At 37.3% G+C, this 121,896-nt stretch overlaps 2 protein-coding genes across 3 annotated transcripts; one reads left to right on the top strand and one right to left on the bottom strand.

Moving 5' to 3' along the window:
- Positions 1 to 996: 996 nt before the first annotated feature.
- On the top strand, positions 997 to 69,061 carry LOC140171579 (probable ATP-dependent RNA helicase DDX46). Its single transcript, XM_072194855.1, is given in 24 exon segments — positions 997 to 1,135; positions 6,915 to 7,241; positions 8,457 to 8,871; positions 10,148 to 10,177; positions 10,179 to 10,349; positions 11,420 to 11,722; positions 12,528 to 12,659; positions 14,331 to 14,496; positions 19,340 to 19,460; positions 21,659 to 21,834; positions 23,813 to 23,934; positions 38,998 to 39,076; positions 43,101 to 43,183; positions 47,545 to 47,709; positions 50,460 to 50,660; positions 51,347 to 51,480; positions 52,788 to 52,950; positions 54,262 to 54,411; positions 55,785 to 56,009; positions 62,136 to 62,204; positions 62,890 to 63,072; positions 63,557 to 63,674; positions 64,764 to 64,837; positions 66,560 to 69,061. Coding segments are annotated over 24 exon segments (3,672 nt in total). The 5' UTR covers positions 997 to 1,118; the 3' UTR covers positions 66,608 to 69,061.
- Positions 69,062 to 73,535: 4,474 nt separating this feature from the next.
- Positions 73,536 to 85,942, bottom strand: LOC140171578 (ubiquitin-conjugating enzyme E2-17 kDa-like). 2 transcript variants are annotated; one of them, XM_072194854.1, is made up of 7 exons: positions 85,761 to 85,942; positions 85,327 to 85,354; positions 82,705 to 82,768; positions 82,114 to 82,145; positions 81,138 to 81,215; positions 79,060 to 79,165; positions 73,536 to 73,821 (listed from the first exon to the last, which is right to left on the bottom strand). In XM_072194854.1, the coding sequence occupies exons 2-7, from the start codon at positions 85,348 to 85,350 to the stop codon at positions 73,676 to 73,678; spliced, it is 450 nt and encodes a 149-aa protein (XP_072050955.1). In that variant the 5' UTR covers positions 85,351 to 85,354; positions 85,761 to 85,942; the 3' UTR covers positions 73,536 to 73,675. The 2 variants fall into 2 exon arrangements, with proteins under 2 accessions (XP_072050955.1, XP_072050954.1); XM_072194853.1 differs by having other exon boundaries at positions 85,327 to 85,372; positions 85,758 to 85,940.
- Between the last annotated feature and the right edge of the window lie 35,954 nt (positions 85,943 to 121,896).

Here is a 121,896-nt window from a genome sequence, read left to right as displayed (position 1 = left end):
GTCCATCACTATCAGGTCGACTTGATTTTTGTTATCGAGCTCCATAGCTATGTCATGTATGGCCGAGATACTGTGTACTGTGTGTGTCCAGATGATTCATTATATTTGTATGGAGTATGTGTTCAAAAACTTTGCTACACAGTACACACTGATGTCAGATTGACTGACCGATAATTTGAGGGTTTAGATTTATCCCCTTTTTTAAATATCGGTGTTATGTTTGCACAAAGCCAATCTTGGGGCACTACCCCTGTATCCAAAGACAGCTGGAACATTTTGGTGAGAAACGGACTAATCTCATGAGCAGTTGTTTTTAGAACCCACGGCGTCATCTCATCTGGTCCTGCTGCTTTGAATGGACTAAGTCCAGTCAGTAGTTTAACAACTCCATCCTCCCTGATTATTATATCAGGCATGTCAGGGATATTACTTTCTGACTCAACTGGGATGTCATTTAGTCTCTCCTGTGTGAATTGCTTTTGATACTGTATGTTCAATAACTCTGCTTTGGTTTTGCTGTCTACTACCAGATCACCTGTGTTTGAGTCTAATAATGCTGGAATACCTGAATAACTGTACATCAGACATGATGCATGATGATTTAATGGAATAATGATCAACATGATCAATTTCGAAAGTACCGTACATGCGTAAGCTTAATTATCTGTCTTATTAATAGCATTATTTTTATAAAATTTACAGTTACTATTACGGCCGTGCATCTGAACGTTACAGATAAGACATAAAGCTACACTACTAAATAATTAAGAAAGGGATAACATACCGTCTACGTAGAAATAAACAAGATTTATCCAGAAAATCTTTCCGAAATACAGAACTTCAGCAAAACACATGGGTTCCCAATTCTTATCGACAACATGTGGCACGGTCACATAGAATTTGGTGAATGAAACATGCATTGTGATTGGTGGAAAATCCATACCATTGACAAATCTAACCAATGGCAAGACTTGTATAAAACGATAGCGGTCGAGCGTGTATTTAGGCAGCTCGTAGTCCATTAAAAAAGACGCAGTTGCTTCGTTGTTTTTGGGTTCAAAAATTTGCATTATACACGTTGTATTTTTCATAAAAGTGAACATAGACCTATCGTAAACATGCCCAGAGAAAGCAGGTAAGAACTTGATAAAAAATTTCATTATTTATTTCTACAAAACAAGGCTCTGAAACATAAATTTCAAGTTCTGGATCGACAAGCTCATTTTGATTTTTGTTGTTTGCATGTTTCATAGTCCGAATAATCAGACCCAGAACAAAATATTAATTTCTGACATGGTCCTGTTCTGGGTTAGTCCTGCCCGCAAGACTTCAGTCTTTATCATAAACATAATGACATCCACTGACCTGAAGTCTTGCAGCGGTACATAACATAGGGATGCACTGTACGTTTATATTTTTATCAAAAAGCGTGCATTTTCATATAGAGAAAAAAAATGGAAATTTTGGGTACCGAAAAATCTACCAACTCAAAACACATGGTCATATTGAAATCAGATGATTATTTCTTACACATTTAGATGAAAACGCCAAATTTTTCACTCGCAGCAGTCGTCCATGTTTATCGCCAGTGTCTGAAATAAGTTGTTCGAAATGTTCTAACTTTCGTATGAACAACCGATAGCTTGTGATACGAAAGTTAGAACTTGCAAGGATGTTATCGTATGTAATGTACTTGTTTACATGTACGTGTGATACATGTACGCAGTTGCCATACAGAGTACAATTTCATGCATATGAATAAAAACTTCTTCCTCAAGTTAGTTATTGTCTCCAAAATATCATGAAATAGTTCGTGACATGTTACCGACACACTGTACTATAAAATTTTATTAAATATTAATACATGTACTTACGAAAAACATCAATATTTGTTCTCCTAACGGCTTCGATCAACGCCGTGTTTCTGCTGTATATGCACCCACTGACCTCCAGCAGTGTTGCCAAAAATGTTAGCCCAAATCGCGAGTCAAATAAATTAAAAGTCGATCGATTGTTTTAAAATTCATACATTGGTATCTATGGGATAGCAAAATACCATAAATTGCCTGCGCCAAATTTGAAAAGTTGCTCAATTACTTTCTTAACCATCAATTGGTGTCTATTGGACAGGAAACTGTAGTGTGGAAAATCTTCAAAAGTCATCCTATTGGGCTACTAAGTCGCTGCTTTGCCAATCCTGAACTCCGCACGTGCTTATTCCACCAGCCGTCTACATAGACTTGATCCACCAGTCCTTCAACTGCTTACGCACGGTCATCGGGTTGTGCTATCGAGAAACGGCCATTTAATTCCGCCATGTTGATTGTTTCGAGATCGGGGCCGGGGACTCAGGCTACCGTCTACACTCTGTGACTGATTATGACCCGGATGTACCCAATTGAAAACGTCATAACAAGGTCATCTCTAGCGTGTACATCGGTGACAGTAAATCGGGCATGATCATTCGCCGGAGCATCGCACTGCTGTGACTTAAAACTTCTCCAGAATGTACTTCAAAGATGTATTTTGTCTCTAAAAGTAAGCCACCTTGAATCCAAAGATATATTATGTTAGTCCAGGAAAATTGTAGCCAAAAGTGACATTCGGAAGAATGTTTTTACAAGCGTTATAAAAATATCAACGCTATGCATACACGTTTTCATATAGCAGTAAGTTCTATCTTATGCACACATAACTATCGTGTTGTCGTGCATAAAGATAGATTTTTCGATCAAGAAATAAGGAAAATATTGTCCCGAGGACGAAAAAAGCATAAATTCTGCTTGTCCTCAAAACAATTTGGTTGTCCCCAAAGTGTGTCATATTTTTGGAGGTAAAATATAGTTGGTTGTCCAGGGGATAAGTACATAGCTCAATTTGGTTGTCCCCAGTGATTTTTGGACAAGAGGATAAGTGGTTATTTCAAACACTGTTTACAGCATATCATGCATTCTGATCATGATATGGGAAGTCAGGATTAGCATATTCAATGATATTACTAATTCCACTCGGCTATAGGGGAGGTAATTGACTTGATTGACAAATCACCCAGACGGCTATAATTGTACTTCAGCAAAATTTTAGACTGTCCAAAAAAAGATAGGCATGATCACAAAATTTTCAAGTAGGTTTTTTTCACATGGAAATTATTTAAACTTAAAAAATGAGGGGTCAACCATGTCTGTAGCTCAAATATCAACAAAGTTATGGGCAAATGTCTGTTTTTTAAATTTTTCATTTTTCTGCGGCCATCATTGACAATGCCCACCCTGAGTAAGGATAAACACTTGTGCTGAACGTCAAATTGGTCACTTATCGCTCACTGTTCAAAATGTGACATCTACATGTACACCAATTACAGTCCCGAAACTGTCTACTTTTTAGCCGACCTCAATTCCGAAACATTTAGTGATATTTAAAAATGCGATCCCCAACCCTTTGGTTACCTTTGGACGAATTTGTAGAAATCTCTGCGGAGTCTCCGTGTCTGAAATTCCCCTGTACAAACATCGAAAATGTTGCATTTCTCAGTCCCGGTGATGATACTATATCCGCATCGCTGTTTTCATACATGAATATGCATATCTCTGACCCCTGTAAGGTCAAAAACGTGGCGTTGATTTCAACCAATCCGATCCACCGATTGTGACCACGTGGTCGGTTTCATGAATATTTAATAAGCAGCTTTTATGATACTGACATCATATCTGAGGTGACCAGGAAGCAGGAGATACCATTTTGGTCAACTGAACTCGACTCGTGCGTTCTTTTGGTTGACATAAATCGAACAAAATTTTCAATAACGGGTAATAGCAGGATTTCAATTTTTTATTAATGAAGTTACTTGTAGTTTTGAGGAATGACAAAGTTGTTTTTGAAAACTTAAATGTTTGTTTCAACTGATGATGTAGGATTGCAAGGTGAGTGAATTCGTGAAGAGATTTGCTTACAAGTTTGAGTGATAGCAGGATACGGGATGTAGGCTAGTCCTCTGTGTTTGACCTGCTCCGACGTCTCAATTCACACGGAATTATTCGTACGGTACCTGCTAACCAGACAGCAATACTGCGTATTGCTGTATGGAACCAGACATAGACAATGCCTTATGTACAATGACTTACTGTAGAAAAGAGCCAGTAATGCACCATTTTTCACTACGATGATCCGTTTTACACAAAGGCGATTTTATTTTATGAAATCTAACTATCACTGCATGATGACTTCTGTATCAAGGATAAAGGACCAGCACTACTTTTTAGACTACGTCTCCAAGTTTCTGGTGTCCAAATTTCAAAATTTTGTATTTTCCTGTGGGGATTACACACTGTATTTTCCTGTGGGGTCATAAATTATGACCCCACAGGAAAATAAAAGCCATTTACTGTGGTATCAACTTTTTGAGCTTTTTGAGTTGAACGCCGCCCTCTATAATAAGCAATGTGGATATACCTAAAAAAGATGCAGTTGTCTCATCGAAATAACTTTCATCCAAATTTCAACATTAATTAACAGAATAAATATTCTCTGGTGCAAAAAATTGCCCTGCTATCCGACCGAAAAACCATAGCAAAGCACTCTAGCACGTACCATGTGCAAATTCAAAGCTAGAGTTCTTGAGTAACATGTCATGGCATGGTATAGACTGCGGAACTCTGTCTTCTATGATAGTCGTCATTTATCTATTGGTCGTTATGACTATCAGGGAGAGACTGAGTTCGTAGGGCACATAGCAAGGAGCAAATTTTTGTATGTTGTATTCTACAATTCATCTTGGTTAGCAAATTTTACGCAGACTTACTATAAGTACTGAAATTGTCTAGAGTCATTTAAGTGTGGTGATTGTGGTTTCTTCTTGGTGGTCCGCATCGAAATCAGATGATTATTTGTTACAAATTTGGATAAAATCTGTTACACAACACCGATTTTCTACTCGTGCATGTTATGTTGCAAATTGGGACGTCGATCAGGGTCACGTCATCAGGTCCGGGTTAATCAGGGTCATCGAGGTAGTAGCCCTAGTCTCTCGGCCCAGATCTCGAAACTAGTAAACATGGTGGAAGTGAATGGCCATTTTAACCTGATGACCGTGCGTAGCAGTTGAAGGACTAGGGGATCAAACCTAGTACATTGGCAGCCAACCGTAACGTTGTGATCACTGGTGATCGTTGTAAGAAAACAGAAAGTTCTACAAACAGGCCTTCAAGGGTCCTCACCAATTTTTATGCTGGTTTCATACTTTCTTGCCGCTCTGAAGATGATTTTAGTTCACTATGCAGTCCTACCAGTGACTAGCAGAGTAGCAGTGACCAGCGGCAAGCCGATATATGATATCGATCACTCCACCGCTTTGCCACGGTGGCAGCACTGCTGGGAGTTGAATTCAAGTCAACTCAGAGCGGTGCTGCTCTAACGTATGAGAACAAAATACAATTTTGGAGCGGTGCTGAGCGGCAAAGAGACTTTCAGTCATGCCGCTGCCGCTCAGCGGTGTGCCACTCCGCTTGCAGATAAGCGCAAGCGGCATAATGAAGCATCACGCCGCTCAGCGGCAAGCGGCAGAAAGAATGAAACCAGCAATAAGATCCGACCCAGGACCCTTGATTTTGAAATTTCAAGGGTTCTCGCTAATTTTCAAGGGTCCGACCAGCTGTTAGTGTTACACATAATAAATTATTATAATGAAGCACCCAAAATGCGCCTATAGATCTCATGGTGTTTCCATACGGTACCACGGATAAATGGTGATGATATATACCACGAGGTTGTGTTTACTCCCATATTTGGGCGCTATGGAATAACTGCTCCGTATATGGCCATGCGTTTTGAGTTGGGCCGGTAATGCGTTACATGTTTTCGCGAGATGAAAATCGCATGTTTTTTAGTTTAGATATGAATATCTTTCACATATTATACCCAACATATATAAAAGTATACATTTTCTGGCTGCAAATGAACCAAGGAATCCAAAAATGCACTTTAAAATGACACAGGGTGTAACACTAAGGAGTTATGAAACTGAAAATACCAAATATTTTGGGAAAAATGTAAAATTTGACAAATTAAAAAAAAAAGTTAGCTTCACCCCACATATTTAAATTTTCCATATTTGAATTCCTCTCATTCAGAGCTTTAAATACATATATAACATCATAGGGTTCAATAAAATTAAAATGATTTTACGCCAGCCTCTTTCAAGGCATATTTTCCCATTGACTTCAATGTGTAACCAGAACGGAAAATAAAATATGCAAAATTGCTTCTCAAAGCAAATTAAATTACCTGGAATATGATTGTATGGTGTTATAGTATGCAGTTTAAAGTGAATTGTAAAAATGTGAAAAAAGAAATGGACCTCTTGCATCCTATGACCCCTGGGGTCACTTTTATTAAATTTGCTCCTCCTGATCATCCTCCTCCTGATCCTCCTCCACCCCGCACATTATGCTAATTAGATGCAAATTATTCAAATGTTAATAACTTTTTACAACTTTTTTAAGGTTTACTGTATTGGGCTCATCACAAGCTTTAATTTGACACCAAATTTAACTACATAGGCTGCATATTAACTGAGAAAATTAAAAAGATGAACCCTAAAATGTCGCGCGCATGTAACATCTCCACCTATTTACTGGCCCAACTCAAAACGCATGGCCACATATGGTAGTCTATTTAATTTGTTTTTGTATGTATCTTATTGACCAATTTTATGACTGATTCTCACAACTAAAATGTTAATTTCCCAAATGTGACTGAACTTTCGGCTTGCGGTCGTTAAAGCCTTTTTCAAACTGATGTTATCGATCTTGAAGAGTGTCACTGAAGAGTGTCTCATGACGAGTTATTGTCAATAATGTCATTTAACAGAATAAATATGACAGAATAAATATCTTGTTTTTGTTTGTTTTTTGTACCAGGCATTATCGTAAACGTTCCCGCTCATCATCTGCGAGCTCATCATCAGATGAAGATAACAAGAAGAAAAGTTCAAAGTCAAAGAAAGACAAGGGGCGTCATTCATCATCATCCTCCAATGAGTCTAGCCCGGACAGATCCAAGAAGACGACCAAGAAGAGAGATCGATCTAAGTCACGCTCAAAAAGCAAGGAAAGAGAACGATCAAGAAAAGACAAGGAAAGAGACAGGGACAGGGACAAAGATAGGGACAAGGACAGAGATAGGGACAGGGACAGAGATAGGGACCGAGATAGAGACAGAGATCGAGACAGAGATAGAAAGAAAAAGTAAGTGTCTTTTCAAAACTACTACATTTTAGCTAACATCCTCAGGAGTGGTTTGGTCGGAACTGCCCTGTGTAAGCTGTGGTGCCGCACCTTTCTCGGTTGAATGGGAGGGATCCAGGATGTGGTATTTTGTGTACATGTGTATAGCATGTGGTGATGTTAGGGTTTATTGCATACCAGGCATAATTTATTGAGCTTATGATTACAATTAGGATCCATGTCAAGCACTTTGGAGGTCCTCAGTGAAACCTGGAACTTAACATGCGAGTTACTTGTAAATGCAATATGAAAAATTAGCAGAGCCATTAGGCCTAAAAAATTGTTTGATTGGCGTAACCCGACCTACTCTAAAATTAAGTCCGACCCTAGACCTTTTTTTTTTTGCAAAAAATAAATAAAAAACAAATAAATAAATAAATAAAAAAAGAAGAAAAAAGAAAAGAAGGAAGAAAAAAGTTCTTTAACAAAAATGTAGATACAGCTTTAAAAGTGTTTTTTTTAAATACCTCCTAACCTACCTACCCATTTTTTTTTATGTGAAACAATTTTTTTCATCCAGGGGTCATCTGAGGTCAAATTAGTAAAAACTGTCGTATGGGCATGAAACTTGGTGGGTACAGTCAACATTTAAAGCCAAATTTTTGGAAGGTCATTTCGGGGTCACCAGAGGTACAAGTTTACTGATCGCTCAGCCAGGGGGATCGCGAGGTTCGAGAAACGCCTATTTTTTAATACCTAATTTTATTGACAGGTCCATAGTATTGTGCACCCTGATTTACTTGATAGTCCTATTGTGCTATTCCAGTTGAAATCCATACACCCCCTATGGAAGACATGACCATAATCTTCCATACCGGGGGGTGTAGATTTCAAATGAAGTAACCCATTCAGGTAACCCCGTTTGAAAGGCTCACTCCCTGTGTGAAAGATTAAGGTCATGTCTTCCATAGGGGGTATATGGATTTCAACTCGAATAGCCCATTATGGAATACAAAATAAACATGACAAAAAGCATTGTTTTTTAATGAGTTGAGTTAACTAACATTTGACCTTGATAAATGTATGATACATGTACATTGATAAATGTAGGTAAAACTGCATAGTGCATACACAGCCACCCCTACATACACACAAGGAGCAATTTTTTTTCCATGGAAGCATTTTCAATCACATAATGAAATCCTAAGTAAGACTTTGTTTCCTTTATTAATACAGAGAGCGAGATCGTAAAAGATCAAGATCAAGAAGCCGTGAAAGAAGACGCCCAAGGTCAAGAAGCCGAGATCGCGATGTCAGAGACCGTCGTAGGCGTTCCAGGTCACGCAGCCCTCACCGAGGCCGTCGTTCGAGGTCCAAGAGCAGAGACAGGAGCCGCAGGTCTAGATCAAGAAGCAAAGACAGGCGCTCCCACACCAAAAGTAGCAAACACAGTAGCAGCAAGGACAGCTCATCGAAAGACAGCAGCTCGAAATCAGAGAAGAAAGATGATAAGTCTCAATCAGCGAAGGTGAAAGAAGACGAGATTAGCGAAAAGAAGGCCATCATTATAGAGAAGATCGAAGGGAAGTTGAAGGAGGAAATTGACTTGAAGGTGAAAGAAGAAAATGACAAAGAAAAAGGACTAGCTTTGGTAAGTTAAATTTGAAAATATTCTCAACTCTTGTTCGTAAAATGTGTCGTACATGGATCAAAACAGTGCATTGGGAACCACTTTGCTTCTTATAAGAAGTATCTTAGAAACAAACAGAAAAAAGCTACTAGAGGTACTGAAGACTCACTGCAGACCACTTATGCCTAAATTCACCTGGGCCCTGAAGCAAAACCCATGCCTGTATACTTGACCGACTTTTTTTAGTGACCTGAGCATATAAGAGCATTCAATCCTACCAGAATCTTTATGAAACTAGACAAAAGTGGAGACTGTTTCTAGATCTAGTGGGCTATTCCAGTTGAAATCCATACACCCCCTGTGGAAGACATGACCTTAATCGCCTATAGTGTAGATTTCAAGTGGGATAACCAATCAGGTAGTCCCATTTGAGATTCACACCCACTGTGTGGAAGATTAAGGTCATGTCTTCCACAGGGGGTGTATGGATTGCAACTGGAATAGCCCATTAGAACAGTCTCCACTTTGTCTTTGATCAAGATTCTGGAAGGATTGAATTACTTAGGTCACTAAAAACTTAGTTCCTTTGCATTCTTGAGAGAACACTGCATAAACCGCCCTGGTGTTAGCTAGTGGTGGGCGATCCCTTCCTCTAGGCAACAACATACATAATATGTGACCCGCTCTGACAAAACCAGGAACAAATCGCATTTTTGTCATTTCAAGATTTGAATAAAAATGTAATGGATAATTTTGTAAATGATACCTTGATATTGTTGCCAAATTGCTATTCTGAGTAATGGGCCAATTTCCTGGCTTATGGTTTGCACAAAATTGAATAGGGATTATCATAGTTCAACTGTTAATTATTGATTAAATAAACCTTTTTTTAAAAAGTACTTTCAAGGATTTGAAAGTCCACTAAGTCTTAGTCCCACAGTCAAATACCATAAAATTAAGAATTCCAAAATTTGATTATTTTTATGAGAATGTCATCTTTAAAGGCCTTTAACTCAAAAACATGTTTGGCGACTTGTTCCAGGTTTTGTTTGAGCTGGTCACGTATGCACATATCGCAAGCAAGCCTTACCCAAAGGTAAATTAAAGTGGCAGCCAACATGGAAACAGTGGTTGCTGCACTTGAGGTAACTGTGCAGCAGCATCCCTCCCCTACCCTAATTTGTTCCCCTGCGCTCTTGGGGAGGGGGTGTTATGCCAACTTGTATAACGTCTGAAGGCAAGGTCTGGACCTGGAAGAAACCTAAAAATTGTTCACACATGTTTCACATCTCCACAGGAGCAAAAGAAACTGGAAGAAGAAATGCAAGCGCAGGCGTGAGCGGATTGAAAGATGGCGTCAAGAGAGGAAGAAAGCCTTGGATTTAGCCAGTGCGCAATTGGAGGCACAGAACAAAGCGCAAGCAGCTCAGGCTAAACCAGGCAAGAAATGGAGTCTAGAGGATGATGATGATGCGGATGATGAAGGGGAGGAGCTGGAGGTAAGTTTGTTAGGCTGTCAATTAGGCCAAAAGAAAAGATTGTTTGCTTGTCCTCCACAGCTTTTTCAGAATTGGGTCAGTCGGTTGGGATTTTTAAAAAAAATTTGTTTTTTAAAGGTCATAGCCAAAACATGCCTGTTTGCCTTTAATTAGCTTTAAAAATAGCCCAAATAGTTGTGAATTGGGATATTTCTCTACAGTATACCACTTAATTCATGTTTTTAAAACAGTTTAGAAGTGTGTAGAAACTGTAAAAAAAAACTTTTCAGGATGTCAAAAATGTTGAAAGAAAAAAAAACTTTTTCTGGAATTTCCAAAATTAGGGTAGACTGTATTCATTTGTGCAGTAAAACAAAAAAACCTTTTTTCCAGATTTTCCAGATTAGGGTCGGTCGGTGGAGGGCAAGCAAACAATTTTTTTTTTGCCTTGTAACTCATCCATAGGTTCTGTTGATTTGATTGGTGCACATGAGCACAACTATAGTATAAGCTATGGTGATGATATTATACAGGGTGTATCAAAATGATTGGTACCCATCAGGTTCTAGTGATTATAGACAGACTTTCTCATCAAAATGCAACGTATATGAACTTTAAAATAAAAGGTCACAAGCTATAAATCCTGGGCATTTCGAGAAGATCCAGTGTTGCATATTGTAGAAGCAGGCTTGTCAATAAACACCAAAAACTGGTGGGTACCAATCATTTTGATACAACCCATATAACTCGTCTGTTTGATAATATTATCGCACACATGGTTTAGTTCATTTTCAACATATGGTACTGAATTTGATTTTGGTTTTAAGCTTGCAAACACTTTTATTTCCTAATCATGGCCCGCCCCTTGAATTTGTTTTAATCTGTGAAAAATATTTGGAGTGTCATGAAATGTTTGCAGGAGGCAGATCTTCTGAACTCTATCTGTACGCAGCCAATGTTTCTCTTGAAGCTCACATGAGAGCATTATTTTGAGCCTACAGTGTTTATATATATGCTAGTTTTTACCTGAAGTTCACTTATCCAAGTCTAAAGAAAAATTAGAAACTTTCAATTAAATTTTTTGTTCTTAGGATGACAAGAGTAAAGTCAACGTCAAAAGTGAAGGAGAGGAAAAAGAAGAAAAGATGGAAACTGACGCCAAGGCTGCTGCTGGTGACGAAGATGACGATATCGATCCTCTGGATGCGTTCATGCAGGGGGTGCAGGAAGAAGTGCGCAAGATTAAACAGGATGACAGGGAGAGAATGGGAATGCCAACATCTACCACGGCAACAACAACATTGACAGATGCGACAACGACATCAGTCACTACATCGTCTGCTACTACCACATCGTCTACTAATGGGAAAGGGAAAAAAGTGGAACTGCAAGGGGTAAGAAGTCAACTCTGTTTTTTTTTTCAAAATGTTTAAGGTAATTAATAGACAGGCAGCAGTACTCCATAGCTTACTCTTACAGGAATTTGCTAGACATTGTGGTTAAAAGCTGGACATATGTTTAGAAACATTGTATAGGTGTATAGGAATGCAAAAATACCTGTGTCCAAAATCTCTTGTCCTTTGTATTGTCACCGGCTTTGGTCAAAGGTCATAATGATGTAAAATATAAAAGTTAAAGCCACAATTTCTCTGTGATACGGAAAAAACGAAAAATTCACAGAATTTGGGGTTTGCTCACGGAAATGGGAAAATAACTCAAAAGTCAATAGTCATATTTCTCAGCCTCATCCCTGATTTTCTTCTTCAAAACTGAGATTTTGGCATCAGAAGAAAAAAGCTCACATTTCTCTCATTACCCCAGTAAAATTTAATGCCAGAGATATGTTTTGTTAAGATGAGTTTGACAAAAATGATGTAAATTGTAGTAACCACACCGAAAGTATGTGGCATTATTTACATATTTTTGCTTCTCATATCAAAACCACAGGAACAATACAACTCAAAATGTAGGAATGTAGTGTTTTAGGCCTCAATGTAAGATAGAAAACAAAACATGTAAAGATTGGACCACACCTCTTTTAATTCAAGCAAAGATATTCCAGATCTGTAAACCCCCAACTGCATGTTTGATGAATCTTATTTCCCTCATTCACTCCTGTTCACCATTTAAAAATAAAGAAACTTGTTAATGTGTTGAAAACTTGTTAAAATGTATACTTTTTCATGTCTGTATCGACAGGTGACCAAAGGGAAGCTTAGTATTTTAATGGGAGTAGCCAAGAAGAAACCCATAGGTGTGGTTCCTACTCAACAACCTATTGCTGGCAAACATAAAGGAGAACTCATGGAAAATGACCAGGATCTTATGGAGGTAAGAGGGCAAATTGTACAAATATACAATGTAGGATAAATTTAGTTACCAACTTTTATGGATCTGTGTCAGTAATCTTGATTTCAGGCTTGTGGCTAAAACAACACATCCTGCACCCATCCAAGATGGCAGCCAATTCCAGGTGCCAAAGTCTTCCCCCGGAGTGTACAAGTTCTAGTTTCCATCTCATTTATAAATGTAAAGCTTCACATTTTGTCCATAAAAATGTATTCAACAAATATTAGATTTAATTAATACTATGTGCTTCACATAAGAGGACTTCTTTCTTCAGGCATGATTGATATGGTATACCTGATTACCTGAAGTTCTCCAATGTGAAAGACAAAAGATTGTAGTAAGTAAAAAAATCACTTGGTTTTGTCAAGCAGACATATTTTATTTCATTACAAAGTGAAGGGGAGGGAGGGCCAGTTTTCTATGATGACACTATTGGCATTTGAATGGGATTTATATGACATACAGTCTGCAAAACAGTTAAGGTACCGGTTATTTTTACCCCTGTATATCCTAAGGCAGATATAAACTGAGCTCAAAAAGAAACTTATAATTTTTTACAACTTGTGAATCACAAGGTCATATCTTAAAATAGTGTCAATCAAGATGAACCAAAATTACACGCAAGATTACTTTAATACTCTACTCAAAACACATGTCAGTAACCAAGCAGTTGTCCAACTGACACAACAGCAAAATGCACTGTCATGGGACAGCTTCCTGGACTTCCTCCACTTTCACAGCCTAACATTTGGGACCCAGCACAAAAAATCTGTGAGAATGCACACAAAGATCCTTGCACAAATGATAAAACGGTGCTGCTTTCTGCTTTTCATACACTTTTTTCATGAAACAGAGCTGGGCTGTGAATGTGGTCCAGGAAGCTGTTCCATGTCAGTGCATTTTGCTGTTGTGTCAGTTGGATAACTGCTTGGTTACTGACATGTGTTAAGAGTAGAGTATTGAAGTAAACCTGTGTGTAATTTTGGTTCAATTTGATGGACAGGATTTCAAGATATGACCTCGTGAAAATTATAAGTTTCTTTTTGAGCTCAGTTTATGTCATAATTAAAACCAGCTGCATCTTTTAGGTCAGATTTAAGACCTCATTCGTTAAAATCGGTCTTATTGATCGCTATGCTTCCATTGATAAGCACATTATAACTAACGCCATGCTTTCTATTGATTAAAGCATGAAAGTGCAACTTTTGATTTTGTTACTTCCTTGGGTTTTAGATCACTGTTTCTTTAATCAGTGATGTCAGTTTTCAGGCAAGTGCCTGATTTCAGGCCTTTTGCTACCCCAAATTTCTGCACTTTTATTTATTTTCAGCCCGTTTTGAGGCTTTATAGCCCAAATTTACGCGCTTTTTCAGGCTTTTCCTGCCAAGTCACTTCAGGCCACTTTCACCCCTGTTTAATTCTCAACCAATAGCAACATATATGAAGTTTTAGATCAAAGCTAAATGATACAGGTACTGAAAGCTTGTTTTAACTTTGACATATTTATCTTTGTTCATGATGTACAAGGTGAACATAACTGGTACCTTAATCCTTTTTTACACTGTATAGAGCTTCACCTATCTTCTGGTTTGTCCCCTTTGTTTTTATTCATTATTCACTGTTCTGACATCTGACGGTGCTTTGTTTCCATAGTATTCTTCAGAGAGTGAAGAAGGGGACTTGATGGACCATGTGAATGCTTTAGAAAACAAGAAGAAGAAAGAGCTGGCTGCTGTAGACCACAGTAAAGTGGAATACCTACCATATCGGAAGAACTTCTATGTTGAGGTACCAGAGTTGGCTAGGATGACACCAGAGAGTGAGTAGGGTCCTATACACAGGGCTATTCTAGTTGAAATCCATAGTCCCCTATGGAAGACTTGACCTTAATCTCCCACACAGGGAGTACGAATTTTAAATGGGGTTACCTGATCGGTAATCTATTTGAAACATGGCTGTTTATTATGACCACTTTTATCTAGGGGGCCCTCAATTTTAGGCTTGCTGATTTTACGTAAGCTGTACCTATCTACATGCTCTAAGCAGTCCAGCATCTCCATGTACATAGTCACCAGCACAAGCACTGTACATAGTTTACACTTGCACCACACCGTCGTTCGTCGGCAGCACCCTCGTCCAGATGCTGAACAGGCTTTGACGAGAACCAACGTAGAAGTAGAATATGTGACACGATCTGGTCCATGGTAGCCAAAGGAGGCATTTTTGAAAATTGAGTTACTGCACATTATACATACAATAGGCTATCATTCCCTGAAAACATCAAAGGTCTGGCATACTTGGTTCTAAAGTTATGAAGTTTTTTGATGTCTATTTTCTTATGTATTTTATTGTTTTTTACTCCATATTTTTACCTCTATCTCAGTTTCAAATTTGCTGCCTTTGGCCCCCATGGACAAGATCATGTCACATATGTGTACATCCATATCAAAAGGATGCACTTGTCGGCTGCTACATGTATCTCATTTCACATAATAACTGGGAATAAATACCAGACTCATTTCAAGTGGAGGTCACTTTAAGTCACCCACAAGTCACATTGCTTATACAGAGAACATTCCATAATATAACCATGTCACTTGGCGATGATTTGATGTGACCTCCACTTGAGATGAGTCTGGTATTTATTCCTAGCTATTATGTGAAATGAGGCACATGTAGCAGCTGACAAGTGCATCCTTTTGATATGGATGTACACATATGTGTACATAACTTGTAAACCTATATTTACACTTGCTACAGCTCTACACACTCATGAGACTATGAGTTTATTTATTAAAATAAATTCTGATAAATCCGGGGATAAATCAATCTGGGGATAAGTCAATAGCTTATGTAAAAACAGTAAAACTTAAATTGAGTACGCCCAAGATAAAAGGGATTGTCATGCTTATAGGCACGTTCATACTACGCCGTAATTGCTTGCGATTCGATGCGTTACCGCACTGCACCATTCTGCAAAATACTGCATTGTGGTATCGCAGTAAAGTTAAATACATTTTAACTTGGAAGAAATGTGACAAGTTGCGTTGAATTGCGGCAAAAAGTAATCGATATACCGACAACACACCGCAAAGCAATTGCGGCATAGTATGAATGGAACTCTAGGTGGTAAAGTGTTGTGTGGGAGATTAAGGTCATGTCTTCCATAGGAGGTGTATGGATTACAACATTACTGTAAAAGCCCATAGGGATATATAGAACTTGGTATTAAACAATTGACAACTAGAACCGCAAAATTTGTGACCACCTTTTATTAATATGTCTATCATTGCATTGCCTTGATTGATTAATAATTACTTAATTTATTTGTTCCTTTATACGGCATGATATCAAAAATGTAACATGTACAAACACACACCCCTGGTCCCCTCGGTTCCAACCTCTATGATTTGCTCAGTTATGACAATTGCAGAACTTTATACATGTAGGCATGTTACTGAAAGAACTCAGTGCAAAACCAATATTATGCAACCTTAGCCGTAGCTGATTGGCAATGAGAGTCCAGTATATACTCTATAGCTGTACAGATCTATTGGTCAATAGCAAGACAGTAATGCCAGGCAGCTAGAGTATAAAACTCCTACTATGTCTTATTGCCTGTATATCTGATAGTATACAAATGTTGACTGCTCCTGAGGGATATGGTGGAATCTATTGGTCCCCGAGGTGAACTGGAGACTGGGACCTTCAGTCTTCAGTGGTTATACTCCTCTTACAGTCTTGTAGTAGACTAAACTAGGAGTGGTGGTGGCCAATGACCTATCAGCCGGTGCGGTGAAACTCAAGGTGCCACAAACGAAATCACGAAGTGCCATAAAGTGGAGAAGTATATACAAGGTGCTGGTGCTGGTGCTACAATAGATTGGTTTAAAGACATCTGAGGCTGGGCGGTGGACGCAGATCCCTGATGACTGGGAGTACTGTCGACCGGAACACTGAAATTGATGGTGCATTCACTGCAGAAGCAGGAAGTTTATTCCAGATCCTTATCGCCCTTGGGTGGAATGAATAGCCGTATGCATCTACGCTTGAGTTTGGTTGTTGATACCGATAATCGTGTTGGTTACGTGTGGATGATGTTGCCAAATGAAGGTATGATGGAAAAGTGATGTTGACTAACTGGAATTGAATTTTATAAAACATGGTGGCTTGGTTGACAAGGCGTCTTGTATGCAGAGTGTCCCAGGATAGTTGATTGAAGAGTGGGGTGACCCTAGTTGTTCTTCGGTAGTCTTGGTGGACGAAGCGAACGGCTTGACGCTGCACTTGTTCAAGAGCCTGTATGTCCTGGTGTATATGTGGGTTCCATATTTCGCCGCTATATTCTAGTTGGGGACGTACCAAGGACAAATAAGCCTTCGCTTTCACATCTTTGTTGCAAGGTGATAAGGTCCTCCTCAACATACCCAACGTCACGACTGGCTTTTTTGCGATCGCTTTCTTGCAATGAGTTGACCATTTTAGGTCGTCTGAAATTGTTACACCCAGGTAGTCATGCTGTTATACTCTTTGAAGAGCTTCTCCTTGAATGGTATATGTATGGAGGCTGATCTTCCTTTTCAGGGTGATAGACATGACTGCACATTTTGCAACGTTAAAACTCATGAGCCAGGTGTCTGCCCAGGATGCAAGTGTATCCAAGTCGTTCTGCAATACAGCATGGTCAGTAGGGTCATATATTTCCGTATACAAGATACTGTCGTCAGCGAAGAGCGAATGTTAGACTTTATGTGTTGATTGATATCGTTAATGTAGACTAAGAAAAGTGCTGGACCCAAAACAGATCCTTGTGGAACTCCTGAGGTTACTTCTTTCCAGCTGGAGTGGCTTCCATTAACAGACACTGCCTGCTTGCGATCGCTTAGGAATGATTTGATCCATCCTAACGTGGGACCGTTTATGCCGTAGTATTCTAATTTAACAGCAAGTCTTTGGTGAGGCACTTTATCAAAAGCCTTGCTGAAATCCAGCAAGACTAAATCAGTTTGACCATGGCGATTTAAGGTCATAGCCCAATCATGTGTTGATGATAAAAGTTGGGTAACTGTGGATAGTTTTTCTTTAAAACCATGCTGGTTGTCAAGCAAGATCTTCTGGCTAGAGAGGTGTTTGGCTATGTGACTCAGCACAACATGTTCCATAATCTTACAAGTAATACATGTCAGAGATATTGGCCGGTAGTTTCCGGGGTCCCATTTTGGGCCTTTCTTATACAAAGCTGTAACAAGAGCTCTACTCCAGTCTTCTGGTAGGGTGCTTGTGTCATAAGATTGTTGGAATAAAAACTGCATGACAGGAGCAATCTTGTAAGCCACTTTTTTCAGAAGCTTTGCTGGCAACTCATCAGGCCCACAGGCCTTGTTTGGCTTGATATTTGCAAACTGTTTTGCCACACCTTCTACACCAATATGGAGAGTGTTGATGGGGGTGTACGGAGAAAAACCTTTGGAAGGAATGTCCGACTGATCTTCCTTGTTAAACACGGATTGGAATTTTGTGTTCAAAGCGTTTGCTTTTTCAGTGTCAGTAGCGTGTAATTTACCATCCAATTTCAATGGGGGAATGCCTGCACTCTCCGTGCGCATCAGCTTAACATAAGACCAGAAGGTCTTAGGATTGTCAACAAGGCTACCACCAACCACTTCGTTGATGTAACGAGTGTGCGATGAGCGGACTAGATAAGCAACTCTGTTTCGTTGCTTCTTAAAAGCATCCCAGTGTTGTCTGTTGTTTGATTTCCTAGCCTTTGTAAACAGCCTATCACGTTTACGCATATCTCTTTTGATGGTGGAATCAATCCATGGCAGGTGGCGCTTGCCCTTGGTTGTCTTGGAAGGCACATGCTTTATAAGCAGATCGGTAAGAGCAGATTTGATTAGTAACCAGTTTGAGTTCACAGACCGAAGATGTGGACTAAATGAGGCTAGAAACTCGTCAGTGAATTTCGCAGTATCTTTTTTAAGTTCATCATCATTGGCCTTGCGGAAGATAAATACTCTTCTCGGTGGTTTTATTTGATGGTGGGGTTTTGCATTTATGTAAAATACCACAGTGTTATGATCAGAGATGCCTGGCAACACTTCTATATCACTTATTAAGTTTTGATTTGAAGTGACAATCAAATCTAAGATCTTACCAGATACAGGTCTTGTAATAGTATTGGACAAGTGAATTTTCCAACAAGAAGTTGAGAAACTTTTCATGTATGGACTTTGTATTCTGCACAGTAGCTCTCCAACCTTCCCAATCAATATCACCAAAGTTATAATCTCCTCCAATAACAAGATTAATATGTTGGCGAGGGTGTTTTGAGAGAAGATTGGCAAGTGAGTAGTTTAAATCCTCGAGGGATGATGCCTTAGCTTTGGGCTGTCTAAACCTATTAGTTTCCCCAAGACCGTAGATTGAGGGAAAATAATTGGCCGTATCCCCTATGCTCTATCGCGTAACACAAAGGCCCACAACACTTACGTGATTCGTTAGACACGCACAATCAAAAGATCGGCCCTCATGGTATGCGAGAATTCACAGGATACAGGGCACAGGACTTTGGCTGTTGGGGGAATAGTCTGTGTACTTCTGTAAACCTTTGGTTGTTTCCTCATTTTAACTTACTGGTATTGAATTTCATTTCATTTCAGTGGTGGAGATTCGCCGTTCTGAGCTTGAAGGGATCAAAGTTCGAGGGAAGAACTGCCCTAAACCTATTGAGCAATGGGTACAGTGTGGTGTCTCCAGTAAAGTACTCAGTGTCCTGAAAAAGTAAGTCTAGATTAAAGATAACTTGTGTTCATTTAGAGACAGACAGACAGACACGCAGACACACAGATAGACAGGTAGAGTGATTTCAATGGCAAAGGATATTGAGAAATGATCATGTACATCATACATACCTCCACAAAGGCTTTGCATTCTTGATCCCTCGTACCAGGATTCTAGGACAGGCTCGTGGACTCATCTCTGTACACAAACTTAAATAGCCAAAGATTTGCATTCTACAATTGTGAAGAAAATAGGTCCTTGAAAAAATGTCCACAAATGCATTTGCAGGCTTGAAAATAGGTTCAAAATGGGGATGGCGCTGTTCCAAGGTAAATATATTAAAAATTGGGAAATGGTTACCTTTGATTTGTTGGCCATATCTCTAAAACCAACCATCTGAAAGAAATGAAATGATTGACTTTTTTGTTCCTTGTAACAAAAGGGACATTTTGATACTTTTGGGCACATTCATATTTTAATTGGCATTTACTAACATGTTCACCTGACCCATACAAGCTTAAAATCAATATCAAATATAAAGTGGACACCATTTCCCACTTAGCACAGATCTGAGACGGACTATACATGAATGCAGACAGTCAGTTGGTAAATCATTTAAAGATCTGTTAATTAAGCCAAAAAAAACAACTTGTTTGCTTGTCCGCATCAGACCGACCTTCTCGGGCAGTCCTGACCGTAAAACTTCTTTTTTTTTGAAAAAAAGGGTTTTTTTTACAATTTTCCCCCCAAAGTCATTAACTTTTCATCTAAAACTGATGTTTCCCCTGTCTAGTCGTACCTGGCTAAGGGTTCCGATATTTTGTATTATCATCCTCAGCATCTACACAATTGTTGAACTTAAAAATGCAGTATTTTAAGTCTGCCAGATATGTACATGCCAATAAAACTGGGTTTACTTTGAATTTGTCTTTGGTGGAAATTCTGTGGTCAGTGAGTGTTTTACATGCAAACAAGTACTTTTCTTGACCAACTGACCAAACTTCTGAAAGTGATCTATGGACAAGCAAACAATTTTTTTTGCCTTACTTGCATTCAGGAGCTACTCCATTCTATTTTGCAAAATTAGACCCTGTTGATTTTGAAAATTTGCAATTTGATCTTGACCATATCGCTATCAAATTCAGCAAACTTTGGTGCCAAGACTGGTGTAAACAGGTGCAGTTGCCATTTTGATTGTGACCCCAATTCACTATTGAATATTGCTTACACTATCAGATTCCTATTGCTACTGCCCCAGAGGTACACTGCTGCCCAACTACCCGAGTACCTGCGTGGGTATACTCTCGAGTACACACATTGGAAACACATGGACAGTGCACTGCACACACAGGAATTGGATTGGTACTGCACTGGTACTTTGGAGTAGGCACAAAGTAGATGGGCAGCAGTGTACATCTAACAATAGGAATCCGTTAGTGTATGTTAGGGGCATCATTAAATAGATTTAAATTTACCTTGGCTGCTATCGAATTACTACTTTCGCTATTATAAACAGTGGGTCTAATGAATGTTCCCTGAAAATGATTTCCTGATAGTGAAAACCCCCACTGAACTCTGAAAAGATTTATCTCGATTCTTTGTCGCAGTCGCATTTGAGATCATATTTGAATCAAATTTCATAGTAATAAAGGGGGGGGAGGTCACAGATAATGAGTAAAGCCCGATCCTGACTCCACTTCGCAGCGCGATGCGATGCTTTTCAAACATCGCAGCATCGCGCGATGAAATTAAAATGTACATTTTAATTTCATCGCACGATGTTGCGATGTTTTAAAAGCATGTGGGGTCTGCATCTCCTTTTAAGGTCATTCTACCGACCTTGATTTTCCAGCAGCCAATCAGAAGCGTGTACGGCTGCGATATCGCAGCGTGATGCGAAAAAGTTGAACATTGTTCAACTTTTTGCGGACCAAAATTTCCACGCGCGATGAGAATTTTCACCGCTGAGCGCGTAAAAACCTGGCTCAGATTACAGCTTTTATAGCATCGCAGTATCGCATCGCGCTGCGATGTGGAGTCAGGATCGGGCTTAAGAGATGGCTTCCAAACAATAGAAAGAAGAAAATAGATAGATCCGGATCTTCCAGGGTGCCAGTAGTTGGGTTTAAAGTCATCCCTAAGATACCACTTGATTACAACTGGCTTTGCTTGTTTGTTTGTTTGTTTGTTTGTTATAGGAATAAGTATGAGAAGCCAACACCTATTCAAGCTCAGGCTATCCCATCTATCATGTCCGGGAGAGACTTAATAGGGATTGCCAAGACTGGTAGTGGTAAGACTATAGCCTTCCTATTGCCGATGTTTAGACACATAATGGATCAGGACCCGCTGGAAATGGATGATGGACCAATATGTGAGTGTTTTCAACTTTTATATCTTTCAATATCATAAATAAAATAAGATAATGTTGGTGATTTAATGTGCGCTTCATCAAAGCATGACCTAGCTATCAGCACACTTCAACAATTATTCTGCTGTCATTAGGATATATCAGAATCATTTCCACTTCACCAAGTCCGCAACTGATGCGCAGGTACTCTCAGCGACTTGTGCTTTCCCCCCATCAGCTCCCCATTTTTACACATAGGTGGAGTGAAGCAATTGAGAATTAAGCTATCTTAACACACTAACCTTTCGATTATGAAGCTCGGGCCCTAACTCGGGCCCCTTTGATTATGAAGCCACCATGCTTCCCATATCATAACATGAAAATACAAACATTGATTGGTAAATGAAGTAGAAATAAAGAATTTAAAAGGGAATATGAATAGTGCATAATGTCATTGGAATTTGCCAAACTGGACTTCATTGACCACCAATTTTTGAGCAATGATCCTCTACAATTTAAAAGTATTTGTAAATATTCTGATCACTTGACCATCTGTGTACATCCATGTCAAAAGGATGCACTCGTTGGCTGCTATTATCTCTTTTTACATAATAGATAGGAATGAATACCAGACTCATCGCAAGTGGAGGTTGCTTCAAATCATTGCCAAGTCACATGGTTTAGGAATGTTCTTTAAACCATGTGACTTAGGAATGATCCGAAGTGACCTCCATTTGAGATCAGGTTGGTGTATATTCCTAGCTATTATGCAAAAAGAGACACATGTACATGTAGCAGCCGACAAGTGCATCCTTTTGATACGGATATTTTGTCAAGATTGCCTATGTACTAAACACCAACCTGGTAACTTTATATTTGGATATTGAACAAGTGCTTTTTGATGACATTAAGGGCTCTGGTATGAGCGTTTCTACAGTATTTTTTGTGGGACATGAGAGGACATCGGACATATCGAATTGTATTCTGAATACCAAGAAGGTCCTTCTGATATCAAATAATTTTGATTATACAAATTTTATGACAAATTATTAAAATTTGATATTTTGACAATTTTTGATATATAACAGTCCTTGAAAGAAAACTATATAAATCTAATGACGTACCTAAAGGGTGGGGGGAGGGAAATCCATATCATCAATACGAAAGGTCCAAATTTTCATCCCAGCTGCATACACTTTAAGTACATACCATCAGATTTATAAAGATTACTTCTAGGATCGTTTTATCAAAACTATCGATTTTTAATCATTTGCCATAAAATGTGTGTATTATATTGCGAATTTCAAAAAATCAATATGTCTGATGTGCTCTCATGTCCCACAAAAAATACTGTCCAAATGCTCATACCAGAGCCCTTAATTTATATTTCTCATGTTATTGGCAGGAGAGTGCTTCCATGAAAAAGGCACCAGCTTGGGCGGGATGCAACTGCTTCATCTTTGTTGTCAATACTATTTTGTTTTTGAGATGATTTCAAGTCTTTGCTTAACCCGCATAATAGTAATTAGAGAATAAACAATAGGAATTTTTGTTTTTACTATCCTCTACCATGTGATAGACGACAGGAAGGTCCAATATTTTGAGTAGTAAATGCTGGCGCACTCATTCTTAGTCAGTTAAATATTATTTTAATAACTGTAAGCTATTTTTGTATAGCAAAAACTAAGTTACCGTCATAAAAACTCCCCTGATTTATTAAATGAACAAAACTTGTTTACAACTTCACATATTCTGTTGTGTGAACTGCTAGCGCGTGCGCGTATTCCGCACTAGTCTACGCATACAACACGATACATACGTGCACCTTTACACGCGTGTTACGCGTTATCAACACTCATGATGATGCGGGTCGTCTACGGCCTGATAGACGGCACCCGAAATCATGTGATTGTCCAATCAGATTATATGTCTATGAACTAGACCACTCTCACTGACTAAGAATGCATAATAATGTGTCTCCTGTATTATTTTATACCCACAGCTGTAATCATGACTCCAACAAGAGAATTAGCCATGCAGATTTTCAGAGAGTGCAAGAAGTTTGCCAAACCATTGGGACTAAGAGCAATATGTGTGTATGGAGGCACAGGTATCAGTGAGCAGGTGAGTAAGTTTACAAATCACAATCATTTGTGACCCAACGCCAGTGAATGCGGCAAATGGCATTTTTTTCTTGAAACAGATTCATCAGGATCGTTCGTAGTTTATTAAAGTAGAAAGGTTCTTTTTCGGATCCAAATAATCTGGTACTCACTCAGAAATATTTCAATTCCTATCAAGAATCTTGATCACTCTGTTGTGGTGTTTCTAGATATTTGATGAAACTGCAACACTGTTTGGGCTTGATGATGTTTCCAAACTTCCTGGTTGCTGTTTATTGATGAGTTGATCATAGATCTTGTCTAGTTTGTAAGCCCCCAAGGTCAAATGCGACCCACTACAGACTGCTGAGGCAATATACAAGATCCCTTTCCAAAACTGTCCTAAAATTGCATAGGAGAAACAGGTCATTTGTTTGGCACACGGTATTGGCACCATGTTAAAAATTTTATTTTGGGGTTTCTACTCTTTAATATTTCTGTTGGATTACCCTGCAGCTGACTATTGATGATGATCATGATGATGGATTGCAAGATTGCATAAATCTCAGGGCAGCTTTTCATTGCATCAAAAATGAGCCACTAAAGGGGAAATATATCCTATACTGCATAAAATGAATTTGTCATTTACTTTGAAAGATTATTTGATGATGTGGCCTTGTCTCAAATGAAATTTCTAAAATATACATGCTGACTATAGTATCTTAACTTTGAAGTGTATACAGGATAAGGGTCCAACATGAAAGCCTACACAGACTTTGCCACTGAAACAATATTAGGTAACATCATGGTCATTTAGCTACAACTTGATCGGGTGCTTGCTTGTTTTGAAAAGTCTCTAAGTGACCAAATTTAAACTTTGGAAGGCCAAAGTCAAAAGTTGGTAAACAATCCCCAGCAAGCATTCCTGACTTGAATCTAAAAGTTGATATCTGTGGTTTGAAAAGGTCACCTGAGCTGCAAATGAACTCAATGAAATACCAAATATTTGGGTGGTTTAGAAATGGTGTTAAAGCCATATTGTAACATTTCTATAAAAGATAGATTAGTATTTCTTTTCCATAAAGTGTTAGCTTTTACTGTCAGATATGTCCACTTTTAATTTCGAGTAGAACAACTGAGGTAAAGTAAAGAAAATTGGAATTTACTACCAGCGCCAATGCATGTTACTCCATCGGTCGTACTGGGGTATTTCCATCGTAATGATAAACGTCTCAATAAGACGGTTTATTCAAAACCTCGGATTCTGACGAAACGACAGCACCTAATAGTCTTGTTTTTTGCAATGTATCTTAGTTTACTAAAGTACATTAAAATCATGTAAAAACCAGAATTACAAAAAAATATTGAGGGCGTCATCCTCAGCAAAGGTTACAATATGGTTTTAATGTTGTCAATGAGAAGGAAAATTATATCAAATTTGGTATCAGAATAATTATACACTGTTTGTGCTTTTCATTGTGTATTTAGAGTTTCCTTACGATAATACTGGCAAGAGAAATGAGGTTCAAAATGGTAAAGATACTTCTCGGGCACCCTGTATTTTATGTGTAAAGATATAGAAATGAGAAAAAGAGAAACTGCAAACAAAATGAGAGAGAGATTGAGATTAAAGAGTAACAAGAGAGATGGGGAGAGAGAGATACAGTCATGTAGAGCGAAGAGGAAGAGAGAGAGAGAATAAAGCATTCATTATTTGCTTTTAGAATCCATCAAGTCAAGAGTTCTTGAAAAATAAGAAATTATAGAAAGAAAAAAACCTCTTTTGGTCAAATTTGATCAAGGTTGTATTAAGAGAAAATATATTTTGATTTTATATTGTCTGAAATTAAGTCCAGTTTGGAGCACATCTTAATCATCTCAGGTAGCTATAAAATTATATACATTTTGCTATTGTTATGCTACAATGTAAAGGCTTTTAGATCTTGGTTCCTTCTTTAGTCAAAAATCTTCTTATTACAAAATAGTGTTCTGAAAGAAACCAATTTGTGGGAGGCATGTTGAAAGAAATTTTTGTTGTAAGAAGCTTCTATGTCTTACAAATTTTTCTTTGCCCAGCTAAATCATGCTGTATCTAATCAATGGTTCCTGCAGAAAAAAAACCCAAACATTTTAAGATTGTATTTAATTTTAAAGGTAAACGTTTACATAAATATAGTAGAAATTCAAAATGAAATTCAAAATGGCTGCACCCATGTTACTGGGTGTTGTCATGATTCTCTAAAATGATATAACCATGGTAAATATGGGAGGAAATTGCACCTACAAGTACATTTTGATGCAAAAATATTATTTACAATCTAAAATGATGCTGGAGCAAGCAAGGCTTGATCGTGAGACGTGTCAGAACATGATTTTATAAAGTAAAAAAATTAATCTTTTTCTGTACCCACTATACTCCAAGCTGTAGCAAACCAGGTATTCCATGTCCATTAAGCACTGCATTCAGACTTCCATTAGCCGTCGCTTACTACATCTTCTCTTTTATATTACTTGTAGTTTCTTCATTTCTTGCATTAGGTGACAAAATGGGCTATTCTGTTTGAAATCCACCCTCCCCCTGTGGAATATATAGCTAAAGTCTTCCACAGAGGGAGTGTGTGTGTTTCAAATTGAAAAGATAGTCAGGAACTTCCATTTGAAATACTACCTTCTGTTATTGGTGATAGGTAGAGCCATAAACAGAGGGAGTATGGATTTCAAAATTATTAACCTAGCCATTCAATTTGAAAATCATACTCCCTCTGTGGAAGACTTTTCTTAAATCTTCCACAAAATTGAATACCATAAAAGCAGACAAGTAAAATACTTCAAATTTGTCCGTAAAATTTGGGGTAAAATTTGTAAAAAATTCTTTCTTTTTTTAAATATCACTTTACTATAACCTCTAGTCAATCCTATTGTAATTTTTTTGCAAAGTCATTGCAAATTTCCCCCTCAATATTTGCGTTATAACATTTTCTTTCTACAAATTATGACCCTCTACATCCTACAATGTATGTGTTACAATGCGCTTTAGCATTTCAACGAGGCTTTGTCTGGAAGCTCTGAAGTGGGAGCGCCCTCTCTCATGGAGGGCAGGTTAGTGTAGTGGTCTTCTCACTCGCTTCTCACCACTGTGGCCGGGGTTCAATTCCCCGCGGCGCCACATGTGAGTTTGGTTGCCGATCCATGCTCGTCCTTGCAGGTTTTTCTCCGGTGCTCCAGTTTTTCTCCTGCATCTAAAATCGGACCTCTTCCCATATCCCTGTGCCACCATATCCGGATTGGCATCCCTTAAATTTAGTAGCCTCTGAGCACTATTGGGATTAGCCTGGCTTTGGCTGAATGTTATAAATAAATAAATAAATCATGTTGTACTCCTGCTTTGCGCTCGCTGTCAGGGCTTCGCAGCTGGCTCCCCCAGCATGGATCGAGGCAAAGCCGCTCACCCACCCCCTCGCAAGGTCTTTGACAAAGACTGTGCACTTTATTCTGATCAACATAATGAGAAGGATATTTCAGAATTATTCCAAATAATGTACACATATAATTCTTTCAAAAATAAAACAATCTGTTTTTTAGATTTTAATCTGAGCCAAATTTACCCACTAACCCAGGTACATTATTTCTTCTTACCATGAAAGGCCAGTTTGTAAACTTGGTACAAAACTTCCGAAAGTGACTGAGCACTGCAGAAAGTCATGCACCCATCAGTAGATGACCCTTTGGGATGGTATGCTCCATTATGATTGGTGCATAGTTTGCTTTGCACGGTTTAATAAGTGGATTTTTTTTATGCAAGCATCTTTACTGCATAGTCAACATGGTCTACATTGAATTGCAGTGGGCAACATTAAAGTAAAGTAAAAGTAAAGTGGAAAAAAATTGTCTGCAGGGCAGCTAATTTTACGGAAACTTTTGGGCTATATGTTACATGTAGGTTCATTATACAATGATGCTTATTCGAATTTGAAGCAGTTATATTTTTCAATATATACCATACAGAAAGCGGATTTCTCTTCATAAATTTATGAAATTCACTCGCTACATGTTATTTGGGCTAGAAACGCAATTTCTAGTTCTCGTTATAAAAAAAATAATAATAAAATAAAAAATTTCATTTTGTAACATCTGCTTGTAGAAGTAATTTTTAAAAGTAAGTTTTTCGCTCTCTTAATTTATTATTATCTCAGTTTGCTTTAGCTTTCATAATGCTGTTTAAATCATAGTTTCTTCGGCTGGCATAATTTATTTCCGATCCTCGCATATTGTGTCTCGCATTGTCTTAGGCCTTGTTAGGGTGATAGGCTGCCTTGTTCTTCATTAAAAAAAGAACTGTGTATAAAGAAAATTGTTAACCAATTAGAGCTGAACCGAAATGACTTGTGCTCACTGATCCGATATTCATGCTCCTAATATTAGTCTCTCTCTCTCTCAAGATTCAATTTATTATATTTCATATCGTGGCCAAAAGGCCCAATTTCATGAGATATAAAAATTATAAAAAACATAGGACAAAAATCAGATTACTCTAATAAATATTATTACGTACAAATTATAATTAGTAAAAACATTTGAAGTCTATGAATGACATGAAATAAATAAATAATTCCACTGCTTCACATTCTCACATACACACATCCCTCCACCTCCCCTCCCCCACTCCCACAAATGCCCTCTCCACACACACAGACACATCTGAACTCCCACTTTTATCTTCATCACAAAAGTACTTGCACACACCCTTGCATCACTCCCACACCTGCCCTCTCCTCATGCAACCTTTCACTCACCCACAGACACATCATTATTTTACCCCCTCCACGTTTATCCTCATTACAAAGACACACCTCTCCTGCTCACCCACTCATTCTCAAAAATTAATTTTAAGCAACATATAACACTCATCAGAGAAGATATCTTTCACTTCCCACAATGCATTTCTTCCCTGTACTGATATGATATTCGGTGTAACATTGGTCGATAGTGACTAGAAATACCTCAACTACAAGATCTAGATGAGCTCTGTTAATTGAGGTATTTTTTTGTCACTATCGACCCATGTTGCACTAGATAGCAAATCAGTACAGGGAAGAAATGCATTGTGGGAAGTGTCACTTGTAAGATCTCTGGAAAGTACTATTTTCTCTCTACCACTGGTAGAGAAAATGAATCATTTCAATATAATCTCTGTCACCTACCAGTACCACATGCCATCACATCACATTTTCATTTAGCCAACCACAGAGCTGTAGAGTAAAGTGAAATATTTTTCCGTGACTGGTATATGTCTGTTGGCATATACCAACCTACAATGTAACATACGCCATCATTTCATATTCTCAAAAAGTCAATCACTGACCTACAAATGTAAAGTAGGAGTAACAATAATCACTTTGATCTAAATGCCTGTGAAATACAGGGTGGTCCAAAAACAACTTTACCTAATTTGAAAGCTTAATTTCTCAGAGTTTAGAGCAGATATTCCCAATATTGTTACATGTTTTAAATATGTATCTTTCTAAGAGTATAATGAGAGAAAAATAAGCTAAATTAACAAAATCTTTTCACCACACATTCTTAGAAAGACATATATTTAGAGTAACACTTTCGAGAATTGCTGCTGTAAACTCTGAGAAATTAACCTTTCAAATTAGGTTAAGGTTTTTTTGGACCAGGTACGACCCTGTTTATTTTCTGTCACTGATTTTAAGGCGTGTCCATTTCCATATATCGTACCTGTGCTACCATCACATCACATTCTCATAGAGCCAATCACCAAGCTCTACAAGTGGGCTTTTCCAGTTAAAATTCATACACCCTTATAAAAGACATGACCTTAATCTTCGACACAAGGAGTGTAAATGTCAAATGGGGTTTCCTAAACGGGTGACTCCATTTGAAATTTGTACCCCTTGTGTGGGAGCATATGGTCATGTCTTCCATAGGGGGTGTATGGCTATCAATTGGAATATCAGAATGTAAAATAGGCAGGAATTAGTACTGTGATATATACTGTCCTACTTGTAGATTTTAAGCTAGAAATGAAAATAAACATCCAAGGAGTACTGAAATATTTGAAGCAACAGCTACAACATAACACCAAGAGTAATGTCACAAATGTGATCAACAGTGCTTGTGATAGCTGGTTTTGTTTGTTGATAAGGAATTGTTTTCCCAATTTTTGTGGAGTTTTACTCTTGTTGATATTCAAGCCAGAGCCAAACTTGGAAGTAGAAGTATTGAAAGTTTGTATCAAGAAATTGAAGATTCATTTGGTAAAATGAATATTTTAAACAGTTCTCTCAATAAAATAGTGACTTACTTTTAATATTTCATCACCACATCCGTGGGACTTCATCAGAATTGTGACAGGAGCGGTAAAGCTAATGATTCATTTGGTAGAATGATTCATTTGTTTTGAAAATTGTTTTATGTGGATTGGTATGACCAAGGATCTTTTGTTATTTACATGGATAGCAATACATTACGTAAACACATTGCTCCTGACTTTGTGCTGAACTGATTTGCTGACAAGCTAGTCATAAAGTGATGCCTTTTGTTTTGGGTTACACCATTATATTGGTAACCGCTAACTGCAGTAATGACATATATAAGTGTTTGATCCTGCACACAAGTGTCAATAAGTGAAGAAGTTATGTAAGAGAAACTGGTACTTTTTGCTCAGATGAAACTAACCAACAGTGTGTTTGGGTAGTCACAAGCACACAAAAAATACTCAAATCTTTAATGCACGGTTTACTGCTGAAATAAACTTTTAAAAGTTTTCTGCTAATCCAGCCAGCCTTTATGCATTATAGCAAAACACCAGGTAGAGAAGAGAAGTAACACGCCTCACCTACTTAAACTAAGTCGCATTGTTTCGCAAACTGGATGTTGATTGTCCACGTGAATGGCAGCAAGTTCCAACATTTCATCCTTCTGTAAAGCACAATAGGAGTTTTGTCCGTTGGGTACAACTGATTTCGTCTGTTACAAAGCTGAAATTGCTTCAACAAGATTGGTACATTGTATGTAGAAATGAGGTAACATTTGCCTAAGTAAATGGAATAGAGGCTTATTCTTTTCACCAAGATTATACTGTGAACTTATGTGTTAACTTCAATGCCTGAAGGTCATTAAGTGAATTGGGAACTTGCAGATTCCTCCTTTCATCGTCCTCTGGACATAGCAAGTCGAATGCGGAACTCAAGTCTTCAATGATAGTCCGTCATTCATCTATTGACAGTTATATGACGTATTTGAAGAGTTTTTATCATTCGGTAGCAGTTTCAGACAAAAGAGGGGATTACTGGGGCAGACGTTGTCCTTTAAGTCTGTTCATGACCACTGAAGCACGGTACAAGGACACTCGCATAAATAAAAGGCTATTGTGAGAATAGATGTCAAAGGTCATTGAAGCTATCGATTTGGTAGTTTTCGCTCCACAATATTTTCCTGTTTCGGACAGCGCCTAACACGACAGAGTGCGGAATAACAGTTTACGGTAGACTATCCCTATCTTACATGTGAAGCGCTTCAGGTGATTCGTCGAGTGCGAGTAGCGATCAAGCTTGTGTGTTGTTTTATTCTATCAATAGAGGGAGACGTTACAGGGTTTTTTAGCGGTGAAAAGTTTACATTTGGTTTCTATTCGGCAATGTGCGATGATCACAACGATATATATGAACAAGGAATTTACATTCAAACGGTAATTGCTTGCTGATTTGAAGTCCAACTCTGTAGGAGACTGACTTACATTGAAGACAGTAGGATATGTTTCAAGACCATAATGGCATGATTGCCAATTTAAAAGGCAAAGAAACAGAGTGAAATAGTACTTCTTAACTATGTTTACCAAGTAAATTGCAACTCATTATAGATTCTCTTGGATGCCGATAGTCATCTATCTCTGAGCTATATAAGGCAATAGAACCAAATTTGTTAAATTTTTTGATCGACCATCAATGCATAGCCGATGCTCATAATTTTATGAACCTATCAATTAATTGAATGCTGTTAATTGTGATATTTGTATGTAATGTATTGACCAATGACCTTTTACTATTAACTTTTAATTAATTAGTCAATAGTTCATTAATAATAAGCATCAAAGTAGCATTGACGGTCAATCCCAGGATCAAACAAATTTGGTACAGCGCCTGAGGCAAATTCACTGAAAAATTATGTTGACCATTTTGCAGATTGCAGCCATATTAAGCTGCATCAATGAGTGTGTGTGTAAAGGTAATTAACAGCTGCTACTGATGCTTCAAGCAAAGATTTATAGAGATGCTTGTAGTGAAGCAATGCTGATCAAATGCTTATGAGAAAGCATTTTCTTTTTAGAAGTTAACTAATCGTGCAACACTATGTAGTCAGACTCTTAATATCACATTTCAAAGATGGCTGTTTCAAGCATTTTGCGTCCGATTCCAAAGTTGCTTATCATCATCGCTGTCATATCAGTAAATAATGATTCGGTACGGAATGGACTGATGGTATCAGCTCAGTTGATGGTGAAACCCCTGTGGGAAGTCTCTACCAATGTGACAAACCCGTGCTTTGTCAATGTCAGTGAAGATGCAACACTCTTCAGATAGTCCTGATCATCAATGCAGTCTTCAAGTAACAGCATTTCAAGGAACTCATGTGCAGCTGCAGATAGAGAAAACAGTAAATGATCAGTCATTTCTGTACATTGAGCGCATTGGGGACCTTGATAATTGCCTAAATAAGTATGTAGTTTTCAATGATCTATCTAAGTGGTGTAATTCTATTATAACTCAAAGAAATATCACGATAATGGTGCAAGGTGTTGTGAGTCTGTCCATCAATGATAGACCAACAGGTGGTACAGTACACCAATGTCCAGAAAGTGAGCAAAATATCAGAGATGACAATGTAGAATAGGGCTCTCTCTGTAGAAATGTACAAGGATATAAGAGTAAGATAATGTGTGGATGGTATGATGGTAGTAAATGTAGAATGACGTTTCAGACTTACTGTGATACAATACTGGGTTCCAGAGAAGTCATTTATCGATGTGGTAACCATGACGTATCACAGAGTCAAAGGGACTTAATTGTATATCCAATAGATGTAGTCAACCTGGATCTGTCAAGGAATAATTTAGTAGAAATAGAGGACAGTGGTTTTCAACATTTACAGGGTCTTCAGTCACTCAATTTAGCTGGCAATCAGTTAGCCAAATTGAATGCAGGATTGTTTCAAGGCTTGAGTAAGCTAACAATCCTGTACCTCTCTGATAATATGTTGGGTACTTTACCAGAGGGGGTGTTTCAGAATTTGACCAATTTGTACATTTTGAACCTTGGGTACAATCAGATATACAAATTGAATTCAAGATGTTTTCAAGGCTTGAGTAATCTAGATAACCTGGACCTCTCTAGCAATATGTTGAGTACTTTACCAGAGGGGGTGTTTCAGAACTTGACCAATTTGGCCACTTTGAACCTTGGGTACAATCAGATATACAAATTAAATGCAGGATGGTTTCAAGGTTTGAGTAATCTAGAAAACCTGTACCTCTATTTAAATATGTTGAGTAGGCCTACTTTACCAGAGGGGGTGTTTCAGGATTTGACCAATCTGTACACTTTGGACCTTGGGTTCAATCAGATATACGAATTGAATGTAAGATGGTTTCAAGGCTTGAGTAAGCTAACATACCTGAACATCCATGGTAATATGTTGAGTACTTTACCAGAGGGGATGTTTCAGAATTTGAGCAATTTGTACACTTTGTACCTTGGGTACAATCAGATATACGAATTGAATGTAAGATTGTTTCAAGGCTTGAGTAAGCTAACAAACCTGGACCTCTCTGGTATGTTGAGTACTTTACCAGAGGGAATATTTCAGAATTTGACCAATTTGTACATTTTTAACCTTGATGCCAATGTGTTGAAAACCGTAGATAAGGATGTATTCCAAAGTTTAGTGAGTTTAGTACAGTTAAGCCTCAATAATAATCATTTGACCCAGTTAGACACTGGTATTTTCCACCCTGCTGTCAATCTTGAAGAAATTGACTTGTCTAGTAACAAACTGAAAATCTTGGATAAGGATGTATTTCAAGGTTTAGTGTTTTTACTACAGATACACCTCAATAATAATCATTTGACCCAGTTAGACACTGGTAAATTTCCACCCTGCTGTCAATCTTGTAGAAATTGACTTGTCTAGTAACAGACTGAAAATCTTGGATAAGGATGTATTTCAAGGTTTAGTGTTTTTACAACGGATAAGCCTCCAAAGTAATCGTCTGACACAGCTAGACATTGGCATTTTTCATCATGCTGTCAATCTTGAATATGTTTATTTTGCTAATAATAGCATTAAAGAAATATCAAGTACCAAACCTGTAAATCATCCATTTGAAATAGATCTCTATGATAACCCCCTGACATTGATAACTCATGATAGTTTTTCATCCCTGGCAGGATATTCATATCTGTCTGTTAGTCAGCATGAGGTTTGTAAGTGTTATGTTCCTAGTAATGTTACTTGTATAGTATACAAATATTTACTGCTCATGAGGGATCTGGTGGAATCTATTGGTCCCCTCGGTGAACTGGAGACCGTGAGCCTACTATTTTCCCGAGACCGCCAGGTCGAGGGAAAATAGTAGGCTCACGGTCTCCAGTTCACCGAGGGGACCAATAGATTCCACCAGATCCCGAATTAAAGCAGTAATATTTGTTTTATATCCTTCATTAATATATTCTTTGTTCATTAATTGGTTAAAATATTAGAAACGCAAGGCCTTTATCATAGTCATAGGCCTCGGTATAAATCTAGGCTAGGCCTAGTCAAGGCTAGGCTGGCCTCGCTTTGTTTTGATTGAATGCACATAGGCCTACATGCACAAAACACGCACACAGTTGAGTGGCTAAAGCTTACCGTGAAAATGTTGTAACCTCTCATATCTCCGTGAAACGAGTAACCATGTTCTCTGTCAGTATTTTGCCGTCAATATTAAGATACTAATCCTGATGTAACTCAGATTATGGCATGAAACCGCCGTATTTTAGTTGAACTTCTGTGCTGCTTGTGTGCTTCATATAAGACAACATGACTTGCGACACATTAATACCCCAGAGCCGGCTGTGATATCCCGTGTATGTGGCGAGTTGCACGGACCACTAGGAACTGCGGACGCGGATATGAGGTCATCTGGCGCTCAGAGGGAGATAGTAAAACTATTTCCGGGAGATAGTACTTTGAATAGTACCTCGTTCCCTCATCAATCGGCTTTTTGACTGTTTTGTAAAATAGCAAAACTATTTTTGGTCACATGATACTCGTTTAACCAATTAACGAACGAGAATATATTAATGAAGGATATAACACTGGATAAGCGATCCCCATATCTTACATGTGATCGATTGCTCTCTGATAAGGCCTTAGTAGTTGTCATGTGGCTTATTGGGTTGAGTGCTTGTGGTGGAAATCTGTTTATTGTGGTTTGGAGGAATAAAGGGACCACAAAAAATAAAGTAAATACCATGCTACTAAGCAATCTTGCCGTATCTGACTTTATGATGGGGATCTACATGTTAATCATTGCATCTGCTGATATATACTTTGGGGATCATTTTTCAATGCAATCTGAAACCTGGAGATATGGCATTACCTGCAGAATTGCAGGGGCCTTGTCAATTATCTCCAGTGAAGCCTCTGTGTTCTTTGTGACACTTATTAGCATAGATCGATTCATATGCATCAGATATATTCAGATCCATATTCAACTAGAAAGATAACAGGAAACTGTGTAAAAACATTGGCGATTCTGATTTGGATTGTTTCATTTGCTTTAGGCATTGCTCCATCTGTCTTAGCTGGAAGAAATTTTAGATTTTATGATAACTCACATGTGTGTATTGGCCTTCCACTTGCCCTGACTAAGAAATACAGCACTAAATACATGAATGTATTCAGCTATAAAAGAACATCAACATTTGAATTTCCTGTTAATGGTCTGTACTTTTCAACAGCAGTTTTCCTGGGCTTGAACTGCGTATGTTACCTGGTCATTCTTGGCTGTTATATTGAGATAGTCAGAGCTGTTAGGAAATCTTCTAAGCGTGCTGGGCTCTCTAGTGATCGCAAAGAACAGATTCGACTTACAAAGAAAGTAACAGCCATAGTAGCCACTGATTTCTGCTGTTGGGCACCGATAATCATTCTTGGGATCTTGGTTCAAACAAGGGTGATTATTCTGCCCCCTTCTGTATATGCCTGGTGTGTGACCTTTGTGTTGCCCATTAATTCTGCTATTAACCCATATGTATACACCATAGCTGATGTTATTTCTAAATATAGAAAGAATCGCGCAGAGAACAAGGTAACTGCTATCAATCTACAGCCATCTTCTTCCCAGAACCCACCAGGTGATGATCAATCAAACCCTAGGACCAGAACTGTTACTATTAGTGGTTCGGTTGCAGCATCAGAGTCCCAAAATGTCATTAACACACCTGTGTAGGAAAAAAAATCATTAAAGGAAAACTTCTTCTTTACAAAAGAAAAGTAAAGAAAATATAAATAATGGCAGAAAGGGAAAAGAGAAAGTAAGGAAAGGAGGAAGAAGAAATGAAAAGAAAGAGGAAATCATGATGGAAAGAAAGAACAAGAAAGACTGGTTGATTTTTCAGATCAGTAGATAGATGATATTTCTAAATTGTGTATTTTATGTCATACATGTATGTAGCAAAACATTTGGTGAACCCATTCATTGTATGCATGAATACAATGTCTTGAACACCTCATGTGGACAAATCACAGACTTCAATAATTAAACCATCCTGTTATAAACATGGAGTGCCTTATGCAACATATCAATAATGACTAAAATATGGCTTAAATGATGATTTGTTTTTAAATTCAGTTTAAATTACAATTTAAACATGTATAAAATTGTTTTCATTTGTATGTTATAGACCATTCCTACTATTGGCACTTTCCTGCTGCTGATGGGGGTTGAGCATCGATTATCATGCATTATAAAATAAGGTATCACATGATTATAAAACAACGGAAGTGAGGGTAGGAAGGGTGTGATATCGCTGTTCACCCCATCAGCAGCAGGAAAGTGCCAATTATAGGAGTGGTCTGTATCAGACCTCGAAATAAGACGAAACTACTCCTACTTATTAAATAATCTATTCATTTGAATGTTAATATATAGATTATTTGTTTCTTTAGGTTCCTTCACTCAGTCTCAGTCACTCACAAATTTACCATTTTTACTCATTTTTTTTGTGGGGTCACATCATAGGTTAAAATCAATGGCCCAAATTCGGGCTCACAAAAATTTGCGAGTGCCCTCAAACATTTAAGATCAAGGGCCCAATTGGCCCTCAGGAATTCTGGCTTATTTTGAGGCCTGGTCTATGTGTATATAGTATGTATATAATCTGACCGATAGATGACAGTTTTCAGAAATGCACAGATAATGACAAAAGCATGTATGACAAAATAAAGAGAATTTGTAATATATTTGGCACATAAAACAATATTGTACATCTGACGTCCATGTGTGTATGTCATTGTGGATCTTATATTCTTTAAACTTGTTTTTGATATTGCATGCAATATATTTAATATCTTTTAATTGTATGCTTGATCAAGCGTTGACATCTAATGAATAAATGAATAAATAAATAAATAGATAGCTGAATAGAAAAAGTTTGACATACATTGTTGTGCATTTTGTGCTTTATTTGTATTTGTTCTCTTCAAAAAGACATCTTGTTTGTCCGCCATGTGGAAGACTTCTTTTATAACCCACAGATCTAGCTGCTGCCTTGTCCTTTTTTTTTGCTGATGTTTCTTGCAGGAGCTGATTGTTACCCAGGGGGTACTCATTATAGATGAGTTAACTTGTGACGTCATTGCCAGGCAGTTTGTCAGCAATTCCCATTGTTCCTTGCCCGGCAGTATGCACGCGCATCATATTTTGTTTAGGATCTGTTCTTTTAGGCCTCGTATCCATAGGCTGTTCCCTTGTGGCGTGTGCCCTTGTTCCGTGGTCACTTTTTCCCATGTGACCTGCCACACAGCCAACGAACCTTTGTTTTGCTTAGTGGCCGCTACGGTTCGTTGTCTGTGTGGCAGGTCACATGGGAAAAAGTGATCACGGAACAAGGACACACGCCACAAGGGAACAGCCTATGGATACGAGGCCTTAAAACTCCCGCCACACCACAATAAGGTTATCGAACAGTGCATTGGTTGTATACAGTTCGTTCTTGCATATCAATATACCAGTCCCTTGCCTTTGTTGATAAACTTTGAGGTCAACTCATCTATAAATAACAATAAGGGGATGTGCCGTAAACATGGGTCTCATTTCCAGGCTTGTCTATCAATAACTCCTTTTCTAGGTCAATTTTGGTATAAAAACGGATTGTGTTTTCAAATGTTTCTGATAAAAAAAACCCCAATTCCACCTAACTGGAGTCCAAATTTCAAAATACTTTTTCAATTTTGTAAAGATTCACAAAATTGTGTAAAATTTGGCCAAAAATCTGGGCCTTTGGTATAAAAATGGGTCAAATTTTCTTGGAATTGGTTTAAATATGGTTGCACTTCCAGCTTATGCTCACAGAGGCATATCCCTATACCCAAACCAACTTGAGGACCCCATGTATTGTCAACACAACTTTCAAACAGCATATATAGAGCTCAGATGCAAAATGCTACATGGTGCCATTGCTGCATACTGTTATTTCTTATTGATAACTTTATTTTGTATTTTATGTACATAAATCTTTGGATGGACATCAGTTTTCAATACCCTTCATTGTACATGATGCCCTCCCTAATGCCATTGGATTCTTCGTAGTTCATGTTCCATGATCGTGAAGGATAACTTTTAAAATTAACATAATTTTTTTCAACAGGTTCGCCGTCGCAAATAATAAAGGAGACAAGTGGGATAACAAGATTGATAACTTGGTCCCTACTCCCGATTCTTATAGTCTCAAGTGATGACATGTGTTGTGTATAAAATCATTGCTTTTTACCAATCACTGAAATTTTGAATTTTTATCATCAGATAGCCGAGCTGAAGCGTGGAGCTGAAATCATTGTGTGTACACCAGGACGTATGATTGACATGCTGGGAGCCAATAATGGTAAGTTATATCAATATATCCCAGGTTTGCATGGTGTATTAATTGAAGTAAACAGTAGTATCAAATATTTATAAGGGATAAGAAAATAGGTGTTTGATTTCAAAATGCATTTAAATGACTGATATTCACAAACTGGACTAATTCCAACCACGGATACAATAATTATTGTTAGTTAAATATTGGGCAAATCCATTTGAAATCCATACACCCCCTATGGATGACATGACCTTAATCTTCCACACATGGTATGTATTTTTCAAATGGGAACCCACTTGAAATTCACACTATCTGTGTGGAAGATTAAGGTCATGTCATCCATAGGGGGTGTATGGATTTCAATTGGAATAGCCTTTAGGTTGGTTAGATGTACATACAGCTATAGGTGGCTACTAAACATTTTACAATTACTAGCCCAGCTGATTAGTATCCAAAAAAGGTTAAGGCACAGCTTTGATGTGTTTTGCAAGCAACTCTGTTTATAAATGCAGATGAATATACACTCCTCAAAGTAATTAAAGGATCAAAAAATGTCATTCAATATTTTTTTTAAACAAAATCATCTTGAAACAGTTATGAGACTCTTTACAGTGTTTAGTAGATTATGGACAAGGCCACATAATATAGAAAGATATTTTGATTAGGTACAAGTATGGTCAAGATAATGTGGATGAAATGTTTTGATCCTTTAATTACTTTGAGGAGTGTAGTTGTCTTATTTGATACTTTGAGGCAAATTTGAGTATTGGAAGACATTTTCAGAAATGTTGCAAAAGTATGTATTTTCTCAGTTAAACACAACCCTCCCTGCACCCCAAGCACATTGAAGTTGATATTAAAATGATTTACCCATTATATTATGTTAGCATGTCAAACATCACATTTTTGTCTATACTTTTGTAATGAAAGTGTAGAATATCACATGGGACAAAATAAGAAGTCCAGCCCCAGTTGGGTTAGAAATATAATTGACAAATGTTGCGAGATGTTATGTATTAACAAGCAAGTTATTGAGCCTATTCTCAAATATATGTACCAAAATTTGCCAGGGACATGTTGTGGAGAAAAATAATATAATAATAATGATAAATTATGAAGAGAGACTCTATTTGGTCTTGTCATAGCAACATCAAGTTTGAGTTAATCATTGTAATTCTTGTAAGTAGCCCAAATCGCATATATTTAAGATTGTAGTATTAAGAGCATTACTATTTCAACATCACTAATTGAAGAGTCTGTTTAATTTTCAGGAAAGAAATTCCAGCATGCAGAAGATGTCTTTTGAAATTTACATTCACACACATGATACCTAATAAATACACTGCATACATTAGATCAACATCAAGTTTCAAGTTGCTAAATAAAACTGGTGTATCAAATACAGATTTTACCAGTAAACCAGATGCCGGTGAATTGCAATAGAACATGAACATTGTGGTATTCAATTACATTCAAAGCTCTAGTGTCAGTGGACTTTAATATATTATTGATAAACATTTTTATGTATGACAATAGTTGCATATTTTAAGGGAAATTAGCCATGTAGGTAATTTTTGTTCTTTGCTTCAAGACACGCTCTATGTTTAACGTGAGGCAGGTCATTTGATAATGTTTTTCAGTATTCTTATATAATTTTTGGGCTGTCTAAGGAATCTTGAGAGAATTGTAGAGGATTGAACCACTAAATTACATGACACATTATATTTACAACTATCAATAGAAGCAACAACATTCACATGTATGTAGTGTAGGACTTTGCAAGTCACACAAATGCGGTTTAATTTTTTTCTTGCTCTACACCCTGCCAGGTCAAAGTTGAAAGGTCAGGTGAAAGTGGAAATAAGGTCACACAATGACCTTGTTGGAGAACCTGCAGAATACGCAATGCCGCCGATTCGTGATCTCTAGCTTCAATACTGTATAACAACTACTATGGGTGTCATCAGACACCCGTATACTCGCTTGGACGTGTTTTGTTGAAGTACGACTTTGATGATCATGTTACGATCAAACCCATGTACATTAATAGCTGTTTATATGTTATGATTCAATGATTTTATGTTCAGTGTAAGAAGTGTTTTTGATAAAAAGACTAGATTAGGGAATCATTAATTTTTGTTTTGTGTAATTTTAGTACGGTAAGTGATGACCAAAAGAAATTGTCAAAATTGCTAGAAAACCAATTGATCATATGTGATGCGATCAAGCAAAATCAGTCGGAACTCAGAAATATTAAATTTTCAGTTTCTTATAGGATAGTAAAAAGCATTTACAACGCTGTATTTTGCAGCAAACCCCATTGAAATTGAACAACCAGTTCCAAAGATATGAGCAGTTACAGAGTTTCCAAAACCAGGGGAAACAAAAGGAAATATTTCCTTTGTTTGGCTATATCTCAAAATCAATATTTCCGAGTTCCGACTGATTTTGCTTGATCGCATCACATATAATGATATTCCATGTTGAATTTGTGATTTTGCTTGTCACAAATCTTTCACATTTGCTTTGTTGATGTAAACCACAAGTATTCCGATATAAAACTGTATTCGCGATTTCGATCATTCAATTATACCTGATTGGTGATTGGTTGATCAAATGCAATCTCTTTTGCTAGATTTGTGGTGTTCTCATTAGCGAATGGGAAAGGTTTCTGACAGATTTTAGTGATCAGTATGAAGGATCCCAAATTCTATGCTTCTGCCAGTTCTGTGCTTCTACCAGAGTTACATAAAATAGTTTCAGTGTGAAAATGAGAGCAGTATAAAACAACAAAATTGGGTTAAAATTCCCTTAGCTGAGAAAGTGAGCTTGAAGTACAGAACTAAATATTGCTCAAACTTGTTTATCAACTTTCAAATGCTTGAAACTGAAAAATGCTAAAAGAATCTGCAGTTTGGACTGAAACCTATGCTACAAGAAAAATGTCTCAATTTGTTGTTCATCATTTCCACCAGCAGAACCCCATTACAGTTTTAAATAGTGTTTTCATAACATTGAACTACCTGAAACTTTCAGTTTTTGTGACTCTAGTAGATTTTGTTGAGTTAGAGCAATTTGGCCAGCAGACTTGCATCTATGTAGAGATGACATTCAGTCTCGGCTATTGTTTGAACTCGGATATTATGTGTGTATATGTGAGATCAAATTGGATCATTATGATCAAAGGCCAATCAAATCGGACTGTTGAGTATGAAAAAGAACCCAGCTTTTTGGGGGTGGGTGGTGGGAGTTAAAATTAATTACTGCAGGAGGTTGGACAAAACTTTTCCACGCATTGCAGAGATAGGAATTTGTAGACTTTCGGCTCATTTCAGACAATTTCATCAACTTTTTGAGAAATTTTGGTCACTGTATCTCATTTCCGTACATCGAACAGAAAATAAACATACATGCATGAATTTGTGGACAACTCACTAGGATATCAAACACAACAATCTCTAGGACACAGTTCTTTAACCCCCAATATGCAAAACACTAACAGAATGACCTCTGGATGTGTTTGGTACAAAACTCATGTTCAATAATTTCGGGTCATAATGTGAGCTTTGCTTGTTTGATGGGGGGGGGTCCCATTCATGGCTCATAGTGACGAAAACCCTCAGAATTAAACCATATAGAACCACAACCGCCAGGTGCAATAGTGCGGTCAGTTATGGGAAAAATTTTGGGATATTCGGGTCCTTGTTAACGGTACACAGAAATAAACAAAAACAGTTCTGTGTGATAATCACACTATAAAACATTGTATGACTCCGACGACGTAGTCAGTGCGTCGTGCCATGAAGTATGTCCAGTCGCATGCACAAGCACATGCAGTTGCGAGTGCATTTCGAGCAAAACCCAAATACCCTCAATTTTTGATCAATGATCAATCAGAAGGAATCATAATGGTGTAATTTGATCTCTTAATGTATAATTACTTAATTTATCAATTAAATGTTATGTATATGACAATGTACGTTGATGATGACAAATCTAATGTATTCCTCTCTGTTTTCTACAATTCTTTTGACTCCTTTCATTTCAGGGCGAGTAACAAATCTACGTCGCTGCACGTATATCGTGCTGGATGAAGCTGATAGGATGTTTGACATGGGATTTGAACCACAGGTCAGTGTAAAACTGAGATTAACTTTATTTGAATAATCATAAATTAAAAACAATAACAACTCCCACACAAGGTGTGTAACAGTACTTTCGAGGAATTAGTTGTATAATTTGATCAGTTCGTAATAGGCGGGCCGTATAACATAGCAGATTAATATCAATATATTTTATTTTGAGAATTGTCTTGTGACATCTGGCCAGAATCATCACAAATTATTAATTGAAGTTTTATATATACTTTTTCTATATAGACCAGATAGTCAACTCACTCTTTATGTGGGTCCGCTTCTCGACGTAGTTGTAAAAGCCTAACAATTCCCGCTGATCAAACTATAAGCATTTCTGATATTGATGTCTGTAACTCCTAACTGTATTTCAGGAACACAGCTAGGGTACTTTTAGTGGTGGATTTAAGGGATGGGGTATGAACGTTTGGACAGTATTTATTGTGGGACATTAGAGCACATCAGACATATCGAATTACATTCTGAATACGAAGAATGTCCTTCTGATATCAAATAATTTTTTTTAAAATAGAGGCCGTCAGCGTGACGTCATATGCCGCCATCTTGTGGGTACACGCTGCGATGGTCGTTCGATCTCATGCGTGAACAGCAAAATCACTGCGTCAATGCGCGATAACAGCTGCGTGGCAAGCTGCGCCCGCCAGCGCAGTGTCTGGCGATGAACACGCCGTATCATTTGTACCCACAAGATGGCGAAAGGCTGACGGCCTCTATTCGCAATGTAATACACATTTTATGGCAAATGATTAAAAATTGATATTTTTGATATTTAACAGTACTCGAAGTAAATTTTATAAATCTGATGATTTATACTTAAAGTGTATGTAGGTGGGATGAAAAGCCGACGAACAATTGAAAATTTTGACCTTTCGTATTAAAGGGGGGTAACCCTATTGGTTTTGGATATGGATTGTCTTTAAAATTACATAATAATATCAAATATCGCCTCCTTTATGCTGCTTTGTGAAAAAACGAGAGCATTTTCAGCGTAAATGTGAATAAATAGCCAAATTTGCAATCCAATACCTTGGTATACGGTCATTTTCACAGTAAAGGGTGTAGCTTTTGATTTTTAGGGTCAAAACTTAAAACCACTTAAATATGTTTCTGTTTACTGAAATCATGCATAGAAGCAACTTAAATTCCAGTAAAATAATGTTTCAAGGCTTAAACCTTTTGATTTCTAATAAAAAAATGGACATTTCCATAACATTTTGGTTAAAATCTAAGAAAAATGTATTTTACATAACCTCAGAAAATTATGACATGAAAGCTGGAATACATGTGAAATCCCATTCCAAAGTAAGTCAACAGATATAAGTTAAATTTTATACCATGTTTTGCTATGTTTGTAATTGCAGTTTTGAAAATTTTTAACATCAAGTGTCATTTACAATGGAAATTTCCAAACCTTAAACATATTTTTAAAGTTTTAATTGGGTTCCTAAAATAATTTGAATGTCTAACTTCATGTACAAATACTACTTGATGAAAGGAACCTCCCAGCCAAGTTTCACAGAAATTGGAGTTATTTTTTAGAATTGGCAATTCAAGCGATTTGTGTTTCGGAGGCTTCAGTTAACAACACAGCTGGTGATCATAAAAGTAAAATATTTGGCTAACTACTACAAATTGACATAAAAAAATAGGTTAAAAATGTCACAATTACCAATTTTCATGCTTTGCTTCTAAGTATTGAATTTCAGTTGTGACAAAATTAAATTATCACAGCAAGTCATTTTTTTTTGTTTCAAGGCTTCATGTTAACAATTGTTAAACATTGCAGAAGTAGTTTTTTTGAAAACAACAGTGTTGGGATCATCTAAGCTGTTATTTTCTTGTGTGTATTGAATCGATGATTCTATGCGGCTGATATTGTAGATTTATCACATGTTAATTTTTTCACCCATTTGTTAAGTATGGTGTTTTTTGCATGTGAAGCCTCCAAAACAGGCTTTTATGGGTATCAGTATATTTTTCAAACATTAACCATAATGTCAATTTTTTTTAAATTTATGACATTCTGCACATATCAAGTAATAATTACAATGCAGATATCAGTATAAAACACACTAATTTAGATATGCATAGATGATAATTAATCTTATTGTTGTTTCGGAGGCTTCATTTGTTTCGGAGGCTTCAATTGTTAACGGAAAGTTTGTATTGGGTCCCATTTTCAAACGGTGATATATATCTCCACGATTTAAAAACATGTGACTTGAGGATCTACTTTGCTACATTTTGATAAATAGATTGGATGAGCTCTTTTATTTATATTTGCACAAGCTTGCTGAACAGTTTGTTTGGAGGCTTCAAAAAGTTAACGGAAAAACGGCTCTTTGAAGTCAAGATTTTATAAAAATTTTAAAAGCTTGCAAATCGACTAATTTTTGTTACCCATTTCAAGTTAAGATAACAACTGTTATGAATCAAGAAGAAGTGAAGAAATAACCAAGAATTATGAACCAAAGCTACACCCACAAAGTTTGTTAACAATTGTTAACGGAAAATGAAGCCTCGAAACAACAAATATCAAGTCCGGTTCTCAAAAATACAGGGCTGTTCACAATTAAATCTAATGTGGCAGTGTTTACTGAACATATGACTGTACTTTCAGGATAAGAAAAATTATCCATGAACTAACTGAAGAAAACACAGGGTTTTACAAAAATGTTACTGTTTTTTATAGTTTTTCAAAATGGCAATATTAAGTACATTTAAGCCTGCTAAAACTGAACGCAGTAACTCCCAAAGCTGATTATGCTACCCAAGGTAGCTGCTAACTAGATGACTTATGTGGCCAAAAATCATGGAATTCTGTGGCTTTATTAGAACACTACGGATTAAAATGTTAAAAATCCAAAGTTACACCCTTTACCGTGAAAATGACCATACGTGAATTGCATTCTGGGCAGGCAATGACGAATGCTGACATGCTGTACAATGCCCGGCCCGTATTGAACGGAAAATGTTTTTTTTTCGTACCGTTTCAGAATAAAAGGAAACAAAATATATTTCCCCTTGCAATATGTACATTTCAAATGAATACAAAAAAGTTTGGATAAAATGGAGAGGAAAAAACCTTCCGATACCGGGTTTTGAACCGGGTACCTCTAGGGTAAAAAAACGAACGCGCTAGTCAATTGAGCTATTCAGAACACCACGATAACTGTTGCCGTTCTCATAACTATATACGGCGCACCGTCTCCTCAGCAGTTAGTGTGGTTCGCTTTTTTCACAGAATGTGTATGACGCGAAACCAAAGTAGCTGTTTGCGGTGACTGATATTTCGTTCATAATTCCTCCCAGAAATCCAAAGTATTTACCATTGTTTACAAACTGGTATACCTGTAAAAACCGCTGTGATTCATGATTTCTCGGAAATACATCGACTTGGGCGTCAAATTTCAGGATAGTAATGAGAAAAATAGTATCTATTATGTGATACCAAAACCTCATCAACAATGAAAAAATATCGGGGGGATGATGCTGTCGATCGGGTTACGGACCTTTAAAGATATGGATTTTTTTCCCCCAAAACACCTGAAAAAATTAGGTCTTTTGGGGGAAAAAATCCATATCTTCAATACGAAAGGTCAAAATTTTCAATTGATCGTTGGCTTTTCCTCCCAGCTACATACACTTTAAGAATATATCATTAGATTTATAAAAATTTACTTCGAGGACTGTTATATATCAAAAATGTGAAAAATATCAAATTTTAATAATTTGTCATAAAATTTGTATTATATCGTGAATCGTGATATCAGAAAGACATTCTTCATATTCAGAATGCAATTCGATATGTCTGATGTGCTCTCATGTCCCACAAAAAATACTGTCGAAACGCTCAAAACGCTCATTCCAGATCCCTTAAGGTATCGGCAAGTCAGCAGTTGCTGTTAGTGAACTGCGGTCAAGGCCCCCTTGGCCTTGCTGTCTTGGCCTAGCCTGCGATCCTTTACTTTTGCTTCAACGCAAACAACAAAATCATGGTTTTTGTCAAGCCTAGGCCTACTTTTAGCAAGTAAAGTAATTAGATACCCTGAAAATTGGTGGGTTTTGATCCCTTGGCCTTCTTTTCTGATTAAGACACCGATTAAGACCCCTTTTGCCTGTGGAAGGGTCCCACAGGAACGTCTTTTCCTTAAACCTGCTTCGTGTATTGCCCGCAGACTTTACTGTCTTGAGAAAGACAAATGGACTATAAGAGGATCAGGAGTTAGGTTAGGGTTAAACCTCCTACTAGACCTTGCCTCAATATTTCAATAGGAAATCAATTTTTTTAAATCTGTGTTTGATTTTGTTAAATTCTCTGTTTAAATTTGCATATAGGTTATGAGAGTGGTAGACAATATTCGCCCAGATCGCCAGACGGTTCTATTCTCAGCTACCTTTCCACGTCAGATGGAAGCACTTGCCAGGAAGATTCTTACCAAACCTATAGAGGTCACTGTCGGAGGTCGCAGTGTGGTGTGCTCAGATGTAGAGCAACATGTGGTAAGTTGATGTGGTTTTCCCCTCATGGACACTACTTTAAAGTTAAGTTTTTTCATACTTTCGTGGTCTGTGCTATGCGCCAAGCATACGATGGGCGTACACACAGAAGTGATAAACTATCACGTTGATTGGCTGATCAACAGTCTTGACAACACTGTTGAACCATTGGTCATCGGGGTGCAGGAGGTGGGCAGACCTCACCTCTTTTATGTGACCAATCATCACCATCGTGTACCCAGACATTGGAAGTATTAAAAAATTTACATTGAATCTCTGGAATAACACCAGTCCTGTTGAGGTTATTTTCAGGGCTCACAATATACTACTGGGAAAAAAAGCAGATGCAAAGTGTCTCAATATTGAAGCCCAATCCTCTTCAGCCACCATTCTTACCATGTTGCCGATTGTCTCAATAAATCATAATAGCCTTCTTGTAACCAATCAGCAGATAGTGGGGTTAATCTTCTTTACCTCTTCCACCATTCTTATCATGTTGATGATTGGCTCAATAATCTTAAGGCCATATCTTAATAGTTTGTCTCAAAGTCCCGCACGCGGATTAGTAAAATCGCCCGCTAGTTTTTGCGCATTAAACCCGCTGAATTATGTAAATTTAAGGTTTTTTTGCGACTGTTTATTTATTTTTTCTAAATCCACCACACAAAAATCTCACGTCTGGCATCATCAGACGTCAAAATAGCCTAAATCGTAAATCACAATAAATGTCTTCATCTTGACCACAGTGAAACTTCCTTGAGAGACGAAAAGGTGGTCTATTCTTGTCAACAAGCTCATCCCACAGATAAAAAAAAGTCAAAATACAAACAAACCCTAACAAAAAACGCATTCTTCATTAGGTCTTTAACATGGGAAGGACTTTGAGTTGAACTATTAAATTAAGCTGGCCTAATTAGAATCGCTTAAATTAGGTCAAAGGTCACAAATGGTTATCAAAGGTTATTTTGGCAAACAAATATTATTATAATTTTATTGAATCATAAACACATCTAACTTTTCAAATTATTATGTTAAGATTGAGGGTCATCACAAATGCTGCCTCATTCACTTCTTTACTAGTAAGTGGTATAAACATGTGTAACTTTAACATCACAATATTAAAGATTTTTAATAAATTTGCTTGATACAAGAGAAATCTTGATTTGAAATAAATACACAATTTTTGTTAAATTTCATGAAAAATATAAGTTTTATCGGTGTATAAAAAATAAAACATATTTAAGGGGTGCGAAATGACTTCTTGCATACACTCACAAAACGGGATACCATATACCAGATAGTTGACAACTTCATTGCATGCGGATGCATGTTTAATTGTCATTCTCACATTACGATGTTTTTCATTAAAGAAGGGACCAAGCTTAAAAGCTTTATATGTAGGGTAACAATGGCAAAATTATATTTAATTTTATAGGTACATGAGATGAGCAGTAAGATGTGCTCTGAACTGAACTTAATTTCAGATAATGAGGCAAAACTTAAGTTTCTGTACTATCAGCAAACCAGGTAGTTGACAACTTCATTTTATGTGGATGCGTGTTTAATTGTCATTCTCACATTACGCTGTTTACCACTTTTTTCACTAAAGAAGGAACCAAGCTTAAAAGCTTTATATGTAGGGTTATAATGGCAAAAATATATTTAATTTTATTGTAAATTGTAAGATGTGCTCTGAACTGAACTTAATTTCATATAATATGAGGCAAAAGTGTCTACTACCATATAGTAGGTAGTTGACAACTTCACTGTATGCGGATGCGCGTTTAATTGTCATTCTCACATTACGATGTTTAGCACATTTTTCACTAAAGAAGGAATCAAACTCTAAAAGCTTTATCTTTAGTGGATTTAATTTCCGATAATGTAAGGCATAAGCTTCTTGTACATGCATGTACTTGCTTGTCACTAAAGAAGGGGTTTAAAACTATACAAAAGCTTTAACCATGATATGTTGTGTGACAATAGTCAAATTTATATTTGGTCTTTTAAGTTACTTGTGTTGTGGGATATGCGCTTAACTACATGTAGAAGTTTGTCTCAAAGCCCCCACACACATGAGTAAAATTGCCCGCTTTTTCCTGTTAAACCCGCTGGATTAAGTAAATTTAAGTGTTTTTTCCGATGATTTTTTTTTCTAAATCCACCACACAAAAATCTCACGTCTGGCATCTTCAGACGTCAAGATAGCCTAAATCGTAAATCGCAATGAAATTCTTCATCTTGACACAGTGAAACCTCCTTGAGAGACGAAAGGGTGGTCTATTCTTGTCAAAAAAATTAAGTAAAAAAAAGTAAGCCCTAAAAAAAAACGCATTCTGCATTAGGTTTTTTGGGAAGGGCTTTGAGATGAACTATTAAATTAAGATGGCCTAATATCTTTTTGTAACCAATCAGCAGGTAGTACTCATGGGGTTAATCATCTTCAGCCCTACCACCCCTCTTACCATGTTGCTGATTGGCTCAATAAATCATAATAGTCTTTTTGTAACCAATCAGCAGGTAGTACTCATGGGGTTAATCTTCTTTACCCCTACCACCATTCTTACCATGTTGCTGATTGGATCAATAAATTATTATAGTCTCCTTATAACCAATCAGCAGGTAGTTCTCATTTACCCCAACCACCATTCTTACCATGTTGCTGATTGGCTCAATAAATCGTAATAGCCTTCAATAATAGCCAGCAAGTAGTACTCATGGGGTTACCATTTTCTTGTTCTCTGTCATTGCAGATTCTAATGGAGGAAGATGAGAATAAGTTCTTCAAGCTGTTAGAGTTACTTGGACATTACCATGACAAAGGCTCAGTCCTGGTATTTGTTGAGAGGCAGGAAGCGGCTGATCAACTCCTGAAGGATCTGCTAAAGGCATCATATCCATGTCTAGCATTACATGGTGGTATAGATCAGTATGATAGGGATTCCATCATATCAGTAAGTCAATAACAAGAATGTTCAAACCTAATTGTGGGATAGGCTTTTTAGGATGGGAGGTCATAACAACTAGTAAGTTTTAGCGGGTTTAGCGTCTTACAAGTTTAGAACTGTCAAGCTTTTCGTCAGGAGTAGCTCTGATTTCTTCAGGACAAAGTACCTAAGAGTGAGACATATAGGCCGCCCCTTGCCTACTGATGGCTCTGAAAAAGAGCCAGTCATTGCAGACTGTCCCTGTCAAAAGAGAACAAGCAGACCATGCCTATCTGCTAATGAAAAAGGTTTGGTGGCTCTGAAAAGAGCTGTCAAAGCATCCTTACACTGCCAAGCAATATAGATAAAGGCATCATACCCATGTCTAGCATTACACGGTGGTATAGATCAGTATGATAGGGATTCCATTACATCAGTATACCAATAACAAGAATGTTCAAAGCATCTTTATACAGCCAAGCAATGCATTCTTATAGAGAAGTTGATGTATCTAATGTACTTTCCCCTCTCCCACCGGGCTCATACATTAAACGCATCAACATCTCTTAGTATAAGTGCATTATTTTGTACAATTTCATTGCCAACAAGTGATACACATATAGTAAAAATAACCTATAAATGGAACATCTTTTAGTTTGTATAATTATGTGCAAGAAAGCTCACATATTTTTTCTTTCTCAATTTGTTAACAGGATTTCAAGTCGGGTGCAGTCAAGCTTATGATAGCGACATCGGTAGCGGCAAGAGGACTGGATGTCAAACAGTTGATCTTAGTTATCAATTATGACTGTCCTAACCATTATGAAGATTATGTGCATAGAGTTGGGTGAGTTGACCAGTTTTGTAAAACAATCTTGAAAGTTTCTATATGTAATTTGGTTATCCTCCTAAATGTCAGAAATGTTACAGGTTTTTAAATAGCTTGAAAGATTTCAAGAGAAAAGAAAGAAGACAAATTATTGTAACCGTTCTGGTAAGGACCGTCGATGTTAGGATTTTAAAAAATCGATATATCGGTCACTCATTATCGATAATAATCGATAAATCGATTTTCCTCCCAATTTTAGTGACCTGAAAATTCAAGTCACTAAGCTTCTAAAATTTGAATTAGGCATATGGAAATGTATTAGAAACTTTTAATAGTGGTGAGGTAAAATAACACTTATTGATTCTAGAAGTTTTACATTTCAAAACACGTCTGTACTGACATAATTGCGGCAGTTAACACACTGCTTCGCCCGATTTTTGGGGTTTTTTTTTTCATTATCGGCAACTCCGATATATCGATTTTCTTCCGAAAGTGATATTGGCGATATTGATATTATTGGATAGCCGATTTTTTGATTATTATCGATTCATCGACGGTCCTTACGTTCTGGTATAAGACCACTTCCCAAAAGATTTAAATCAAATCTGTGACTTACTCTCACAAAATCAGTATTATTAAGTTGACAAAGTAAGTTTATTGAAATTAAGGTGGGTTTTTTAAAATTTAATTGAGCCAAAATGACTACTCTAGGCTTACTCCTAGGTACTCCTTTGTTTATAAAATACTTCTATAAATGTGTATTTTTCCATTGCAACAGATGGTGCTTTTTTGGTTCTCTACAGCCAGTGTTTTAGGTTTTCTACAGCCGGTGTTTTTGGTTTTCTACTGTTGTGTTCTTGGCTGCATATTTTTGCTCAATTGATTAACTTTGTTCAGGGCTGTATTCTTTGTGATATTTTTGCTGGAGAAAATGGGCTATTCCAGTTGAAATCCACACTCCCCCTGCGGAAGATGTTGGACATATCTTCCACAGAGAGAGTATGTTTTTCAAATGCAATTGGTCAGGTTGATCATTTTGAAACCCATACACCCCCTGTATTATGGCTTTATCTGTATTTTCCACAACTGGAGTGAGTATTTCAAATGGAAGTTACCCAAGTGTCTATTGTATTCAAAACTCATACTCCCTCTGTGGAAGACTAGGTAAATCTTCTACAGGGGTAGTATGGATTTTAAATGGAATAGCCCAATATGGCAGCCACTGTGTTTCTTGTATCCCTTGGTTGTAAGTAGACATGGTCACTTAATACAGATAGAGCATCATTTACATGTAAACTTTGACCCATTCTTTTACTTTGTTTCAGACGCACCGGTCGGGCAGGCAACAAGGGTTTTGCATACACCTTCCTCACTAAGGAGCAAGGCAGGTATGCTGGGGATGTCATCAAAGCAATGGAGCTGAGTGGGACTAAACCACCTCAGGAAATTATGGACTTTTGGACTGAATACTGTGATAACCAAAAAGCGGTAAGTCGACAGGATGCGTTAATCAAACATCGTAAGCAGTATGTAGAAACATCTCCAGTTTAAGGAGAAAATCGTTAGACATAAGGTCAAAAGTTTTTCAACGGTCAAATTGGAAATTCTCAAAATGATCATATCTGGAATAGAAGTTGTTTCAGCACCAGATCAAAGGTGAATGGACCGTCCATGGGTGGAGAATTGCTTTAGGTATCTTTTCGAGATGTCAAAGCCACTTGTTAGAAATCAGGTTAATTTTAAATTAAAAAATCCTTCTAATGACCAAATTTATAATATTCTAACACTAACGAAAGAGAGGTAGGCACTCCATCCTGTAAAGGACAGGTTTGACTCCTTTACCTTAATTAATTCCCTGTTATTCCTTTTGACCCACATACACACCCCAACACATAGAAAAAAATAACCATGGCAATTACAAAATGAGTAAGTTCAGACATTAGGCTGTTCCAGTTGAAATCCATGTCCCCTATGGAAGACATGACCTTAATCTTCTATACAGGGAGTGTGAAATTCAAATGGACGACTGCATTCGAAATCTACACTCCCTGTGTGGAAGATTAAGGTCATGTCTTCCATAGGGGGTGTATGGATTTCAACTGGAATAGCCCATTCTTTAGCATGTGATTGCCTTGGTGCCATAACAGGTTTTATCTGATTGCCTGGGGCATGCCCTCAAAACAGCCAAAATGAACTTTTACCCTATGGAGGCGCAGCAAGCTTTTCTTATTGTGAAGTTCAACAAGTTCTGTCAAATCAGAAAGCATCTTTTGTTAAATTCTTAATTTAAATCTTCTGCATCATCTTCTTATGTATGGCTTGTACAACATACACTAAAGTGCATGAAGAAAATTAACTGTTCCTCGAAGCAGAAATTAGCTCACCTGAGAGCTTTTGGAATGTATCACTATTCCTTGTTCACTCGGTAGATCAGTGGACTGGTGAAAGATGCTTGTTACTGGTCAGACACCATCGATCTGTGACTTCAGTGCAGCAAATTTTACTGGGTTGCAGAATTGTAGAGATAAAACTCTGCCAGGGATTGTTACATGGATGCTTCTGCAATGACCGCTGAGGTACATGTATGTGCATCTAACCTTGGTGGGGTAACCAGCACATAGATATACCTCCACTTTCCCTGTGCGGCAGATAGTACTGGGTTTCATTGTACCAGCAACAAGAACTTTGTACTGGACCAAAATGGCAGAATACAAGTTTTTGACATGACCATATAACTATGAAAAAAAGTGAAAACAAATGTTGAATTTTTTTCATCATTTTTTTTTCCTTGTCATATAGGAAGGTAAACAAGTGATGCGTAACAGTGGCTTCAGTGGTAAAGGCTTCAAGTTTGATGAAACTGAACAAGAATTGGCCAAAGAGAAGAAGAAACTACAGAAAGCAGCGCTGGGTCTTCAAGATTCTGATGACGAGGATGCCGGACTGGATGTAAGTAATAACTAGTTTCTACCATTTGTGACCAGCTCCAACAAAACCCAGAACAAGTCGCCAGACATGTTTTTGAGTAATAGGCCTTTAAAGATGACATTTCCATAAAAGAATGACATTTTGGAATTCTTAATTTCATGGTATTTGACTGTGGGTCTAAGTGGACTTTCAAATGCTTGAAAGTACTTATTAAAAAGAGGTTTATTTAATCAATAAATAACAGTACTGTTGAAATATGATAATTATTCAATCCTGTGTAAGGCAGGAAACTAATTGGCTCATTACTCAGAATAGCAATTTGGCAAAAATATCAAGGTATCATTTACAAACTTATCCATATCTTGAAAAGTATTGATGATATTTATATAATAATGGTACCATTTTAAAGCTAAGCTTATTGTCCAGGTTTTTATTCAAATCATGAAATGTCAAAAATGCAAGTTGTTCCTGGTTTTGTCAGAGCGGGTCACATTTATTTTCAATTGGCAGAAGGTCAGGTTATTTTCTCATCAGATTGCTTGAAAATTACGATGTTTTAGGTTAGACACGTAATGGAGTCTACTGTTCAGATGAGTGCCTGGCTCAAGTTTGCTCAATCGATAAGGTGTTTGACTATGGTGCGAGAGGTTGCATGTTGGTGGTTTAGTACGCTCTCATGGAAAATTGAGTTGAAATTCCCCTGGACAAGGAACTTACTGCTAGTTGTCTCCTTGTAACGTTTAGGAAAATCAGGGAGCTGATCCTGGCTGCGAAGGTCAATTGTGGAATGACAATTGTCAACAACCAAATTTGTCTTGGTTTTTTACCTTCTCTTGCTACATCGTTTGAGTAATGGAGTTGGTAATTTGAGGTGGCGATCTTTGCAAGTTTGTTCATGAAAGTTACTTATTTTGTTGGGGAAAATGGAAGGGAAGTGTGATTTTTCGTGCAATTTGTCATGAAAAATTGTGCAGTTTTACAAGAATAATCTCATTCTTAGATTTTTTACATGCTACACCAGAATCTCAAAAATTTATCGTGGCACATGGCAGTAGCACTTGAAGATCACTTGGGGAAATGGTGAAATCGCTAAATTTCTTGGGGATTAATTTTGGATAAACTTAGTACTTGGAATCCTTGAGAGCGTTCACATGGCAGATTTCCCCCAAGTTTTTGTCCGAGAACCATTTTGCTCAAGCAAAAATTCCTCCGTATGGAAATTTGATTTGATATATTTAACAGTTATACATAGCCTACATGTATATCTGAACATATATAATTTTAAAACATCAAATTTCAAATAACAATTGAGCTTCAGCACCATTGTACAGCAGTTGTTGGCAGTTTTGTGAATAATCTAAACTGTGGTTTATTCTTGTTTGTTTTCCCTACAGATTGATGATAAGATAGAAACTATGTTTGCGTCCAAGAAAAGGGTGAAGGAAGTGACAGCAGAAGAAGCCTTGCTACCCCAGGCCAATATGATACCTCAAGTCAATGTCCAACCTATCCCTGGAGGAGGAGGGGCATTACCTGGGTCTAACATCAACCAGGCTAAACTACTACTGGCTAAACAAATGGCGGCTAAGATTAACAAGAATTTGGAGAATGAAAAGCAGGTAAGGGATGAAATCAAAACTGCATGGACCACCGGTCAACCGCCGGTTCCGGATGGTTGGAGCCGGTTTGTATTATTCGATATGATTTGCCTAAAAAAGTGTTTAATTGGTGTTACCCGACCAACCCTAGTTACACTGCCGACCCTTAATATTTTATATTTTTGAAAGAAGACAAACAGTTTCTTTAGTTGAATTTAAAAAAAAGGAAAAAAGTATAAATTTTTTGTTGCATCTTGCTCCCATCTGGTGGCCGTGTTAAAAAAAATCCTTACCTACCAAATTTATTTTTTTATGTTACGCCAATCAAACAAATTTTTTGAGGCCTTTAGCGTTGATCATGGTGACTTATGCAGTGAGATTATTAAAACGCTCGAGTAGCAGGAGACAAAAATAAGATATTCACACATATGTATGTTTTCAAGATTTGTTTTATTTGACACATTTTATATACCAACAATACAAGAATGCCTCCAGTGCTAGGTTACAGCTCAATTTGGCCTTTCTCGGGACTCGATAAAGGGACCCGATGTATTTTTATGAATGAAAATGAACTGTATACTACGCTCATGCATATTCATCATTTTCCTTATCTCATTACAAATCAATAAGGCCTTAAAAAGAAAATTATTACTTATAAAGCTTTAAATTGTGTTTGATAAAGGCCTTGGAACTTTTTTCTTTTTTCTTTTTTTTAAATTTAATTAATTAATTAATTTATTTATTTATTCTTTTTGCAAAAAACATGACAAAAAATCTTTAAGGTCGGGCCTAATTTTAGGGTCTGTCGGGTTACGCCAATCAAACTTTTTTTTTGAGGCCTAATAAAAACCCTTTAGTCACCACACATCTCAAATCAATATACTTTTGTTCATTACCTATTAAATGAACGCTATTTGCTATGCATATGTTGGTGTTTTGCATCGATATCTTGTTCTTATTAGTGATGTGATGACAGAAAAACAAAAGATTCCAAAAATAACATACACCATACACAAGAAGATATGTGTGCACGACTTTCGAGACGCTCGTGCCTAAGAGTACTGTTGTGACAAGATTGCACCTTGAATGTTCAAAAATATGTATAAAATTACAGGCCCAGGTTTAAAGGTTAACTGGACATAACTGCAGTTACTGCACAGAATCGGTTTACCAGATTCTTGGGTGAAAGTGTGACACATGGTTTCTCTGTCATCTGGTTGAGTGACTGAGGGTGTCAGCCTAGAGGAAGGCGAAAATATGTTACATAATGTTATGTTACACTTTGTGTGTATTTGCAATGTTTATTTCAAATGTAAACTGCTTCAACTTGTTGCTGTGCACCAGGGTTCACAGTTTGCTCCCAAATAACCGGGTCCACTTTTTTATGCTGGACCCATTCAGATCTCATTTAGTTGAAATTTGCGAGTCCCAAATTGATTTTTGTGAGTCCAAATTGCACTTATGTACGAAACTTCAGAAACACCCGGAAATGTATTTGCAAACGATAAATATTAAAGTATGCCGAATTTGGCACCCAAAACCTACCAAAGTCGAGTCAAGTTACTGGGTAAAAGACGACTTGCCGCGATCGGCCGACTTTCTCATAAAGAACTACTATTACTACCTATTTATAATAACATGCTCTACTTTATTCATCTAAGTATTTGGTTATTTTGTTATATTTGCTCGGTTGAAATACAACTACCACAAAAACATGTTTTAGCGATATGTCACCAGGAATTGACCGGCCGTGTTTTGTTGACATTATTATTGTAACATAATATTTGCACGATCCGAATCGCAAGTCAACCTCTTCCATAGTTCCATAGTTCCCCTCGTATCGCTGATCAAATATCTGTGCATGAAATAGCGATTAGGTGTGTATCATGTTGCAGCGATTTTTGTAATTGTATGTAATTTATGAATGAAAAGTTGTTTAAAAAAATGTGCGGTGAGCCAATTGAGCGGGGTTATCGCGCAATGACGATCTATGATGATATTTTCTATTTCTTGGATGGGATTTTTTCTGTGTCCAAACACAGCCTACTGGACCCATTCAGGTTACATAATCTTACTTTTTCCGGGTCCAGTGAGTTCAAAAGGCGTCCTGGACGTGAAAACGTGATAAACTGTGAACCCTGCTGTGCACCCATAAATACTATATTGGGCTACTCCAGTTGAAATTCATACACCCCTATGGAAGACACAACCTTAATCTCTCACACAGGGAGTGTGAAATTCAAATGGAGTCACCCATTCAGGCAATCCATTTGAAATTCATACCCGCTGTGTGGAACATTATAAAGGTCATATTTTCCATAGGGGGTGTATGGATGTCAACTGGAATAGCCCATTGATACATTGATTCTGATTATACCCGCATGCAATAGCATGCAGGGTATCTTCCCATCCTGTGGTTTCTTCTCCATCTCCTCCTTATACCCGCATGCAATAGCATGCAGGGTATCTTCCCATCCTGTGGTTTCTTCTCCTCCCATCAAACACAACATTCTGTCAAGGCTAGCGCTAAAACTACAAGGGCCCCAGGTCCCATATGTGGTACACTTATGGGCCCTACCCCGTAGAAGTGCCTTTTGCCCATCTTGGCCCCAAAGGTCAAAGGTCACGGGCCCCAGGGGCCCAAATGTGAAAATACAAAGCACGCCGTTTCTCATCAAATGAAGCAGCCTCAGGGCCCTGAGTTGGTACACTGATAGCCCTAGGGGTACTCTATATTTACAAATATACAAGAGCCCCATATGTTATATATTATTGGCCCCAGGGGCCCAAATGTTAAAATATGGTGCAACAGATTGACAAGCCTAGCTCTATAAGTATAAGATGACTAGGGCTCATATGTGGCATATGTATGGGCCCTAAGTTGTAGATGTGCCTTTTGCCCATTTTGGCCCCATATGTACAAGGCTAGGGGCCCCAGGGGCCTAAATGTTAAAACAAAGGGCCGGCCGTTTCTCAGCAAATAAAGTAGCTACAGGGTTCAGATTTGGTACACAGATAGGTCTTTAGTATTATATTGTCATATGTATATATAACCCCATATGTCACATAATATGGGCCCCAGGGCCCCAAAAGCTAAAACATAGGGCCGGCCGTTACTCAGTAAATAAAGCAGCTACAGTGCCCAGCTTGAGTTTTCTGATAGTACTTGAGAATTATACTTCAACATATGTACATGAGCTCCATAAGTCAAATGTTATGGGCCCCAGGGCCCCAAATGTTAAAACAAAGGGCCGGCCGTTTTTCATCAAATAAAGCAGCTTCAGGGCTCAGAGTTTGTACACAGATTGCACCTGAGAATTATATAGTTATAAGTACATATGAGCCCCATATGTCACATAATATGGGCCCAGGGCCCCAAGCAGCTAAAACATAGGGCCGGCCGTTACTCAGTAAATAAAGCAGCTACACTGCCCAGCTTGAGTCTACTGATAGCACTTGAGAATTATACTTCAACATAATTATGTACATGGGCCTCATAAGTCAAATATTATGGGCCCCAGGGCCCCAAATGTTAAAACAAAGGCGGGCCGTTTCTCGTCAAAGAAAGCAGCTTCCGGGCTCAGGATTTGTACACAGATAGCACCTGAGAATTATATTGTTACTAACACCCACACACCCATCCACCCCACACACGTAGGACTAAACAGACAGATCGTATTATATCATAATTGGAAATACCAGCGTGAAACGTTAAGGCTGTTCCATTTAAATTACATACCCATTGGCTGTTCCATTTAATTTACATACTCCCTCTGAAATGTCCCCCAAAAAGGCTGTTCCGTTTAATTTACATACTCCCTCTGAAATGGCTGTTCCATTTAATTTACATACTCCCTCTGGAATAGTTTCCCCCTAATCATATTGCATAGCATCACTGTGAGTAAGAGAGACTGACAACAGCAACCTATGGAGAGTAAGAGGCGACTCCCCTGGGGAGGGACTTTTTACAATTTCTTTATTTTAAGTGCTACGACAGTGCAACCTACATTCAATTAAAGCTTGTGACTTGGACTTTCACTTTTTACACATTTTCTGCCCAATTGGACGACCTTTTACAATTTCTTTATTTTAAGTTCTCAGCAAATAAGGACTATAAGTTTGGCTACACCGATAACATGCGGGTATAGCCGTATTTGTGTACAAATATATAGCCTTCTAGTTCTCCTTCTCCTCCCATCAAACACATCATTCTGTCAAGGCTAGCGCTAAAACTACAAGGGCCCCAGGACCCATATGTGGTACACTTATGGGCCCTCCCCCGTAGATGTGCCTTTTGCCCATCTTGGCCCCAGAGGTCAAAGGTCACGGGCCCCAGGGGCCCAAATGTAAAAACACAAACCATGCCGTTTCTCATCAAATGAAGCAGCCTCAGGGCCGTGAGTTGGTACACTGATAGCCCCAGGGGTACTCTATAAATACAAGTATACATGAGCCCCATATGTTATATATTATGGGCCCCAGGGCCCCAAATGTTAAAAATATGGGGCAACAGATTGACAAGCCTAGCTCTAAAGCTACAAGGGCACTAGGGCTCATATGTTGCACATGTATAAGCCCTAAATTGTAGATGTGCCTTTTGCCCATTTTGGCCCCAGATGTAAAAGGCTAGAGGCCCCAGGGGCCCAAATGTTAAAACAAAGGGCCGGCCGTTTCTCAGCAAATAAAGTAGCTACAGGGCTCAGATTTGGTACACAGATAGGTTTTCAGTATTATATTGTCATATGTACATATGTACTCCATATGTCACATAATATGGGCCCCTGGGCCCCAAGCGCTAAAACATAGGGCCGGTCGTTACTCTGTAAATAAAGCAGCTTTAGGGCTCAGAGTTAGTACACAGATTGCACATGAAAATCACATTGCTATATGTACATGTGAGCCTCATATATTACATTATATGGGCCCTAGGGCCCCAAACGCTAAAACATAGGGCCGGCCGTTACTCAGTAAATAAAGCAGCTACAGTGCCCAGCTTGAGTCTACTGATAGCACTAGAGAATTAAACTTCAACATATGTCCATGGGCTTCATAAGTCAAATATTATGGGCCCCATGGCCCCAAATGTTAAAACAAAGGGCCGGCCGTTTCTCATCAAATAAAGCAGAATTTGTACACAGTAGCACCTGAGAATCATATTGTTATTAACACGCACATACCCCCCCACCCTACACACGTGAGGGACTAAACAACATATCCGTATTTTTTTTTTTTTTTTTTTCTATTTAATTTACATACTCCCTCTGAAATGGTCCCAAAATAGGCTGTTCCGTTTAACTTACATACTCCCTCTAAAATGGCTGTTCCATTTAATTTACATACTCCCTCTGGAATAGTTTTCCCCTAATCACATTGCATAGCCTCACTGTGAATAAGAGAGACTGACAACAGCAATCTATGGAGAGACAACTCCCCTGGCAGGGGACTTTTTACAAGTTCTTTATTTTAAGTGCTACGAGAGTGCAACCTGCATTAAATTAAAGCTTGTGACTTGGACTTTCAATTTTTACACATTTCCCACCCAATTGGGCAACTTTTTACAATTTCTATATTTTAAATCCTCAGCAATTTGTACACAGATAGCACCTGAGAATTATATTGTTACTAACACCCACGCACGCACCCATCCACCCCACACATGTAGGACTAAACAGACAGACCGTATTATATCATAATTGGAAATACCAGCGTGAAGCGTTAAGGCTGTTCCAGTTAAATTACATACCCATTGGCTGTTCTATTTAATTTACATACTCCATCTGAAATGGCCCCAAAAAGGCTGTTCCGTTTAATTTACATACTCCCTCAGAAATGGCTGTTCCATTTAATTTACATACTACCTGAGTAAGAGAGACTGACAACAGCAACCTATGGAGAGTAAGAGAGCGACTCCCCTGGGGAGGGACTTTTTACAATGTCTTTATTTTAAGTGCTACGACAGTGCAACCTACATTCAATTAAAGCTTGTGACTTGGACTTTCACTTTTTACACATACAATTTCTTTATTTTAAGTCCTCAGCAAAAAGGACTGTAAGTTTGGGTACACCGATAACATGCGGGTATAGCCGTATTTGTGTACAAATATATAGCCTTCTAGTTGGTGATTTGTGTTTCTTGTATATTTACAGGTTGACATGGTACAGCAGGCAGCTCATCTTGTCATGCAAGGAGGGATACTGGCAGCTCCTGCCGTCTCAGTAAGTATTAATGCTCTACGTACTAGCCATGCGTTTCAATGGAAAAAGTATTTTCTCAAAATATCAAGAGCTATCTTAAGAACTACTGAATCAATACTAGGCTTGTTTGTACTCATTTTAATGCATTTTACATGCTGATTCCAAATATGATCATGAAAATTTACATTTCTGAAATTTTTTTGAAACTTGTCGTCTGCAGTCGACACCCGCATGAAGAGAGATATAGCATGCCTACCACAAGTACATTGTAAAGGGCAGAACATAATTTCATTTTATTAAAAAAGCATTGTGGCCTTAAGGCCAAATTGAGCAATTTTTACATTAAAAGACAACAAAATATTACAAATACAAAATATATAAACAACAAATTTAAATTCAAATATTGCAAGATAAAAGATGAAAAATATTGCACATATAAAGCAAAAATGGATATTGCCACATATTAAAACATCAGCATGCAGGTGTGAGTTGGGGGTGGGTGGAAAAAGGGCACACTGGTGAAAGATTATGTTAATTATACGATGTATTTTTAAATACATTAAAATTACCATCGAGCTTGCCACTGTTTTTCCTTGTTCAGAAGCTACATTAGCCATTAGTATTTGTTAAAAATATAATTTTATTGTGCTATTTTTCTATAGCAGCTCTCCTATGTTTGATGTCATTCATTCTTTTCATTTTATAGACATTGTCAATAGCTCAGCAGATGGCAGAGAAACTAAACGCCAAGCTTAATTACATCCCTAAAGCGGAGGAAGACGTACCAGAGGGTGATGTACCCGTCAAGAAAGAGGTCTTTAGAAAGTATGAGGAAGAGTTGGAGATCAATGACTTCCCACAAACTGCAAGGTGGAAGGTCACGTCTAAGGTATGTTGTGGAATGCGAGGGCATGTTGGTATATTCGTCTCAGGTTTAAAAGGGATCAGAGGTCATTTTTCTCACTAATTTTACCCATAATGTCAAAGTAATCCACCTTAAGGTATGAATAACCTGCACGCATTTATGATAGTAACCTTATTTGTGAAATGGACCCACAAAAACTCACTTCAGTTCAACCCACAATGCATTTCTTTCATTTCAATTTTCTGTACTGATTTGCTATCTAGTGCAGCATGGGTCGATTGTGAAGTTCCTCAATGAACAGAGCAAATCCAGATCTTGCCGGTTATGTTTATTGCTTGACTATCAACTCATGTTTGGCCAGTCTATTCTTAACATAAAAACAAATGGAACCTGTGCAAAGATCCCTTTGTAAAGGGAACATGTACAAAGTAGTAGTACAATGTATAAAACAATAGACTTGATAGCAAGATTGATTCCATAATGATCAGTTTTTATTTGGTTTTTGCAGGAGAATATGGCCCAAATCCAAGAGTACAGTGAGGCTGGTATCACTATCAGAGGGACATACTTCCCACCAGGCAAAGAGCCTAAAGAAGGAGAGAGGAAACTTTACTTGGCTATTGAAAGTAAGTATTGATCTAATGTTGAAATAGATTGAGATTATGCAGGATATTTTTTGGTTTATCTGGAGAGAAAGAGAGATTTTTTATATTATTTTTAAGGGAGCAGCATGGCACACTGGTTAAGGTCTTTGCTTTTGGTGCAAGAGGTCCCGGGTTCAATTTCCCTGCAGGGCCAAAAAAAAAAGAAAAAAAAAATTAATTCCGCTCTCCCCATGGCTCATCTGGTAATGGCGGGGCAGATGACCCATGACAAAAGACCTTGTTACAGGCGGTTCCAATCAGGGTAACAAGCCCGATTGTTGGCTACACTTGACTGTCCTGCAAAAATTCCCCGACCGTCTACGGCAACCCCCTTCGTTCACCAGGTCACTTGTGCCTGGCCGAAGTTTTGTCAGCGTTATCTCCTAGATTTCAGCTGTTGATGCCTAGATGCCTGTTTAGACTTCAAAGGTAGCCTCCTATCTACTCCCTATTTCAGAAATATACAGTACTATTATACAGCTATTATATTTTGGCATTAAAACATTTTATCCTGTTTTGCCAAATGAAACAGCTAAATCTTGATAATCCGTTAGTTCTAACTAAATTTTAATTTTTGGAAATCAGGGCGTTTTACGAGGTCATTCAAAAAGTTTACCTCCATCGTCACATCTCTGTTATCTTGCGTGCCACAGCTAAATTGCATGTTTTTTCATGTTTACCCTTCAGTGCAGAACTATTAAAATTTATTGGCTGGTAGAACTAACTAACGGATTATCAAGATTTAGCTGTTTCATTTGGCAAAACAGGAAAATATATTTAATCCCCAAAAATTGGTGCTGCAGTTTTCTAGAATGGGGAGTATATAGGAGGCCACCTTCGTACTCACTCACTCACACATCAGGCCGTTTCACCCACTGCTGTGTGAAGCCCTCCTCCAGCATTTCCCACCTATGTTCCTAGCTGCTGATGCCCAAGCTGTTGTACTCATGAAGGTGGTGATGTCATCTCTCCAACGTCTCACTTGGGAGGAAAACTTTGTGTGTTCGTCATCCCTTTTTATCATACATGCAACTATATCAACCTGTTTTCATATCTTTTGTTACCTCATAGGTACAAGTGAATTGGCTGTGTCTAAAGCTAAAGCAGAGATCACAAGGTTAATAAAGGAAGAACTAATCAGACTTGTAAGTATACTATTCAATGTTCATTCTGATATTGTATGTTTTGCTTGTAATAGTCTAAACCCTAACCTACTGGAGGTTTTGTGGGGAGGGGAACGAAAAAAGGAAGGATGGAAGAAGATGAAGAGAAAATTTGTTTTCCCGAGTGCTGTTTTGAACCCCGCCTCTTGTGCTAGACACAGCGGAGAACCTTGGCTGGCCAAGCTTTTTGTGCTTATATGTGGCACGATCTGGTCCATGGGGGCCAAAACTGGCAGATTTGAAATTGAGATAAAGGCAAAAATATGGAATAAAAAACAATAAAATACATAAAAAATACACATCATAAAACTTCAGAACTTGAGAACCAAGAATGTTAGACCTTTGGTGTTTTCAGTATAATGATAGCCTATTCTTATTCAATGGGTGCGTCTTGTAAAGAATTCACGTAATTTGATTGGTTTTCAAGTGTATAATATCTCACAATAGTTGATAGTGATATTAGTCAGGGCGCGCGCCGCCACGCAACGGCGGCACGCTTGTTGCTCCTCAATGATCGCGCAATAATGCGTTCGCGTAATACATGTGCGAGAACTAAAACGCGATTCGGCGGCTTAGATGTTCGTGATGTCCTCACAAAAGTAACTTAATTTTTGTCTGAAAGAAGGCAGTTTTGCTCGCAAAAATTACATTATAACTGAATAAGAATGAGAATAAAGATAGGATTTTGTCTTTTGCCTATCCAATATCGTGTCATAATGGATGGGCTGGCCAATATTCCACTACTCAAAATATTGGCCAGCCCATCCATTATGACACGATATTGATAGGCAAAAGACAAAATCTATCTTTTATTCTCTAAATGTTTGTAAGGTAATAACTGTTGTAACTCAATTGTCAAAAATGCCTCCTTTGGCCCCCATGGAGCAGATATGATGTGTGTTCGCATGATGATGCAATCACATCAAGTGAAGATGCTTGCACTCGCAGTTACTTGGTGCTGTAGCATTTTGCGGATTTTGGTATGGTTAGGGTTAGTTTAGCTAAATCAAAATGATCATAAATATCATAATACAGTGGAAACTCTTTAATACAAAATTTGTGGGGCCACAAAATTTAGTTTGTCTATTAGGATTTTGTCTTATCCATCACATATTACATAGGGATTCAGCCTGCCAGGGACCTGAAAATCAAGTTTGTCTTATCAGGTTTTTTGTATTATCAGAGCTTGTATTAACAAGTTTCCACTGTATTATAAAGGTGATTCAACAACAGACCTGGAACTTTTTTAACTTTTAGCCGGGACTTTTAGCTGATTTCCTCTTTTTTTATTCCTGAAATGTATGCATTATTTGTTATTTTCAGTCCAATTTGAGCTTTTTTAGCATGATTTTGTGCTATTTTCCTCTTTTTTTAAAGCATTTTCCTCTTTTTTTGACAAATGATCAGTTTCAGGTCTGCAACAATTTATTGACAGCTAGGAGCACAAAAAGACCAATTGCAATAGCTGCCTTGAGCACAAAAGGGTTACCAGCCTTTGGTTAACCTTAGCAGCTAATCATTTTGTGCATCAAGCAGCTATTGCAGTTGAACTTTTTGTGTTCCAAACAGTTGATATATGGTTTATACAGTTATTGTCATTACATGTGGAAGATTTGAATTGAAACAAGGTATTTCTCGAAGATGAAATTTTGTATTTTTTTAAAGCACCTCTCAATAATTTACATCTCGTCTTGTTCTTTTCAGCAAAACTCATACCAACCAATCAACAAAGGTCGCTACAAAGTGCTGTGAAATCACACAAGATGTTCTGTATCTGCTGGATTCTCAAATGTATGTGGCATTGGAACTTCATTGTCAAGGAGGGTATCTGAAGAAAGTACTTATATTGTTGTTCAAATCTTTTTTTACCTACAAGCGATATTTTTGCCAACCGTTTCCTGTGCAGATGAGATGACATGGATATACACATTACCCTATATTCCAGACAAATACAGCACTAATTATTTTGGATTAAAGAAAATATTATCCAGTTTTGCCAAATGAAACATAGCTAAATCCTAATCCTTTGGTTCTAACTGGCAATGAAAGTCAAATTTTAATGTTTGCCTTTTTAGGGCATTTTTCGTATGCTGTGACAATCAAGCTCAAAGACTTGTACAAAGACTAATAATTTTCAAGTTATGTATTCTAAATTGTGGAAAACACATTTTGTAATCTATTTCATAACTAATTATTAAAAATAATGTAAATTTATTAACTAATTCTTAGCCTATATAGATTTGTGCCAAGTCTTTGAATTTTGTGACTACAATTGTAAGAAAACATGCAAAATTGACAGTTTCCTCAAATTGCAAAAATATTAAAGTTTGAATTTTATTGACAGTTAGAACCAACTATAGGAGTAGGATTTAGCTCTGTTTCATTTGGTAATACAAGATAATTTTTTTTTTTTCATTTTTTTTCTGTGGAAGCGGGGGTAGAACGTAATTAGTTTATTTTATGCTTTGTACTTCAGGGGTAGTCAGAAGACCACATGTGACAAAGCCTTGAAATAAGTGAATTGGAACCAGGAGCAATTTGTTTTTGAACATTGCTCCTGGTTCACTGGGATTTTACAAGAAATATGAGCAATTTGTGGCTTTACAATTGGCAGATTTGCTGCCAGCTCCTGCTTATTTCAAGGTTTGCATGTGACCCTTGACAATGTCCAATGCGACCCACGAAGAATACTACACAAAAATAATATTAAGCTGTGGCAAAATGAATTGCTTAGGGTTGCATGCAGCTGAAAAAGTAGGGTTGGTCAGATGAGAATCAATGCATCGCAAAAGACAAGGCCTGAAAATACCCGACCATCACTGCCTGTGACACCGTTAGTGCGCCATCAATTGACCAAATTGTGTTAGCTTCCGGAAAATGGTGACCAACAGTTGCAATGCAGAGGTCGATTTTGATTTCACTGTGAAATTACATGAAGATTTGTAGATTATCAACAAATCAGCATAACTTGGATATTTGTTTTGTTTTAGATAGGGACTCTTATTGCTCCCTGAAGGGTGGGGGGGGGGTGAATGTGGTCAGGAAGCGCTCATCAAACAATTTCCCACAGCCCTATCAATATCAAACAAAAGTTAGTAATGTTGCTTGTCAAGCTTCCAGTTGAAATACATACTCCCCCTGTGGAAGACATGACCTTAATCTCCCATACAGGGAGTGTGAATTTCATATCAGGTTACCTCAGTGGGTGACTCCATTTGAAATCTACACCCCCTGTGTGGGAGATTAAGATCATGTCTTCCATAGGGGGGTGTATGGATTTCAACTGGAATAGCCCAATGTGACCCTCAGGTACACAAAGGTTGGCTACCCCTGGTGTACATGTACTGTACAGCAACGTATTTGCATTTTCATGAACATATTGTGAATTTTACGTGAAACAGCAGAAGCTGAAAATATTAATTTTTAAATGTGTTACATTTACAAAAGCTGCACACTGTTTAAACAAAATGTTTGTTTTTTTAAATATTTATGAAAAAGGTCATGCCACAAAACTATTGTTTTCCAGTAGTGTTTTTACTAAGACACAACCAGTTTCCTCTTGGACGAGTCAATGTGGTTCATACTAGGTGTGAACAACCTAATGCCTATGTGGTACCTTTTCTGCATTTGGCTTTCTGGTCATCTACATTTTGTATTGGTACTCAGCAGACATTTATCATGAACTGATGTTTGTGTGCTTTGTTTCACCTCCTGTTTGATAGTGCTGTCACACAGTTGCACTGCAAGCATACCAACAAACCGCCCTTGTATGTGTTTGTATACACTCTGGGTTTGGTTATCAAGTGCGATTTGATACTGTGACCAGCAAAATATGCGCCTATGTCATCACTACCAAACTTGAGCTGACACACTGTATAGTTATGGATATGTATGTATTATTACAAATATATGCAATGGAGCTGTAGCGCTTACAGTGGGTTATTGCTGTTGAAATCATATATATCCCCTATGAAAGGTGTGACCTTAATCTTCATACACAGGGTGTCTGGAGTTTAAATAGGGTTATCTGAATGGGTGGCTCAATTTGAAATCTTCATCCCCATGACCTGTGCAAAAATTAAGGTCATGTCTTCCATAGGGGGTGTATGGATTTTAACTGGAATAGCCAAATTGTCAAGGTATCTGCAGAAGTGAGGGCTGAAATGAAATAAAATTGTGTGTATGACACAAAAGAGATGGAGAAGACACTCTAGTTTGATCTTTTTGAAGTTTATTTTATTATATTAAGTAAACAACTCTATAATGAACATGGTAATCAGGGAAATGAGTCTTAATGTCAAATATATTCATTTTCTAGCCCTGCAAAAATGCTACATTTTGATGCAAACCCCATGGAAATTGACCTTCTGGTTAACAATTTATAGGTAATATGTCAGTTGCTGCAAATAATAAGAAACAAAGAATATGAGCACCTTTTTTGCCAATAACTCAAAAATCAAGTGACATTACACTCATTCCCCTATATCGCATCACATTATTGTATTTATACACTAGTTTACAATTACACTGGGTGTAGTGGCAAATTACACCCATAAATGCATTAATGCATAAATTCTACCATTATTAGGCGATGAAATGAATGGATGTTTGAGTCATAATACGTTTTGTCCATGGAATTTAGCGATCATCACCGACATGACTGATGCAAGTTTTAAGCTCACTCACACGATATGGCATGGAAATGTTTGCATTTTTGTCGTTTTTTCATGGAAGAATTGGAAGAGGCGTTTATAAAAGGGGAGTGTTTATTACAGACAATACGAATACGGTACGTTCAATAATCAAGGTGAAGCCATTTAAACACATCTTGAAAATAAGCTACTTGAACTGTACACAAAGCAAGACATTTTTGTCCTCTCAAAACGTCCTCAATACTTGTTAAGGCCGGCGTCGACAGGTCCTCTGTCGGAATCCTGTTGACAAAATGAATTATGTCAACATATCGACAGAACTCCGTCCATGGCGACATAGTGCAAAGGCAATGGCCGGTGTAACTTCGTCAGGCAAGCTCATTTTCACTCAAAATATTGGCCATTTCCAATGTATTTTCAACCAAATGCAATGCCAAATCTTACCTTTTACCTACTATTTCGCCAATTTTTCATGTTATTTGCCTTCAGGGTCATACTTTTGGCAGTATTCTGCCTTGTTTTCCGGTGTAAATTGTACACTTTATCGCTACATGCTGGCTATGAAGATGGCCATCTTGGAAATTGCTGAAATTGCCGACAGCTAGTGCTTCTAGATATTTTTAGGTTAAAATTTTAAAAAATTTCCTAAAATCATGAAAAAAAAAGTCCTGGTATTTTTTCGGAACCCAAATGTATGTCGACACACTGTCGACGTTAAGATACAAAATAATGTCGACATGCCGACATCAAAAAACGGTGCCGATGCCAGCCCTAATACTTGTTAACTCCGGCAACCGGGGACGCACACACACATGTCTGAGAAAACACCATACAACCGGGACACACACATTTAATTTTTACTATCCGACCGGGTCACATTTGAAAAATCGCCATCCAGCCAGGGACTGTCCTATACAGGGTAACTGCAGACACATGTTTTAACTTGCAATTTGGGCCAACCGGAGACATCCTAACAACTAGGGACATCCGCATCATGTGTGTGTCCCTGGTTGGGGGGTGGTTACACATGCAATCTTACTCGTGTTAAAAGATGATGTTGCATATTAAGTCGTGTTTAAAAATAATGCTGCATAGCATAACCATATTGTTCTCAAAAATGTTTAATGATACCTAGACAAATTCTGTACATTTGTTGTGCGGTTTACCATGTCGCTTTCTCATGAGAAGACTGATGTTCTTTCCTCTTTGTAGCGCTGGGGTGAACAGATATTAGTGACTAGCAGCCGTACAACACAAACGCTCAAGACTATGGATAAATATATAAATGTTTCGCAACGCAAGAAGAAGAAGATTGTGTCACATTCATGAAATAGATGCATTTGTAGGATTGAAAGTTTAAATCAGGTTTGATTTATGATTGCCAAATCCAAGAGTACTCACATATTTAGACTTTCGCCATCTTGGCTGATGGCTTCTTCAGAATGACCACTGGTGATCCACTTTTCCCGATCAGGAGCAATTGCTTCTCTGATGAGTCTAGTTTGCTGGTTTCCATCTTTCTCGAGTAGTTTAGGCTCTTCCCAGTTGATGACATGATTAGGGGGATAAAACAGTCAACCGGGACATCGGTAGTTACTCCCTTGATCATGTATATGATCCACTCATAAGAACTCAGCAACCGGAAGCAGTGGTCAATCCCGCGGGAAAAGTGGATCACCAGTGGCAGGGTTTTCTTTAAGCATTTTGCTGAAGGGGTATTTTCAAATTTTTTTGACCCTTTCAATTGTGAATTTTTCCTCTGAAGGAGTCAAAACATTGCCCAAGGGGTATTTTTTTTATATTTTGAAGACATTTTTAACAATAGGGGTGTTTTTGGAGCCATAGGCGTAGATCCGGATTGGGGGGTGGGGGGATCTCCCCAATATGTTGCCAGGGATGGTCCATACAATCATTCCCCAATGTTGACGCCTGTATGTGGGTTTCTGACCAAATTAACCTCATATTTGGCCATTTTAGGGAGTGTTCATAAATACTTTGGTGGGGGGCTGAAAATTTTTAACCCCCCTCTTCGCGAACCTAAAACTTTTTGACCCCCCCCTCTTAATGGACCTAAAACTTTTTGACCCCCCCTCATATTAGGTTCAAAACTATTTTGACCCCCCCTCATTTGTACACTATTTTCGCCCATGATGGGGATGAAAATGCCCGGTGAAAATGCCTAGGCTTTATTGTGACAATGTGCACATACAGCGCGCAAACGTTTTGTATTTTACACTATTTTGGCCCATGATCAGGGTGAATTTGGGTGGAAAAGGGTTCCTTGCCCTATTCTTTTCCTTTGCCCTCCAGATTTTATCTTTCATTTTTCATTCATCTTTGTCATGGGGGCACTTTCCCCACTTGCCCCCTGGCTACGCTACTGCCGAAATGGGGTATTTTGCTATTTGCTGGGCCAGTTCGTGTGATCGCGAAGCGCAAAATTTTGCAATTTTACCCTATTTGGGCCCAAAACATGGCGCTTTTCGATGTGCTAAAAAAGTTGCATAGGGCAGTTATTGGTTTTTTTTTCTCCTACTAGGATCTTTAGGGGGATGTCCCCCATGGAAAAATTAGGGGGTGGAAACGTGTAGGCCTACCCCGGTTCTCCAAGATTCCTCCGCCTATAATTGTAAAGCAACATGATTTAGTTGATAATAAATTAATAATCTGTACTGCATGAAACATTATTGTAAAAATTGTCAACACTAAAGAAGAACAAAGTTATTGCAGTCTTTTGGTGATTAAAAGAGCAGATCAGAAGGAACTGACACAAACCTCAAAATTAAGTTATAGACAACAAGACAATTTTAACACTTCATACTTATATTGAATGACTTTTCAAAATACATAAAGGGCCTGATCAAATACCCTTATCTGGAATTAACTTTTGTTCTGGTTTTAGGGGAACATTTTGCGCGTAGCGCGCAAAAAAATTTCAGGCTATTTTATATTTTTTGCTTCAGGACTAATGTTGCTAAAGTTTTACACCCCCCCTCTACGTGCCCAAAAACTTTTTAACCCCCCTGTTCATACACACAAAACTTTTTAACCCCCCTCTTCAGAACTCCTAAAATTTTATGACCCCCCTACATATTTTCCAGCCCCCCTACCAAAGTATTTATGAACACTCCCTTAGCCCCAAAAGTGCACATTTTTGCGCGCTTCTCGCGAATTTATTCCACTTTTGCACCATATTTCAACAGTTAAGCTTCAAAATGGCAAAATTTGTTGTACCATAAACCTATTCTTTCTCCAAAAGGTGCTGGATTCACTATACTTCAAGACACCCCCCCCCCCCCCGAGTCAAAAAGAAATACACCACTGTTTGGAGCAGTGGCGGATCTAGAGCAGTCAGAAGGGGGTGGGGCAATTTTAGAAGAAAATAATAATATTTAAAGATGCCCCCTGAGAAGTAAGAAACTTTTGCAAAATGAAGACCTAATTGAAGCAATTTGGTGGATCATTTTGGCATATTAATGTGTAAACATTTAGTTTAAAAAAGCCGAACATTTGTGAAATGAGCAGTCCATGGAGTCTTTCGTGGACGGCAAGTTTTCCCTATTATGGTAGGCCTATAAATTGTGTTAAACATAAATTGGCAAATGTCGAAAGCAGAAGTGAAAGTGGCCATGTTTATCAACTACGCAGGGTGATGTCCCCCCCCCCCCTTAGAACTTTGAAAATTTTGCAAAATGAAGACCTAATTGAAGCGATTTGTTGGACCATTTTGGCACTATTACTGTGTAAAATTTAAATTTGAACAGTTGAAAAGCTGAAAATTGTGAAATGCCGGTCCATAAAGCCTTTCGTTGTCCTACATATCGGGAGTATAGGTCCTAAATGCCAAAAGCCGAGAATAAATACACAATATCAGGTGTTTCTCTATTCAATTCTTGCAATATCTGAACGCGTACGTTTTCAAGATTTTGTACGCATTGGACTTTGGAACTAGGGATTTAAAGGAGTCAGACAAGTGCCTGAACGCGTAAATACGCGTGTTTTGTGCGTTAAAGAAAACCCTGACCAGTGGTCATTCTGAAGAAGCCATCAGCCAAGATGGCGAAAGTCTAAATATGCGGGTACTCTTGGATTTGGCAATCATAAATCAAACCTGATTGTGTCACATGTTTCTGTCATTTGCAATGTGGTTCATTATGACACCTGTCAGTCACATATTGCTGGCATATGTTCTGGTGTGTTGGGTAGCATCTTTGTTATATTGTGATGGGTTACTCTTGTATTGATTCGCCAAATCCCGCCTCAAAGGACTCTCTGGGTTTGGATCACAGAGAAGAGCACATATCGATAGCAACACTGCAAACAAAAAACAAAACAAAATCAGCATAATGTGACATGATCAAGGGAAATGAGTCCGATGTCGCAAATATTGTTTTTGAGATATTGGCAAAAACAGTGTTCAAATTCTTTTGTATTATATTGTTTTCAGCCATTGATAATCATAACTCGGTAACCAGATGTCCGATTTTGATGGGATTTGCATCAAAATGTAGCATTTGTACACTGCCAGAAAAGGATGTTAAAAATTCTGAATTGAAAATTGCCGACATGTGACTCATTACCCTTGATCATGTCACATATGTGACATGATCAAGGGAAATGAGTCGCATGTCGCTAATATTGATTCTGAGATATTGATAAAGAAAGTGTGAAAAATTTGTTATTTTATATATATCGTTTTCAGCGATTGATTAATTGACGTAACTTCGCAAAAAAAAGTCGTATCAACATGGGGTTTCCAGTTTATGAAAGCTCTTAATGTCTCCTTTAAAAACCTATGCAAACTCATTTTCGACCAGGGTCAACATATGATTCATTCCCCTTGATCATGTCACATATTTTTTGCAAGAGTTTGTTAGCTATAAATAATGAATAATACATCTGAAGAATAATATAGGTTTCCCGGTTTGATTTAACACATTTTTCATTATATACTGCTCCAAGAAAGTATCCTTACACTTGGAAAAATAATTACAATATCAAAACTGAACTATATTGGGTAACTTTGTTTTGTTTAATAGATGCACTATCTAATCCGGCACATTTTGACACCCCATTGAATCCAATGTGACTTCAAGAAGCAAAGTTACAAGCATTTGATTAGAGGAAGGTCCAGTTTTAAAAATGACACACTGGCCTATTCAAAACTCCATGGACTAGACACCTGGTTTGAGAGTTGTTACGTTCACTAGCACTGCCGGCTTATCTTCTATAAAACTATGAAATCACACCATCAGGCGAAGTTTTACCATAATTCTTAGACTAGTTAGAGTCTTTTTATTTCTCTCTCCATCCTCTCTTTTTTTCCCATTCCATAGTTTTACGACATCACGGTCGGACATTACATTCAAAAGTCAATTACAATAATAAAATACATTCGCAATCATGGCGCTACGCAAATCTGCGGACATAGCGCGCCACGCCGCGTACTAGTTTGAGCGCATATTGCAATTAATCGCGCATTGATAACATTACCACATGACACTCCCCGAACTCCTATATGATTGTGTCAATCATCTCAAAAATGCACATTTAAATCGCGTTAAATTTACATATTTTTGTGTGCATAAATATAATTTCATGCATACATTTGTTTTTAATGCACGTTTTAATTCATTTTATAAAATATTCTCCAAACGTACATTTGCCATAAATACAAATAAAATTTATGTGATGAATTTCTTCTCCAATGATAATCTCACACAAGTTTCCATCTCTCCTAAACATAATGAATTTAGTTATACATGTCCATGTTTATATGGAAATGTCGCTTGACTAATTGCGCACTATAGCTGCAATACCAAACGCTTGTCCAGAAATTTAAATTCATCATGAAATCCTGATCAATAACACACACATTTTGTGATAAAATCTTATTTTAAACACAACAGTTTTTTGACGACCATATTATATAAATACTTTATCCCTTCATTTCAATTTTTAAAGAAATGTCGACTCGATTGACTTGCGCACTACTGCTGCAATCCCAAACGCTCGTCGCTTATTACAACAATCCAATAAAAAATCTTACACACATTTTTGTACTCTGGCTGGAGTTTTTGCATGTGAAATAATGCACACATTTGTCCATGTGCATGATAATACTAAATTAAAACAATATAATGTTTCATTGCTGTTTATCTTTGTTTTTAAACGCAATTATGCTTTCCACAACAAAACATTTTTGAATGCCACAAAGATTGACGTGCATTATGTAAGCTTAGGCTTACATCTCTACTAAACATGATGTATACAACATTTAATTTTGATATGTGCATACACATTTCGTTGTACGTACCTTTCATTTGTGCACGTACATTTGCAATATTTATAACTAGCGGGATACCCGCGCTTCGCGCGGGTCCCCGCTAGATGAGTAAATGGCAGCGATCACTAAAACAGGAGGAATTACTGAAAAGTAGAATCATTGAAAAAGTAAATTTTATTTTTCTAAACCTGTCCCTTCTGGCAGTTCCATTTAGCTTCTTTCTTTCTTTTCAGTTTCTTCTACATGGGCCTAGTTTGTTCCCATTAAAAAAAATTGCTATTTAGTTCGTGATTTGCCGTTTCCATGTTATTTATTTATTTAGGCCTAACCGCATTCCCATTATGTTCCAAATCTGTCCTTTCTTACGTTTCCTTTAAGCTTCTTTTTTTATGCTGCTTAGCTTGTGATTTCCGTTTCCATGTTATTTATTTAATTCTGTTCTCGTTATTTTAGCTTCTTTTTTCTTATATTTCCTGATTAATTTTAATCCAATTTTAGCTTTTTTTTCTTACGTTTGCTGATTAGTTTCTTTCTTTCCTTCTTTATTTTGCTCCCGTTTCATTTAGTTACTGTAACCTTTTCAGTTTCTTGTACATATATCTATTTTGTTTCAATAAATATATGCTGTTATTTTCCGTTTCCATGTTATTTATTTATTGATGTTATTTATTATTATTTATTATTTTATAAATCTACCCTTCCTTACGTTTGTCCTTTTAGCTTTGGCTTTTTTTCTACACTGTGCGTGCGCGTCACATCCCTTGTACGCCAACGCACTAACGCCAACGCATTGCCAGTTAGTTACGGTACACGCTACCACTGAGTTTCGACAATAAAAAAAGCCCGGGAAAAAAACACCCGGTTTTAACCATATTTCTTGACCGTTTTCAACCAAATGCATAATCTCTTGGCTGCCAACCTCGATGCAGTGGCGGAAAATGGGGCGCGTAGCTCTGCGTAGGGGCGAAAAGCTCGTAAGATCATTAATAAATTATGCGTTGTTGCGCATCTAGATAGCCTGAATCATATTTTGGCCACCTCGCAGTTGGCAGAAAACGGGGCAATGTTGCTCTGCGTATGGTTTTTGAATGTAAATATTTATACTACGCGATTCACGCTGTCCTTATTACCCACAATGCCACTGCATGCGATTTTGCATAGCAACACAGCAGTTTTTTATGTTATTCTCTTAGTTACCATCAATTTTTGCAAAAACGAATGTCCGATGGAAAAATGGCAATATGTACCCGATCAATAAACCACTAAATTAAAGCCGAAAGTCTAGGCAATTCGGAGAACACTCGCGCACAAGATGGGCAACCTTCCTTTTATTTATATAGATACTTGCTTCACTATCGCACAATCCTCATTTAAATTTTATAATATTTTACTGATCATTTTCATCTGTGAAAATATGAACATCTCTTGATTGTCTTCAAGTAAAAAGGCCAACAGTCAAAATATCATACCAAATGTCTGGTCATTTAGCAAGGAATCCAAGCAGGCTAGAACCTGAAGACAGCCTCTCGTAATCCATTTTCCACATCAATCTGCCACACCGATGCGTAGATCATGTAGACAACACTGCCACTGATGAAAACACGATTCACCTGTCTTTTTCCAGAAGAACACAAATCAGCAAATATTCCAACGATGAAAATGCATTGATGTCCATCAAATCTCACAATTCTGGTATTGGAACGGAATTGATGCTGATACAGTCACGAAGCTACTCTGTTTTCTTCTCTTCTTTCTTCTGTAGCGAAGCTATCTGTGACGCTCTCTTCTTTCTTCCAATCCGCGGGCTTCCAATACAACAGTTAATCAGTTCTGCGTCCTCTTCTTTCTTCTTATGGCTAGCTCACTGAAGGTTTCTTCTTCAAAGTTGAACTAGTCTTTGCCGACTTTGAATTGATATCGTTGTGGATTTCCAAGTATCGTTCTTCGAAAACTTTGTTGATGTTTTCTTTGGCGATTTTCCAGTTTCTTTCTTCGAAAACTTTGTTGATGTTTTCTTTGGTAATTTTCCAGTTTCTTTCTCCGAAAACTTCGTTGATGTTTTCTTTGGTTTCTTTCTTTCTTCGAAAACTTCGTTGATGTTTTCTTGGTGATTTCTTTGAGTCTTTCTTAGGCTATTTCTTGGAAATGGCGTACCTGTAGATTTACTTTTTCCGCTGCCACCATGTTACGTTCACTAGCACTGCCGGCTTATCTTCTATAAAACTATGAAATCACACCATCAGGCGAAGTTTTACCATAATTCTTAGACTAGTTAGAGTCTTTTTATTTCTCTCTCCATCCTCTCTTTTTTTCCCATTCCATAGTTTTACGACATCACGGTCGGACATTACATTCAAAAGTCAATTACAATAATAAAATACATTCGCAATCATGGCGCTACGCAAATCTGCGGACATAGCGCGCCACGCCGCGTACTAGTTTGAGCGCATATTGCAATTAATCGCGCATTGATAACATTACCACATGACAAGAGTGGTAAATGGCTAATTTGTGTGTGCCTTTAATTTAAAACAAAAGGAACAAATAAAATGCAAGTTATGAAAAGTACAGAGAATAAATACTAAAATAAATACTGCTTTATATAAAATAAGGCTGCATTGAAGAAACTGTGTAGTCTCTTTGTTGCGCTTGTTGGAATCATTTTGCGCCTTGTATAGGCCAATTTGTCACTTAAAACTGGACCTTCGTCTATTCAATTGCTTGCAACTTTACTTCTTGAGGTCATATCGGATTCAATCTGGTGTCATAATGTGCAAGATTAGATAGAGCATCTATTACAAAAACAAATTTACCCCAATATGGTTCAGTTTTGAAATTGTGATTATTTTTCCAAGTGTAAGGATACTTTCTTGGCACAGTATATTTCACATCTGGTATTTTAGAATTCATCTAAAATTATTGTAATGGGCATTTGGTGCAATACATTTTGTCAAAATATTGTTATATTTCAGAGTATGTCCACTTTATTTCATCATTCATTGGTCATTTGATTTCATCCTGGAGCGTATTGAAATCGTCTCGCCTGTTGCAAGGACAGTACTTATCAGTCGCATAGGGGCACGTTGGGGGGTGGTAATCGATTGCAAAAATGAGAAAATCCCATAGAAAAATTGCCGAAAAACGGCCTGTGCCCACCACCCCTCATTGAGACCCGGTGCCCCCAATCATGGTCGGTGCCCCCAATATGATGACCCACGCTACGCCACTGGTACTTATTCAAGGACAGTTTTATCCATTACTCCTACCTTTTGATATAGTAAGAGCTGGTGACCATGTTGAACTCAATATATCCAGACAGATTGAACCACTTTCATCAATATTTGGATGGTAGACCTTTGTTGTGAATGATACCTGGCAAGTAGAAAATAAGCATCCCTTTTATGTACTTTTAGATAAAAACCATGCAGGGAATGTACTGATTATTTAACATACAGTGTAATTACTCTAAAGAACCAAAAATGCTTATTTTTAGAATTGCATTGGAACAAACCACACTGGTGGCCTAAACTAAAGAACTTGATGATTGCTACACAAGAATGCTTAGAGCAGTATACAACAAGTTCCAGGGGGGCACTCAACACAAATGACCATATGGGTATGTTCCCCTGGAAAGACCCCCCTTTTTGGGATTTGCAGCTCCGAAAGACCCCCTATATTTGACCAAAATAGAGCTCCGAAACACCCTTGATTTTGATCATTTCAGCTCTAAAAGACCCAAAAAATTCTCATATTTCTGGGGTTTTTTCAGGCGATTTTCAACCAAAAAGCCAAGAAAGACCCTTGATTTTGATTGTTTGCAGCTCCAAAAGACTCCATTTTACTTATTTGCAGGCCGGTTCGCAGCTCCAAAAGACCCCCTTTTACTGGTATGCCGTCAGCTCCCAAAGACCCACCACCTCAAAATTCCGGGGAACATACCCACGAAAATTTTTTGATGTGCCAATATTATCAATTGGAAGCAGCTCATCACATGGTGACGTACCAAAACTTTCACAGAAGATCAGAAAAATGAGGACACGTTTCACTGGGTTGTAGCCAAGCTGATCCATTGGACACCAAAGCATGGAAACAGAAAACCTGGTGGACCCTCTTTTTTTCCTTTTTTTTTTTTTAATGTGTCTTGCATAACTCTTCAATTTTCACAATAACATAATACCTTTACTACACTCTAAATGCCAGTATGCAAGAAAAATTACAAGAAAACTGCCAACAAATGAACACAAGGCATGACATATTGGGAGGGGGCAGTGAAATTTGGAGGGAATACCTTAAAAGTTAGCCTTTTACCTCCCCCCCCCAAAAAAAAGTGGGATTTTCAGGAATTGTTTATTCTCCTTTGGTGCCACCATGGAAATCTGGTAGTAGCAAATGAAATACAGGTAATAACAGGGCCGTGACACTCGTATTCAATCCCTGTATAAAAAGTGAAGTCACTTCGCCGGCAGTTTGATTGACTTTGATTGACGTTGCTATGCCGGTTGCTATGCAATCCAGTGCGCAGCCTAAAACTTACGTACTTGTGCACGTATTTAATTTGCGTACGGCCAAAGGAACTTGACCTGTATTGCACTGACAGCTTTCGTCAATGATTGACAGTTCTTGAGCATTTCAGTGCGCAAATTAGTCTTAGTTCCAGACGTGCAAGTACACATACGATTGTAACGCAATTTGAAAGTACGTTTATTTGTTTTAGGAAAGATATACCCTTTTCATTACATTTTGTGTTAGTAGAGAGAAAATTAGACGCATTCGTTACTTGTTTTATTGATTTTCGAGCTAATTTTATGTATGAAATGCACATTTAGACCGCTACAGTACAAACGACAGTCCGTCTTGATCAAGTCTAACATCGTCAGGCTAAAATCTCCTCAATCTTGAACGACTGTCGAGGAAGTCTATTTCGAGCTATTTTTCCAAGATGGCGCCCATCGACTGCCAATTTTCGGACCCTTTCCAGCAAAAATACAGCTTATTTAGCCAGTCTCGTCATGGGGTATTCGGTTATAATATTTTCCTAGCATATTGAGCTAACTCCTCAGCTATTTGGTTTTTCACGATATGATAGTAATAGAAAGATTCGACCAAATGTTCGCCGTTTTTCGCCATTTAATTTTTTTTTTGGAAACGATGACGATATGACGTAAACATTGCATCATCTCTTCCACAAGGTAATACACTCCTACACGTACAGGGGTTCTATGCCATTACATGCATTATAGCGCATAGGCTGAATGACTGACTTCATTTGCGCAAACGAGTGGCTTATCCTATAGTATATTAGTACTCGAGAATCCTTGGTAATAAGAAACATCAGGTAGCTTACCCTTGGTGGTTTGAATGGGTAGTCTTTTGGAAATTCAATCTTGAGAAAGAATATCCCTCCTTGATAAGGGGTATCTGGCTGTAGAGTCAAATAATATCAATACAAGAAGATTACAATTTTATTTGTAACTGACTAAAATAAAATTGTGGAAATTTTATGAGTAGTCTCTGCAAAAATCTTGACACAGATTTCCAGAAAATATTGGGTTATACATGTAGGCCTATATTTAAAAGGTTGGAAAACAATTTTGTAATGTTTAATGTTGTCAAAAGTTGAAAACATGTTAACATAATGTTATGTAAGCTTTGACAAAAAATTTTATATTATATTATATTTGAAAAAAGGAAACCTCTGAAAAGTTTACAGGCCCAGGTGAAAAGTTACCGTCTCAATTTTTTACATATTTTAAGTCTGTAGTCTCTGTAGTTTTAGCTAGGGCCGGATTTACTATAGGGCCAGATGGGCCCAGGGCCCACAAATTTTGGGAGCCCCAAAGATTTGCCTTGTGCAGTGTGCATCTTCCATTTTAGCCAAAAAACACCATGTTTTGGCCCAAAATTGCCTACAAAAATTGCAAAATTTTGCGTGCTTCGCACACACTAGACTTTTATGCAGCAAATTTCAGCTTCAATTTGGCTAAAATAGCCTAAAATTGAATTTTTAAAGCGCGCTTCTCGCGCAAGTCTCGAGTGCACATGTCTCGAGTGCACATGCCTTCATCACAGTGCGTTTGGGACCTCTAAATTTTGGGCTGGCCCAGGGCCCCCAAAAAGGTAAATCCGGCCCTGGTTTTAGCTGGTGGGAGTGGCCCTGTTACCACTGCCAGTGACCCATCTGGTCTCTTTAAATATGCCAACAATGACATCATGACAATATTAAAGAACTGCTTCAGCAGACGCAGTGCTTTTAATTACAGCGTGGTCACAAAACACTTCGATTCACTTTTTCACTCATTCATTTAAATTGTTTTACTTACAGGGCCAGTTATAGTAGCTTGCCATTTATATACTGAAAGAAACAAACATCAAAAGTTGTATGTTAATGAAATGTTCTGGTGCATTGAATATGAATTTCATTTATAAATATGAATAAACAATATGAAAAAAGCAGTACTCTATCTTTGTGTATGTTGAAGTGCAGGCTTACAAAATTATACAAAATTATATCAGCTACACCAGAACTGCCAACTGTTTATCATTTGGGGTTTTCCAAAGTGAAAACGGGGGACAGTCCTGCTTTCTGAAAAGTTCAGTGATGGCAAATTTAAAAACAGTAGAAAATTATGCAAATTTCAATTTAAAATTTTGCTACATTCTGTTTAGTCTATGGTGATAGACCTGCAAAACCTTCCCTGAATTCTGAAAGTTGTCGGTACCTGGTTTGTGTACATCATACATGTACAAAGTTTTGGCCTCAATGTCCCTTTTTCTGACTTGGGTAGGTTGGCAGGTATGAGCTACACATTATACATTATATCACCACAAGCTTACTACATGAATTTCAGTACATGGTACTTTGAGCTGTGTAAATGAATTGAGTTTTGTATGAACATTTTATGAAAACTTACAATCCTCGCCTGATGGACCTGCAGAACACTGTGCTGGGGGATCTCGTCCAAGATCTCTCAGTTCCTGGTATCAAAATTTGAAGTAAAAAAAATAGTTAAATACTAAATAGTGACAAATACCAGACTCACTAAGTAACTACAATCTTAGAAATATTTGTTCGAACACTTTTAAGGGATAGGGTATGAACGTTTGGACAGTATTTATTGTGGGACATTAGAGCACATCAGACATATCGAATTGCATTCTGAATACGAAGAATGTCCTTCTGATATCAAATAATTTTGATTTTGGAAATTCGCAATGTAATACACATTTTATGGCAAATCATTAAAATTGATAATTTTGATATTTAACAGTACTCGAAGTAAACTTTAATAATCTGATGATTTATACAAAAGTGTATGTAGGTGGGATGAAAAGCCGACGATCAATTGAAAATTTTGACCTTTCGTATTGAAGATATGGATTTTTTTCCAAAAAAAAAAAAAAAAATTAGGTCTTTTTGGGAAAAAATCCATATCTTCAATATGAAAGGTCAACATTTTCAATTGATCGTCTGCTTTTCCTCCCTGCTACATACACTTTAAGAATATAACTTAGATTTATAAAATTTATTTCGAGGACTGTTATATATCAAAAATGTGAAAAATATCACATGTTAATAATTTGTCATAAAATTTGTATTATATCGTGAATTTCAAAAAATGAAAATTATTTGATATCAGAAAGACATTCTTCGTATTCAGAATGCAATTCGATACGTCTGATATGCTCTCATGTCCCACAAAAAATACTATCGAAATGCTCAAAACACTCATTCCAGATCCCTTAAGAACATGGTAATTGCAGTGGGTGTTCGAACACATTTTTTCTGGGATTGTAGCGGCGAAAAACCTTAAATCCCGAAAGGTCAAGGTAAGTGACCCAATTGACTGCTTCATCCCATTTGATTTTGGCACCACGTGAAGGAAGCTCATTTTTTTCTCTTAACCCAAGGAAAAGTTTGGGCCTGAGGCATGGGCATCAAACCCTGGGAGGGGGCAGTGGGGATGTCCCCCACTTGCAGCAAAATGACCCATTTTTGTTCTTTTCTGCCAATTTTTAACATTATGTTTTGATGAATCCAAGTGTGTGAAATTATTGGATCCAACACATAATAATGATAAAATTGGATGCTTTTCACCCAATATTTATTGGTCTCGCTATGAGTTTTAAAATATTGGACTTGACTATGTCTCGTCCAATATTTTAAAACTCATAGCTCGACCAATAAATATGGGCTCAATCGATCCAATTTTATATCAATGTTGGTCGGTTGTCCCCCCCCCCATAGCAGGGTGGCCAGCATAGTGGACACCCACCACACCTTCCTTGTGGCTATATATCATATATGCGTCCTGTCAGGTCATGGTATGTGGCCTCCAAAGACTTGCCCACCTTAATAAAATATTCACAAAGTTACTATTTTGTTTCTGTATATTATAAGCAATTTTATTTATTTTTTACACTTGCGCTATCACAGAATGGGTCTTTAATATTGAGCTCATTATTTTGTTCATTTGAAAATAAAGGTAATTAAAACATGTACCAAGGTCTAGACTATGCTATAGTCGATTTTTGATAAATAAAATATGTATCATGAACGCATTCATTTGAACTCAAAATTATACTGATATTTATTACATCAAAATATATACTAGTATAAAATGGTTATTAAAGTTTATATAATTATATTAGTGACAGTAAAAGTAAAGTATATTATTGAATGCAACATAAATTATCACAATGACATAATTACAGTGGTACTTCAATACTGAACAATTCTGATGTTAGAATCTACCAGTTTATTAATTGCGAAAGTCCGAGTTAAAAATCAGCCAACAAACAGAGGGAGTATGGCAGGGGCGTAGCTAGCTTTTTTGGTCAGGGGGGGCAAAATAAAATTTGTGGGGCACAGACGAAAAAAATTATAGTTGTATCATACAATGCATAGAGACAAAAGGCTTTATTGGGACGATGTGCGCGCGTAGCGTGCAAAAAATGGTATTTTACACTATTTTCGCCCATTATCAGGATGGAAAGGGCTTAATGTTTGCAATATGCGCGCGTAGCGCGGAAAATTTTTGTATTTTCGGGCTGAATTTCGGTAGAAAAGCGCTCCTTGCCCCTCTTCTTTTCTTTTGCCCTCCTAATTTTTCCTTTCATTTTTTTGTCAGAGGGCACTTTTGTCTTTCATTTTTTTTTGTCAGGGGGCACTCTGCCCCACCTGCCCCCCCCGCTGGCTACGCTACTGGAGTATGGTGACTGAAAATTGATCAATTGTGCACAAATTAATTAAATCAGTTTTAAGCTTAAATGCATGCACGTCATGAATGGGCAATTACGGAGAAGTCTAACCAGTGTCCAAATTTACCTTGACGCAAAACATAAATAGGATCTTATAAACATGTAGGCCTACATTAGTACGAGGAACCCATACCGTACTTAGCTCTGCTGGTACGAAAATGTCATACCGATAAATGACACGTCTGTTTTGCCCATTTTTTTAAAGTTTGCCTTGCGAACTAGGCCTACATGATGGTAAAATAATTATAAACAAGCAAAATGGTCGAGTGCCTTACCTTCTTTATCCTTTTTAATGCCATTTGTATTGGGTGATTTCAATAAGGCCGTGTAAAATTAATATTTTGGTTCTCGTCCCCTCCCGCCTCAATTTCTGGGATTTGTCAGATTTTTTTTTTTTTTTTTAGATTTTTCAATTTTTTAGACTTTGGAATGATTTATGAAATCTTCATACATATAAATAAGTTTATTAGAGAACAAGCATCACTTCCAAGTCTTTTTGTGGTACTCTAGGGGTTTATCCTCAGAATCTCACATTTGAAAAAAAAAAAGGGCCTCATCGTTTCCTCGAGCACTGTTGGAGACGAACGAAAACTACTGACAATGCTAATTTTACATTGAAAAAAAAAAAAAAAAAACACCTCCCTCCCTCATCAATTCATGAAAATCCTCTGGACGAGAACCAAAACATTAATTTTATACGGCCTAATGTTCAAATTATACAAACGATAGAGTCGACTTATGATATGTTCTTAGCTGTTCTTTGCTGAATACCTTGATATCAGTAGAAAACCCAATACTCAAAACATGTATTACAGAAACGCAAAATTCCCAAACGCAATTGAATTACATAAATAACATTGTGTGTTGCAATCGACCTCTTATTTAGTCACTGTGGAGTCTACCGTTGTCGCAAACGGGAAATGTTTCGGGGAATTCCCTATATCATGCAAAAAGAGAGGGCGCTAAAGTGGAGACTTGCTTAACCAGGCTGACCAGGTGTTGATGGCAATGTTAACTTTCCTGGCACAGACGCACCGTTTATCAATCACTTACCGGTTTTTGCTAATGGTGATTTACAAAAAGTGAGCTTTGACAATTTCCCTGAATCTGCTTGTAAAAACTAAACTTGAATCGTAATAAATCGGAGGGAACAAACCAAAAGATCGATGATGTCCTATAAATGTTCATTTCGTTTCTTGGCCGACCCCTTCCCTCCCTGAAAGAGAAACATAATCATGAAATGGTGAAAATTTGGGATCATCTACCAAACGAGCATTGTTCCCTGTTTAAAATTGGACTATGGCCATCATATGGTTAGGCCTACCCATAAGGCCTCTAAAAAAATTTGTTTGATTGGCGTAACATAAAAAAAATTAGGGTAGGCATATGGTCGGCAATTACAAAAAGAACTACTTGCTCATGCTAAACTGTTCAAAGGTAATCGCCAAAAGTCCAATTTTAGGGAGTTCGGTCCACTTTTTGCTTTTTTAGTGGGAAATTTAAAAGGGCCACAGTTTTGGAATTTGGCAACTTATGCACCCCTCTCCCCAAGCCGAAGAATAGATTTTGAAAAAGCCTGGCTACGGGTCTGGTTAAGTGAACGTGTTAACAGCAACAGGGAGTTTTTCATTTGACAAAATTAAAACTCTCCTCGCGTCTGAGTGCAAACTGCAATTTAGTATAATTATAATTATTATTTTTACAGAAGTTTTTACAAAACAGGATGGCGCTATTTTGTAATGTGGTGTAATGAATCTATGAAGTTTAGGCCAAAGAAAAAGTATATATGATTTGGCCTCAATCAACCGAATCTAATTTTGAAAAATGAGAAAAATGTGTTACTGTATACTTCTGAAAATACAGAAACACTCTTTAATTGACCAAAAATGCATGTTTTTAAAATATGCTTTAATTATTATTATGACCACAATAGCATAATATTTCAAGGTAGGCCTGCACTTAATTTAGGCAACTGCAGGTATATTTAACCAGTTAGAGATTTTACTTTATAATTTAACAAACAGGTATTTCGACCAACCGACCTTTTTTTTTCAAACCAAGCGAGGTTTTTTTCCTTACGATAAACGGATACACCCACAACCGCGGGGGTACTTGAATAACATTTTTACAGGGGTGTGCCACTAGATCTCTGAAACCCATACCCATAATTAGGGGGGTTTATTTCTCAAATCATGACCCATGTTTGATCTTTGTTACCTAAAAAACAGCGGATTTGACCGTTTTTGACAAATTTTTCTCAAATCATGTTTTTTACGGATTTCTGGCAAAAACAAAGAGACCCTTATATAGGCCTACGTTATAGTAACTCACCCCCGGCCCAGCACCCGTGTTAATTTTCTGATTTTTTTAAAATTGATATATCAAAAGTCAATATCATCATGTTAAAATCAAATCAATTTTAAGAAGAACAAAATACCAAAAAGGATTTTTCAATCAAATAAATTGTTTATTGACTGGCTCATTGTTTATTTGCTTGATTTGGCAATCAATCAATCAGATGACTGTTTGTTGATTGTTTAAATGATTAATTGATTGACTGACCAATTGATCAATCAAACAATTGATTGTTTTATTTTTTGATAAATTGATTGTTAAATAAACAAACAAACAATTAATCTGTTCAGAACCGCCCCCCCATTACCAGATGACCCACGGGGAGGATTTTTTGGTCCTTATACGGGCAATTGAACCCTGGACCTTTTGCACCAAAAGACAAAGACCTTAACCTCCGTGTTGTTTGCTCTATTGATGCTGTTTGCTTTATTGATCGTTTGTTGGTTTGCTTGATTGAATAATCGTTAGAGTGAATGTTGAATAAAATAAACAATCAACCGATCAATCAAGCATTAGGGGCCTAAATAACTCATTTTGGTATTTTGTTCTTTCAAAACTTGATTGATTGTTCGACTAATTGTTTGATTGATTTATTGCTTGTGTTATTGATCAAATCATCGAACAATCAGTTAATCAAATGATCAATTAAACAACCAACTAAACTTTTGATTATTTTATTTTTTGATTGATGTTTGATTTAGTTGATCGATCGTTTGATGGATTGTCTAATTGATTAATCGTTTGAGTGATGATTGATTAATTATTCGATTGTTAATATTTATATTGTTTGTTTGTGGGACGTTTTATGTGTTTGCTCGTTTGTTTTTACAGATCAATTAATCAAACAAACCATCACAATCAATCGATCGATCGATCAAATAATTGATCAAATTATTGATTAGGTGTGATTGATTAATTGTTGATTTGTGTATGAGTAAGCGTTTGTTTGATTCAATGTGTTTAATTTATTGTGTTTAATTGATTGTTTGGGTGTTGGATTCATTGTTTGTGCTTGATCACTGATTGTTCGATTGATTGTTGCTTGATAAACAAATAGTCAATCAAACAACGAATCAAACATCACTCAATGATCACTCAACGATCAATCAATTAAGCAATCAAACCACCAATCAACCATCGATTGATCAATTAAACAATCAATCATCATTCAATCAATCGAACAAACAATAGATCAAACAGTTGTTCATGTTTGTTTGAATAATTGATTGTTTAATCGATTGATTTTGATCAGTCAAACGATCAACCAATCGAACAATCGATAAAACAATTGATCAATCATTTGGTTAGATGTGGTTGATTAATTGTTGATTGATGTACGATTGGGCGTTTAATTCAATGTTTGATTGATCGTGCTTCATTAATTGATCGTTCGATTAATTGGTTGTTTGATTGATTGTTGATTGATAAACAATTTTGGGGTCTTCCGGGTCACCTAGGGTCATCTGAGGTCAAATAACTTAAAACTATCGTATGGGCATGAAACTTGGTGGGAACATTAATCATTTAGAGCCGAATTTTTGAAGGTCATTTTGGGGTCACCCAGGGTTTAGTGCTAGTGGCTGTGCAATTAATATCAGCCCGGGGGGGGGGTAAAATTTCCAAACGGCTCGTCAAAATCGCTTGTCCCTCCTCTCGGCCCGCCAAAAATAGCTTGCCTCCCCTCTCGGGCCGCCAAAAATCTTCCACCCCCCCTGCACATGACAATTTTTGCATCCGAATTTGCAAACCTTAAATGGTCTATATAGGGCCTACATGTTGCGAGCGCAGCGAGCAGGAAAATGTGCACATTTAAGCGTTTCCGTACGGGTTTCCTACGCCTTTTAGAGCGTTTTATTTAAAAGGCGCCCCAAGAATGTGTGCCAAAAATCGCTTGCCCCCCCCCCTCGGCTTTCCAAAAATTATTTGCCCCCCCCCCCCCCATTTTACTCTCCCCCAGGGCTCATAATTATTGCACAGCCCCTTATCCGTGTGGTCAAATAACATAAAACTATCGCGTGGGCATGAAACTTAATGGGTACAGTCAACGTTTAGGGTCAAATTAGAAAGGTCATTTTGGGGTCACCCGGTGTCACTCAGGAGTCATATGAGGTCAAATAACTTAAAACTGTTGTATGGGCATGAAGCTTAATTGGTGGATACAGTAAACATTTAGAACCAAACTTTTTAAAGGTCTTTTGTGGGTCATCCTGGGTCATCTGAGGTCAAATAACTTAAAACTAACGTATATGGGCATGAAACTTAGGGTTATCCAGGGTCACCCAACGGTCATCCGAGGTCAAATAACTTAAAACTGTCATATGGGCATGAAACTTGGTAGGTACAGTAAATGTTTAGAGCCAAATATTTGAAGGCCGTTTGGGGGTCACCAAGGGTTCATCTGAGGTCAAATAACTTAAAACTGTCGTATGGGCATGAAACTTGGTGGGTACAGTAAACATTTAGAGCCAAATTTTTTGAAGGTCTTTTGGGGGTCATCCAGGGTCACCTAAAGGTCATCCGAGGTCAAATAACTTAAAATTGTCATATGGGCATGAAACTTGGTGGGTACAGTGAATATTTAGAGCCAAATTTTTGAAGTTCGCTTTGGGGTCATCCGGGGTCACTATGGGTCATCTGAGGTCAAATAACTTAAAACTGTCATATGGGCATGAAACTTGGTGGGTACAGTAAACATTTAGAGCCAAATTTTTGAAGGTCTTTTGGGGGTCATCCAGGGTCACCTAAAGGTCATCTGAGGTCAAATAACTTAAAACTGTCATATGGGCATGAAACTTGGTGGGTACAGTGAATATTTTAGAGCCAAATGTTTGAAGGTCTTTTTAAAGGCCTTGAAGGTCTTTTTTTTGAAGGTCAACCAGGGTCACCCATTGGTCGTCCGAGGTCAAATAACTTAAAACTGTCATATGGGCATGAAACTTGGTGGGTACAGTAAACATTTAGAGCCAAATTTTTGAAGGTCTTTTGGGGGTCATCCAGGGTCACGTAAAGGTCATCCGAGGTCAAATAACTTAAAACTGTCATATGGGCATGAAACTTGGTGGGTACATTGAATAGTTAGAGCCAAATTTTTGAAGGTCGCTTTGGGGTCATCCGGGGTCACTATGGGTCATATGAGGTCAAATAACTTAAAACTGTCATATGGGCATGAAACTTGTTGGGTACAGTAAACATTTAGAGCCAAATTTTTGAAGGTCATTTTGGGGTCACCCAGGGTTTTTCTGAGATCAAATAACTGTCGTATGGGCAGGAAACTAGGTGGGTACGTGTACAGTCAACGTTTAGAGTCAAATTTTTAAAAAGTCATTTTTGGGTCATCCGGGGTCACCCAGGGGTCATCTGAGGTCAAATAACTTAAAACTGTCATATGGGCATGAAACTTGGTGGGTGCAGTGAATATTTAGAGCCAAATTTTTTAAGGTCGTTTTTGGGTCATCCGGGTCAGGGTCATCTGAGGTCAAATAACTTAAAACAGTAAACATTTTGACCCAAAGTTTTTGAATTTTTGAAGGTCTTTTGGGGTCACCCAGGGTTTTTCTGAGGTCAAATAACTGTCGTATGGGCATGAAAATGGTGGGTACAGTCAACGTTTAGAGTCAAATTTAAAAAAAGGGGTCATCCGGGGTCATCTGAGGTCAAATAACTTAAAACTCTTGTATGGGCATGGAACTTGGTTTGTACAGAAAACATTTAGAGCCAAATGTTTTGAAGGTCATTTTGGGGTCACCCGGGGTCTCAATGGTGTCATTTGATGTAAAATGTAAAATATGGGCATGAAACTTGGTGGGTACAGTAAACATTTAGAATCAATTTTTAAGATCATTTTGGGGTCATCCAGGGTCACCCAGGGGTCATCTGAGGTCAAATAACTTAAAACTATCGTATGGGCATGAAAGTTGGTGGGTACAGTAAACATTTAAGTCATATTTTTAAGGTTATTTTGGGGTCATCCGGGGTCATCTGAGGTCAAAAGCGGCATATGGGCATGTTAATTTGCGGGTACAGTAAATTTTTAGAACCAAATTTTTGAAGGTCATTTTAGGGTCATCCATGGGTCATCTGAGGTCAAATAAATTAAAACTATCGTATGGGCATGAAACTTGGTGGGTACAGTCAACACTTAGAACCAAATGTTTTGAAGGTCATTTTGGGGTCATCCGGGGTTACCCATCAAGGGTCATTTGAGGTCAAATAACTTAAACCTGGCATATGGGCATGGAACTTGGTGGGTACAGTCAACATTTAGAGGCAGATTTTTGGAAGGTTATTGCGGTGTCATCCGGGGTCACCCAGCGTTCATCTGAGGTCAATTAACTTAAAATTGTCATTTGGGCATGAAACTTGTTGGGTACAGTAAACATTTAGAACCAAATTTTTTGTAATTTTGGGGTCATCCGGGGTCACATAATATAGTATTATAGCCAGTTGGTAACCTCTTAGTTTTAAAGCATAACCACCGCGTCAAGGTAGGCACCTTTTGGTTATGTTTCTTTTGGGTGAGAGAACCACCTCACTAGACAGAGCTGGCGGTGCCTAATGAGGGTAACAACTACAACATGGACACGCAAATCCAGTTCAACCCCACCGTAATGCCGACTAAGCCTGCAGCGCGGAGCATTTTCACTGAGAATAGTAGCAGACTACACCAAAAATGTGGTTCAAGGAAACTATGACATCTGAGCCCACACAGATGGCCCACTAAAATTCTCGTTACAGGACGGCACAGGGCACAGGGTTCCCATTTCTATCCAACCACACGTGCTATCCAACCATGATTCCGAAGAATCGGGGTGATTCCGGAGAATCGGGTATTAACAATAAACAAAGACACAAACAAACAAATAAACAAGAAAATTTTGAATTTTATTTTCAGTTTTGATGAGTCATATGTCCAAAAGGTGTGCAAATAATGGCCAAAAGTTGTCATAGGCTACTACTCTCCAAATGGCTTATTAAATAGCAAAAGTTCCAAAAATATATTTAAAAAATATTGATTGTTGTATTTTGTTTTATCTTCGTAAAATTTATGTAGCCTTAGAATCAAAAGTAAAATGACGTAAAATTTGGTACTTTTGATTAATTTTTGATCATGTATGTCCAAAAGGTGTCCAGAAATACAAACTAATCTTATGCTATTAAAAGACAGGTTTCCGAAATTTCTTTAAAAATGATTTTTGCAATTTTGACTTCTTAAAATTTGTTTAGCATAATGCGAAGATCAAACGAAGCCGCAGGCACGTATTCCATCAGTGATTCTGGAGAATCACAAGAGGTAAATTTTGAATTTTGTTTTCAGTTTTGATGAGTCATAGGTCCAAAAGATGTGCAAATAATGGCCAAAAGTTGTTATAAGCTACTACTGTCCAAATGGCTTATAAAATAGCAAAAGTTCCAAAAATATACTAAAAAAATATTGATTATTGCATTTTGTTTTATCTTCGTAAAATTTATGTAGCTTTAGAATCAAAAGTAAAATCACGTAAAATTTGGTACTTTTGATTAATTTTTGATCAAGTATGTCCAAAAGGTGTCCAGAAATACAAACTATATTATTATGCTAATACAAAAATATTATGCTAATAAAAGGCAAGTTTCTGAAATATCTTTAAAAAAATGATTTTTTTTTACTTCTTAAAATTTGTTTAGCATAATGCGAAGATCAAACGGAGCCGCAGGCAAGTATTCCATCAGTGATTCCGAAGAATCATAAGTAAGAGGGGAAAATTTGGTAATTTTGTGTAAATTTTGAAATAAATTATGTCCCAAAAGATATCAAAATAAACATGAAAGTTAATTGTAGGCTACTAATGTCCGAACCATTAAATAAAAAGCAAAATAAAAATGATTTTCGTATTCCCTTTCTTAATTTTTTGTAGCCTAATGCGACGATCAAACAGAGGGAAGGGAGATTTTAAGTGATCACTCATGGGCAAAGCTGTTTACTTCGTTTTGTATATCTTTACTTTTTTAACCTTAAAAACATTCAAAAGAAACGAGTGTAATTTCTTCATTTCGTGTAAAATAAAAGCAGTAATCTGAATATACCATTTATCTGAAAATACCATAGGATTGAAGTCGAGATTGAAGAACAAGAACAATGTGAACTAATTGGTAAAACTAACTCTACTGCACTCTCTAGTGATTGACAATACTAAACAAGTAGGGCCTAGCAAGTACCGTGCGTTCTAAATCCTATACCAGCCTAACCAAGTAACAGGTAGCAAACCATTCCCTAAACCAAAAATACAAGTTCCCGAAGTTCATTCCCCATTCAGTCCTAATGGTATTAGGGAGGGTCGCGGTTATAAGTGATCACTTAAAAGCCTATGATCATCATCATCATGATCATCATGATCATGATCATCACTGACAGCACCGGTTTTCGGCATTACGGTGGCAACATATATGCCCGGTATATATGTTGGTCAGACTCCCCTAAAGACTTATTGACTTCTTAAAATTTGTTTAGCATAATGCGAAGATCAAACGGAGCCGAAGGCACGTATTCCATCAGTGATTCTGGAGAATCACAATTAAGAGGTAAATTTTGAATTTTGTTTTCAGTTTTGATGAGTCATAGGTCCAAAAGATGTGCAAATAATGGCCAAAAGTTGTTATAGGCTACTACTGTCCAAATGGCTTATTAAATAGCAACAGTTCCAAAAGTGCATTTACAAAACTTTTAATTTTTGTATTTTGTTTTATCTTCGTAAAATTTATGTAGCCTTAGAATCAAAAGTAAAATGACGTAAAATTTGGTACTTTTGATTAATTTTTGATCATGTATGTCCAAAAGGTGTCCAGAAATACAAACTAATATTATGCTATTAAAAGACAGGTTTCCGAAATTTCTTTAAAAAATGATTTTTGCAATTTTGACTTCTTAAAATTTGTTTAGCATAATGCGAAGATCAAACGGAGCCGCAGGCAAGTATTCCATCAGTGATTCCGAAGAATCATAAGTAAGAGGGGAAAATTTGGTAATTTTGTGTAAATTTTGAAATAAATTATGTCCCAAAAGATATCAAAATAAACATGAAAGTTAATTGTAGGCTACTAATGTCCGAACCATTAAACAAAAAGCAAAATAAAAATGATTTTCGTATTCACTTTCTTAATTTTTTGTAGCCTAATGAGACGATCAAACAGAGGGAAGGGAGATTTTAAGTGATCACTCATGGGCAAAGCTTTACTTCGTTTTGTATATCTTTACTTCTTTAACCTTAAAAACATTAAAAAGAAACGAGTGTAATTTCTTCATTTCGTGTAAAATAAAAGCAGTATTCTGAATATACCATTTATCTGAAAATACCATAGGATTGAAGTAGAGTTTGAGGAACGAGAACATGGTGAACTAATTGGTAAAACTAGCTCTACTGGACTCTCGACTGACTACTAAACAAGTAGTGCCTAGCAAGTACCGTGCGTCCTATACCATAACCAAGTAACAAGTAGCAAACCATTCCCTAAACCAAAGAGTCATGATCAATTAAGGACAGTAGGCCCAGCATTTACCAATCAGATCATACATGTTCTTGAAGTTCATTCCCTATTCAGGCCTAATGGTATGGGGGAGGGGTCGCGGTTATAAGTGATCACTTAAAAGCCTATGATCATCATCATCATGATCATCATGATGATGATGATCACTGACAGCACCGGTTTTCGGCATTACGGTGGCAACATATATGCCCGGTATATATGTTGGTCAGACTCCCCTTAGATATTTTAAAGACTTATTATACCATTAGTTGAAGAGATGTGTCATACAGTCAGTTGTCCATGTATCATCTTGATACCAATACTGAAATAAAGGAAACGAGACAAGAGAGCATGAGTAAATAACACAATCAGTCGCATAATAATGATGGTTTATGCAGTGAAAGTCTAAATTTCTTAATTTTTGAAAACAAAAACAAAAAGCAGAAATATTGTTGGGTTTAAAATAAATAAATTTTGGATTTATAAAGTGGGTTCGATGGACTTTATTTTTTCGCTCTGCCCAGTGCCCATAGACCCTATTCTTTATAGGGTCTATGCTCTGCCCAAGGGCTACACCCGTCGATAAATTTGTGTCTATTTTTGCATTTTTCTCAAAAACTAATAACACAGTGGTAACAAAAGTTATGTATATTATAAGGGCAAGGAATCCATTACTACACTGGAATTTCAGTGACCCAAGACAAGCGGTTTGGTTTTTATGATCAGAAATAAGGTACCGCTAGGATGTACCTCGTTTCCTATCATACGAGAACCGCTTGTATTGAGTCACTGAAATTTCAATGTAGTAATTGGATACCTTGCCCCAATAATATACATAACTTTTGTTACCAGTGTGTAATTATTTTTTGAGACAATTGCAAAAATAGTCACAAATTTACCACATGGGTGTAGTACCCCCTTAAAGATGATGGGGTTGATTTTTTCTTGAAGTAATGTGAATCCAGCATCTTTTGGCGACAAAATAAGTTTATGGTACAAATGCGCACGAAGCGCGCGAAAAAAATTGCCACATTGAAGCAAAACTGGTGAAATATGGTTTAAAAGTTTGGGGCTAAAATGCCCAAATAATGACGTTAATTTGGTCAGAAACCCACATACAGGCGTCAACATGGGGGATGACTGCATTGACCACCCCTGGCAAATTATTGGGGGGTTATCCCCCCATTCCCCGGGATATACGCCTATGCAAATCAAGGACAAAAGTGTTTAATCTCTAGACATTGTTTCAATAAACACCTGTTTGTACATTGAAGGTACAGGGGTGTTAACTTAACACCAAAATAATACTAAAACATGTTAAAAATATGAAGATGTTTATGTTTTTAACACAAGATAGCGTTAAATAGCATACTTTTGTGTTAAAAATAAAAACATCTTCATATTTTTACGTGTTTAGTGTTATTTTAGTGTTGATAAATTAACACCCCTATACCATCGCTGTACAAACAAATATCTATTAGGTTATTTGCACAGTATTTTTATGGGACCTGAGAGCACATTTTCATATTACAAACTTTTGACACTGACCTGAAAGTTTCGTTGATTTTACCAAGTTTACAAAATCACATTTTTACGCAGATGGTGCAAAATCCTCCTTAAGTGATACGTCTTAGTCATTATTAGTATTGTAGACTCGATATTGACAAAATATTTGCATCATGTGCTATATAATAGGAATCACTTATAAATTCCTTCTATGCACAGGTGTCAAGAGAAATCCAAAATCATAATATCAATGTGTATAGCCGGGGAGCCGAGGATTTTCAGGGATAAAATGGGGACGGCAAAGGAAAAGGTATTCTTAAAATGACTAAAAATGGAACAAAAATGACAAATGGGGACGAATATTTTGCTTTCCCTCTCACACTAAAATCCTAGCGACGCTACTATTAACGATTTGCTGAACAAAGTACTAATTGAATACCTGAGTGGAAGAAGGGCCCAACTCCATCAAAACTGTTTTTGAGATATTAAGAAAAAACTTAATATTTGGGAAAGTTTTATAGACAGAATGTTTTCGTCATCAGGGGACCTTTAATACATGAACATACAATATTACATACATTCGAAATTATATATGGTGTTTCCATTACAACGATACAGGTCTTAATACGAGCTGGAGTTGGGCCCTTCTTCCACTAATAATATTATATATACTGCAAGTACCAGTTCCGTGTTATAATTAGCTACACTGGCAGAAATTAGGTAATAGGCCCAACCATTAATGCACAAGTAGAACTCATGTAATATGTTAGAAAGAAAGTTTATTGTAGTGAAAAGCAGATTTCATGGATGAACAAAATTCCTCTTTAACCCTATATTTGTGGAAGAAGGGCCCAACTCCATCGAGTTGGGCCATTCTTCCATGAAAACCATGATCAAGGCTACGTGGAAGAAGATTTAAAGAGTGGATTATGGTTCATCTTTCACATACAAGGAAGAACAGTTCGCTGGCAATAAAATGCTGGGTCAAACTCATTTTTGTAAAAAATTGGAGTTGGGCCCTTCTTCCACTTAGGTATTCAATTGAAATTCATTATTTGAAGTAAGCACGCACTCATCGCTGTATACATGGTATAGGAAGGAGGGTGGAGTGTGGGCAAGAAAATGAGAACTTGAACATCGTCACAATCGAGTTATTCAGAGCATTCCAAAAAGCATTCAAAGGCAGTCACTATCACCTGTATTCACCTGTATTCACCTGTCTTCTCGGGCTCTGATGGAGGCTATAAAAAGCCTATAAAATGCCCACCTTAAACATCTAAATTACACTGCATAGCCTAATAAGTGAGAAGGAGTTAGTAAACTGACTTCTGCTGCCAATCGGGTCCAATTCCATATGTGTACTTGTTGTACCACTTGGAGAGAGCCGCGTCGACACCATTCTTGAATTCGTTGACTGATTTGGCTGTTACTACATCGTCCGGGAGCTTATTCCACGGAGTTACTACTCTTTGGGTGAATGAATTTGACCTTAAGCTGAGTCTTGAATGCCTCTTCTGAATTTTCATACTATTGCCTCTTGTTCTCCTTCTTTAGCCAACACAAATAAAGCCACTTTCTGAACATCATTGAAGCCATGCATTATTTTGTAGACTTGAATCAAGTCACCTCTTACTCTCCTATATGCCAATGATGGCAACTTCAATGCTTCTAATCTCTCTGCATAGCTGAGTTCCTTCAGTTCAGGGACTATCTTAGTGGCTCTCCTCTGTACTTTCTCGACACTCAATCTGTCCTTATGAAATGCTGGGTGCCATATGCAATTGGCATATTCCACATGAGTTAATTAATTAATACTCACATGATATCACACTGGTATGGCCGCTACATTCTGTGCTCATTTAATGCTGCCAGTTCACAAATTAAAACAGGCGCGAAGCATTCTGGTTTTGTACATCCACTGTGCAGTCTATGTTGGTGATCGTGATCGATCATAATCTTCTCCACAGTCTCTCCGCTGTCAATTTGATTTTGCTAGAGAGTAATCAAGCTGGCGATAGAAGAGACTAGCGCAATCAATGGCCATTGTCATTTACAATGACTGTTATTAAATTTACAATGCCGAGAATCACAACTTGACATTCCAAACTTGACATTCATATGGGCGGCTACATGGGTCAAAAAGGGTCTAAGACTAAGAAAGGGGTGCAAAATCCAAAAAGGTGGAAAAAAAACCAAGGGCTACACTGCAAAAACAGTGTCTAGAGATTAAACAATATTCTAGACACCATCTTGTCTATGTTGGTATCGTGATCGATCACAATCTTCTCCACAATCTCTCCGCTGCCAATCTGATTTGCTAGAGGGAAATCAAGCTGGCTGTAGAAGAGACTAGCGCAATCAATGGCCATTGTCATTTACAATGACTGTTATTAAATTTACAATGCCGAGAATCACAACTTGACATTCCAAACTTGACATTCATATGGGCGGCTACATGGGTCAAAAAGGGTCTAAGACTAAGCATTGCTAAGAAAGGGGTGCAAAATCCAAAAAGTTGGAAAAAAAACCAGCTAAGGCACGATTTAGGGAAGTTAAAAATGAGAAAATAAATCATCACTTTTTTCTTCACTTTGCAAATTTTTTATGTTTCATATTATTTTGTGATGGAAAAAGTGAGGTTTTTTTTAACACTTTAGAAATTTTTCCCTTCGTTATGTTTCTTATTACTTTGTGAGGAAAAAAGTGAGAATTTTTTCATCACTTTAAATTTGCTTTTTTATCATTTCGCCAAGTTTTCATTTGTTATGTTTCTTATTATTTTGTGAGGAAAAAAGTGAGGATTTTTCACCACTTTGGAATTTTCTCATTTGTTACATTTCTTATTATTTTGTGAGGCAAAAAGTGAGGATTTTTTATCACTTCACCAATTTTTCATTTGTCATGTTTGTTATTATTTTGTGAGGAAAAAAGTGAGAATTTTGTCATCAATTTGGAAGTTTTTCATTTGTTATGTTTCTTATTATTTTGTGATGAAAAAAGTGAGAATTTTTCATTTCTTATGTTTTTATAAAACAAAATAATAAAAAGCATAAGAAATCAAAAAATTCAAAGTGATAAAAAATTCTCACTTTTTTCCTCACTTTATGATTTCTGATGTTTCTTATTATTTTGTGAGGAAAAAAATGAGAATTTTGTATCACATTAGAAATTTTTCATTTGTTATGTTTCTTATTATTTTGCGAGGAAACAAGTGAGAATATTGAATTTCTTGTGTTTTTTATAAAACAAATTAATAAAAAGCATAAGAATTCAAAAAATTTCAAAGATAAACAAATTCTCACCTTTTTCCTCACTTTATGATTTATGTTTCTTATTATTTTGTGACGAAAAAAGTGAGAATTTTTTTATCACTTTAAATATTTTCATTTGTTATTTTTCTTATTATTTTGTGAGGCAAAAGGTGAGAATCTTTACAACAAAAAAAAGTGAGAATTTTGTCATCACTTTGGAAGTTTTTCATTTGTTATGTTTCTTATTATTTTGTGAGGAAAAAAGTGAGAATTTTTCTTAACTTCGGAATCTTTTTATTTGTTATATTTTTTATTATTTTGTGAGGCAAAAAGTGAGGATTTTTTTATCACTTCACCAATTTTTCATTTGTTATGGTTCTTATTATTTTGTGAGGAAAAAAGTGAGAATTTTGTCATCAATTTGGAAGTTTTTCATTTGTTTCTTATTATTTTATGATGAGAAAAGAGAGAATTTTTCATTTCTTATGTTTTTTATAAAACAAACTTATAAAAAGCATAAGAAATCAAAAAATTTCAAAGTGATAACAAATTTTTCACTTTTTTCCTTACTTTATGATTTCTTATGTTTCTTATTATTTTGTGAGGAAAAAAGTGAGAATTTTTTATCACTTTAGAAATTTTTCATTTGTTATGTTTCTTATTATTTTGTGAGGAAAAAAGTTAGAATATTTCATTTCTATGTTTTTTATAAAACAAAATAATAAAAAGCATAAGAACTCAAAAATTTCAAAGTGATAAAAAAATCCTCACTTTTTGCCTCACAAAATAATAAGAAATATAACAAATGAAGATTTCAATTTCACTTTTTTCCTCACTTTATGATTTCTTATTATTTCGTCAGGAAAAAGTGAGAATTTTTTTATCACTTTGGAATCTTCATTTGTTATATTTCTTATTATTTTGCGAGGCAAAAGTGAGGATTTTTTATAACTTCACCAATTTTTCATTTGTTATATTTCTTATTATTTTGTGAGGAAAAAAGTGAGAATTTTGTCATCACTTTGTAAGTTTTTCATTTGTTATGTTGCTTATTATTTTGTGATGAGAAAAGTGAGAATTTTTCTTTTTTTTAATGTTTTTTATAAAACAAAATAATAAAAAGCATAAGAAATCAACACATTTCAAAGTGATAAAAAAAATCTTAACTTTTTTCCTCACTTTTTGATTTGTTATGATTTGTTAATCATAAATTTCTGATGTTTCTTATTATTTTGTGAGGAAAAAAGTGAAAATTTTGTATCACATTAGAAATTTTTCATTTGTTATGTTTCTTATTATTTTGCGAGGAAACAAGTGAGAATATTTAATTTTTTATAAAACAAATTAATAAAAAGCATAAGAATTCAAAAAATTTCAAAGTGATAAACAAATTCTCACTTTTTCCTCACTTTATGATTTATGTTTCTTATTATTTTGTGAGGAAAAAAGTGAGAATTTTTTTATCACTTTAGAATATTTTCATTTGTTATGTTTTTTATTATTTTGTGAGGCAAAAGGTGAGAATCTTTTCAAAAAAAAAAAAAAGTGAGAATTTTGTCATCACTTTGGAAGTTTTTCATTTGTTATGTTTCTTATTATTTTGTGAGGAAAAAAGTGAGATTTTTTTCTTAACTTCGGAATCTTTTTATTTGTTATATTTCTTATTATTTAGCAATTTTATAGTGAGGATTTTTTTTATCACTTCACCAATTTTTCATTTGTTATGGTTCTTATTATTTTGTGAGGAAAAAAGTGAGAATTTTGTCATCAATTTGGAAGTTTTTCATTTGTTGTTTCTTATTATTTTATGATGAGAAAAGAGAGAATTTTTCATTTCTTATGTTTTTTATAAAACAAACTTATAAAAAGCATAAGAAATCAAAAAATTTCAAAGTGATAACAAATTTTTCACTTTTTTCCTTACTTTATGATTTCTTATGTTTCTTATTATTTTGTGAGGAAAAAAGTGAGAATTTTTTATCACTTTAGACATTTTTCATTTGTTATGTTTCTTATTATTTTGTGAGGAAAAAAGTTAGAATATTTCATTTCTATGTTTTTTATAAAACAAAATAATAAAAAGCATAAGAACTCAAAAAATTTCAAAGTGATAAAAAAATCCTCACTTTTTGCCTCACAAAATAATAAGAAATATAACAAATGAAGATTTCAATTTCACTTTTTTCCTCACTTTATGATTTCTTATTATTTCGTCAGGAAAAAAGTGAGAATTTTTTTATCACTTTGGAATCTTCATTTGTTATATTTCTTATTATTTTGCGAGGCAAAAAGTGAGGATTTTTTTATAACTTCACCAATTTTTCATTTGTTATATTTCTTATTATTTTGTGAGGAAAAAAGTGAGAATTTTGTCATCACTTTGTAAGTTTTTCATTTGTTATGTTGCTTATTATTTTGTGATGAGAAAAGTGATAATTTTTCATTTATGTTTTTTTATAAAACAAAATAATAAAAAGCATAAGAAATCAACACATTTCAAAGTGATAAAAAAAATCTTAACTTTTTTCCTCACTTTTTGATTTGTTATGTTTCAAAGTGATAACAAATTTTTCACTTTTTTCCTCACTTTATGATTTCTTATGTTTCTTATTATTTTGTGAGGAAAAAAGTGAGCATTTTTTTATCACCGGTTTTAGCGCCCAACCGTCCTGCTTCCCTCAAAATTGGAAAAATCACCTTGTTGCAGTCTAGCTGCAAGTCTGTTGCACTAGCAAGTGCCACACCGTTGAAACGGTCCACCGGGACCGGGGTGATGTAAGGCAGCAGGCAGGACTAGTGTATAGCTATGAAAAGTGTCGTTGAGGATTGTGTCACTTGCCATATTTAGGTCTGAGTGTCTTGTGCTGGTTCGTCTTCTTTATCTTCACATGGAGACGGTTTCCAGCTTTGAATCAGTACATGCAGTACCCCAGATGGCTGTGTTGGTCAAGAAGATCAAGGCAAAGATTGAATACTGCCAGGAATAGGATGCAAGACAGTGGGCATCCCTGGAATACTCCTATGCTGCGGTGTATCCAATCTGTTGTCCATTCCTTAGTCTTTACATAGATGTAGCTTTCATCATAGAAGTTAAAGATCATCTTCCTGATGTGGTCGTGAACATGGTACCAATCTAATGCAAACTGAATAAGGTTGTGTGGCACGGTACCATGTGCATTTTGTAGGTCAAGCCACGTTGTCACAATCGGTTTTCCATTCTTTTTGGTGTATGTCTTGGAGTATCTAGGAAAGTGTCTCAGTATGTTCTACACATCCCGATATTTTCTCCATGAACCATTTCTGGATGGATTTGTCAATACATTCATTCTCAGTCAGGTAGCTTATCGTCCTCTGAGATAGGAGTCCTGTTCCAAGATTACCACTTGTATTCTTGATTGTAATTGGTCTGAAGTTGGCAGGTTCAGATGAATTTTCATCTTTGGAAATAAGAATGGTTTCTCCCACCCGCCAAATCATCGGAATGTCACCTATTCTCCTTAAGATGTTGCAGATTACTTCGTGGAGGAGTTATGTTGTCTTAGGGCACTTCTTCCACACTAAGTAAGGGATGAGATTGATTCCTGGAGCGCTGGAGTTTCTTCGTTTCATAAGATAATTGGTCAGTTCTGTGAGACTTGGTGGTTTGGTATTGAAGGGTTGATTAGGACATGGCGGTCTTTTCATCCCTTTCAGTGGGTTATACTTGTAGCCACGTTTCGCATCATTGTTGAAAGAATTGAAGTACTTTTCTGCAGCAGGTTTCTGAAATGTTGGGTTTCTATTTATATCTTGGTTTAGAAGTTTCTTAGCAAACTGGTGTGGATTCCTTCTACAATTATTGTGAGCTTTGCCGCTTGTGGCATCCTCCATTTTTCTCAGTTCCAACTTCCTTACTTTGTTATGTAATCTAATAAGCTGATGAAAATCTTTCTTCAGCTCCTTAGCAGTTTTATTGTCTTCCTTCTTCAGAGCTTGTTTGAACTGACGTTTGGTTTCCTTCTTCAGCTTTCTCAGTTTTCTCTGTTGCCTGGAAGATTTCGATTTATTACTCGCCTTCCTTGATGATACTGGCTTCACACCAAACCTGTCTACTAACCTTTTGTACACAAGGTTCTCAAGATTGGTAAGTTGTTCCTTTGGTTAGCCACCTAATTTCAGTTGGTAGTTCCTCATAGAGTTGATCATCCAAGGCTTTCCAAACTTTGTCATCTGATGGATTTGGTATGTCAATGTACTCCTTGACAGTGTTATTCATGCAGTTCAAGTGGGCTTCTTTGGTCTTTCTTTGGTGATGAAAGCTCTTGCCTGTCATCCTAGAAGTGCTGTGGGTTTTACCCAGTCTTCCCACCTCTTGAGGTGGGTGTGACAACTGGCGAGCGCTCGACTTATGCTGGCCTTCGTTTGAAGAGCTTGGCTGCGATGAGCTCATCATGCACCTTGATTTTGTCTGATGGAGCTTGACATTCTTTAAACCCGACTTCCACAAGTTGGACAGGTTGCATCAGATTTCTCCGTATCTGAACAACTTCTCCGTCGAATAGAGAGGCCCAAAGGTCGTTGCCGTAATATCCGTCTAGTGGTCCAATCTTCCCCGCTCTCGCACGGACCGTGGGGTGAGTTTTCTTTATACAGGGGGTGATTTTTCTGGATTTTTCCGGATTTCCGGATTTTTGGGATTAAAAAAAAATTCCGGATTTTCAAAAATTTTGTCGCTTTTGGAGTGGCCCTGGACCAAGAGCTAAATGCTTAACAGAGATGTCACATTTCCGGAATTTTCAGTTTCCAGATATGAGAAAATCTCCAATTTTAAAATGAAAATTCCTTAGAACCCTGACTGGATGATTTATAGACACACTGTACTGTGCAAAAATGGTGATGCAATTTCTCACGTGTATGTGAATGATATGATACTGGAAGTATGTATTCACAGATAATAAATGTTTTTATACTATAAAGTGAAGTATTTTAACAGTTTTTTGCATTTCACCTCATGAAATTGCATCTCCAGTGGTGCCTCTTTGAAGGTGTCTTGGCAAGTATTTCTTGAACTGCACATCTCCTTGTCTTGGTTAGGCATCAATCAATTCTCTGAGGTCTCTGGATTTAGGATCAGACTCTGGTGGGTTAAACCGGTTTTAAGGGCCCAACCGTTCCGCTTCCCTCAGAGCACATTCCAGTACTGACATGAACTCCATCAGCCGAAATGATCCCGAGCACCTGCATACACACACAACCCTTGTGCAGCGAGCTCAAAAGGACATTCTCAGACGTTGTGTCCACGAAACAGGAATCTCTGAGGTCTCTGGACTTAGGACCAGACTCTGGTGGGTTAAATCGGTTTTAAGGGCCCAACCGTCCCGCATCCCTCAGATGACAAAATTGGAAAAATCACCTTGTTGCAGTCTAGCTGCAAGTCTGTTGCAATAGCAAGTGCCACACCGTTGAAACGGTCCACCGGGGTGATGTAAGGCAGCAGGCAAGACTAGTGTATAGCTATGAAAAGTGTCGTTGTTTAGGTCTGAGTGTCTTGTGCTGATCCGTCTTGTTTGTCTTCGCATGGAGACAGTTTCCAACTTTGAATCAGGTCTATCTGTCGGAATGCTTTGCTTTGACGGCATAACCATATCACATAGCTGGTTCTGAGTGCGGTTTTAGAAGCCACATCCATGATGTTACGTCTCTTTCCACTTGGTACTCCGAGAGCAGCAATGTATTTTGTCAGCGATATGTTGTAAATACCTCTGCTTATTTCAATTGGGAAGTAGTGCGTACACCATCCCCTATTTTCGCAGTCGGCTACAAGATCTTGGTATTTGCTTTTCTTTCTTGCATTTGCATTTGACAGATTTTCTTCCATTGGGACTGTAAGCTCAATGTTTTGGTCCTTTCAGAATAGATTGTAATATCAGGACGTTTTGCAGTCTCTCTGATTATGGGAGGAAATACTATATACTTGCTTATGTTCCTCATCCATCAGAACTTCCCAATCATTGGCCTTCTGTAAGAGGTTTGTTGGATCTCTTTTTGGAAGAGGCAGTGCTGGATTCCGGTAGGTTACACCATCTGCAGTGCGGAATATGATAGTAGTCATATAGTTGGTATCTTCTGGAGGGGTGTACGACTTCTGATTTGCCTCTTCAGTGAAGGGCATTATGCCCGGGGCATTATGCCATTTGCTACAGCTTTCAGTGTCTGATCATGTCTCCAGTCTCTACCACTCTGCAGAGAATAGTTACATCCATTTAAGATATGGTATAGAGTGCAGTTATTATGATGACATAAATGGCAGGATCCAAGGTTGGTCTTTCCCAGGTCTCAAATTAGCTGGTGATGAAAGTTGGTCGTGGATGACATTGACATGGAAAGATAGGAGCTCTGGTGTCCATACATAAAGGAGCTTCTTCCAAGATAAATCTACTTGCATGGCAGAGTCCCATCTAAGCATGTCATTCATCTACGTCTTTTACCAGACTAATGAGGCATTTCTTGTGTTCTTGGGGTTTCATGTCTCTTAACAGTTTCTGGTTCCTTTTGAAACAGAGGCCTGCTCTGTCTGTTTGACCTCTGCACATCTCATTCAGTATCAGATGTCGCTCTCTTTGTTCAAGTTCTCTGACTCCATTCCACCTTAATTGCTTTGCTTTTCTTTGTAGGCAGTCTTTGTCGAGAGTTTATGTTTTTTCCATCTATAGAATACTTGTTGAGATGGTGCTTGGTGACTTGCATTTCTTTAAGCATTTTGCTGAAGGGGTATTTTCAATTTTTTTTTACCCTTTCAATTGTCAAAAACATTGCCCAAGGGATATTTTTATAATATTATTTTGATGACATTTTTAACAATATGTGTGTTTTTGGAGCCAAGGCGTATATCCGGAGGGGGGGGGGGATCTCCCCCAATATTTTGCCAGGGGGATGGTCTATACAATCATCCCCCCAATGTTTTTTTTTATCTTTCGACAGCCATAGTGTTACAGTCTATTATTTATTAACAAATAATAACAAAAAAACAAAAACAAACAACACAAAAAACAATGATACAGACAAAAGGACAAGTTTCACATGTTATTTTCATCAGGTGCAGAATCAGAAATCATCCCCCAATGTTGACGCCTGTATATGGGTTTCAAATTAACCTCATATTTGACCATTTTAGCCACAAAAGTGCAAATTTGTGCGCGCTTCGCCCGAATTTATTCCACTTTTGCACCATATTTCAACAGTTTAACTTCAAAATGGCAAATTTTTTGTACCATAAACTTATTCTTTCTCCAAAAGGTGCTGGATTCACTATACTTCAAGACATTTTTTTCACCCCCCCCACCCCCCGAGTCAAAAAGAAATCTACGCCACTGTTTGGAGCACTGGCGAATCTAGAGCAGTCAGAAGGGGGTGGGGGCAATTTTAGAAGAAAATAATAATATTTAAAATTGCCCCCTGAGAAGTAGGAAACTTTTGCAAAATGAAGACCTAATTGAAGCAATTTGGTGGATCATTTTGGCAATATTAATGTGTAAAATTTTAGTTTAAAAAAGCTGAACATTTGTGAAATGAGCAGTCCATGGAGTCTTTCGTGGACGGCAAGTTTTCCCTATTATGGTAGGCATATAAATTGTGTTAAACATAATGGGCAAATGTCAAAAGCAGAAGTGCAAGTGGCCATTTGTTTATCAACTACGCAGGGTGATGTTCCCCCTTGGAAAATTGTGCAAAATGAAGACCTAATTGAAGCGATTTGGTGGACCATTTTGGCACTATTACTGTGTAAAATTTAAGTTTGAACAATTGAAAAGCCTTTCGTTGTCACGTTTTCCCCCTTAGACCTTAGACCTGTTTTAAACATAGGGCCAGGGATGCAAATTGTGCGGGAGCGGGGAGCACCGCTCCTACGAAATGAGAGTCAAAATTGAGGAAATAATGCCATGGGAAGAAAAAAGAAAGAGAGGAAAAAGGAGGGAGAGAGAAGAAAAGAAAAGAGAAGAGGAAGGGGGAAAAGAGGAAAGAAAAGGAAGAAGAATGAGGTACAAGATAATAGGGGAGGGCTGTGAGGAAGTGAAGCTACTGAATGGATGAGAGGATATCTTTAAAGACACTGGTTGTGCAAAATTTGGAGATATTCACATTATTGTTCAAGAAATAAAAGCAAAAAAGAAGGTGTTGGTGTTAGAATATAGAAATGGGATATGAGGAAATTTACAATTCATCACCATAGGAGGTATTTCAATGTAATTTAACAGGAAGAAAAGAAGTTGGATGAAGAAGGGTGGAAACAGGGCTCATATCTGAGGAAATTTAGAGAGGCGGCAAATAGGAAATTTATAGAGAGGCAGCAATGAGGATTTTATGGGAACAAAAGTCATGAAGGAATTCAGTGTATAAATACACTGAGAAGAGGACAAACTGGAAAATATTGAGGAAATTTAAAAAGAACCATAAAGCACTAAACAAGTTGTGCTCCTCTGACAAAAAATGAAAGAGGAATGGGTGTAAAGGAAAATAAAAGGGGAAATGAGCCTCTGTCCGATCAAAATTGACCCCAAACTAGTGTAAAATACCAAATTTTTGCGAGCTACGCGCGCACATTGTCATCATATAGCCTTTTTTGGATGCTAGAAGACCTAACATACCGGTTCAGTCGCTCTAAAAATACACGCTATGTTACGAGTAACATTCTCATCTTTTGAAGGCAAGAATAAAGCTATTCTATGCATGGTATGATTGAGGAAATCTTGAGCCTAAAAACCTTGCTCCTGAGGAATAAATCACAATTTGCACCCCTGCATAGGGCCTAAATGGGCAAATGTCGAAAGCAGAAGCGAAAATGGTCACTTGTTTATCCACTACGTATGGGGGTGTCAAAAGTCCAATTGAAGATTATTTGGTGCATCATTTAAACAGAAATAAAAATTCCTTTAAAAGGAATAGGGCGGGCAAATGAAAAATTGTCAAGAGAAATGAAAGAATGAGTAAGTCAAGTTCACAATTAAAACAGGAAAATATGACACAACATCGATTTCCAATGGGGAATAACACAAAACGTATAAACAAAGTTAAAAGAAAATTTAACTTTATACGTTAATACGTTTGATATTCACACATTGGAGGGTGTGACATATTTTCCCGGATTTGAATCTTATCTATTGCTTATCCTTTGTTCTCTGCTGGTCAGTTGGAACAGATTTTCTCTGTTTTTATATTAACCCTTCACATCATAACAGAAGACGTTTTATGTTAACATTTTATATAAAACATTGTTATAAAACTTTTGTAGATAATAGTTATTTAAAACATTTTCGTAATCATACCTAGATTTTTTTTAATCATCAGATAGAAAGACTTCTGCTCATCTTCTCTGGTGAGACAACAGGGCTGGGGTATCTTTCCATATCAAAGTTTAAAAATCTGTCATATCAATTTCCTTAATATGTTGTTTTGATACAACTTATAATTTTGATTTTACAATATTTTGATATTATTTTTAACTTTGTAACTTAATTATGATTAACATAACTGTATTTCAAAGCGTCAAACTATATCATTATTTTTCCCAACAAAATAATCCAGGGAATAAAATATTCATTCATATGTTTATTTATTTTATTCAACCTGGGCCATTTCTACTGGTGCACATGCAGGGGCGGACTGGTGGTTTTAGGCGGCCGTCGCAAATTTATTAAGACCGGCCCTATTACTCAAATAGAGCGCAGCGAGCGAAGCGAGTGTAGCGACTAGTGTATGGGGTCCAGGGGCCCGCGTAAGGGCCCTGGTAGGGTCCAGGGCAAAGCCCTGGTGGGGAATCCAGGGGCGAAGCCCCGGACAACTAAGGGTTTTAGCTATTATAGGGGGTCAGGAAGCCCGGATTTGACAACGATTTCTGAAGCCAAATTCCATTTGTACAGACTTGAAATATTCTTTATCCATTGTCACTCACTTGCAATAATTAAGATCAAACCAACAGTTATTCAATTTAGTAGTAGTGCATGTTTTATGTTTTGACTCATTTGCACACATATAGAATTACATCTTTGCAGAACTGTGTTATCATATCGTGAGTATATATTCAATCATTAAAAGACAAATGCTAAAAATTGTTTAGGCCTCAGTACTGGGTAAAGGTTAATAGCAATTTTTTTAAACTATTGCGATTTGGTAGTTCACAGCATCTAGCGAATGGTAGCTTTGGCAAAAATTGCATTGATCATTTCATAGCGAGCGTGATAAAACTCCACAGTGGCGTAGATTTGTTTTTGACATTGGGGTTGGAAAAATATTCTTGAAATAGCACCTTTTGGCGACATAAGTTTATTGTACAAATGCGCGCGAAGCGCACAGACATTTTTGGCATATTGAAGCTAAACTGGTGATGATGCAGTGGAATAAATTGACACTTTTTAGGCTAAAATGGCCAAATTTGAGATTGATTTGGTCAGAAACTCACATAGGCCTACAGGTGTCATCATGGGGGGGGCTTGTATGGACCATCCCTTTAAAATATTGGGGGGATTTATCCCCATCCCCGGGATCTACGCCTATGAGTTGAAACATCAAAAGGGAAAGAAATTGGTTTTAGTATTGAACTGAGTAATGTGGCTGTAAGTATTATGTAATGTAATCCCTGCATTACAAGGAGCACCCCAGCCCAGAGGTTTTCGAATGATAGTCTAGCCGTGCTAGTTTTGACTGCTGATGGTGGTCCAAAGGGCCAAAGGCCGGGAGGGGGGCACTCACTAAAAATGAGTGAAGCGATGTGCGTGCAGTGCGGCCCCAACCCACATTAACCCCCATTTTTCAACTCCCTCTCACTCAATGACCACTTTTTTATTTTTTATTTTACTGAATTACTGAACTCCTCACTCAATGACCCATATTTTTTCTTTTCCTGTCACAATAAGACCTCCCTTTGTAAAGAATTTTTGACAAATTTCTGGTAGTCTTTCACCGTTGTTTCTCAAAAACAAATCCCATTTTGATGACTTTTGAAAAACAATTATCAAAAATTTGTCAACTTTTATATTTTGACCCAAGTTTTGTCCCAGTCTCACTGAAAGAACCCCCTTTTGAGGCCTCCTTACTGAATGACCACCTTGGTTATATGGCGTCGAAGCTCTCACCAAAAGACCCCTATAGCACTTCGAAAGTCGAGTGCCTGTAGGCCTATCAGCCCCTATTTCTACAGGCCTTAGGCCCTATCACTATGCAGACAAACAGCGGGCACACTGTGTAGGCCCTTATATTACTCATCCCCTCAATGATCCCCCTCCTTTCTTCTCTTTTCCTTTCTTTCTCCTATGTCTGCCTAATACCAAATGCCCATACCGGCCCTAGCCTCATTCCGCAGCCGCAATGAAATACCAATATTCCATTGACAGCCAGCCCAATATTTTGCTGTTGGCTTAAAATTTAAAATTTTTACTGTATCGCATCTAGAGTATTGGCCTTTTGCTGTGTTTACGGTCTAGAGAATTGATTCAAAAGGCCATTTGTGATGCCGCGACGGTGTACTAGTGGCCGGCCTATAATAGCTTAGTGTTAGGGCCTATGTCTTGGGCCTTACGCCTTCGGCTCTCGGACCTATGCCTCAGGCCCTAGGGCCTATGTCTTAAGATACTCCTTCCCCATTCTCTCCCCTTTTCTTCTATTTTCCTTTCTTTCTCCTCTTTTCCTTTTCTCTCTTTCTCTTTTTTCTCCCCTTCTCCTTTCTTTTCCTTTTTCTTTCTTTTTCTCTTCCTTTTGAGCAACCGGCCCTGAGCGGCCCAGAACCAAGCGGCCCATGTGGCGATCGCCACAACGCCACAGTGGCCAGTCCGCCCCTGTGCACATGCATTCTAATAATTTGTCTATAATACCTTATACAAGCATCAGCAAGCACTATTTGTCACAAGATTTGAAAAGTAAATAGCCTATGTACACACTGAACACAATGCACATATATAAGCTGTATTTAAGTTCATGCCGAAGCTGTCAGTATAAAATGATATATATGACCTTCACGATGCTATTAATTTAGCCCAAAGATTAGGAAAACTAGCAAAACTGGTGAACTGGTACTGTTCAAATAAAAACATCTGCAAATCTTGCTGCAATTTCCAAATAGTATTTCTATTACTTAAATAATTATTTTGTTATTTCTTTTAATACAAACACATTACTGCCTATGACGACTTTATCGTGTTACTTACATATCAAAATCAAGTAATAATTACAAAACTCGCCGTAAACTATCACCTCTGTGGGTGTTTGGGATATAACCGGCACGAATATTTTCTCAACACTGCGGCATGTGAAAAAGTAGGTCAATAGTCAGAGAATATAGGGCGGGTGCGGCACGCCGCACCCGCCCAAAAAGGACCCGAACCCAAAATTTGCAAGATATCAAACTGACACTATTCACCCATTGCACGGTTCCGCCATGCAAGGAGAGCCTCGATATGGCAGCATGCATGAATGGGAATTGAACCAGTCATATAACATTGGGTAAAGTCACGTAATACTTCCTTTCATGCCTATTGCCAGTTCGAGGCTCTCCTCGCATATGGCGGAACCGTGCAATAGGCGAATACAATTTTAGAGACTCGCAAGTCGCAATCACTAAAACATATATGGATCGAATGTGATGGGCCCCCCAGACAAACGAGTACCGGTACCTAGACCAGTTACTTTGGTTCGCGTAGTGAAAATCAAAGTTTAAACAGAGGAATCACTGTGTAGATTAGGGTATTGGAGTAATTTATAAGAGCATAATAAAGAACTTCAAGAATGATCAATAACCAATTTTATCAAAGAAAACAACAAGCATGACCAGATCTTAATGTGTTAAGTTTTTGTTCTGTAAAACATCTTACAATGAGTTTTGAAACAATAACCATGAAAACTTTGAATAAATAGCCTCAGGATAGCAGCAGGGGGAAGGGGGCGCGCCCTGGTAAAAAAAAAAAAAAAAAGGAGAGGAGAGAAAGGAAGGGGGAAGAGAAGAGAGAAAGAGAAAAGAGAGAGAGAGGAGAGAGAAAAGAGAGAGAGAAAGAAGGGGCAAACCTCGTGCATCGTTAGTATACAAAGGTTAGGCTACATGGTTATTTAGGCTCTGTGTTTATCTCAATTTATAGGCCTACAATAACAGGGAAAACGTGCCTACGAAAGGCTTCGTCATTTCACATATTTTCGGCTTTTTCAAACTTAAAATTTTACACAGTAATAGTGCGAAAATGGTCCACCAAATCATATCAATTAGGTCTTCATTTTGCAAAGTTTCCAAATTCTGAGGGGAAACACCCCCCTGCGTAGTGGATGGCGACTTTCACTTCTGCTTTCGACATTTGCCAAGTTTTGTTTAACACATTATTTATAGGTCTAGGGAAAACTTGCCGTCCACGAAAAGCTTCATGGACTGCTCATTTGACAAATTCTCGTGTTTTTTTTTTAAACTAAAATTTTAACATTAGTAGTACCACAATGGTCCACCAAATCGCTTCAATTAGGTCTTCATTTTGCAAAAGCTTTTACTCTCAGGGAGCATTTTTACATTTTATTATTTTCTTCTAAAATTGCCCCCCTTCTGACTGCTCTATAAATATCCGTCAATTCTCCAAAACCACACACATTGTTAAAAACGTCTTCAATAATAATATCATAAAAATATCCCTTGGGCAATGTTTTAGACCTCTTCAGAGGAAGGGTCCAAAAAATTTGAAAATACCCCTTCAGCAAAATGCTGAAAAAGAAAGAAAGAAAACCCCGCAGCGGACCATAATATTCAAAATTTTGCAAAATGAGTTCGAGCCATTTTTTAGTTGAAAGCAATAATATGGTATAAATAGTGTAAAAATGATGCACCAAAATATTGCTTCAATTCGACCTTCATTTTGCAAAATGTCCCCAACTGCTGAGGGGGAACACCCCCTCAAACACCCCCTGTGTATGGATCAACTCAGTGACCGTTTTCGCTACTCTATTAAACGCTTGTATGTTTTATTAGGCAATAACTTAATAATTAGGCCTAACAGTAATAATGAAACTTTTTCTGACTAAGATTGTAGGCCTACACATATAGGCCTAGTGTCCAAACCGCCCACCAAATGGCTTCAATTGGGCCTCTAAAATTTATAAACCAATAGGCCTAAATTACAATAACAGTGAAAACCTGACCATGAATTGGGCCGTCATTTCACAAATGTTCGACTTTTTCAAACTAAAATTTTACACAATAATAGTGCCAAAATGGTTCACCAAATGGCTCCAATTAGGTCTTCATTTTGTAAAAGTTTCTCACTTCTGAACTCAGACACCCTCCCCTGCGTCGCGCAAGCGCTTCGGGATGTCCGCTTCGCGGCCATACTGTATTTGACAAACAGGTTATTTGCGTCCCCCGGTCTACGAATTCCTGGATACGCGCCTGGCCTAGTCATTATCTTAAATCTTATTACATAAAGACTTTATTTTAATAATAGAATGCTTTAGCACTATCAACATTTTGTTACCAGCTACCTGTTAAGGGGTGGGGTATGAACGTTTGGACAGTAGGCCTATTTATTGTGGGACATTAGAGCACATCAGACATATCGAATTGCATTCTGAATACGAAGAATGTCCATCTAATATCAAATAATATTGATTTTTTGAATTTCGCAATGTAATAGGCCTACACATTTTATGGCAAATGATAAAAATTGATATTTTGATATTTAACAGTACTCGTTAAATTAAAATTAAAATTAGTATCACCCTTGTGGCCCCCGTGCAGTGGAAAACCTTAATTCTTTCATTAAAAGGAAATGAAAATTAAAAAAAACGCGGATCTACTTGTGCACCAATAAAATTGGCACAGCAATTTGTCTCAAATATGAATGAATTTTAAGAAACATACGGGGTATGATGAACATTGACCTGACGCCATGATAGTAGGATCTATTAGTCGTTTTATATACAATGTATATACCGGATTGTCATAATACCAATATTTGTCATTATATGTAATGAGTAATATCTAGCAACGTAAATGTGCAGTTCATATGCACAAACGAATACTGATCTTTATGATATTCAGGTTTTTGTACATCACATATAACATGTCACATAGGAGGTCATACGTGTTGACCTTCATCTATTGTATTTGTTCATCTGTGTATGGAGAGGATTAGCGCCATTAAACGCCATTAAAACTCCATCAGTATTAGGGCGTAGTTCAGTGAACTCACCGGATTGCTATTCCAAGTACTTTGATAATACAGATAATATGTATTAATGGGTCGAGGCGATTGCATTGAAAAACCTAATAAATTATTCATAACAGTTACGTAATCAATCGATAGTGCGGACACTTTTCATTTGCAAACCACCAAAATTCGTGATCTTTTAGCGTTGGAAAAGAAACCACGTGAATAGAGTGCCCTCTCAAGAATATCAACTCTCTGGTCAAGCTAACAATATGGCGGCCTCCATGGCCACGAAGAAGTTGCACTTTGTCAACGAGTACGATGGACCCTCAGGTGAGAATGATTCTCCAAACATGCCAAAATGGTTCAGACAATTTGAAATTCGTTTGGATCAGCGGCTAAACAAACTTGATCAGGTGGCTGAGAAGATTGAGAATCTGGCGTCGATGGTGGAGGAACATGATCAGAAATTTGCTAGTGTACTACAGTATGATATGGCCTCTCTCAATGAGCGGTTCAAGAACCTGAAAACAGAGAACGAAGAACTATATTTAAAACTAGATGACCTTGAAAACAGAGGTAGGCGTATTAATCTGATATTCCATAATGTTCCGGAGAAGGCTGAAGCTCGTGAGAATTGTATGGAGACCGTTACACACCGTCATCATCCCTATATCTTCGTGTTAAAAATTGCCGTGATAGTACGATGAATCCTCACGTTTTTCAACAACTACGCATGGTGATTTTATTCGAGATAGGCCGTGCAACTCAGGCTAAGCATACAATTTGAGATTTTGAGCGCCTGCCACACTGTTTCTATTCTATGTTTTACGATTTTCGCATGATCAATATATGGCTGGCCGTAACCGCCACAACGTGGAGCTGCTACGCGTAGCTTACTTTTCGCTTCGCGGAGCTAAATTGACCAATCATGTTAGATCTTTTCATTACGCGGAGCCAGTGGATGCATCCTCGTTCCAGAGAGAGAAAACTCTTGCCAAAATTAATGTTTACTATGGGGATTTTAAATGAATCGATTGCAAATAAACCACGACCAGTTGTACAGGATCAATACCATTGTTTGATTAGTGTATAGTCAATGTTACCTTGCATGCATGTGTCATGTGTGTGGCGTGTTTGTTTGTTTGTTTGTCTACTGTGTCAGGCCAGGATCACTGACACCCACGGTACTGATACTCTCATACTATCACGGTGATCATATTGTTGAATGTTGTTGACTTAAAATAATCATGATGCAGTCATGTCTACAGTAGAACTCACCACGACCTTTGAAGGACTTAAACCCTATTAAAAGCTATTAAACCAAGATAACACTCAATGAAAACGGCTCAACTATGTTACATCAGATCTTCTCTGGTTAAATACACACTGCACTTGTGTCTGTTTTACCTGTGCAATGAGCAATGAGCTGGTATTATAGTTTCAGTTGGGTGAACGATTATAAAGCGAACGCAAGGTAACAATACTGTGGGCTTTTGTTTACGAAATGAGACAATAGTCTGCTTATTGTTAACCAGCGTTCTTGAAAATGAGAAGCTTAATGACTTAACACGGTTTAGAAATAATTTCTTCATATTTTTTGGCACACAAGTACCAATATTTCCAAACACCTAAATTAGCTAAAAATTTAGGACATGTTACAAAACTATATTTTCTAGAATTTCAGAGAATACTTTAAATATTGGTCGGTTATTTTTTACACAGTAGTGACGTCAACTAGGCAATGGCCTATACTTCTAACATACACTATTTGTAGAGGTCACGCGTCAATGGTGAGCGCACTGAGTATTGTGTATAGGAAAACGGACAGTAACTACAGTATGTATGGCCTACTACTAGTATATAAAGTAAATCCGAACTGGTTTGCAGTTTGCTGAAGGTCGAATTCCGCAGGGACACCGCGCAAGTTATACAAATTAGCTCCCGGCGATACACTGCAGATCGCAGAACTGTGTGCATAGTTTACCACCACTCTGCCTAGCTATATAGTTATGTACAATACTGTATGAGTTTCTTATGAGTGCATGTCCATCTTAATAATAAGTCAGTTCGTACTTTTCATAAACTACTTTTTGAATCATAACTTTCGTGACCGAGGATATCTTGCAACTACGTGACGCTCGTCTGGCAAATTCTTAATGAATAAATTCGCTTCACGTAATGAGTAAGTCGTACCGGTACATAATTAGTCAGTTTTACCTCCGAGTAATGAAAAACTCTAACATGATCATGATTGGTCAATTTGGCTCCACGGAGCAAAAAGTCAGCTACGCGTATATCCAGCTCCACGTTGTGGCGGTTGCGGCCTACCATATCAGTATCCCATATGATATTTCTATTGCAAGAAAATTTTATTTGTTGTCAGGTTTTATCTTAAATACACTAACTGGAAATTAAATACACTAATTAGTGAGGACCGGTATTTTGCTGTGGATATGTTTAACTGCAATTTGCGGGTAAAAATTTGAAATCCTGAGTAAAAATTTTGATCATATTCAACTCTTTGAGAAAAAATTTATATAAAAGAATGCATGTAAAATCCAGCTGCAATACAATGTACATTATTGACACACTATCACCCTCTTTATCTACGGCAAAAATAGAATATCGATTTCAATCGAATTGAATACGATGCTCAGTTTTGAGTTTGTAGTTGACTACTAAGCGACCTAAGCGATCGATTGCTAGCCAATCAGATAGAACTCCTTTTCTTGCGTTCGGTGAAATACCAGTCGCCCGTCGCTCACCAACGGAGTATTAAATTTATATTTATCGAATAGGAAGTCGACACTCCCTCATTTCAAATATATAGTTTTGGTTTCTCTTTTGTTCAGAAACCAAAAATCAAGGGATTAAAAAGTAGAGCTGATCTGATCTGCAATCATAACACTATTATGCTGGGAGGACACAGTATAGGGTATATAACCAGAAGTATACAATAGCCTATTGTGCTAACATAATTATTATCATGATTGATATCGGAAATCTATCCCGCGGACGACAGTTGATGCTCTCTGTCGAAGGTAGGTGGCATATTACACTCACGAGTTGTAGGCCTAGAAATCATAATATACATGCGCGTATACTGAAGGATGGGGTGGGGTGGGGAATTTGTTTGTTTGTATGAAACATAAACGATGCATGGAGATGATTTGATTATGAATTAGTTTATTATCCCCGGAAGCACAACCCATATTAAGAGGGGCTCCCTCCTATATAACCACCTCTTTCCTAAATTATCCCTTTCCCCCTCCTCCTCCCCTACATTCGATATCTTCATCTCGAGCTCTCCTCCCCCCTCTCTTTCACTTCCAGTGCTCTCTCTCATATGTTTCTCTCTCTCCCGGCCCATATCCCCCTTGCCCTCCAACCCCCCCCCCCCCCCCCCCCACACACACACACCCCAATCTTCTCCCCTCTATCTTCTACTTTTTGCAGTAAAAATTGCTTCAGTAAAAGCCATTAGGTTATTAGAGGTCATATAATGGCCTTCCATCGATTCTGGTACATGGGATTAAGGACATGAATCGATTTTGTTTATAGCACCTATACAATTACAGTAGTGGCCCCTTTTGTAATGACGAATGCAAATATTTCGATGGTCTATATATTTTCACAGTGAAATCAGCTTAGGCTATTTCGTAGTCTCAAGCCAATGCTTTCAAACTAAATCAATGCTTTCAAATGTAGACTGTTTTGTTCGACTTCTCTGCTCGTGAATATTGCACTGCGAAATTTAAACATTTCTTTTGTATACTTAGATCAGGTAACTCGAAAATCCTGTAATTTATATATAAGAAACTGAAACCAAAACCGAAACTACCTGTCACAAATGTTTAGTTTTAAACAAAAGGTAGAAACAAAGAGTTCGATATCTTGTGATTCAAGTGGTTAGGCAGGACAATAGGAAACCACGTGACCAAAACCAAAACCAAAACTAAAACTATATATTTGAAATGAGGCACTGTGCGTTAGTGACATCATCAATAACTATGTTGGTTTTGAGCAACCCTGTGAGGCTGTTGTTGAAAGGTGTCACCGTACAGGACAGAAAGGTGATAAACCACGCATCATCCATGTTGCTTTTTACATCGTATGCCGTCAGAGAAAAAGTTCGTAAAACTTGCATCTCTAAGTTTAAGCAGAGTTCATACAACGGTACCAAGATCGCGGTTGGGGAATACTTTTCAAGGAGGGTCGTCCAATTACGCAAAGCAAAAATGGCTCACTTTAAAGTCCTAAAAGAGGAAGGGAAGCGTCCTTTCTTTCTGTACCCAGCATCACTCAGATACAGAGTGAATGGAAAGCTCATTTCAGCTGACTGAGCCGTTTTCATGCATTAATTTCTTTGCATCCTTGTTATAACTTTAAATGTTGAACTTTGTGACTTTACAATGAAGACGTGGCCTCTCGCTATTTTTTTTATAGTGATAGTATTAAAAAAGAACTGTAAAGCTGGTTACCATTTTCACACTTCGCGATCTCTGTTGCGTTTGTATTTGAATCGGCCTTTTCGTAAGTGTGATGAGATAGAATTTTGAGATAAAGTTATCTCATTTTGTTGCACATTCTTTGTACATGTAATTTCTTAAATTTTATAGCATGGTTCTTGAACAATTTAAAAGTTGTCATTTTCTCGTCTTCCATACTATGTACAAGATTCAGGGGTGTGATTTGTTCAGGTTTTTCCAGAATTCTGGCCAAAATTTTTGCCTTTTGGGTGATTTTTAACCCGTCTTTGGGTATTTTTGCCCGATTCCGCCTTGTTTTTTTTTTTTTTTTTTTTTCTATTTTCTGGATTTTTTCAAGCTTTGAATCGCACCCCTGAATATTGTTGTTTTTCATAGATCAGACCTCATTGAATTGTTGTTTGAATTTTCAACAACATTTGTTATTACATGCATATGTTTCTACAAAATGTAGCCCATCTTGACTGGAAAGCAAGGTTCTGGTAATGCTTCTTCACTGCTTGGGTTTGGTGCGCTCACCGGGGGTCACCTGGCGTCTTCAGCTGTTTATTTCTAGCTTGTGGTAAGATTGAAGAACTGCGTAATTTCAATTTGTATTGCGCTCTTTATAAGTTCCTAACATGTTTCACATGGAGCTTGAGCAATGTGAGATTGGTCATGTTTTCTCCTCATCCATGTTTAAGATGATTGTCCATCGATCAGGCTTCACTGAATCTTTGTATCAATTTTCAAAACAAAATGTTGCACTGTTTAAATTCTTCATGTTTTTCTTGTCTAGAGAGCAGGATGACACTTCTGCGCTGCCTGGATTTGGTGCGCTCCCCGGGGCCCTTTCGCCGGGTCGACGGGCGTCTTCCGCTGAAGGTGCCGGTTGGTCCGGTGGGGGTGCTCTGGCAGGTGTCCCAGGTTTGGGTCGTGTGGGTGTTGTTTTGCTTTCTATTTACATTTTTTCCTAATGTAAGCATGAATTTGCATAATTTTTTCGTATCTTGACCATTTTAATACGGTCTTGTTGGTCGTGTTTTAGTGCATAAATTTTGCACTAAAAAAAAATCAATCATTCAAATTTGTCTTTTGCCAGCACTGTTGGATTTTGAACTGCCAATTGTTTTGCTGCCTTTGTCCCAGTGTTCAGGGCTGTTGCGTGATTTGAGGCCCTGACTTCGTGCGGCGTGCGCTTTTCAATTGCGTGTTCTTAATCAACTTTTATGTTTTTTTCCTCCTTTTATGTTTCCTTCTCCTTGTATTTTTTTTTTTGTAATGTTTGCAGCTGTACATGTAATTCAAGATCCAACTACATTAGGTTTTGTGTATTCTACAGGTATGTTAGGGATATTGAAATTATATGCAGTATTTAGAATGACATACAATGTACATGTGTGTTTTTATTGTAACCTTATGAACATTCAAGTATTTACATCAGAAGAGGATATCTTCGGGATTTTACTACCAATAGTAAATGGTTCTAACTTTAAGTACTTTTAACTGTAGAGGTATTCAGGACACTTTCAAGCGTAAAAAAGTTTTTCATTACCTTAGGTCAATAGGAAGTGATATTATTTTTCTGCAGGAGACCCATTCTTCTACTACAGAGGAAACATTTTGGAAAACACAATGGGGTGCTCATGCCTGGTTTAACAGTTATGCTTCTAACAGCAGAGGGGTGGCCATTTTGATTAGTAATTCTATTTCTGTTGATGTTAAATCCATTTATAAAGATCCTAATGGAAGGTTTTTAATTTTGTCTGCTGTTTTGAATGGGTTCCCAGTTGTTTTGACAAATATTTATGCCCCTAATGCTGATGATCCCCAGTTTTATTTGGATGTGTTTGCCCACTTAGATAAATTTGATGGTTCATCCCTTGTTATTGCTGGTGATCTAAATTTAGCTTTGAGTGATCTTGATTACCGTGGTTCTCGTGCTCGCCATTCAAATATTAATGCAAGTGAAATGGTCAATATTTTGATCGAAGATTTGAATTTAATTGATGTATGGCGGCATTATCACCCTAACCTTAGGCATTATACCCGTCATCAACACAATCCTAAGGTTTTATCAAGATTGGATTATATTTTGATTTCAGAGAATATGATTGGTTCCTGTTATGGTTCTAAAATTCTTCCTGGGGTTAACTCAGATCACTCAATTGTTAATTTGAAATTTGATTTGGATCCCAACCCCCGTGGCAGAGGCTACTGGAAATTGAATTGTAATTATCTTCGTAAAGATGCTGACTTTATTAAATTTATTAAAAATAAAATTGAGGAGTTTAAAATGACCAATCTATGTAACACTGATTGTAATTCCAATTCTATTTGGGATGCTTTCAAATGTACCATCACTGGTTATTGTATTGAGTACACATCTAGAAAGAAGAAAGAGAGAACATCCTCTAAGAATAACCTTATTAATAAGATTAAGGAGCTTCAACTCAAATTGGTCGATGGTCTTGATGACGATGCTTATGCTACTATCAATGATGAGCTTAAAGAGTTAGATTCCCAGTTGAATAAGATTGTTGATTTTGAGACTGATGGGCTTATCACTAGATCCCGCTGCCGTTGGGCAGAAGAGGGTGAGAGAAGTTCCAAATACT

This window comes from Amphiura filiformis, chromosome 15 (genome assembly GCF_039555335.1).
Source record: "Amphiura filiformis chromosome 15, Afil_fr2py, whole genome shotgun sequence".
NCBI lineage: Eukaryota > Metazoa > Echinodermata > Ophiuroidea > Amphilepidida > Amphiuridae > Amphiura > Amphiura filiformis.
The sequence above is the reverse complement of the archived record's forward strand: the minus strand, read 5'-3'. Positions and strand labels throughout refer to the sequence as shown.

Coding starts and splice junctions, on each gene's coding strand:
- LOC140171578 (XM_072194854.1), bottom strand. CDS start 85,350: ATGGCATTAAAAAGGATAAAGAAG. Junction 82,146..82,704: donor AGGTCCATCAGGCGAGGATT/GTAAGTTTTCAT, acceptor TGTTTCTTTCAG/TATATAAATGGCAAGCTACT. Junction 79,166..81,137: donor ACCCATTCAAACCACCAAGG/GTAAGCTACCTG, acceptor TCTACTTGCCAG/GTATCATTCACAACAAAGGT.